Here is a 144,179-nt window from a genome sequence, read left to right on the forward strand (position 1 = left end):
AGAAAGATTGATGCATGTGGAGGACTACTCCGAATGATTCTGCTGGAATGGAACTGCAGTTTTTAAGCATACAAACCAGTTCTTGAGTCAATGTCTGGAGGGGGTCACCTCTTCCCAATATTTTCTACAGTCATTAAATAAGCATGCCTCACTTTATGGAGCCTATGAATTTCACTTCTCAATTAAGTCTAGGCAAATTATATTTGTAAAGTCTCAGTGTTTGGACTTATGTGCGCTTTTGCAGTATTGCGATTAGGTCTCTCATCAAACTACTGCTCTCTATTACGTGCGTATAGTAATATGCTGTTACATTACTTTTTTTTTTTTCGTTACTGTCGTCATGGTTCACCAGATATGGTCACTTTTTCTTTGTTTTTGTACTCAAGCTCCCTAGTTGAACCTTTTCTTTTCCGAGTGTGCTTAATGCAGGCACCTTCCCTGCCACTCGCCCTTTCAGTTTGCGGGCAATCGCACTGAGCAGCAGTGCGATCTATGCGATATCAAGATTCGCGACCGCAGCAGCACAATCAAGAGAGACTTGTGGCACCAACGCGAGTCAGAACAAACAACCAAGAAAGCAAAAGAAATGGCCAGCAGCACACGGATGCTTGCACGCATTTTCGCGGAAACAGCACCAGCACAATCATATAGGACTCCGCTCCACCAGCAGCGAGGCACGGATAAGTCCCAGACATCCTTGCTTGCCTTAGCTCGCCATCTCGGGTCACAAGATAAAAGAATGCTGCTACCTCTAATTTTACTGATGGAGCTTTATTAGGTACGGATGCCCGCGCCCGCTGGCGGCCATAATCTGACAGTTACTTTTACAAGCGCTTCGAGACCTTGTGGTGTTGCCGGTGAAAGCCTAAGCTGCCAAAGCTGTTCTGGTGCAGGTTTGCGCAATTTCAGTCATTTTTCTGCTTTCAGGCGCAATTTGGATGCAGCAATTTGCTTGGGTATCAAAATGGCACAATTTGCGCAGTATTCCCACCTCTGATGAGCCATTTGCTGCCAGACAGACTCCACGGAAACACAGAATCGGAAATATTCAATACTCAATTTGATATTCAAAGGTCATTTTTCTTGAATATTCGTACTGGTTTAAAACATTTTACTATTCGAACACTCTTAATAATTACGTTATAATAGCATTTATATTTGATGGGTGGTCTCATGCTAAATATAATTAGGTTAGTAGTTGCTATTAAGTGCACTGCTTTGCTGAAAGACAGCATTCTGCTGTTGCATGTCAGAGGCAGAATGACAAAGACAAGTAAAATTTTGCTACAAGATTAGGCATGTGTTGCCTCAACAAGGGATACTGCATGAATTATTTCAAGTTTTCTGTTGATTATTTTTTGATGGCAGTGGTCTTTAGTGGTTAGTGGCAAATGAGCATTTTTTGCCATTTAGTTAGGACCTGTAAACCATATTTGCTATGTATGTACCTCCTTTTTGTTGCCTCTGCAGAATATGATGTGATGCACCGTGATGAGAGAAGTGGAACTATCTAATGTTTAGAATGTGCTGTAATGCAACAGGATAGGTAGCAAGGGAAACACAGCTGAGAATAAAAGAGGATGAGATGGAGGTGACATTATAGTGGAAAATGTGCAGGTATAATATAGGGTTGATTCGGTTCAAACAAAGATGGGAATGATAGGCAATATCTGCCAGAGGCGTATTTAATTAGGTTGATGATGATGAAGCCATTTCTTTTTCACAAAAGCAAAGAGGGCTCAGAAAGAGTAAATGTAGCGCTTCAATTTGGAATGATGGTGGTGATGGTTTAGCGAACTTGCAAAACACACATGCAAAGAAGGGGAAAGTCATAATGCGAATGGTATTCTCCTATGTTTATTCATTCGCTGCTGACTTAGCAGCAAGTTGAAACAACAGTCCAAGTTATACTTATCACAAGAGGTGAAAGAGCACCACAACAGCTGTGTCACTGCCACTCAGGATTTGCGGTACAGGAAGAGCCGCTTGATGCACTTCTTGCCAACAAGATTTGCATACTCTTTCACTTCGGCTTTGTCGGCGTTTCCTTTAAGCCTGCAGTACTTCTTGTACGTGATGACCGTCCTGTTGTACAGAATCGACACCTCGTCTAGGTCTTGCACAGCATTTTCGTCACCTGCTCGCCAAAGAACAGAAAATGAGTTACGGCTTACTGAATTGGACAAGTAACACTCATCTGTCACATCCAACTTACAGATTACTGTCAGATTGCCCAACTGCCGAGCTGCTTGTGATAATTTTCTGTTACCTTCTGTGCCCACTTGGCAAAGTCTGTAGGGTGCGCTGACATGTGGCAAATGATGGAGGTTGGGAACACATGACATGGCTTCCGAGACAGTGGATGCAGTCCCACTGCTCTCTATCGTCTGCTGCGCACTGGCAACCGTGATGAAGTTTGAATGGCGCATGCCAATCTCGGAGGCCATGCCACATGTGCCGCCCCTCTGTCGTCTGCCATGTGGCGGAACACATTATGTACGTTGTGAGGCAAGTAAGGTGGGCAACTGAAAGGAGTCGTGCCTCAAAGATTGAGTTTTAAAGCTGAACAAGTAACGTCATAATATTGGACACACCCAGAATAAATATGGAAGGCTTTTTTTGTCGATTACTTTTAAGCCAAACAAATGTTGGCCTAAATGTGCAGAATAATAAAGTAGAAACTCTGAGACTGTACTCTCACCTTTGGTGCTGAAATACAAGCTCATCAAAACAATCAAAGTGCCACTACTAGTAATAGTACAACCATTTCTTTTGCAAATCGCACACTCAAGTTTATGAAGTTTCACAGATGCCCTTTTGATTTCCTCTACAGTGAGGCCAAGATGCTAGGAGAAGGGGAAATGAGCAGTTCAGGCCCCATTAGGAACATGGTGGTAATGACAGGCAAGGCTTTCCTAGCCAATTCTATGAGCAGCGGTAAAGGACAGTACCTTTATTCGGGTCCTGTTCAAAGCGACAGTACTTGTTGGCATCCAGAAGGGGCTTGCATTTCTCGATAGGATGCCATGTGTACGTCTCCGGACAGAGCAGTCTAGATGGTGAGAAGTTACCCTGGAAATAAAAAAAGTGTGTCTAGGCCATTTCCGGGCAATAAAATGAAGTGCTTATCTAGAGAAGACATGGGTAAACTGAGGTATGGCACTTTTCATTAAAATACTAGGGAGAGTTAAGTATTGCACAACCAAAGTTGGGGGATAGCAAACCACTGGGCATACAAAAGAATGCAAATAGGTATCCAAAACAATGTAAAAGGAGTACAAAAAAGTGTTATCGGGGCATGGGGATTAGGGTGCGCTATTTCTAATACCTCAGTCAGACGAGCAAATTTAGTGAAAACTTTGAGCCTGTGCACTTTGCCTCGCCGAGTGTCACTTTGGCGGCGTGGTGCTAGATGGCAAAACGAAGTGTCATTTGGGATTTATGACAATGACGATTTATGAAGCCATATATGGGCTGATACCATTCTTGGCATTTTGAGTTTTAGAAACGGTTACTGTATTTTTACGAAAAAAATGGTTATATACAAGAACTTTTGCCATCACTGTAATCCCATTAACACGGCTTTGTTTTGAGCCAATACAAGCAAGGAACATATCCAAAATTCAAGGTAAAAATGCAGAATCTGCCAAAGATTAACGTTTCGAGGTTGTTTTTTTTTTTTTTTTTTTCGATTCACTGATATCACAACGAAGCTCATAACATTTGAAATCACGAAAAAAGTGGTCTTAGAATTAGTGCCAACGCTGTTGTGAGCATTTATTTATGTATTCTTGAAGTGCTGATATCGAGGCTACACACTGCAACACAGCAAAGGGAGTTCGTTGAATACACTCGCTGGCAAGTGCACTCCACAGCAAGTGTCACTAAACCTTTCTGTATGGCAGCCTGCGAGTGACACTAACGGCAAAGTCCACTCGCTTGAAGCGTGTGTTACTAAATTTGCCAGTCTCACTGGGGTATAAAACTCATTCAGTAGTCAGTGTGCGTTTTCCCAAGAAGCTCCCTGCACACAAACAATTATTTGGATGGTTGTTTGCATTGAGTGCATGCATGTATGTGAGTGTTTTCTTTGTGCTCTTAAGCTGATGAATTACCAACTAGCCCCACTACAAGTTCTTCTAGGTGTATCTACATATAGTACAACTGAAAGGTTTATGATAATGAATTGAAAGAGTGCTTGGGCTCACTTACAGGGTGCATTTTTATTTATATTAGCCTTACCAAACTCCTTAAAAGTATGGTAACCATATGTTGCCATTTGGGCATCTGGCTTAGTGTCCTCTAAACAGTGATCAATAGGTGTTCCTTAACAAATTGTTCATAGATGACACGCTAAGTTTTTGCAATGCCACACTTCACCACAACAATCGGCAGCTGGGACTCGTATATAAGGGTGCTTGCATTTATGTTACATTACGTTTCTTTTTTCGGTCTCCTTTGTCCTGAGAAAAAGAAAGCTTACTTATGTTGATGCAAATGAGCTAAGATCATTTTGGAGATGAAGCAAGCAAAAGCAAAGCAGTACGCTGCAAACATGCTGTTTTGTGACAGTCGGCAATGGTTTTTAACCCACAGAAATGCAGTATTGCAAATTCTCTATGAAAGACCATAGCTATGTTTCAGATTGGCAGTTTTGCTCCATAATCAGCCTTAGCAAATTCTGATGAACTGATTTTCCTCATTAGTACGGCTTTAATTATACCATTTGCATTTGTTACAGTTTCTGGTATTAGATTAACCAGTGACAGTGTTCTGGTGAACTTCGAGAGCAAATCAGATGTCTGCTACCCGCCGAGGTGCCTGTTTTTATTTCGTTTCAAAGATGAAAACAAGCTATGCAGTATGATTCCATGTGCATGTAGTCTGTCCTTGCTCCTTTACAAATGACTGCAGCTGGGTGCCAGATGACAACCTTTCAGGGCATCGACAAGCTAGCCTCTGTTTACGCATACCTTGTATCTCATCTTGGGACAGGTGTGGATGTAAAAACCCATGCAGTAGTCCTTGATGCTCGGGCATATTTTCTGCAGCTCTCTTGCGTAAGCTATCTCTCTAGACAACGTGAGAGAAAGAGAAGTACCTTAGCGATGCAAATTCGAGTAGAATGGAATGTTGGGCGACTTGGTACGTATTCGCCTTCTAGTAGATTCAGCACAAACAGTCGACAAAGCCACAAAATAAAGAACAAAGAATGAGTTGCGATTCAGCACTTGTGTCCGTGTATACTTATTTTTTGTGGCTTTAGTCAACTGTGCATGCTAAAATGAATTTTGCACCAGAAAATGAATGTGAACTCAACCAAAATCTGCAGAAACTGTGCAGTCAGTTTTGAAACAACACCAGATATGACTGGGAATAACAAGTTAACAACACGAGCGAAAGATGAGGACATGGAACCGTACAGGCACAGCGCTGAAATATAAATTCATTCGTCTCGTTGCAGATATCCACCTTACCGTTAACTACAAATGGGTAACACTCATCACGATTCTGTTCCTTGAAAAAGAAAAAAAAGAACATATAGATGCAACATGCATGTTGCAATGTATGAGAAGTGAGGCTTCAGTGAAGCAGTAATTAAACACTGTGCAACTAAATGGGATGCTAAACATTTGCATTTGCTTATGCAAATTGCTCCTAGACATCTCTTCAAGGAAGTTCAAGGAAGAAAAAACATTATATACAGGTGATAATAATTAACAACATTGTGGAAACTTTAAACGACACTAAGCACATAATAATAATACTACCAGATTGTTCCTAAAATCTTTTCAAACGAAAAGTGTTATACATCAGAAACACATTATATAATAGGCAAGATTAATCACTAGAAAGAACCACAATGCACCATCTTCTTATTTCTTTCACCATTTGCTTCTTTATTATGTAAACCTTTACCAAGTTTATTTTTAAATTTCTGGACCGCATTATATTAACAGCGGAGCTGTTTAAGCCGGCCGCCAGTCTGTGTGTCGCGAACAAAACCTCGCTGAGCAATGACGTCACCTGCTTTGCCTAGCAACATCTGCGCCAGCTGTGCATGGCTTCGCAAGACTCGGCACCGCAAGACTAAGCTCCGCCCACCTTCCTAGACACTGCGCACAGCTGCGTCTGCCTCCGCAAGTCGTGACGTCAGTGCGCCGCACCTGCGTCTCGCTCCGCCAAGCTCCACCTATCTGCCTAGCCACTGTGCGCAGCCATGTCTGCTTCGAGAGTCGTGACGTCACCGCGCTGCACCTGCGTCTCATTTCGCCAAGCAAAATCGAGCAAAAGCGGTTGAGTGTCAAGAAGTGTCCAGATATTTTAATGACTGAGTGTTTGTTGCTCCTTGGGCTGTCGATGATTCCGGGGTGATCTTGCGCAAAACATGGCCGAGTCTCGAAGCATAACCTCGCAAAAACTTGGCCAAACCGAGATAAAGCTAGGTGAGGAGGTCGCCAGCTTCGCTGTTTGCCCAGTCTTCTCACTACTAATGTGAAGCTGCCCCTAATTTTTGTGTTCTTTTACCATTACTGGTGTATGCACAAGGTCTGATGTGCTGTTCTGTTTTCCTAAAGGTAATTGATTTCATAACTGTTGTCGTAAAGAAGTCACCTGACCACACAGTGTTTCTGCAATGTTGCCTACGAAAAACCTTACCAGCATGTTCGCAACATGGGAACATGATAGGAATATGGCAAACTTACCTGAGTGATGCATATGTCCCTAGAGACAGGAAGCTGTAGTCTGGATTGTAGTAGAGGTACACCGAAGAGAGACACGTTGGCAATATGTCAATGACCCCGACAGCAATCAGATTTCCATCGAGCCAGTACTGCTGGTGGAATGAACCCAAACTGTAAGGGCCCTTGGGATCATACTACAGAGGACAGAACAAGCGGGTTTGAAATCACTGGCCAGTCCAGCCAACATCAGATACAATGCACTTGGGATAAGTCGCATGAATGTGAACTGAAATGAAGTTTAGTCACACTGATGTGATTCAAGCAACAATTTCTCATGATGAAGTGCTTGGTAGTCAGCATGAACGAGCTCAAGTGTGGTCTGTATTTGAACAAAGACAAAATCTACTCATAATTTAAGATTAGCAAACTTATAACATCAAATCCCAAAAGTCCAATTATTAAAACAATATTTACAATACATCACTGTATCACTGCACTTGAGCTGGTTTTGAACACCATGAATCTAAAATTTAGTAGAGAGTCCTTCACTATAGCCATTTATCATTACAAGTTAACTGCATTGTAGCTATGGCTACAGCAGGAGTGCAAAAACACAAAGATAACAGTAAATTCAATAAATGTACAGTGCAGTTCACTATTAAAGGAAACATTCTAATGTGTGGCTCTCACTTTGCTGGCAGTCTAGCTGCAAGTGACGGCCGAAGCTGCGTCAATGTAGCAGCATCAAAGGTGCGTCAAAGGTGCCAGTGCCACCAACTGCAAGTCACCTGGTGCAAAGCCAGGCGATTATACACTTGTCAGAGGTAAAAACCTTGCACGTGCTCGACATTCGGGTGTTTCTTTTCACAGTGGAGTGCACTGTACACACGTAGTACATGTTACATGTCACCATCACTACTACCTCTCAGTCCTTAACATCTATGCTTTGTATGTTGGAGTTATCACTTTATATACCCTACAAAAAGACATGCAGCACACATAACCCAATGAGAGAGAGAGAGCAGTGCTGTACGGACGTTCACAGCTCCTTCAATCCTTTACCTGTAACGGCGAGTTCACCAGAAACTGGCAATAGGATTCTCTGTCACACTGGCTGGCTGGCTCCTTGTGCACTCGCGTCTGGTAGTGCTCGTAAAGCTTCCACGATGCTTCGAAGGTCGCCTCAAACTCTGGTGACCCGCGGTTCGACAGAACCGTCCGCACCTTGTCGTGTAACAACATGGAATTTGTTGAAATGCGAGCATAGACACACATCTACAACACCATCTCACTCGTCCTACGTGGCAAATCCAATGTTGTTATATCCACACACAAGCATGCTCCAACCTCATGCTAAAAGTATGTAACGGCAGTATATTCCTGCAAGTGTACAGTGATGGGAGAAATCCTCGCACATGTGTGAAGTTGGAAGCGTGAACGACTACCAGTGCTTCAAAATGAAAGCGAGAACGCAATGTTTTCAGTGCTGCAATCTATACAAGGCGCTTACCATCGTTAACCCATTCATGCATTTCTAATATAAAGCTGCAATACTCAAGGACAACCTATGAGCTGTGAAAGTCATCTCTTAGTACAGATAACAAAAAAACAAAAACAAAGGTACAAATAGAAAGGAATAGTATGTGGTAGTTGGCATATTTAGCCTTCCAACTTCACCAGTTAAGCAGTGCCTTGTCTCAATGGATGCAACCAATAAACTCAAGTAGACAGACATGTCCAAAGTTTGCATTAGGCTGCTCCACTGAGCAGTACGCCCAACCTGCAAACACACAAACAAGGTCCTCACAAGTGAAGTAGTCCCTGCTCTTGTACTATTTTTCCACTTTGTTGCAACAGACGTGCTTTACCCCTTAGCAAGTGCTACAAACGGCTGGCAAGCCCACTTAGTGATGTTACAAACGGTGCAAGCGCCTTGTACAAAGACCATCACTCATCGGTACATATTTCTGTCCAACTGCCCATGCAAACATCCTTGGATCCTGCCGAAGCCGTGTTTAATTTGTTTTATCCAGTAAGGAAGTGCTCGTGACAGCTACAGGAGACGCAAGTTGAAATACAAGAGCACGGGTCATTTCTTACAGAGCTTTTAGAAAATTATTGCCTATTATAATGGCTTTGTTGCATTCAGCTTCATGGGCAGTGCTACAACAAATTTTGTGTCTGCAATGAAGGTCAAATTTATATCTCCTATTGATGGAAAGCCTATTCGGTCCGTGAATCACTTATTTGCACCGCTACTTAGCATCGATTGAGGTAGGCACCAATTTGTGAGCATTTTTGAGATTGGGGTGGGCACCAATTTGTGAGCATGTTTTGAGATGCGAGAATGAAAAGCAATACGAAAAACACAGAAATAAAGACAGAGTTTTGAAGTGACCCATTTGCAAGTTTACAGGAAATATTACAAGGAATATTGCAAGGCTACGGCAAAAAAAAAAAAAAAAAAAAAAAAAGGCAGCATGAGGAGCAGCTGAATGGAGACACGCTACAATTCTACACTGGCGAGCTGTACCAGCAGTGCTCTCTCTCTCTCTTCACGTTGAGAATGGCAATGGCTGAATAAACAAATAAAGAATTGGCCACTACCTGGATTGGGCTATTGACTAGGAAGCGCCGATAGCGCCGCTCTGTTAGCTTTTCGGGAGAGTCCTTGTGAATTTTCTCCTGGTATCGGAAGTAGACAGCTAAGGCGGAATCGAAGGATTTTGCGAACTCGGGACAGTCAGGGCTATTCCACACCAGGCGAACCTACATGCACAGACAGGCGTAGAGGCTGTGTGCATTTCTGCAAATACTTGATGTGACAATGAAATTAGACTGCTCCTAAAAATATTATGACAGACATACAATTCAATAAATGGTCAAGACCACAATAGCAAGAATTTATACTTTCATTCTGAAGCCCCCACGTTAAAATGTGAAACAGAACAATGCAGAAAGCTCTAAAAGTCAATGCAACTTTTCTGATGCACATGATATGGCAATATGGCTGGCTAGATGCCCCAAAAGTTAGGCCAGTCACTGTACATCGTCAAGGAAAGGTCTGCATGAATAGATTTTGTTCTTCCTCATCACATTTACAATACTTGTCAAATTTTATTAATTAGCATATTTTATGTTCGTCTCTGGGCCAAGATCAATTTATTCAAATATTTGCTGAGTGTACTCATAGAAATTCAACTTCTGGAAACTATTACAGCGCCAGTTTATCCCAGGAATGATCCCATATGTTTTTAGAGTATCCTATTTCTGATTAGACACCATTTACTTTCCTGTACTGTAGAATGCAGTTAACATTACTGCACATGTAAGCTAAAAGTTCTGCCACAATCAAATTTACAGTGCGCCCTGTTTAGTCAAGAGACTGATCAAACATTACCCAGCAGTCAAGTGTAACCATCGCCAAGTGTAAAACTTATGCTCGCCAACAATAAATTTTTAAACGGGCCCTTTCTTCTTTAATACAAACTTACTAGAAGCACTTTTTCAAATGGGGGCTATAACGCTTATTTTTGGTGAGTATATGTCTCTATGTTAACACACCCAGCTGTTACACCGATCTCGTTAACGTATTGTATCTGTACACAGCTTCACGTTTGCCCATGAAATGCATTATGAGTGCCGTAAAGCCAGTAAGTTGAGGAAATAATGTATCAGCATTTTCAACCAATTCAACATGGTGTACCCAAATTCACAAAGGCCCATCTGGGAAACAGCACTCAAGTAGCTAAGCTTCGTTATCTGCGACAGGCAGAAACAGACGCAAAGAAACCCACAGCTTTATGCATGTTTCCACTATGTGTGCATTGGTCCGAAAGCACACATACTGTGATGTAAATATATGACTCATCCATGCACCAATTACGCTGCCATTCACGTCGCTCATGTGCCACTGTGACTCGGCACTCGTGAGCTTTCTGCAATGCGCCCACTGTTGCATAATGTTCATGTTCAGTGGTGGCGCAATGAGCTTATCATGTGCCATCATGGTGGCAGCTTGACATATCCGCTTGGCTGTGGGGTGAGGCAGCACTAGTAGATAGACATGGGGTGTATTCTCAGACAATCACTTTTGGCGATACTATCACCTTCGCGCCTATCGGCTTATACGGTTTTGATGAACCAGCCAATAAGCACACACTGAAAGTGATATCACCGAAAGCGATCGTCCCAGAATACGTCCCCATTTTAGCCTTACACCCATGCTCAGTAGCAACCTTTGGCTGCCTCCACATTAGTACAATCTTTTCAAAAGATGAAATTTCGTGGAGGGGAGCCATCCTACTCCAAATGAGAGCAAGTGTGCCCACCATGCTGAACCTCTGCTCTATACAGTCAAATCTCAGTATAACGAGCATGGATATAAAGAATTATCGGATATAACGAATTAAGTCTAAAGTGTTTCTTGCCGATATCAGCGTGTAACAAATATGTGCTTATAATGATTATTGGATATAATGAAGGTATGTTGTGTCAAACGTGACCTCATTATTAGCGAAGTAAGACTGTATATGATCCAGTCATCTTACTCATTGCATACAATGCTACTGCACAAGTCTGTGCCCCAGGAAAGACACGTTTTCGATGCTGGATGAGCCATATAATGCTGTCACAGTAAAGAAATGTTCTCAGACTGGAGAAACTGTCTGTCTACTTACTTCTAGCTTGTGTGCAGCATCTGGTGGGAGCGGTTCAAACAAGAAGTCTTCTAATGATTTTGGCTCGTTCTTAGGTTTCTTTGAGGACAGTGGAGCCTAGGAGAAAAAAAAAAGAAAAGTTGCACAGTTTCCACGATTTCAGTTACACGAAGTCTCTCTCGTGCCACAAGCCAGAAGACTAGAACACCATGTGGCTATTAGCGAGGCAATTCTGTAAAGAATATTATGGTGTTGAAGATTTATGGCATTGCATGTCAACAGTATGATACAACATGAAGTTATGATGCTGCGAAATGGAACATCTTAATGTAGGATACATCCACTACCTTGTCGCCACCAGGGCTGAGATCCTTGCCAGCACTGCTCAGTTTCAAAAGCTTCCTTTCTCGACGAATGTCACGAGCTTTACGGCACTTTGGCTTGTTTGGGTCAGCACCCAAACCTGCCAAGAACAAGAGAGAAGACAATGAAATTCAATCCGAAAATTATAAGAAGTTCTAACAGTAGAGACATTATATAATTGTGCTGTGTGTGTTAAAGTGACACATGAATGTCACGTTGTACACTTGCATATATACCCCTGGTACTCTTTGGCACAAAACATTATACTAAAAGTTTACCTATTCCAAGAAAACAGCAGGCCAGTTGGATTAAACTGAAGGAACAACACACTTTACTGCATGAGTAATGCTAAACTGGGCAGAATAATGCTTAATAAAGGGGCACTAAAGGTAACTAGTGTGCCACCTCATGCCATGTGCACTAGTGCGTGTTTCACTATAGCAGTGAAAGAGGGCGCCACTATTCTGTTGCAGCAAAATCGGGTTTTTTTAGAGGCATCACCCCAGACATTGTACACTTAAGGTCCCTAGATAAGTTTTGAAACTTTATTTCAGGAAGCAAATCTTCATTCATGCGCATGTTGGCATTACCTATGCTACAAGACGAAACTTTGGAACCTTTTGGGGTGACTGGTAACCAGTGCGGGCATGTGGAAACGCACTAAGCCAATCGCACACGGGCACGAGGATGAGGAGGATGGCGGCTACACGAAAGGATGGCGCTACCTTAAAACTTGTTTATCTAGGGACCTTAACGTGCACTTCAGATTTACCGTGAAAGAATTAGGCAAGTAATGCATGCAAACATGGTATTAAACTAAACACACTTGCACAATGCTACCTCTGAGCAAAATATGAGGACGAATGAGCCAGCTGCTAGCTAGAAAAGTCCTGTAAACCTGGTACTCCTACTTACTAAGCAGTTAATATATTTCAACAGAATTCAATTGCTTACTCAATGTTCTAGCACTCTGAAGGAAATTGTGGTAGTGTGTGTCTCAATATAAGCACACAATATCATGCTACAAAAGCACCTGAAGTATTCTTGACAAGCCAGGACTTTTATGCGAATGCATACCTTTCTTTGGCACATGAGCTGTCATCTCAGATTTGGACACTGTTTCTTCTTTGGAACACTCTTGTGGTTTCTCTGGATGTTGATCCATTGAATCAGAAATCATAATTTCTTCATTTGCAGCGCTTTCACTTGTAACCGTGTCTTCTAGAGTTAAAAGTAAATTTGCAGAGACGTTGAACAAAAGTATTTTGAGTGTTGCATGTCATGCAAAAGCAACAATGCAGCTTTGCAGGCTGCATTCAGTGTCTAATGCCAACCACGCTTGACAGCTGACCTCAAGTAACCGCTGGAGTGCTGTTCTTAGTGGCTGTTAGCACTGGCATTCTTAATGAACAATGTACAGTATTGTGTTCGTTTGCAAGCATCAAGACAGTTAAGCAAGCACTTTGAGTGGTTAGTAAACATGGTAACTTGGTGCAAATATGGGAAAATATTTATATTAAACCCCAAGAGCATGGCAGTCATGTACCTAAAACTAAAATACTCAGCAGTTAAGCAGTGCGGCGTCTTATAATGGAAATACTGCAGTGACTGACCCTATAATGTGACTGAAGTTCACACAGAATGACAATATACCCAAAAATTAATTTCTAAATCAAAATTGTGAAGGTCAGAAGCACGGTGCCTTCATGGTAAAAAGAAACGAGGTGCGACAATGCAACTATTTCTAATGCAGACACAAAGAGCATCTGTGGGTTCAGTAACGTTTCTATATTTACGCGCTTATTCGTGAGCATAACTGAAAAACTTTTATGTGCCTGTACAACAAATCTGCACGTGGACATTACAGATGTAATGGGAGGAATAGGCCCAGGGCCAATCTAACAGGACTTCTGCAACAAATATATATTATGCACTCTAATACATTTTGTGAAACTTATGCGTACAGAAGCGCTAGATGTTCTTTCACAAAACAATAGATTAGATTAGAATCATTTGATCTCGAACTAACAGGTTCATGCTTGAAGAAAAAAAAGCAGCTTGAACATGACAAGACAAAAGGAAGATGATGGGTTCAGGCACCATTCTTTTGTTTGTCTTGTTCTCGCTAGATTTAGTTGCTGCTATTAGATTAAAAAAGTATAATGTGAAAATTTCCTTGACTTGAGCAGTCGCGTTGCTGTCATTCATTTTTTAGTCAGTGCCAGTTCGATTCTTTCTTGAAGCTCCGACAGTGTAATGTTTGGATTGCATGTTCATGGCACAAAAGGTAAAGTTCCACTGAAACAACCACACTGCCAATGTGACTGAGCGAGAGTCATCGGGTTGTGTGGACTAACCTTAATGCCACGATTTCTTTATGAAATACAAGCACAAATGCCAACATTTCAAATCAAGAATGTGATAACATCAACATTTGTTGAATGAATGCAATCAGCCACGACTACCCTCTATATGTCTCAAAGTCAATGTATTGCCTGCTATGAATCAGGCCTGCTAGATTAACTTGACAAGTTACAGCTCCCAACACACTTGCCTAGAGCACAGCAACAATATGCTGCAGACCACACGTGCAACGTCCACTGTCAACACAAAACTAAACTGTCTCAAACGAGGTGCCCACAACAGCTTGACGGCACAAACACAATCTTAAGTGCATCGCTCCAACACTCCAGACAAACATTCTGGGGGCTCTACAAATGAGATAGAGAAATGAAGGAAAAACAGCAGCAGCAGCAGCAACCACCAAGGAGGAAGGAAAACTTCCTCCATGGCAACAACAACACCAAGAAACTAACCGCCAGAGGGCTTTAGGTTGCAGGTTTCTAAGTCAAGTTGCACGTTTGACTTCTTGTCTGAGAAGTCGGGCATTTCCATGACTCTGTCGCCCATTGTTTCGGAGCAGTGATCGCCTTTCTCGTCCGGCTGGGCGAAAGAAACATGGTTCAGTAAATCGGGTGGCATGGAGGCAATGTGCGCGTTGAACAGAAGTTACCTTTCCGCTCTCATTTCTTTTGCCGGTAGCCAAGAACTTGTGTATCCGTTTCAGGAGCTTCTTCTGTGACTTGGTTAGACTGAATTCAGCGACATCAAGCCTGCACACCAAGATAATGAGAGATTACAGCTTTTTTTTTTTTTCTTGCCTTGGTAACATCGAAAAATTCGGCGGACCGTTGCACCTTACTTTATGGGGTACTGGCGACAGCAGGTCTTCTTCATCACTGGTTTGTAGCAGTACTCGCCCGACCTTCGTGAAACAAACAGAAACAGCGGCGGACGCTCAGATGACTACTCCATTTGAGCGGAGTTGAAAAGATTTGAGAAAACGAAAAATGTTCACCAACCTCCTCCAACCTCGGTTAAGGAGGTCGTCATAAATTCCTGCGGTCAATCTGTGTGCCCACATGCCTAGAAGAGGAAGCGATTGCCCCCGAAAAGGGCTCATACCAACACTCATCTCGGCAAGGCACAGGTAACCACAATCACCGTCACCGATTAAGACCAACAGCGACATCAGCAGATGCACGTACCGCAACTAAGGCTTGACGATTCCGACTTGCAGTAGCCGCACCTATGACCATTGTGCTCGTAAAAATATTCCACGATCCCGTAGTCGTCATCCATCGGAACCGGGCCGATCGGGCGTTGGCTATCCTTCTCAAGGTGGATGAAAAGAAAACGCCTCCACGCTCTGGGTTATCCTGCAACGACCTGGCTAGCTAAGAGATCGAGGCTGCTGCGGTATATCTGCGATGCCAATGGCAACAGCTGATTGCGTGATAGCGGCGAAAGAAACCGCTTCTTTCCTTTTACGAAAGCGCAGCAAAACAACAGGACGCTGCCATATTGTGTTGTGTCACGTGACGCAGTTCACGTTTTGTGACGGCAGCAGGTACGCGTCTTTGAAAGTTATTTCTTCTTGAGGCGTTAGCAAAGTAAAGAAATAATATTAAATTTAAATTTATTCGAAAATTGTAACTACACATAAAATGTTTTACACACAATACACAAGATGACGCTGCCTACCATTTACTTCTGACGCTGTTTTGTTAAGGGCAAGTCATAGGTCCACGATCGCAAAAAAACGACAACAAAAACAACGATGATGTCATCGCGGACGTCATTTCTCGAGGCAGCCGGCGCCCAATCAGATCTGGCCTTCCGCTTCTGTCACGCACACCGTGCACGCCGACGCGCGCTCCCGGCGAGAAGCGGAACTCCAGCGGACAACACCGCCCGCTCGCCCCGCTTTCTTGTCCGCACATTTCGAAGGCGGCACATCTCTCGCCCGGCTGCACCCCCGCCGCACTCCGGAGCTCGGCGGCGAAGTTACACTCTAGCGTAACCTTTTACATTCCGCTCTCAAACGCGGCGGCACTCCCACCAAATGGTGCCGCGGCTGTTTTGACTCGGAAACAGGGTCTCGCGCGCGCGCGTGCGTGCCTTCATCGCCGCAGCATGGCTGTGTTCAGCAAGTACGCTCAGCTGCTGGACTACCACCTGCCGTACAACTGCTACGAGATCGGCCACACGTGGACTCCGTACTGCGCCGAGGCATCCGTCTACGTCGGTCTGCACGCGTTCAAGGAGTCGCTCAAGATCTACCTCCCACTGTATGCGGTGAGTCGTTGACCCGGGAAAAGACCGGCACGCCGCCCGTTCCGGGGCCGATATTGGTCGGTCGGTAGGTCGACCGGCGGAACTCGATTGACCCCATCGCCGCATTTGCGCGCGCGGTAGCGTTGTTTATACGGGGCGGTGAATGTGTTCGTGAATGGGAGGATGCCCCCCCTCATCCACATCTGTGGGCGTCGCGTTGAAATATGAAACGAACTGACGTTAAAGATGCACCGCAGCGGATGCGCTATGTATGCATGTATAGATCACGCCCTTCTTTCGATGGAGAAAGATTAAGGGAGAGAAAGCGAGCCTTCCGGCTGCAACACTGTATCTGGTCGCAGAGCTCACGCGCGCGGTCTTTTTGTAGGCGCGGTAGCGCGCACGCGCGCGCGTTATCTTCATTACAGTTTCCGCGGCTAATAGCCCTTGTTGGTTCGACACGCATCGCGATTGAGTGCTCAGTCTTCAGTTCGATAGCACGTGACCCGCGTTCATTTCATTGCCCCCTTTCAGCATTTCTCTTCATTTTCAACGAACGGTATTTCGGGCTCTTATTCAAAAAAGAGTGAGATTGCACGTGCTAAAACCGCGATATGATTATGGGGACTCCGGATCAGTTTTGACCACCTGGAGTCCTTTAACATGCACCCGATGCACCGTACACGGGCGGTTTTTTTTTTCATTTCGCCCGCATCAAATTGCCGCCGTCGCGCCCGGGATTTGATCCCGCCCCTTCAGGCTTAGAAGGCTGATACTACTATCGAGATATATTTTTGATACAAAAGGGCCGCTCGCAATAACCTCCCGTGCGGGAACGCGCGCCGTTTCTGCTTGTTTCAACTCTTCCTCCAATGGGGAGGAGACCAATGTTCACGTTTACCCGGTATGGATGCGCGCGCAGTACGGCTTTGCATTTCACTACGCAACAATGGTAGTAGAAGCCTGGACGTTCTGACACCTAATCATCTGTACAGTGAAAGGAAAAGCAAAAAAAAAAAAAAAAAGGAGGGGGGGGGGGGGGGGGCGTTGTAACTATTATTTAGCTGGTGATGCATGCGCACAGTACCTCAAGGTTATCCTTTCTCGTCACAAGCGTTCGCGCGCAAATAAAAGCAAGCATCCGTGCACGTGGCCCTTACGAAATAAAGAATCGTACGCACCACGCGCTTCCTTGAGTTCCCCCGTTGAAAAGGAAACAACCGGTAAACCCCCTTGTTTACCGGTTGCATTAAGGGGCGCGCGGCCGTGGCCAAACCCACAAGGTACCAGTTCAATTTGCATATATATATATATATATATATATATATATATATAAACACCGTCACGCACGTAATTGTTCAGCTTGTGTCACGTTTCTTGACAATGGAAGTCTGCCATTCTTGGCCAAGAATGGCTCACAAATAGAATTGAACCGCTCGGCCGAGCATCAACGTCATATCTCCGTCTTGACAAAACCGCTTATCAACCGTTTATATAACACTCCTTGTCACCCTCGCGGAAAACACGGGTGTTTCTTGAAATCTCCTTCGTATGCCCGATCTTTCGAAGAATATGCGAACGCTTTTGTCTGTAAGGTGAGGCAGTGAACTGGATGCTTCTTTTGCTGTTTTTCATTTAAGGTGTATGAAAACGGCCATGTAGGCTAGATTAGTTTACGTTCCTTTCAATAATCGCATTATAAAAAAAAATGAAAGAAAAAAATTGTGGCTCCCGCTCACTGTGGGAATCGGTAAGCGAAGCTAGCTTTTCTGTGCTGTTTGCTTTGACTGACCATAATTAGCGGTGATGTTGACGGCGAATGTTTAATTTCTTCAACGTTTAGTCGAACACCAGAGTGGTGAGTTGATGCTAAATGTCACCTTGCGTGCACCACTGCTGTTTGCGTAGTACTGAGAACTTGAGGCGTTGTTGTGTGCCATACTTCATTACCTATGAGACGGTTGAGCGTATATACTCGTTCCCTCACACGACACATCGCATCGTGGCAGAAGTGCTAAACTTTATTTTAATTACGGCGCTATGTACGTACCAAAACCACAATAGGATTATGAGGCACGCCGTAGTGGCGGACTCCGCATTCTTATTTCGCCCTCTTCGAAATGCGGCTGCCGCTGTCGGGATCGAACCGGCGACCTCGAGCCGGGCCACAGCCGCAAAGCTACCGCGGCGGACACAGAAGTGCTGATTGGACGTGTGACCGTTTCCTACGGTGCGTTTTAATGCGGCTTTGCATCAGCACGACCTGCGTAAGTTGTTCGCTTTGATAAATGTGCGTGGTGTTTATTTTGCAGAAATGGCAGAAAAGCACCGTACAGTACCTTGAACTTAAATTTATCCCGTTTGCCAGCAGCGTTTCTTTGCCTTCTCACGTCACATTTTCCCTAACACCCCACCCCCAACCCTTGTATTTTTAAATATTTAAATGCTCGCTTATTTAAATGCATTTCTGCAAACTGATCATTTAACTTGCAGCCCGGGAGTGTCGAGTCGAGGTCCAGAGTTTGACAGAACGTACCGTATATACCATCTGTTCGAGTATAAAACGATTGTTAGGATTTTGTTGTTGGAATTAATTGAATCATTGCCGGGAAATAATTGTCAGGATTGTGAGCAAGGTATCCGTATACCGATCTTAATTTAGTTTCGACCACGATCAGTGACCAGCTTCATTTGTAACGGCGTCGTGTAATATGCGTGGAATGGTTACTCCCTCGAAAGCGCAATTGTTGGCACCGCTACGACCTTAATATGCATTCATCGATTTACCGCCTATACCACGCGCACAACCACTCACCCAAATTTACGGTGCACGTGAGAAGCGGTAAAAAATTAAAAAAAAAAATACCTGGGTACGTTGTTCGGAATTCATGAGAGAGTTGAAAGCATGAAGCCGCAGGCGTCTATTCACTAAGAAACTAGTTGCGAAAACTTTTGTAACGCGTACTGTACTGGGGGCAGTGCCTGGCGGCCGAGCTGCTCAGCATATTCAAATGGGGGTGACATTTTTCTTAGTTACCCTTGTCTTATAATACGACTGCTTATACTCTACCGCATGACTATACAATTGCCACCTCGTTCCACTTGGACTGCAGTTATATATGTAGACTGCAGCTTTTATGCAGAAAGACTGCAGAGTGCTTTCACGATTCGCGTGTTATGCATGGCTACGGTTATTTCATTGTGCAACCACCTCCGCATGTGATGGGCCACGTGCTGCTTGTTCAACAACGCACTGCTTCCTTCTCATTTCTCCCCCATGCATGGTAGCTCTGTGCTAAGCCAGCGTCCAGGCTCACTTCTACCGAGAACTTAATAACGTAACTGATTGGGCTAGATTGTCTTGAGAAATAGTAGTAGTAGTAGTAGTTTATTACACCTTCTGAGAGGTAAGGAATCGGGTGAAGGAAAGTGGTCTTTCACTCGCCGGTGAGCATACTCAGTCCAGCAACAGCCGCCCGCTCCACCAGTCATGTTGGTGTTGCAAGTGGTTAGGGGTGCTTTGGCATGCCCACACTGAATGGTGTATACGGACGCGTATTCATTGCAGTATGGGCACTTTGTTTGTTTTGAATCATTTTGTGTGAAAAGCATGAAACGTTTGACCAGCGAAGACGGGGAACAAGTAATTTATCTGCTTCACACCTCGTGCGCAAGGATCAGCATGCGTCGAACGAGGAATGTCCTTGTTTCGACATGGTGATGTGGATTCGTCACTGGAGCAACTGTTTTGCGTAGGCGTTGCTCGCACTCTCCTCCACCTTCAAGGCGTTCTCCTCACGCGAGAGAGTGAGCTACGCGTGCATAAGCGCTGCTAAGAAAACGCACTTGCTGCCCTGACGAAATCCTATTATCGAAACGTGCGCTCTAATGACATTTCCTTATAGTGCCACTGCTCATTATGCTTCACGCCTTGATCTTCCTGTGAGCCTCGGCTGCTTTGCTGCACGTTCAAGAAGCGTGCGCAAAGTATTCAAAGTAGTCTTTCAAGTTAATTTAGTTAATTTCGCCGTACACAAACATCGTGTCTGGAAGATACATATGCGTGCGCATGTGATGTATAGGCCGATATTCATTCATACTTTTTCGCCGTTGCTACTGCTGTTGCCTTACTACTTCGCAGCGTCGCGCCATCAGAAACGTCATTCGCACGCGCGCTTGGAAACGATATGCGATGCCGTGAGTATGATGGTCCTGTTGACAAGAACTGCGTATACCTAAGTATTACACAAAGATGAATAGCAACTGAAAACGTGCATTCCCGGGATGCCATTGGCACGCACTATCTTTCCTGCTTACGCGCCTGTCGTTATTTGCTTTTTGATTCTTCGTTTTTAGCATTACGGTGCTTGATTTTTTTTTTTAAGCTTGGAAATATGGCCTGCCTATATTTGCGTGCGTCATGCGTGGTTGCTTCCAACTTGGGCATCGCACGCGTTACTTAAACAAGTATTCAGAAAAAAAAAAAGAAAAAAAAGCTGTTGCTACACCGCCCTCTTGTAACAAGTGAAACTGGTTACCCTGTCCAACGTCGGTCGGTCACGTATAAAGAGGTTGTTCTGACGTTCACTGCCGCGGCCCGCGTGACACGGGACAGTGTTCTTGTGCCCTCCTTACACGCATAGCGGAGCGCGTACTATGAGCCAGGATTGCGCAAGCGCTTTCGCAATGACCGCGTTATCGCGATCCAGTCGTATACGCACTCGCGAAGCACCAGCAGTGTCTAGGGCGCGCGTGAGCGTGCGAACTATACATCTGAAAGTATAATGCTTCGAAGACGTGTGAGGCCGAGGGTGTATCGCGGTATTGCCTAATGCATTCACGCACATATCTCTACTGAAAGTGTAATCGCATTTACAAGCTCCCGCGTTGGCTGCGTTGGCCACTTTTTTCCCGGTGCTTTCGATCATGCAAACGTTCCGCGCTTGGGGAGGGATTCTGTGAGGTTCTGTGTGTACGACAGGGGCCGTGTACACGCCGCCGTAGGATAGTACGCACATCAAAAACAAGAACGCTGATGAAAAATGTTGAAGTTCGCTTTAGCATACGCTAAAAGAATGAAGGCGAAAGAAAGCCCACGAGACATTCATTAAGTTACTTGACATTCTCATTCGAATGCGTTGTTACTTCCTATTATTTTCTCCCACCAATGGTCGTGGGTTCCAGTACCTGAACTATATAGTAATTACCGGTGTCCTAATTAACTTCGGGTTAATTAACACCAATGGTCGTCGGTTCGAATACCATAATTTACTCTATCTTAATTAACGTAAAGTTAATTAAGGCACTGGAACCCACGACCTTTGTTGGTGCGGATTTATCTTTTTTTTTTTTTTTACCATGAGCTTTCGCCGTAATAATAACATGTCGCATGACGTGTCGCATGATTGGAAATGTTCTTTAAGTCTTGATAATATACGTAGAATATTTTAGTAAGGTAAGTTTGCGCTTGTCAGCTAGTACGTTGTCGCCTAGCAATTGCAGTTATTTGTGTTTCTGGCAACGGGTATATTTTTTCAAGTGGCGGGAAAGGTGCTTCTCAAGTATATGCTAGACATGAATTAGTTGGTGTTCTCGTATGTGACGTTCCTGTAAAGTTCTCGCACTGACTGAGTCAGTCCACATTCTGTAAACTTGACAAAACTCGCCGAACAATTAAAAGTCATATTATATAAGTCCGTTCTGTAGCTTCACGCCTTTTCAAGGTTCGGAAAACGCAAGAAAAGCGGTGGCAGTAAATTTTCGATGGACATACTTAAATGGCGCCTGAAAGGGATAGCTGTATGTGATGTGAGCTGCCAGCAAATTTTTGTTTTATCAGCCAATACTATCTATCTATACTTTTCCCCTACGTGTAGTGTATTGCTCATGGTGAAAAATGTGCCTTCTCGCGTTTTATTTATCTCTGTGAGAACCCAGACTTTCCGTGGCTTTGTGTCGGTGGGTGCTGTCGTGAGGGGCTAGGGGAAGAAAATCGCCGCCCGCTTTTTCGGGAACAGGGGAGGGTGAGGGGGGGGGGGGTTCATAAGAGCGCGCGCGTCTCCCCTCTAATCCTGCCGTGGCTGAGTGCAGTCGTCCTGACTAAAGCCCCTCATACTACTGTCGCTGTCAAAAGAGCGTAAGCCGATGAAGGGGATTTGACTCTCCGCGCCCCATCTTCGCTGAACGCCTTTGCACCGCCTCTTCCCGGAGCACTGCGTTCTGGGGGGAGGTGCCCGTGCTGAGGCGGCGGCTTTGTTTACCACGGCGCTGGTGGACGGTCTGTGGCGATTATACGTATAGATTTAGCGGGTTCATCTGACTACAGCCGCGGCGTCGGGACGAGGTATAATGAGGTTCACACTTCGTCACAGTCGCGACATTTCTTTTTGTAGCCCCCCCCCCCCCCCCCCCCTACTCACACACACAAGTAGGTAGCCCTGCGCGCGCCTGGCTATTATCAATTTCAGAAAAGGGAGAGGGAGGAGAGTCGGTCAAACGAGCCGTGACTGTAGAGTTACTCTACGTGACTGTAGGGTGCCTCGATGCCAGCGCCGCTCGAGACACCCTGCGTGACTGCTACTCAAGGTGCCCTCTAATGGAAGGGAAAGGAAGGGGAAAAAAAAAAGGAAAGTTAGGCCTGCCGCGGCGCCGTTAGGAAGCTTGTCGGTTGAAATAGCTGAAGTTAGCGACCTACCGGGAATTTCGGTAAAGAACGTCCGAGGGGCTCCACGGACTGATGAGAATGAGCGGAGCTTAAGAGATTTAAGGGGAATAAGAACCCAAGGTCAATGAGCGGCCAAGTTTTCAGAAGAGAGAAAGGTACAACAAAAAAAGTAAAAGGTCAACGGAGCTTAATGAAAAGAAAGGGAAGTATACTGTATGAGACATAGGACTGAAAACTTAAAATTAAATTATTCGTTCAAGTAGGTGAACTCCTTCTGGGAAAGGAACACAGATGGCTTGCCGACACTCGCGTAGACCTCGAAGATGACACGCGATGTGTTGGTCTCGAGACCCGCCGGATTCGGGCCAGCATCCGTACAGCGGCAGCGCAGGGGCCAGATTGCTACTTGGCACAGACTTTTGGGAGACCGCGTGTTCCCTGCAGGCCGGCCATTTGAGCACCGCGCCGTTTGCCCGACATACGACCGGCCACAAGACCTAGCGGTATTTGGTGCACCACTCGATACACCTTCGGTGCGGAACCAAACACAGCGTCGTGTGTTTCGTGTCGCGCGGTGTGCGGACTCGGCGTTCACATTCTTAAAACAGGCGACTCAGCTTGTGCGGAGCTGAAAACACGGCGCACACTCGCCACTTCTCCCGCGAATTACGTTTCATCGAAGATCGAAGTGCGGCGTTTTGTGGACCGTACGGGGTATGGCGGCAACGCTGCGGTTGTCCTTGTTTTCCTCAGGACCGCGGTCTCCTCTGCTCCGGTACACGTACGGAGAGTACACGGAGTACCGGCTCCTTCCGTCCTTCGCACGACTTTAGCGTGTCAACGTGGTGCCCGAGGCCAGTTCACTTCGACGGGCTGTGTAATAGAGAGATGCGAGAAGAGGTCAGAGGCAGGCGCCAGACGGACCCGACCAACACAGGTCTTGCGGCGAGCGCAGTTGATTTGCGTATTCGCTAAAGTGCGGTAAACGCTAACGACGGACCACATTGAGGCCGCTCTGGGTGTTGCCAGTTCGTGCCTCGGTTCTCCGATGAAGAATAAACTTGTGCATCTGTAGCGCGAGCCACACGGAAGTTTACTGCGCAGCGCAGGAGGAGGTTGGGAAACCCCCAAGACTGCATGGATTCTCCCTTTCAATCGCAATCCGCTGCGTCACGTTGGGGTGGGGGATATGCTTTTGTGTCGAGACTGCCACCTCTTAATGTGAACCTAAAACGTATACTATCTCGCAACACAAGTGCCCTGGAAGTGCGATGTTGGTGGAGTGTTTTGGGGCGGAAAACTTCTTGTGGCTCGCGCTACAGACAACTGGACGGTGATCCGTCTGGCGCCTGCCTCTGACCTCTTCCTGCATCTTTCTATTACACAGCCCGTCGGAATAAACTGCCCTCGGGCACCACGTTGACACGCAAAAGTCGCGTGAAGGAGGGAGTGAGGGAGGAAAGAGCCGGTTTCTTTCGCGCGACGTCTTGGGGCATCCTCAAAGCGTGGACTGAAGTACAGTGAGCTGTAGCTGAAGGGCTGAAGACGACTGTGGGGAGTCGTGGATTGCGTCGGTGGGTCTTCAAACCATGTTGAATCTTCCGTGGCGGTGCCGTATTTCGGCGCCCTTGGGACGTCAAGCCCGCGAATCAATCAATCAATCAATCAACCAATCAATCAATCAATCAAATCTTCCTGCGTGATTCTTCTGACGTTTTGGGCTACTCACACAGACAGCCGAGTAGCCCCAAAGTACGCAACGCTGACATTTGTATCGGTGTATAGACGAACGGTCTTTTGGCGAATGTATCCGCCTCTCTGACATTCGCAATCATCCTTCTGTTACTTTTTTTTTAAGCGATGGAGAGAGAGAGAAGGGAACAGATATTTATTTATTTATTTATTTATTTATTTATTTATTTATTTATTTATTTATTTATTTATTTATTTATTTATTTATTTATTTTAACTTCGCAAAGTGGCACCAGGGTCCGCCCTTGACGCCGTTGCCGAGGGCTCCGGGTTCAGTTGGACCGGGTACTTTATCAGAAACCCACAATCGTGGTGTACACTAACGTTAATTTCTTTCTTTTCTTTTTTTTTTCACACCGCTTGCACCGGAACACCGCCGATGCGCCCAAATCGACCTCGCGCTGATCAGCATTTTGCTGTAGCCTTTGACCCACCAAGTCGTGTATGTAAGCATATGCAGATGACGCACAGAAAGACGTCAGCATGGTTACGTTCTGTATGTTTAATTGATCGTACTGGTCCGCGGGAAGCATTTAATTGCGTGCTAACGATAGCCATTTATATATTTAACAGGCGTACTTTTCTCGAACGTGCGTGTTGATCTGATTATGCGATGACGGGGAAAACTTGACATCAGAAAGGTGTCAATGGTGTATATATATATATATATATATCGTGTGCGTGTAAGTACAGTCATATGGTCTTGACTTTCTTTCCCCCTAGCTCCCCCTTTCCTTTCAAATAACCAGCCCGCATCCTCATTACAATAAGATTCAAGCAATCAAGTCACGACTTTATGAAACCGAATATAGCATGCCGCGGCAGACAGCTCATTCCTTACGTACGCCTTCGCCATCTCTTAATCTAATATTTATGCAGAGTAGGTATGTTCAGTGTATAATCATGCATGTAGGATTGAATAAAAAAAAGTTATGCGTTGCTGCAGGCACTGGTTTTACTTAACTATGCTTCTACGCACGGGACGGATTCTATCCTCTTTTCGAGGTTAAAAAAAAAAAAAAAAAAGCAATGAATCTTCGGTTGTCATTCTTTTTACGAAGATAAGAGATAATTGAAGTCTGGTGTTCCTCGTGATCGTATGCCATCACGCCACCTCGTGTGCGAATGAAATATGTACGAAAGTTGGCGTTAGCTAATAACGTAACTAGAATTTTGCGTCTGAGGTATTTTCTTGGGTACTTGCGCAAGATGGCCATTTTTTTTTCTTTACATCCGGCGCCGTCTAGCGGCGAGGTTCGTGCTATCACATAGTCAGACTTGCGGAGAATTTCATGCAGTTGATTTAAATGCGGGGAGCCCAGCCTATTTGCATCAATACTATACCAACGCCGTTGTCTCACCTCTACACCCGTGAGCCAACAGGCTGGCCGAAAAAGCTGAACTTAATCGTAGAGGAAAGCCCGCAGTGCCACGTTAGGAATACAGTCCTCGATTTTAAGTAATTGAATTTCTAAATGAACGAGATGGGCGGGGGGGGGGGGGGGGGGATTCACAACCACGTGACGTCAACAGACACTGGGTACAAGGAAAGCATAGGGGAAATTCGACAGGGGAACAGCGCAAGAATACACCAGCGCTGACTGACGACTGCATTCTTTATTCAGAAAGGAACAAAAATATATACCTAAAGAAAAAACCAAGGTACATCACTGCGCATGGCCACTGCGCCATGGCATAGGGGACATTCATTGTTTAATGGAAATGCATCAATTATAAATAAAGGGCTATGAAAGTGGACGAGAGAATACAGCTGGTATCAGGTGGGTTACGAACCCAGGTCATCGCATTTACGCGTGCGATGCTCTTACCAAGTAAGCTAACGCGCGGCGCCGTTTTCCCGTACACTTTCTTCGGTATTTTTATGTAGGTGTACTATAGAGTTCACAGTCGAGGACGGCAGAAAACTAGGCGGGGTGATGAAGTTAGGAAATTTGCAGGCGCAAGTTGGAATCAGCTAGCGCAAGGCAGGGGTAGTTGGAGATCGCAGGGAGAGGCCTTAGTCCTGCAGTGGACATAAAATATAGGCTGATGATGATGACAACTATGACTATAGAGTTAAGCCTGGGAATGTTACTACTTCTACTAATTGGTTCGTTATGAGAAAAGGAAAGGTTGGCGCTGTCTTCTGCATCACTTGAGGGAGCACGGCTCAGCGCCATGGGAGTGTTAGCCAGCGCCACCAGTCACAGCCATGGGCGGCAGACGTAGCACATCCTTTCTGCCTGAAAAAGCGTCACGTGATGCGTGAACTTCGCAGAACTAGAGTGTACTAGACAATGGTATTCTAGTACTCTCTAGCAGAACGGAGGAAGAGCGAACCGGAATACCTTCTTTGTTGCTCCATGCTAATACGTGCTAGCATGGAGAATTATGGAGCGATGACCGCTTGCCCAGTCATCGCTTCTGACAAACTTGACTGACTCTCCCTGCTTAAAAATAAGGGGGGGGGGGGGAGAATAAAATGGGGGAGGGGGGCGCTGTTCGGCGAGCCCTTCAAGGATGCCTCGATGCGCGCGGGCGCACCCTAAGCCCTTCTCGGTATATGCCACCTGGGATCGTCTTCCATGAGGCCCCAATGGACAAAGTCCGTCTCCTTGCTAGAAGGACCCCTGAAAGCGACAGCTTTCAGGGTTCCTTGGGTCCCCAGACAGTACCGTGCCGAGGGGCATCGCCCCCAACCAGTCGGTACCACGAAGACTGGGAGCTTCTCGAAAGGCGAGGTCAATGTGCCACCAACCGAACCATGTTTATCCTCTGCCGCAGGAGCCTAGTATTTCAAGCTCGTCAAATGCAAAGTAAGACTTCCGTAAAAGCGAGGCCTAATACAGCATCTGTATTTCCGATACATAAAAGAATGTATAGTGTGTCTTAAGATACAAGATACGGCTATTGCAACATGTCACCGTACGAAACTATAAATGTTGGCTAACTCTGATTCTCAAGCTGCCACTACTGCCACTAAGCCTCCTGAATAAAACTAACGGCAGCGCATTCTTTCATCTTTCCGCCAGAGCCCTCCAGCGAGGGCAGGCGATGAGGTGTGCTCATCACTATTGGTGGAGCAGAGTCACGTGGTGGCGCTCGCTCATTATCGAACAAAAACAAGCGTGCGAGCGTCGGCGCGCAGCCGTATAAAGAGCTTTCATGTTACGCACCTAAAGCAACCCCAATAAATTGTTTCGGAATGAAAATATATTTTGAGCAAGAAAGACAAACATTTTGAGATACTAACAGACATTTAATTCAAATGAAATAAGGATGGTTGGAGTTAAATTTCCAAGGAAACATTTATTGTGCATACGCGTTTGCTGCGACATTATACAGATCTATAAGAAATTTGCGAATGTATCTAAATATCTTAATGTACAAATGGAAAGTATCGTATCGGATACAGCAATTGCGGTAGTTTCCTGTATGTGTATCTCAAATACTTGTTGCCTGAGTATTTTGTATCGTATCATGATACAATTGCAAAGTATCATTACCCATCCTGTAAAGAGAAAGATTAATTGAGCTGTGTTAGTAAATTACCCTTCAACAGTAATAAAAAAAAAAAAACACTCGCACTTTGAGAAGGGGTCTGATAGACCAGAAAAAGGCGCTGGAGCGAAACGTTGGCGGCGACTACTTTTTCAAGTTTGTGCAACAGCTAGCTGGGACATCACAGATTTTTGACGACGTCTGTTCGGACGTAGTTCATGCCTTTCCGGCATAAATAAGGGTCACATTGCATTCTAAAGGAGGTCGACACTTCTCATAGAAAGTATCGAGAAATCCCTCTACTTCACTCCCTCTGATTGTTTTGTCTACCACATTTGTATTTTCGTGCATTGTGTCTCGCGTATTGATTTGTTAAGTGCACCAGTACAGAGGCTCCGTAGCGGTTCCTGTGCACTATAATAAACATTCTTATTTATTTATTTATTTATTTATTTATTTATTTATTTATTTATTTATTATTTATTATTTATTTATTTATTTATTTATTTATTTATTTATTTATTTATTTATTTATTTATTTATTTATTTCGCGGCCCCAGAAACACCCTCTCCCCTAGCGGTTGCTCAGTAGCCTTCTGGTGCAGAGCTTGAAGTGACGTCACAATTTAACATGTGGCTGAGCTAGTTAGTTCATGACTTACGTACAAAAGCAGAGTCCTTCCATGTCTTTTTTTTTTTTTTTTTTTTTTTTTTTTTTACAATAAGGTACGGCGCTAAGCAGACGAGGACGAAGGGAGACACAAACGGCATATACGGGCGTCATTCTCGTCTGCTTAGCGCCGTACCATTTGTCTTTATGACGTCACAGAATTGCAGTTCGTCCAAATAAATCCGCACCCTTCTACTATAATCCGGCGTCTATCGTAGCTACCGCGCACGCTGCTTTGAGACGCTAAACCCCACGAACAAACCAGGAAACGTCCCTCGTATTACGTGCACTCGGGTTCGTATACATCACACGCAGGGTTTCGCGGTAATCAAGGGAGACAAGAGAACGACGAAGGGAATCTTTCGAGGACAAACTTGGAAGCGTCTTTCAAGCCACGCGACAGCAACGAGAAATGCAAGCACGGACGGCGCCGGGAGTCATGCACAGACGTTGTCACGCGTCCCATAGTATGTATAACACACAAAAAAAGGATCTCGTACTGAGAAAAAAAAGAAGGCTGTATATACGCTGACGCTTTCGTCATTCAACTTTTCTTCCCACCGTTAGGGGGCACGAAACCTGTTCCGCGCAGGGTACCTGTACACGATTCCCTGACGCACGCGCGAGCGGCCTGTCCATCATCTAGCGGAACACGGGTCTTCGTGTAGACGGGGTGTGCGTAACGCCTAGGCTGGCCCGACGGCGTCTGCAGGCCTATAGCGGTGTTTTCGTAAAAGGCCCTCCCCCCCCCCCCCCCCCCCCCCCCTTCTTCGGCCAAATCAGGCGGGGTCGTCCCGTGCACGTCTGTTCAGAACGCGGAAACGAATCGCCCCGCTTCTAACGTCTCACAGTTGAGCTGCTGTCAACGAGATGCTGCACACATGATAGGTAGGTATCTTCGAATCGGGGCCTTGAAGTCCGGTAATATACTGAGTCACCAGGTCACCGACAGGCTCGCGAAGGGTGTTCGGGAAGTTCTGTTCACGACTAGTTCTATGCTTACGTCATCATAACGCTTATGTAGGGCTGTATATATGGGGTGAATAAACTATTAAAAGGACACCAAAGAGAAACACTAAATCAGTTTATACTGATGTATTCTGTCAAGACTGTGTCCTCGTTAATTTCGCGATTGGTTATTAGAACAGAAAAGGGGTAGGTCAAAATTTCGTAATTCGAATTTCGCGGCAAAACGCCTGCGCCGGTACAAGTCAGTGTCACGCCACGTCACGTATTCCATTTTTTATCTCGTATTTGGGCCGTTGTAGCTAAAAGCTAGAAGTGGCTGTTTCGCTGTTGAGGAAGCGTAATTTACTGATACAGCGTAATTTCATTTTCATATTTAGTGTCGCTTTAGTAAAAATGTACGGTTTTTGTCAGTGGGAGTGTAGGTATAGGCCGACCGCCACGCCATATGTGCCGTTCTGATTTTGTTTACAACAGCAGCGCGAGCGAATGACGACCTCAAGAACTCCAAAACCTCTCCCTGCTTTTATCCCATTGCCATCGATGCATGCACAAGCGAACGTCTGCGAAACTCGCGTGCAAAACACTGCTTGTCTTTGAGCTCTTCCACTGTATTCACTGTTGTTCGGTACTGCCACTTTCATTTTCTGTTCTTCAAGCGACGAGAAGTTGGTGTGGCGTATAGTCGCCAACCTCTCCTTTAAAATCATCATAAGTCATCATCACATAAAACAGCGCTATTTTTGGCCTTGTTAACGACCACAAAGGACATGCAGACGATTTAGTGCAAATAAACTACCAGTCACGTCTGTTCCTGCATTCACTATTGCCAACAAGTACTTCTGCTACTTCCGGAACGGCAAGAGATGTCTCCAGAATCTTCACGGCACACAGCCCTTCGCGATGCCAACCAGTCCTACACACGTGTCCCCTTCCGCGTGAAGCAAAAATAAAATGGCGAAGTAAACGAAGTAAACGCGTGAATCATGCGTATACGGTAAGTGTGCGTCTGCAGTGTGCTCTGCGCAAACAGACGGTCTCGAGCGTGTTCGTCTGCTTGGCTTCCCTAGCAGACGACGACTTCTATATACATCCTACTCCTCGAGTTCGCGCCGAGGACAAAAGGTATGTAGAAGAGGCTTGAGCGGCGGCGCGACCTCGTCTTGAACGGACGGTTGACACACTCGTTCTCTTGTTAGGCTTGCCTCGAGCTGCCTTGGTCGTGAGTTGATGCGAGGAGCTCTCTGCTGAACGTTCCGAGTGGCCGCAGCCCGAACTAAGCAGCAGCAGCCGCCGCCAACGTGCTGGAACCGGCCGCCTCCGTGGATGCGTCTAGAACGCTGTGCCGCGCGTTTGTCGGGGTTGACCTGGGACACCGCGCCGCACGGCCATCGTCTTCTCGCCCCCTTCTTGGTTGTCTTGTTTTCTTCTTCTTGCAACTGCATGATGACGAGGGCACCAGGCCGAGAGAAGACCGGTCGAGGGAGTCCCCTCCCCGCCCGCCTGCGTTGTATGTGCGAAGCGTTTTATATATACACCGTGTGGCTCGTGAAGCGTTTACATTCGCGACCGTTCGCGATATGCTCCTTTTTAAACGTCGCGGTCAGCTGACTTGCTTGTACGAGTGGAGCTTCGCCGGGTCGTGTACGCATGGTACCTTACTTGCACTGTGGTCCCTAGAATAGTTGAAGCATGTTTTACTTGGGGTTTGGGGAGAAGGGATCGAGGTAAGTTGCTTCGCTGCAACTACGCTTATAAGACGGTAAAATTCTGCACAGTCGATAATCAACTGAGACGTGACACTTGCTCGTAACGATAACTGCTGTCACCCGCCAACTTTACCGAGCGGCAGATTACTGTCACTGGCGTGAATTTTATTAAAAGGGGACATTAAAGACCAAGATTAAACCATTTTCTTCGTTTCAATAAATGTAACTAAAATAATAAATGCAGCCCCACGAACGCTTCGCTTCACACAGATGTGCGGTCATTCTGCGTAATTATTCTTTCTCCCATGCATGACGCATTGGCTGCGAGATCGGGCTATAGGTGGCAGCACCGTCGCCGCGCCATTATCGTGGTTCAGTCAGCGTCCGCCCGATCTCGCGGCCAATAGCCTTCGTAGCGTTGTCTGCACTGTGTTCGAAACGGATTATATTTTGTGTACATTTAAAGCTACGCGGATATCTTGCCATGCACCGAGTGGTACGATTTAAAACCGTATATGCTTTGAGCCATCAGGGACTTATTCATCCGCTGAAAATATTGTACTCACGCGCCCGGCAAGCTACGCTTTCTCCCCTTTTTTTTCTTTTTTTTTCCTTCAATACAATGTTACTGCGCACAGAAAACAAAACGTCTCGATTGAACGGAGCGAATAACGCCAACGTCAAGGGTACAGCGGTGAGCACTGTTAGGGTGAACACGCGAGCGCGTGGCCGACGGCACTATCAGCGCCGCGTAACAGCCATCGTTGGAAACATTGCACATGCGCAGCATGTGCTTTGCGAAACACTCTTTCCACCGCGCGCATCACGTCATCGATACGCTTGTTCGTCGTCTGCTAGCCGCATTTTTTGTTCGCTGAGCTGATACCTTCTGCATTTCAAGGTCCATCTGGATTGAAGATTGGCGCGTGAAGGAAAGAAGTCAGTGTAAGAGGGATAATTATTAAACTTTTTATTCAAGAAAATTGCACTTTTGCAATTCAAGTTAAACAAGACCATGAGAACAAATATAAAAACATGAGCAAATCTAATAGCGAGTCATGTGACCACTTACAGCAACGACTGCAGCTATTCTGGACGGTAACGAGTCGTAAAGTGATCGAACATATTCCCGATCGGCTTTCAGCCTTTCCCACTCGTTGCTGACTTGCGCCCACAACTGGTCCGAAGTCGCGGAATAAAGGGGCTTCCTTGCCAAAGAAGCTTTCAGACGGCCCCACACGTTTTCTATCACATTCAGGTCCGCTCCTTTCGGAGGCCATTCCAGTAGCTGCATGTGCTGCTCCGCCTGGAACTCCTTGACAGCCCGCGCCGTGTGTATCGGTGACCGGTCCTGTTGGAACAGGTAATCACCGTCTGGGAATAAACTGCTCGCATATGGCAACAGCACATTGTTCAAAATGTTGCAGTATTGTTCCGACGATAAGTGTCCACGTATACGTTGCAGGGGCCCTAAACCATATCTTGAAACAGCACCCCACACGTTCACACTCGATCTCCCACTGGCAGAAACACCTTGCACGTTGTCCGGGTCGTTCCTGCGTGGCATTGTGACGTTAACTAAAACAATTGCTTTTCAAAGCAGGAAGTTTGCCTCACCGTGTGCCTGGTAGTCTCCAAACACGCAATCTTTGGTCTTGTCGCGTCGAAAACGTCGACTCATCCGAAAAGATGACGTGACCCCACTCTTCTGATGTCCATGCTTCGTGCAGCTCAGCGAACTGCCGTCGTGCGTCCTTGTTTGCCGCCGTTAGTAGTGGCTTCTGCGCTGCGACGCGACTGCGAAGGCCCGCAGTACGCAGGCGACGTCGAACAGTGGTGTCCGAAACGTCCAAATCCAAGTCCTCGCGTATTGCTGGGGCTGGCAAGAAAGGGTTACGAACAGCAGCTGCAACTATGAGGGCGTCTTCATCGTCTGTGGTAGCTTTAGGGCGGGGCGCGCGGGGTGCATCCTGAATGCGACCTTCATACTTGTAGGCTTGAATTATCCTGTTCACAGACTTCAGGGGCCTATTAACTAAAGCGCCAATATACCGCTGGGAATAACCTTTCAGGGAAAGATCGACAATTGAGCGCCGTTCATCATCGGGAACCCTAGCCATAATACGATCTGGCGACAGAATGAACGGCTGCGAAAGATGTTTGGTTGTTTTATATACGGCGTTGCATGCACAACAACTTTGAAGGGAACGAATAGACACGCCCCCATAGATATACAAGTTTTTTTGTCTTGTTCTGTTCAAGCACAGATGTTTAAAGAAATCTTAAAATGCAGGATGCATGGGCTTAGAAAACAAAAATGCGGCTAGCAGCTAGACGACGAACAAGTGCATTCATGACGTCATGCGCGCGGTGGAACAATTATTTCGCGGAAGGCGTGATGCGCATGCGCAATGTTTCCAGTGATGACCGTAACGGGGCGCTGACAGTACCGTCGGCCACGCGCTCGCGTGTTCACCCTAACAGTGCTCACCGCTGTACATGCGCAGGAACGGGCGCGATATGTTTGAGGAAAGCTTGTCTTCGTTTTTCTCGGCTAATATAATCTTCAGTTTCCCGCAAAAAAGAAAACAGGATAGTTATGAAAGAGTGTACTATACCGATCCGAACTGATTTCGAGTTTTTTTTTTTTTTTTTTTTTTTAAGTGTCCCCCTTTTTAGTCTAGCAGATCAAATCAATCCGCGGTGTAGAGAAGCTTTTCCTTGCGAGCGTGATTTGCTTCGAATGTTTCTTTTCCCGTTTTTTTTTTTTCATTCTTTCTTTCTTTTCTTTCATTTTTTTTTTGGGGGGGGGGGGGGGGGCGAGGGTCGTTACTGTGCTGCTTCTTATAAAACACAACAAGGAAATAGATGTACATCTACACCACGAGGAACCCTTTTGGGAGTTCGTTTTCATTTTATTCTGTTCTTTCTTCCGGACGAAAGCAACCGTCACGCCGCACAGGCTTCTAAAAGAACAGACGCCCTTATACGAGGATAAAGCCGACGAAACGCCGTCAGACGCTGCGCTTAGCAAACATACTTCTTTTTTTTTTCCCCTCTCTCTCTCTTCGTGCACACGTTTTTGGGCATGGACGAAGTACCTCTCGCGGAGAGAAACCTATAACGCCGCGGCCAAAGTGAATAAGAGATAACGAAAACCACGGTCGTGTTCATTTAATTTTAGTAATTTCATTCACTGATGTGCATTAATTGGGGGCACGTCAAACAACTCCTGGTGGTCAAATTTAATTCGCAGTCCCCCACTATACGTCGTGCCTCATAATTATATCATGGTTTTCGCACGTAAAACCCCCAATTAAAAAAAATTCGTTTATTGATACTGGTAGCCCTATGTTGGGCTATATTACAGGGGTGAACGCACGCATTTATTACAATGGACTCAATATTCAACTTAAGTCTGTTGTTTCACCAAGGAATAACAATTTTGCAATAGCACTGTTGTGATTATATAATGTATTTATATTTGCTTTTGTGTTCGCAAATACTACCATTTGTACTTGCCCTTCCTGTTATAATCCTATGAGGGATTGAAAGTATATGAAATACATAAAATAAAAATTAGATTGCAGGTTTAAATGTATAGAAACTGCACAGGTAGTTCGTTATGAAACGCGCCCTAGTAGGGGACTCCGGATTATTTTTGACCACCTGGGATCACCTGGGATTCTTTAATCGTCTTTCTTTTTTTTTAATCCCGCTTTCATCGGAATACGGCCTCCGCGACCGGGAATCGTCCCCGCGACCTCGTGCTCGGTAGCGAAACGCAATAGCTACTGAGTCACCGCGGCTGTTAAAGTTATGTGCAGTACCCCTGGCAGCCTAGCCCCGGGCACCAACAGCCATATCCGTTGGACATATAAAGTTTATTCCTATCCTATCCTATACGAGTATGCCGTTGCACTGCATAGTTCTGTATGAACGTGCTGGTGCCTCCAACTGCAAGCCATCTACTGCGAAGGCGGCAGATTGTGTACAATTCCCAGAGGGGGACAAATCGGCACGTGATTTGGACACTTGTTTTCTTTAACAGTGGACCGCACTGTAGATACAAAGTGTGCCCAAGAAGCGCGCGGTGCTTAGTTTACGTGGCCTTGAACGTTGCTCTGCACCTTTTGTTCGCGTTTCTCTGCGCGGATATTGTAGACCCGTTCATATCTATGAATGCATCGTTATTTGGTGTCAGTGACGTGGAGCAAGAATTATCCGTCCTTAGCCCTGTCATCCAAGAGCAAGTTGAGTCTGCAAGAATGTTGGAAATAAGTACGGCGCGAGATGGCTTCACAGTCGACATCTATGCGCCTACGCATCCATTGTGTGCCACACGGACACGCTTCAGAAAGAACTCGCCCAATACGAGGATAAACCCGAGAAAACGCCGTCAGATGCCGCGCCCTTGGCAAATATACTTTTTTTTTTAAGGCTATTTTATGGCACGGGTGAAGTACCGGCTCAAATGCGATGTTAAGAGGAGGAGGAAGGCAGCTTCAAACTTGAGTGCAGCACTTCCTCATCGCCGGCCTGCACGTTGTTTGTCCTGCAACCTTACACTGGCTGGCTATTCTGCAAGCTACCCACCCGTGTACCCCGACTCTTCTTTAGTTCCGTTCAAGTGAACTTGCCTACTACCCAAACAAGACTCCATGGCCTGACCGGAGACTGACCTAGTCGGTGCAGTGATTACAGTACGCTGTCCAACTTTGACCTGACTTAATCGCTCGTACAGAAAGGAGGTCGTTGTAGTTATGAGCTAGTTATAAACTGCTCGTCACGTATGTTACGAGTATTTTCAACAGAGCGTTTTCGAAATAGCGTACCCAAGAGGCTTCACGTATACCCAGTATATTCTAGTGCACTCTAAGTGTTACAGGACCATCTAGATGGCACCAGTTTCCGTACTCAGTTAAAACGGCTTAAAAGAGTTGTACTCCTGAATGCACACACAAAAGCTGCATACACGAGCGTGACGCACGATGCGCGTTTCCTAAATTTGAAAACATCAAGAATAATATGCACCATCGGCAAAAAATTCAAACGCGAACAATTCCGAAACGACTCCAATGCGTCGTTCCGTTTACAGGTTAAGCTGCATTTGTAGTAGTGCTTAAATTCAGACCCCAAAATGTACGCATGAGACTGCTCCATTCTTAGAGAACGGCTGCAGAGAGAACACACTTCGCGCTTCCATGTAATTGCGCGTGACAGGTATTCTTATCAGTTACTTCCTGTTCGCATTTCAATGTATACTGATGGTGCCTGTATTCAAACATGCCGTGGGGCTGACCAGTGGCTGTGACGTTGAGCTGTCGAGCTCGAGGTCCCGGGTTCGATCCCTTCGCATTTCGATTGGGGACGAAATTAACGCAAAAACGCTCGTGCTTACTTGGATTTAGGAGCGCGTTAAAGAACTCCAGTCAAAACTAATCCGGAGTGCCCCCACTATACGGCGTGCGTCATAATCATATCGTGGCTTGGCACGCAAGACCGCAGAATTTAATTTTTACCGCTATATATTCAACTACGGGACAAAATACATCCTTTTTTTTTTTTTTTTTTCGTGGCATACACGGGTCTCGCGACCGCAAGTTTTCTAGGGTCACAAGCGCGCCAGTAACGTGGCAATGCACTACACGTATTTCCGTCTTCCATCTCTATCTCTGCGTTTAAGCAATGAAATGCACTTTTTGACCATAGCAAACATGAGGAGATGAAGAGATGTTCACGTACATGGAGACGCAGTATTTGGCATCTAACCGTGATATCCAAATTTTTAAAAATTGTTTTTCGCGCTCATAACATAACAGTAGACAATAAATACGGAACCTCACGGCGACGGCAGAAATTCGCCTAGAGTGTCCATATAATTGCCATCGCAATAAAACCACCATAAAGAGCGATCGTATCATATAGTCGTGTTCAGGTCTCGGGAGGATATTCGTAAACGACGAATATTCGCGTAGCTTTTTTCGCGACCCGATTGTCGCCGCTGCCGCGGGCCCGCCGGAATCAACGGCGGGCACCGCTGTGTTGCAGGATAGCCGCCCCGAGTCCGTTTCGGCCGGCGTCACCTCGCCAAGCGGGTCACTATACGCATACTCCGATTGTTGGGGGTGCGCGCCTCGCCCGGCGTGGCCCCTCGGAAGAAAGGCGGTCGCGGCCCCTCGCACCGGCGTGGTCCACATCCGAACAGCTGCTCTGGAACCGGAAAGAAATAAAGGGGAGGGGTTGCGTTGAGAGCGAGAGAGAGCTACGCTTTGCCAGCGTAAACTGGGCTAAGCGGCGGCGGTGCTGTGGCTGCAAGCCAGCGTGAGCTGCTGACGGAGCTCGCTGACGAGATCGCGTGTATGCACGCTCGAGCGCTGATGACCGAGAGGCAACTTTCTCGGGCTGTGCAATGCCCGCGGTGTTTGTTGCCCAAGACATGCGGAAGGATGGCGAAATCGTTTGGAGGAGTATCGACGAACGAGGTTTTTGGTCGTCTGCCTCTCCATTGGGCTCAGACTTACACGTATACCTGTAGTGCGTTCGAGTGCAGACATGCATTCATCGTTGATTGTTCCGTTGATGCGAAATTGTACATTATTCGATGTTCGGATTATTATTAGTAAATAGTATAGTTATCGCAAATGGGAAATAAAGAAAAGTGGGGGAAAAAAAGGCCGCGGTCATGGTGTAGTCTCACTTTTGAATGGACACCTGTCTGAGCTCTTCCGCGACCACAGAAAATGATTCGACGTACCAGGAAGAAGCCTAGCGGGGCTCTTCAAAGCGGTCGAATTGAAGAGCGGGCTGAATTAACTTAATATTTTTAGTTAGAACGTCGCGTCAAGTTGCAAAAGTCGCGCGTCGGAGTTACACTTGGATTACACTTACATTCGAATTGCGGCTGACTCGTAACCATGTTGCACAATCAAACGGCTCTCCACCGTGTTACGCTGACATTCGAAATATATGTAGGTGTTTTCCACGTTTGTGTTTATTAATTTGACAGTCAAGTTCTCGGATGGGCAGTTCAGGTGTCGAACTCACGCAACGACGTAATCTCTAAAGGCTCATTCACACTAGGCCGACACGACACCGATTTTGGTCTGCCGACTGTTGGCGGCAGCAGTTTACAGGACGGAAAGCGCTGTGGCCAACGGTTTAAAGGTAGGAAAGCGCTGTCGCCAACAGTCGACAGACCAAAATCGGTGTCGTGACGGCCTAGTGTGAATGAGCCTTAAGGAGCAGGGTCAATTTATCGGATCAGTCAGGTCGGGCTTTCTTTCATACTTTACTTGTCCTTGTAGTTCAAAGGTTTAAGTAAACGACAAGGTCGAGTGAACAGAGCGAGGAGCAGCTAGGTCGGGGTCGGGTCGAGTGACTCGAGTCAATGCATCTGGATACGCAAGGTCAGTCGTGATAGCGCCTTGGCTCGTTCGATCCTGTCGAGTGTGCAAAAGCGTCGTGGTCATGTGGTGACAACTACACAAGAAATGCGTTCTAAAACTATTGTTGCAACGTACAATATTTACTGTATTCGAATCTTAGCAGGTACTTTTGTTCTTTCATTATGTCGTAGACAAAACTTGGGGGTCGTCGAGCTGGATTAAAGGGTGCGGTTCGTGTATTCTACGACGCGATATTAAAGCTGCAAGCATTCATATTGCGTACGTATCACGTGTCCATTTAAGGACCGTGGCCTTGTTCGACCTAATGACTGAGAAATTCGCCAGTTGAAGGCCAACTGCGACAAAATTTCGGGCCGCGTAAGGAGCCCATAGTTTAAATGTACGTATGGAGCAGCCTCCATACAAAATTTTACGCTTGAAATATGAGTGATGGATGCGTCAAGGCTTGCAGAAGTCGATGCTTTCTGACACCGAATTAAACAAAAGCGCCACCGTTACCTTCCTCCGGAAATGACGCAGATCCCAGAACGTCGAGACACCGCACTATAAGACTTCGGAAGCGAAATTTAATATATCATTTTGCTTTATCCGCCCAATCCTTGACCAATCGCCCACAGTGAGTATGAGCCATGGGACCTAAATAGGTCGACCCCCCCCCCCCCCCCCTCTTTTTTTTTTTCACCTAGAAAATTAGAGTGGTATGAGAGGACGACGATATCATACAGGAGGCGGATTCCTGTCACACAAATGCTAACGGCACCTGTAATCGTCGTTTTAATTCTAGAAGGATGTTCGACTCCTTTTCTTCGTAAACACATCCCAGCGACCAGGGGATGGTGGCTGGCACGGTCGCTACAATGTAGGTCAGCGCTTGCTCGCCTCAGCGACGTCGTAAATTAAAGGTTTGAACACTCTAGTTTCTCAGAGCTAGGTGCGCTCGCACCGCCCTTGTATGTCACGGTGGTGGTGATGAATCGGGCGGGGTGCGGTACACCTTACAGCACATCTTAAGCATGTGCTTGTTAGGTTTTTTTTTTTTTTTTTTTTTTCATGTTATACGTTCAAAGACGCACACCGCTGTTACTAACGCCTTCTCGAGCTTTCTCGCTCTCGTTCTTACACAAAAGAACGCTTGCTTCGAGTGTTTGTTCCATAGCACCTGAAGTTCTAAGTCCTATACATTTCCTGCAATCTTCCTCGCCTATATAAACTGTACACGTCAGCCCTTGAGTAAACACTGAAAGAATGATCGGCAATGAAGGTGCAGTTTTTGTTTGTGCAACAACTGGTATTAACCGTTCTCGGCGCGTATGGACTGCTCAAAATGTTTTTGTATATATCAATCGTTGCTGTCGTTGTGGCCTCAACACATGGTGTAGTAATCGTATTCCCTTCGTATTCCTGTGTGTGACGTCCTATACACCTCTACATCGTGTTCGCTATTCGCGTATGCGGGCTTTAAACTGCTTTTATATGTGCGTCTGTTCTCCATTCCTGACCAACCTGTTTATTCAAGCGAAGCTTGTATTGCCTCACTCGTGTCGGCGTCCGTGTTGGCGTACGAAAAAATCCAAGCCGCGCGAAAAAAAAAAAAATTACACCATCTTCCCGTAGGGGAACCCTGAGTAGTATGCGAAGCAGCCATGGGGTCGACCACGGCGCTGACGCTGGCGTTGACGCTGGCGCTATAGTGCCTAGAATATACTTACTAGGCACTATACTGGCGCTGTCCGTGGCGCTCATCGCGGCGTTGCGTAGGTAAGATTTCCGACGCTGCTCGACGAGTAATGGCTGATCATGTCGAAAACCTCCGAGCGTCGTGCAGCGGCAGCGGGCCCGTGAACGTCTCAAACGTTGAAAAAAACTAGCCAACCCCTCCCCTAGGGTTGGGCAAGTTTCGCGTGCCCATGTTCCAGGTAAGGGAGGGGTTGTAATTTTGCGTTATTTTCCGTTCACGAGAAAGTAGCTAAATTTAAAGACTATATATAATGTGATTGACAGAATGACGCACGCGCGCGCTTTTAAACCCGGGCACACACAAATGCACGCTACACACGCACGCGCACTCGGCCGCGGCGGCCGCATTTCGATGGAGGCGAAATGCAAAAACGCCCGTGTGCTTGCGTTGTAGTGCACGTTAAAGAACCCCAGGTGGTCGAAATTAATCCGGAGCCCTCCACTACGGCGTGCCTCATAATCAGAACTGGTTTTGGCACGTAAAACCCCACAAAGAAAAACGCACGCGCACTGACGCACAGAAGCGAACACACGACAGTGCGCAATCGGGACGCCGATACTCATTTTTCCTACTTCTGTCTTTCTTTCATTGCCTTATTCAAGGCAAATTCGGCACAAAATTGCCTTGAGAGACATGACTAAAGGCTAAGGAAATGCCTGACTTGGCCTTGCCACCCTGGCAGCAAAGCAGCTACAGGATATAGTAGGAGAAAGGGAAACAAATTCGGGCCAGCTTGCACTAGTGGCGTAAGGCTAAAGACACAGCGGAGCTTATCGGTTCCTAACTGCTCCTGGCTATACGAATTAATGCCAAGTGATGCTAAGTTATACGAAGTGTGTAAGAATTTCCTCGTGGTCCGTGGCATCGGGGAACGCCTCGCGAAGCACTTGCAGTCCGAGCACACGTAGGGGAAGTGGGGCGAAAGCTATGCAGTGTACGGGCGGCGCGCGGCAGACGACACGCCAGGATGACGTCACGGCGCATGCGCAGTAGCGCGCATGCGCTAATGTGCTAATGCGGGGAAATGGGGAAGCGCGGATGGCGTCGGCAGCACCTCTGCGCGTTGCCTCGTTGGTGCTGCTAAAGTTCGTTTCTCTCTCTCGCTCTTAATTTCTCTTTCTCTCTCCCGAGCATAGCGCGCAAACGCTCTGCTACAGGTGTTTGCTAGGCAACGCAGTGGCAGGCGGCACACATTACGGCCGGCTTAAACAGCTCCGCTGTTAAAAAAAAAAAAAGTACCTTAACAAGCACATACTTGTGCTGTGCAGATGCATGCTTAAGATGTACTGCAATATGTACTGCAAGATGTACTTGCGAACCGCTCGCAGAGTTAGCGAGTGCGATGTACGCCTGAGGTGATGGAATGGACGGGGCGTGACAGCTGTCCTTTACTGAACGTCACCACCATCCCCGCACTTATCACTGTGCGCGGGAAGCTGTACTTGACTGCAACCTTGACTGGTTGTGACGTCACCGAGAAGTGAGCGCGGCCACCCGTTTACACCGACCGAGTTTCAGTCTGGGTGGCTTCCTTCTGTTGTGTCACCATCGGCGATACGAGCTCAACCATTAAGTCGCGCCTCTCAAAAGCTTCCCCTTCCACTCTATAGCCTAAGGAAAAATAAACATCCAAGACCACCCATTCAACTATGAAATGTGAACTTGTGCGCCTTTATATTAGTGCAGTTGACCACCTTTGCGCGGTAGATAAGGACGGGGAATTGAAAAAGAAAAAAAAATACGAGAAAGGATATTATAGTCCACGCTCGTGATAATAGGCAGTCTGTCTATAAACCCGCCGTGGTGGCGTAGTGGATCTATGGTGTTGCGCTACTAAGCCTGAGGACGCAGGTTCGAATCCCAGTCGTGGCGGTCGCATTTGGATGGGGGTGAAATGCGAAAACACCCGTGCACTTAGATTTAGGTGCATGTTAAAGAACCCCAGGTGGTCAAAAGTAATTCGTGGTCCCTCACTGCGGCGTGCCTCATAATGAAATCGTTGCTTTGGCACGTAAAACCTCCGAATTCAAAAAGTCTGTCTATAAACCTATTGTCACGTGGGTTGGTTTTAAGGCACGCATTAGTGTGCTTCCTGGGCTATATAATCACGGGCGAGGCCATGCGGTCAAGATTTTTGCATGTGGGGAAAAACGATAAAATTATACTAAGGACGAGTATTCGCATCTGCGCGAGAAATATCTTTATAGATATAAAGAAACACGTTATCTATAAATAAAGCTTCAAGATCAAGGAATAAAAGCTAACAACCAGGGAGGATGGCGGAAGCAAGCCGTAAGCAAGCCGGAAGAGGAAATAATGCGCAGAAAACGCACGGCGTAGATGCCAAACTGGTTTAAGAATCGCCACCTCAATTACGCGGCGTAGTTGAACAAGAAAGAAGCTGAGAAAAAAAGATTACAAGACACGTCCACCAGAATTACGCCAACTCGCAGAAGCGCGTCGTATATGCGTGCGAAACCAGGCGAAACACGTCTGAGACTCGTGCTGGCTTGCGCATTACTTCGTGTGCGGGTAGTTCCAGTCTTTCGCGCCTTCTCTATCTTCCTTTTTTTTTTTTTTTTTTTTTTTTGCCCCTTTCCTTCCCACAAATGTTGGGTTGCTGAGAGACGAAGAGAGAAGAACGTACAAACATGTAGAAGACGAGTGCGTTGAGTGAGGGAAAGTGCGCGATCCAGGCTATGTGGAGAGAGTGAGAGAGATGGGGAGGGAGAGAAGGAAACAGTTGCGGGTGGCGCCTGTCGACTCGAGAAAGAGTGCAGTGCTGTGCGAGGTCAATCAATCGGACCGAATTCACATAGCTGAAAGTGGAGTACGTTTACACCTTTATTAAGGGTGCAGCGGTGTAGTTGCGGAGCTATATACCACCTCTTGAAAGTGCTTGTGAGCACCTTGTGCCCTTCAGACCGAAGGGGTGTTGACGCAGATATGTCCCCTTGTTTACACGTTGACTGCAGCTTGAGAAGTGGCCTCCGAGATTGAATCAGCGCCGCCATCTCGGAGGTCACTGGTCGGGACGTCTCCTGTCCGACCACTGTTAATTGATCACTTCAAGTCTCCATCTTCCTGTGAACTTTTGTCTTGTGTGGACTGCTCATTGTATATGGGCGCACATAGGACTAGAGCCAATTTTTACACGTCGGGAAATCTGAGCAAAGAAGGAACATTTCGCATGGCATTTGACGGTGGCATTTGCTTCCGACGCATGCATGCAGTCCATGTTTTGTTGCTGACGTTTTGTCAGTGAAACGTTTCCAGTATCTCTGTGAGCATAAAAGCGTAAACAGCTCATTGGGAGACGGGGTCTAAAACTCGGTATACGCTATTTCTTGAATTCATGAGAATGTAGAAATGGCGTACACCAATCTTACATATATGTGTGTTCTTAAAGCGTATGCTCCTGACTGGCAACGATTTGTGATTAGCCAGCGGCCTCGCTGTATACCGTCCACTATCGCGAGTGGCCAATGCATGCGCGCCAGCCAATCACGTTTCGTTCTTACGCACGCTGAGAGCTTTCAGGCTCTGCTCAGGATTGGCTCTCTAGCTAGCTCTACCCATAGCTTTCACCAACGTTACTGCTAGTGACTTTGCAAGGGTTGATTTATGGCCTTGTTGCTAGGACATCTTTCCTGTAGTGCTTAGCGCAGAAAGTTTAAACCGACACTCTTGTCCGTCTAGTCTAAAGTTCCTACTCCATGCACTACAATATGTTACTGTATATAGGCTACCTCACAAGTCGTTTGCAGCACTGTGGAAGCTGCGGGGCTCCTTAGCCAATAGGAAGGTCGAATGCGCCGCTCCAGACGTGTTCATCTGTGCCGTGTCGTCTGGTCACCGCCGTATCAATTCGCGGTATACCACGTGCATGCACAAAAACACGGAACATGTCAAGTATCGCTGTAACGTATCATGTACGTACCAAGCAAAACATATCTTTAATCCCGCCAATAATCAGAGTTACGCCCGGAACTATATACCGCTGCGCAAGGATATTACTTGTCGACGTCTTGTGTATACCTTTGGCAGTGCTGCAAATGACTTCTGAGACTGTTTTTTGCTTTCGCAACGCTATACACTGTAACACTGCGCACGCGCTGGGCCATGGTGGAGCGCGCAAGTAGGCAGGAGACGTATGCAAAAGTCGTTTCTTTCTCTCTCTCTCTCTCGGCCGCGATTTCCGCGCACCGGTGCGCACGGAATATATCGCGCACGACGAAGCCTTTCCCCGCTGCCGGTGCTCGCGGCGTTCGCAATGCGTTGATCGCGAATGCGCGCGCGCGTGAGCGTGTGCAAGGTTTCGCTTTCTATACGGCGGCGGCGCCGCCGCCGCCGCGGCGTAACTCTTGTGGAAAGGCTTCCGCATCAAAAATGGGTTCCGCGCGTGCACGCCTGCTTGCACAAGCCATGCTCGCAAGCGGCGCGGGGCTATCCGCACGCGGTGCGGTTTTGGCACGACATGCGGGGTTCCTCTTAACCTCTTCACGTGTGTGCCTGTTTTTTTTTTTTTTTTTTTTTCTCTCGTTTTGTTAACCAGGTACACTTCAGGGTCGACGCAGAATGTAAATCACGTGCTTTCGAAACGACAAGGGACCTGCGCGCGAGTGCGGATTGACTTTCCGATTGAATGTCTACGCGTGTGAACAGAATTAATGATTTACCGTTTTGGTGAGGATATACGCGTGATGAGTGGCCTACCTAGGAGCAATTTGACACAATCTGCATGGGTGCTATAGGTAGGCGAGAAAGGTACGGGAATGGTCATGTGCATGACGACACGCATCTTTCTGGTGGCTTGAACATGACTTCGTTTCAACTACGACGACGACAAAGACAACAACGAATGTCTCTCTGGGTTTGGTCTTCCGAACTACTTGAAAGTTTTTGTATTCAGTAAGGGATAGGGCGTGTTGATTATTTTTTCCCCCACTTTTTTTTTTGTGAGGTTTGTACATAGATTGCGGCGCCTTTTAGAGGTGCAGGCCGATCCTTTTGCTTCGACGTGCGACGATGACAACAAAGCATTTGTACAGAAAGGGTGGCTCTTTGGCCTGCTTTTTGGAGGGTAATAACGGAAAGGGAGCATATTGTTCACGAGAGCGCTTGCTTCCAGGAGAGGTGTGCACATCCGGTGAAGTAACCGCGACTCAATGGCGAAAGCCTATAGGCACCGGGCGCGGGATGAATTTGGACCGGTGGCGCCTTCGTGCGACGGCGCCGTGAATTAATGGCATGTGGCGGCCGGGCCGCGCGCAGCAGGCGCTGCCGTGAAACCAAGTCTGATCAAACATGTTGCGTTTTTAGGTGCACCAACAGTTACTGAAACATGACTGAAGCTGGTTAGGCCATTCAATTCAACGTTGTGCATCGCGACATCGCGTTTTTCAGGCGGAAAGTCTGTATATGTGCGGTGTGTAGGCAACAGCGCGTACAGGCTAGTGCTCAGCAATTGAAACGCGATACTCGAATCGCATGGTCGCCAGCGCTTTTTGCACTGATTGTAAGCGCTGGGGACGCCAAACTGATGCATTGTGGTGTATAGTGAAAGCGAGAACCTTCGTAACGCATTATGACTACATTTGGTCCCACGGCGCTCACCTGTGGCGCAAAAAGGAAAAAAAAAAAAAAAAAAAAAAAACGGCGGCAGCCGCGCGCTCCCAGTGCTTCAATCGCTGGGCACTGTACATTTCCGATGCTGATTTGCTATGGTCTAGTTCTAACGTTAATAAAAGAGCCGTTCATACGCAAGAGCTTCGTGTCCCACTTGCGTGTCTTCGCCTCCGCATGCAGTGTAACGGCTCCGGAGTGTTGGCACCGAAGGTGAACACTCAGATTTGAAGTCATTTTGCCGTCTTATCAGTGTATCAGTCTTCTTCTTAATGTACATTTTCCTTTCTAGCAATTCCCAACTCTGGTTGCGTCCGGCACATGACTGTGCTGTGCATCAACAGCGAACGCCAACGCAGTGGCGTGTTCACACTCACCGCCACCGACGGCTCCCGTCGCGCTAAGCTATATAAAATGAGCCGTGACTGAAGACTGGGCTAGTTTATAAGCAATTAAGAATGGGGAATCATTGCAAAGATAAAAGAACTACAACGGACAGAGAACTGGAACTTACTGACACATGTGCGATCGGCGAAGCAGCTCAAGAAACAAAATAAGGAAGACATATGTCTCCTTTTTTTTTCTGTCCAAAGCCTATAGAGAGTCATCTAAGCCACGTGACGGTTTCTAGACCTCCAACCGGTTGAGTCCACTCGTCGTAGCCAGCGATCTGCTTCTGCCGAAAGGGTCTTTTGCGTGTCATATATCGTTGTCCTTGCAGTCCCAAATGAGATGCTTCGCGGTAGGCCTGACGGGATATCCGCCCTCAAAGACAGGTGTCAGAGTACCGCGCCGCTCGATGTTGTCTGGTCACCGTTTCCTGGTATTGTGCTGGGGCTCTCTGGATGGATCTTCATTTCCTTTTCTAAAATAATGGAAAAGTCGTACGAAAAGCAGTTGATTAAGAGTTCACGCAGATTTCTTCCACATCCTGTGGCAATGCCCCACCAAATTAGCAGCGAGGAGCTGTGGGAGACTGCCCTGCGCAGCTCCGATCCCTACCTACAGGACCGAGTCCTTAGGTAGCTAGGCTGAGGTGGTACACGGACGTCTAGCAGACGTCCGTCGTCTGACGTACGACTGGTACACGGACGTCTAGCCACATACGGTGGTGACGGATGCCTGCTGGGACTAGAGCATAGACCTCCCTTTCATAAAAAGGGAAATAAAAGTTAATTAATTAATCAATTAATCCACAAAGTTTCATACTTACGTTTAGAGCGCTAGCTCGACCGCTGCGCCGAAGAGCAAGAACTCTAATGCCACGGCATATCGTCGAGGATCAGGACACCGGACTGAATACTGTGTGATGGCTTCGCGTTCTTTATTGTGATACGCTGCTACTCGCACAATCTGTCTCTAAAAGGGATCAAACCGCGCACGCACACATGCACAGGCATGCACATGTACACACACGTGCACAAGCGTGCGCGCACACACGAGGAAAAAAGAGCGTAACTCTACTTGCTCCGCTGCGTTCAAGCGCTCTAACAGGAGTGTCGCCGTCTCTACGCAGAAGCGAGGTCGAGCTAATGATCATGCTTTCGCCAGTTATCATGATGAATAAGTGCACGATATCATTAGCTTGATCTCGGTTTTTCTCCCCTTTCATCCGCCGAGAACAACTCTTTCTCCAAGCCACTCTCGTGCTCTCCAGAGCGAGTAAGGCTCGAAGAAACAAGTATTACGGGAAGAATCCTTGGCAGCCGGAAACATAAGGCTATGTTATGTAGCGATGGAGGCATTCTAAAATCGTTGTAAGGCACAATGGGAAGGCCTAATCACGTATATAACGACCGCCGGGGTTATAGGCTCCGCCACCGAAGGACGTCTGTCAACCGTCGGCTGCGCGCTGCGTCATTTCGATGCCGTGGGCTTGATTATTTCCTGCAGCGCGACAACAGGGAAAGAAAAGAAGAGTTCACGTGCTTGCTTGCTAATCACACTGCACGCTTGTCAGGCAAACAAAACACTCCGCGTGAGAAGGAGGCAAGGAGGAAAGGGAACTGCGCTTGACAGCTTCTATATGCGGTGAAATACATTAAATACATTACCATGGCGGGACATCTGACGGATACGGCCGTAGAAAATGTGATTACGCAAGCCCTGAACTCTGTCGGTTAGCATTCTGAAAAACAACGCCGTCTACAGGACAAGAGGGGAAGACAGACAACGCACGCGCTGACTATCCACTGGTGGGCAATTCACAGGACAAAAAAAAAAAAAAAAAAAAAAAGAGCCGGCAGATCCCACGCCCTGTGGGAATCGATGTTATGCGAAGCAGTGGGCGGGGAGCCTACCATGTTAACAAAACGACCATGAGAGCACCAAGACGTAGGCCGCTCTTTCATGACCTACCTGACACGCATGTCATGACATGAGTCCTCAGGAGCCCCTTTAGCTACACCTAAGAGACCTTAGGGCGAAAGCCTTAGTTATGCTGATGACTGACTTCTACCAGCATCCTTTAGTGTTTCCTTCACTTAGTACTGTCGTACGAACTCATTCCAGTGGTTTTTGAGTGTAAATCTTATTTTTTTCTGAGTCATTGTCATTTTTGCTGAGTCATGCTCATGGCTATGAATTCGACCAGTATACTCTAGTGTGTCCTTCACTTAGTACCCACGTCAGAACCCGTTTCAGTGGCCTTTGAGTGTTAATCTTTTTTCGCTGAGTCATTGCCATTTTTGCTGAGTAATGATCATGACTATGATTTCTCCATCATCATTGAGTGTTTCCTTCACTTAGTGCCCACGTCCGAACCCATTCCAGTGGTATTTGAGTGGTAATCTTTTTTTTTCGCTGAGTCATTGTCATTTTGCGGAGTCATGGCTCATGACTATGACTTCTACCAGCATCCTTTAGTGTTTCCTTCCCTCAGTACTCACGTCCGTGGGTACTAAGCTAGCGTCACTCTGCTAAGAGCAGCGCGAGAGGCCGTAAGGATGACAACCTTCAATCTACTTAACTCATCTTGCACGTAGTTCAGAGCAACATCAATCGCTGCCAGCTCTGCAGTTGTTGATGAGGCTGGATGCGGTATGCGAAACACCCGTCGGATGTCAGTTCAATCAAAATACCGCTTTAACATTCATTAGAATTTCAGTTCCTCAAATGCAGCAAGTCTCATTCAAATCGATCCAGGGGTTCCCAGAAAAGCATTTCTTCGTTTTGACATCTGGAGTTGGGCCTGAGCTAATGCTTCCTCTTTACAATTGCAGAAGAGCGATTCCTCTTTTAAAGCACGGATGATTAGTGAGGCTTCTGCTATTCACACGAAATGTCCTTTGCGCGTGAGGTGGCCTTCGCGTGCGCTGTATGACGAGGAAAGTGTCGCATCTTCGGGATTGACAGTTGCAGTTCTCCGAGTACGTTTGATCCTTGCATTTTTTTTTACAGCATCAGTGACTTTTGATTAAGACTCCCAGACAACCGAGGGCGTATCCTAATACTGGTCTGACGAATGTTTTGTTTGCAATAAGCCCGATATCCGTAGTTGCTTGCTCCACCTTTAATGCGAAAGCGTCAAAAACGGCTCATTGAGGGAAAAATCTGTCATCCGTCATCTGTATAGCAGCGAAACGGCAGGTGAATTCCCATTGGCTGCGACGCCACGTCACGAGCGCGCCTCGACGGAGCAGAGCGGGCGAAAGGGAACACCTGCTGCCGCGGTATTTTCCTAAGGAACCAATATTTTCGATGAGTAGTCTTACTCATTTGCGCGGAATACTAGATATACAGAATTGCGATGACTATGTGCATTGATGAACATTCCACAGTGCGAGTAGCTTGCTATATTTGTGCGCAATCAAAGTAATCTTTTGTGCGACTCACATCTTCGTTCGCGCTATAGGACTCTGTTTAGGGCACGCGGTAAGAGCCGTAAGGCCAGAAAGATTGCATTTACTTCTGAAGCTGTCTGTTTGTATTCCCAGGGCTATTCCACGTTATAACCTGTGCCAAATGTGCCGATGAACATCCGTCTGAATCATGTGAGAACGCGCCACACTGTGTGAACTGTGATGGGGAGCACGCCGCGTGTTCGCGGTCCTGTTCACCTTGAAAGACGGCACTCGGCGAGTGCTATTGGAGCCAAATGTACGGTGTTGTCGCTGACATAGCTATCTTGAAAAGCCTCCATCGGTGCTCTGGTTAATGTGCGGATTTCGTCTGCATATCTCATTAGCATTGCGGGCAACCTAAAAAAAATATCTAAAGATAAAAATTGTTAATATTCATTCATGTCCTTTAAGCTAGCATCTACGAACGCAGGGCAGAAATATACTTGCAACTGTGCTGTTGAGATGTTATTTGCTACTATAATGGATGCCGAAAGATGGTAGTGTGTTGAGATTTTACGGCAATTCACGCACACTCGAGGCGCGTTCGCGTTGTCCGCGTCCTCGTCGCGTTGCCGCCGTATCGACGCGCATGCGCTGACCGGCGCGTGTCAATGTAGGCGCACAGTGCGTTTGGCTGCAAAAGCGACGAAGCCAAAGTGGACGCACCGTCGCATACCGACACGCCAGGCTCAGTGAGCTTTGAATTTGACGGTGTTTTGGAATGTGGATATCGCGAAGTCACATTAGAGTAGGCAAGGCTGCGAAACAGATTCCAAGGGGGTTAACTGTTTACTAACATGGAATAGGAAAGCGATCGAATGAAACTATTTACACCGACATCGAAAGACTACGAGTCAAGAGTTACAGTGATCTTACAATTTTGGTCTTCTTAGCCGAATCAACACCGAATCCCCGTCCAGCGGCCCTGCACGTACCTCCCCAACATCCCCATCGCCCCATCGTTCGTCCAATCACACTGCGGCGCGCGCATTGTGCACACTACGGGACTCCACGGTGACACTATCCGGAGTTCCAATATGTCAAGGCCGTTGCCTCAAATCCTTTGCAGTGCAATGAGTCTCTTGTCTCGCAAACTCGCAAGACGCAGTGCCCCGAAGAAAACACTTCCACGCACGCTGGGGCATCTGGTCCGTTCGCGGAATGTCTCGCGTCCCTTTTGACCACCCAGCATGGCCCTTACGTGTAGCCGCTGAACTCCAGTATACGTGGAACAGGCTAAATTGCATTTGCATGTTGAGTGAAAGCTCGACGACGTTTCGCGGGGCGAGGTGTCGCTGTTTTGTGGAAATTCATTCCGAGTGGATACGCCTTGCAAACTCGCCGGTTACAATTCGTAAATTGCATTATGTGCCGTACAGTAATTAATTAAAAATTAAATTACTGGATTCTTGTTAATTAATTGAATGTGTCTTTAGATTTCTCGTGCACGTAATGTCCGCCTCTCTGAATAATCCAGCTCAAGGACTAGGATTACGTTATCTGCAACAGGCTATATTGAAAAATTCCATAAAACTTAAGAATGATTACCGTGTATATCAATGTTAACTTAAGCAGCGACTTTTATTTCTGATACTAATGGAAATGGAAGTGCATGAAGGTTGGAAAAATAAAAACCTACTGGGTGCGCAAGGATTTGAGAATGTAATTGTACATACTTGTACAGAATGTAATTGTAACGCTCTGTACCGCAATCCGATTATTGAATCCAAAGTTTTGAATGTATATAGAATTAAGACAGCGACTTGCATCATTATGTAAGGCGCCATTGAAGATTGAGAAATAATATTAAAGTATGCTCTTGCCTTAAAAATGGCCATAACACGCTGAAGCAATCTCAGAACACGAGTTCGGATACGTGTTCTCAAGTTCAAATCGTTGTCTAAATGTGACGCCCAAATATCTAATTGTTTATTCTTATTCTAAAGTGATATCGTCAATGCAAATTCAGAGCAGCGTCGGGTCACCGCTACTTTTTTTTTCTCGGCCGAAAATGCATATATTTTGTTTTCACATAATTTAGTTTACTCACCCTGAACCAACTTGAGATGCTCGATAGTGCAGGGCAAATTTCGTACGCTTAATTCTTCGCGAAATAACTTGGGAGTCGAAAGGGCTTTAATCCGCGCGCCCAGTTGGCTTATTCCGAGCGGTATACTATACGGTTGGAAATCTCGGTATTGCGTGTCCGTTTTCTTTCCGTCACCGCTTACTTTCCAACGTTTCAATCAGCTCGCCTCAAAGAAGTGACTCCCGGAAGCACAACGTGGCACGAATCGCGACGAAGATGCTCTCGGTGCGCCGCGCCCCAACGCCTTTACGCTGCCTGCTCGTGAACATTTTGCACGGCCCGCTGGCGACGACAACGACGATGCAGGCGCGGACCCCCTTTGCCTACGTTCATCTTATCTTTTACTTTTTTTGCCCCCTTCCGCCTGGAAGCGTCCGAGGAGGAAGTGGCGTACACGAAGACGTCTCCGCCGCGCGCGTCTTCCGCGCGCATGCGCGGATGCGTGCGCACGCACTCGAGCGAGAGAGCTGGGCTTCGCACGTGCCAAACTGCATTGCATGTTGAGTGAAAAGTCGACTACGCTTCGCAGGGGCGCGGTGTCAACTGTTTCCGCACCAGAGGGTAGTCGTTCGAACACATTTTCCCCGGATCTCACCTTTGATCTCATATTTCTACTTCTTCCGCTTTCCCCTATGCGTTTTCTTCCGTTCCGGTTTTTCTTTTTTTTTTCTTTTTTTTTTTTTTTTGAAGGACAGTGCTATTCGATATTACTAAAGCGTCCCTGTGAAGGAGTTTATCAGTAGTAGGGGGGACTTGAACGTCGTATCCTTATTAGGGAGCAACGAAATTCCATATTGGTGACTGGACAACCTCCTTTTCTTTCCGTCTATTCATCTTTCCTTCCATGCTGGGGACTTACTTTCTCAAGGGCAACACGATCCGATACTACTAAAGCTTTGCTGTTAAGGTAGTTATATGAGCAGTAGTCGCAACGAGGAATGTCACTGAAGCCAATGTTTCGACAATGGGACTTGCCTTCGTTAGGGCGGCAACCGCTTTCCTGAGCAGCGTTTATATGTACGCGTAGCTCATTCTGTGGTTACTCTATAGGCTCCCTTTAGGGAGCCTCCCTAAAGGGAGCCTATACAGCAACTCTATCTCATTCCCCTTCCGTGCGCCCTCAGTGGGAGAGAAGACTAAGCCGGTGCGTAGTGTGGGGTAACTGAAGCGAAAGTGCAAAAAAAAAAAAAAAACTACCAATTGAAGGTGGGGGAGAGAGTTAGCTATAGGCGTACATAAAACCACTACAAAGGAAACCATTTGCTGCCCTGGAGAAGACAAGACCCCTCGTCGAAACGGTGGTTCTGCGACAATCCTTGTTCGACTACTGGTCATCATTTCAAGCCTCCATCTCTCTGTGAACTCCTGTCTCGTTTGTATTGTTAAGGAGTTGTAACGGTGTGGACTGAAACTTAGTCTCCTTATTAGGGAGTAAGGAAGCTTCCCTATTGGCTGCTAAAACGGCAGATCCGGTGGTTGAGCTTCGGAAACGCAATAGACACGTGGATATTGCACAGAACTCCCTGTTAGGAAGTCTTTGTATAAATACGGGGTCGGGTGTTTTCAAAACGCGTAACTTTGGATCTGCTGTTACTTGCAGTCTTAATTAATTAATTAATTAATTAGTTACAGAATAAGGGGCTGGAACTCCCTTTTCGGGAGTCCGTAACTCTAAATTTAGCTTTCTACTGTTGCTGAAATTCAAAATTAATTGGCACTAGTAATAGTTTTAGCAAGCTCCTTATTAGGAAGCGTTAAGTTGGCTATACACCCTCTCAACTATTATGTACCAAGATTTAAAAATATGCAAAAGGCCACATATCTGTACAGAACCAAGGTAATGTTGTTTGCCGTCGCTTGTCGATACTGAGATATTTTTTTGCATTCCGCTTAATTACATAATTAGTCTTCATTAATTAATCAACTTCACAAATATTATGATTAGATGAAACGTGTCATCGAGAAAATTGTAGAGCAACATGAAAAACTCTTGATACAGCTTTCTGTTGCTCAACACGTGCTACATAAGTGTTTTTCCGAGCGTGGAAGAAGCCCGCGAATCCACTCAGTGCCTCGAGCGGCCAGTCGCGCGGCAATTTTGCGTGTATTCACGAGTTACAAAGTCTAATTTGATTTTTTTTCTTTTAACCCCCATATGCGCCTCGTGGCAAATCCTCCCGAAAAAAATTATAAGACTGCCTAGATGCATCGACAGTCAACCACAAAATTTCACGGAACACGATATCTGAGGAAAAAGTTGAATATCTGCGCAGCCTCGCATTGCAGCCTAGTATTCGCATTTACAGCCTCTACCAATATATGTGAACAACATTGTGATGTTTGGTTTTACTGACTACTGTTACAAGCTGCTCGGAAATTGAACGTTTTCTGAGATTCCGTAGTCCGTAAACCTTTGTGATTGACTATACGTCTTTCGAGTGTCTCGTTATTTCCTCCCTTATTTGTTTACATTTTTCGTGTACTCTCTCTGTCCTTGCAGGCGTCCCTCGTGTACAGCAAGCGCTACGATGGCAACACCATCAAACGCACGCTCCGGTCCGTCCTCATCTCATCTTTCTTCCTGAGCTTCAACGCGTTCGCCTTCATCGCTGTCTTCTGCTCACTCAGGTGTGTGTGATCGGCGCTACAAAGCTCGTAAAAAAAAAAAAAAACACGCTCGCTCGCTTTCAACGAATCCTCGGGCCAGGAGGGACTGCCCGCTCCTTTTACGGCTTTGGGACCCGTGTTTACAGAAAAGAAACAGAGATAGAGAAGGAAAGGAAAATGACTTCTTCCCGATAGAGATGGGTAGGGAGGTAGCGATGGGTAGGGAGGTAGCGATGGGTAGGGAGGTAGAGATGGGTAGGGAGGTAGCGATGGGTAGGGAGGTAGCGATGGGTAGGGAGGTAGCGATGGGTAGGGAGGTAGCGATGGGTAGGGAGGTAGAGAGGGGTAGGGAGGGAATTAGAGAGGATATATATATATATATATATATATATATCCCTCTCTATCTCCATATATATGGATGTGGATGGATATATGTAGATAGATGGACGGATAGATGTAGATAGATAGATGCAGCAGACCTAGAGAGAGAGAGAGAGAGAGAGAGATGTAGATGGATGGATAGATGTGGATGGATAGATGCAGCAGACCGTCAGCAATTTGTTCAGTTCTGAACGCATTTACTGTGGCAGCGCAGCATTGTCCTGCACAGTGAAGACCGCCACTTTGTTCTTGGCGTAACAGTTCAGCGGAAACTCGCTAGGCGAAGAGAAGTAATTAAAATACTTTGTTCTTCACTTTGTTCTTGCTTGCTTGTTCCTTATAGATTTGCAATCACTAACTAAGGCAAACTGGCCAAGAAGTCAGCGGTTAGGTGTCGAAGAACAAGGTAACAATTAAAGCAAGTTGTTAAAAAAATTTCGAAATAATATTGGTTTCTTTATGCGTTGAGAGAATATTAAGCGGGCAGTGGTAAATTTTGCTATACTGATATTATAGAAAAAAATGTTAAGTTTTCTTTCCGTACAGAAAACAAACTGTCAGCCAGCCCTGGCGTTTTATACATATTATTCCAGGTTAGGGCGATCAATGACAAACAGACGGAACAAAAAGCTTTGTCAATTTGCCCCCCCCCCCCCCCCCAGGTTACTATAAACTACACACTTTTAAGGGATGTCTTAAAGAACGACTACCGCGATCTTCTTAAGCCATGTCAAGCAAGTCTGTTTTACGCTTCCGAATAGTGCTGAAACGAAAACACCGACACAGGCGCGCCATCGCAACTGAGTTTACAAAACACATGCTCACCTGTATGTAAGCTCGGTAAACATTTGCGCCCATAACTCATATTATTTATACCCCCCTCCCCTACTTCGAGACGCAGCCCCTATCATTACTTCACAAATCAATTGATTTCTGAAATCATGATGACCCGCCGTTGTTGCTTAGTGGCTATGGGGTTGGGCTGCTATGCACGAGGTCGCACTATCAAATCCCGGCCACGGCGGCCTCATTTCGATGTGGGCGAAATGCGAAAAACCGTGTACTTAGATTTAGGTGCAGGTTAAAGAATCCCAGGTGGTGCAAATCATTCCGGAGTTCCCCACTACGGCGTGCCGCATAATCAGATCGTAGTTTTGGCACGCAAAAACCCCATATTGTTTTTTTTTTTTTAATCATGATGGGACATCTCGGTAAGCGAGTCAAGTGAGTCAAGGAATCAACCGGCTTGTGCAGCTTCGGGTGCACGTCAGGTAGCTTTAGATAGAGATAAAATGATTCTGCAGCCCTCCACGATGACTTCTTCCATTGCCCCATTGTTGGTTTGGGAGGCTTGAATGAATGAATGAATGAATGAATGAATGAATGAATGAATGAATGAATGAATGAACGATTCATTCATTCATTCATTCATTCATTCATTCATTCATTTCATTCTGCGTTGATTTTGCCTAAATACGATCAGTGTCAAAGCTGTACTTGCTGTAGTAAGTGCAGCAGCGCGTTTACCTGTGGGACATCTAATCTATATTGTGGCCTGTCTTGTTCGTGCACACGTCCAACGCAGGAAGCTGGTGGGCCGGTTCAATTTCCTGAATGCGTCGTACCTGCCGGGTTTCCTGGCAAGCCTCATGGCCATCCTACTTGAGCGCAAGAGCAGGTGAGGCTTCAGTACACGCACACTTCTCGAGAGTTGATATTCTCGCTGTGTGAAAAAGGAATTACTTGCATATTTCGATACGACGCTGGAACACTTCTGGGCTTGCGCGATGACGTTTCCCTTAGGCGTACAGAGTCTCGAGTACAGCGGTCGGCTTCAAAGACTGTCACTGTCCACAACTTTAATGCTGATTTCTGTATGCACATTGTCGGTCATTTTGTCCGCCTGTCGACTATGTTTAGTAGGTGCGTATCGGCGAGTTTTACTCTTAACCTGCTCGTGCTTCTCTTCACCGATATCTGTGGCGTCAAGCTCAGGCGCGTGCGATCAGTGTGAGAACAGTGCGAAACACAGTAAGAACATGTATAATGCGATACGTGACTTTTGTTTCTTTTCTTTTATGTGATGTTGTGCATGGAAGTGTTTATCACTGTATGGCTTGGTTCTTTATTTGTATAAATGTTTTATGTTCGACTGACACGAGGCCAACAGGGCTAGCGAGTGTACGAGCTAGTCGCACTGCTCTAAGCAACATAGACCTCGGGGCATAATATATTTTCCTCTCCTGGACTTAGGACAGTTTTCTATAACCAACGTCGGCACCCAGCCATCGTTGAATCGAGGGTGCTGTTCTCGGCCTGATACAAGAACAACGAATACTTGGGAGTTCCTGCATGCCGCCGGAATGGACGAGCGGCTTTAGTAGGCAAACTGATGATTTGGGCGAGTTGGTTAGGCATTGCGAAATATATTTTGCGCTAGACGACGCGGACAAAAAAAAAAAGGCGGTACAAGACACACGAAGCAGTGGCACACGGGCATGTGCCCCCCCCCCCACCCTTTGAAATTTGTTAGTATGCGACCTTCCCTGCCTTCCTTCCCGCTTTCTCCACCTCCCAGACCACGGTCAAGTGGAAGTCCCCCCCCCCCCCCCTTCTGAAAAAAAAAATTTCGCTACGCTACTGACACGAAACGCTTCGTGTGTTCTGTATACCCCCTTTCTTTGTCCGCGTCTTCGATCGCAAAAACAAAAATCGCAGGCAGTAGTGGGGCCGTTGTGTAATGTTTAATGTTGACACTCATCCACTTTGTCCGTTCTCATCATTATTCATCACTATTTTCTCTTCATTTCCCTCTTCACCGGTGCATAGTAGTAAACTAGTGCTTACCAGCTCAGGACGACCAAAAAATAAATGTAACTAAAATATCTTCCCCTTTCCTCTTTTCCATTTCAGGAGGCAAGCGCTGGCAATATACGTCTGCAACATTGTGAGTGCATCAGCTTCTTGGAAACAAGCTTGTTTTTATCAACTAAATTTATTTTGCGACAGAAAGATGCTTATAACTATGGCATGTTTCTTTGACAGTCTCTTAAACAAAAATATCCTGATGCAAAATGTTAAGTGAACCCGTATTTGCACCCTAGTTCCATATTCTACTATATTCTACCATACTTTAACGGAGTGCCATACTTTAACGGAGTGCCATACTTTAACGGAGTGCCATACTTTAACGGAGTGCCATACTTTAACGGAGTGCCATACTTTAACGGAGTGCCATACTTTAACGGAGTGCCATACTTTAACGGAGTGCCATACTTTAACGGAGTGCCATACTTTAACGAGTGCCATAGGAGTGCCCATACTTTACGGAGTGCCATACTTTAACGGAGTGCCATACTTTAACGGAGTGCCATACTTTAACGGAGTGCCATACTTTAACGGAGTGCCATACTTTAACGGAGTGCCATACTTTAACGGAGTGCCATACTTTAACGGAGTGCCATACTTTAACGGAGTGCCATACTTTAAACGGAGTGCCATACTTTAACGGAGTGCCATACTTTAACGGAGTGCCATACTTTAACGGAGTGCCATACTTTAACGGAGTGCCATACTTTAACGGAGTGCCATACTTTAACGGAGTATGCCCCAGAGGCACGCAACTTGAAGTATTCTGCTTCGAGCACACACTTCCACATGGTTATTATTCAGTTAACCTATAATATTCATTTTCTAAAGCCTCAACGGCTACAAGGTCTCTTGCTGCGGTGAGCTAACTTAGAGGGCGACCCGTTCTCACGCCTCTGCCGGTATAACGCAGGCCTCGGAGACCATTTTCCGCATGAGGGTCTCCCGAAACGAGATCCGGCCGATCAAGCATGGCGAGGTGAGTGGATCGTCGCCGGCGTCGGGCTCTCGTTTCCGCAGCATGCTGGCGCTTGTGTGTGTGCGTGTGCGTATGTGTCTGTGTCGCCATAGTTTTCGAGAGGTCGGATTAGGCAATACAAACGTTTGAGCAACACAAGGAAGAGGAAATGAGGTCGGGAGGCTAGTATTTCAGCGCCTTGCAACAACGTGCGATTGCGAGGAACGTGGTTTTGGCGTGACACGGGTCAACGGCAGATATATCCGCCGGGGTCGTTCGGAGAATGCGGCGTTCCTCTGCTGAGCACGGGGAGGTCCCGGGTTCGATTGCCATGCCGCGGTGGCCGCATCTCAGTGGAATCATAATGCAAAAGCTATCACGTACTGATTCTGGAGCACTTCTTAATAGTGAGTGAGTTCGCAAGTGACGTTAGCCTCGCAGAGTGATGTCATCGCTGAGCGCCCCTAAGCCTTGTGCGATGTGTATAAAAGAGGATGACAGTGAAACCATACGCATATGGAGATGAATAATGAAAGCATTAAAGGCTACATCGTCGAGGAAGTTTAGCAGAATACTCGGCGCCCGTCTTTGCTTGTATATCGGACCGCGAGGGGGGAAAGCTATCGCTGTTGCAACCCTCCCCCCTTTTCCCTACCTCCTATATAGCGTTTCTCATAGCCCTACAAGCGGGGCTTTGAGATGTTAAACCCTGCGTATCAATCAATGAAAACCATCGCTTTCGTGCGTTACGGTCAAGCACAGCCCTCTCTTACGCGTATAGCTGGAACACGTCCACGACGACTGAGACAGAGTAGATGAAAATTTATTGACAAACTCTTCGGCCAGGGTTATAGGGTCCATTTGATTCAAACTCAAATGCCTTGATCTCGCGTCATGTCCGACCTAGCATAGGGAAAGATAACTAGCCCGCTCGCATGCCTCGCAAACGTTTATTGTACATGTGAACCCATTAGCTAAGACCATTATGTAATCACTCGACGTCGACGTCACTGCGTGCGTAAAAGCGACGCAATTCCGAAGTTTTCACTGAGCGAGCGCATCATGCATATCTCTGTGAAACACGCAAACACCGATCATCACCATTCATTACCTTCCAGAAAGGAGACGACTAAATGGTCGTCAGTGATGCAACCTGATGATCGGATGAACTCGTAAGCAAGACCAAAACAAACGAACTGTATCACTTACCTACCGAAGTGTATGGGGAATTGCTTTGAACGCGTGACTTTTTCTCTCGCTTCGTGTCGTCGTTTGTCCGCGGGCCCCTCCCCTCTTTCGAACTGATAGCGTTGGCGAACAGTTTTGTTGCGTCACATGCGCATTCCCAATCACTTAGTACCCGACGTGCGATCCACATCGAGTTTAAAGAGACAGGGATAGCCTGCGTATAACGATCTGCCACTGTGGGTGGTCATTCGTGATCAGTTTTTTGCTGCCTTCCGCCATGTCTTGCTATAGGAAAGAGAGTACGGAGGGTATCGAGGAAACGATCACGTGATGCCGGCATCATTTCGTAACTTAACGTCTGGCGACACCCCGGAGGCGGCGGAGCAGCAGCTTTACGGCGCGTCATCTTCAGTTCTGGGCTGAAGAGCCCGGAAGCGCGGCTGTAGAGACTTTGTACAAGGTCACAGTGTTTTGAGTCATGGCGCGGCGCGCTATCGTCCCTTAGACACGGTGTATATCGCTCATCGGAAGAGCTTTTTTCTTTTTTCTTGCTCCCGACGTTCCGAAGCGTGTTTGTTGCGTCAGAAGCGCATTTGATGTGCATGGAAGATGTTTGTTTTGTTGCGTATACAGCTTTAATCTACACATCAAAAGTGTTGCATGTCGAATACTTCTCTGGCAGGTGTACCCGATGAATTTGAATACATGGATTGAGGTCTTTCTTGTTTATTTTTTTTTCTTGAGCGTAGCTATACATGAACACTGCCTTATGGGGTGTTATCAGACCTTTCGAAAGGTTATGTGCAGCAGGAAACGGAGAACACAAGAAAATAGGCAGATGTCACGCACTGTTGGAATCGATGTAAGCGAAGCTTTCTGTGCTGTTTGCGTTCGTTGACGCTATTTGGCGGTGATGTTCACGGCATAAGACATGTGGTGTGAAATGTTACCTGGCCTGCACCACTTGTTTGTCCAAGTAGTACACAGAACAGAGATACGTGTCATTTATTCGCTTAATACTTTACTGAAGAGAGCCCAAATGAGCAATACGCCAGGCTACTTTACTCCTGCCAGGCGTAAAGACGCACTCTTGCAGCGCTTGCGTAAGTGCAGATATATTACAGCTCGCTGTCCCCCCGTGACCTTGTGGCACTCGCAGGTCATCCTGTTCAGCGTCGCGTCCGCGCTGTTCCTGTACGTGATCCGGCGCAGCGGCTTCTCCAACGACCCCGTGAGCCGGGCCTTCCAGTTCATCGTGGGTCGCGAGGAAGTGCTGTCGTCCGGCGGCAGTTCGTGCTCCTCCCACACGCCCAGCTCGACGGGCAGCTCGCCCACGCCGCCCATCCTGCGGGCGGGGGTGGACAGTCCTCCCGAGGACCTCGCCGGCCGCGGCGAGGCCCACGAGAAGGCCTGGCAGCTCGTCGACTACGCGTCTCGACTGCTCGACGACCAAGGGTCGTGGACGCAGAAGAGGCTCGCCGCGCTCGGACTGAACGCCAGGCACTGGTCCTGCGGTCACAAGCGGGGATGCGCGGCGCACGTCTTTCAGGTAGGGCCATACGCATTCAAAGGTAAAACGGACGCCGACCAAAAACATAAAAAAAGAAGAAAAACACGACGTTTCGGCTCCCACGGGGGGGCCTTGTTCACAATGTGCTATAAGTGAGAGACGCACTGTGACTGCGCGCAGAAGTCACGATAGGCTGACAAGAACGATAATAGGGGCAATAGAGATTGCTGGCCTTGGGTGACACGCGCGACAGTGTGACTTGCGTTTCTACGAACAAAACGAAACCGCAAATCTAACGTAACGTTAGATTACATTACTTCCCTTCGCGTCTTGTTTTCCTTTCTTTTTATGTTTTTGGTCGGCGCCCGTTTTACCTTTGACTATGAGCAATCCCGACCAAACGAGTTTTCGTCGAACTCTTGATTTCAGACCATATGTAGGTTTTAGTTGCTCGCGGGAAGGGGAGGGATTGTTAAAGGCGTGCTCTTGGGGGTACGTGCTATGAACGCTGCAGAGCTATGCACCGCGGTGGCATTTGGATATATGTAGATTGACACGTGTGCATGTTTCTTTCACCGGTGACCGCTTTTCACAGGCTAACAAATGTTAACCGTTGTCGCTAGGCACAGGACGCGCCAGCATGTATCGGAAGTTTCTCGAACGTTATCGATGCTTCTATCCGTTGTCTGTCGTCACCGACGCTTATGTAATCTGATTGTATGAGCTACGCGAATTGTCTAGTATACTTTCTGGAAGACACGCCGGCACCAGGGGTTACTCTGGTACCTTCGATGACTCTTGTATAAAAGCCGACACGTTTCGCCGCTGATCATATTTTCGACGATAGCCGACTGTGTTCAGTGTTATCGTTGTGCTTCGAGTGTAGCTTGCTTTTGTGGGCACAGGTTCGCCCAATCAAAAATCAGTTTCGTCATACGCAATTTTACGACTGTTTTCATCATCGTCACTACTACGTGACAATGATACGCCATAGGTTAGTGATTAATCCGGCTCGGACTAACATGCATACCGGCGCCGCTGTTCCACTCATTTGCTAGTCGGTCGCAGGGTTTATGTGCTCATCGGAAGGCTTCAGGCCTTACACCCTCATTACCTCGTCCTTCTTCTCCACTATAAACTTCGGGCCATCCTGACCAGTCTATAGACTGGTGCAGTCATCTAATAGTTCTGCTTTAGTCGTGTACGGCGACTGCAAAACTTCGGATATCCAGCTTATTCCTCAGCTGTTACTACATACAAGAACTCGTTCAGATGGTGCCTTGTAAACTTGACCTAACATGTTTACAGCTATAGCGTCCGCGGACACGTCAAAAAGAGCACGCAGCCAACTGGTGCTGCTCTAGTCACCGGCCGTAAAAATCAGTTCTCGTGCCTGCGTGGTTATATATGCGAAGCGCTGATCACCGACTTTCTCGGTGCTATATATTTTCGGGTTGTGGTATAGACGTGCTTACAACTGCGTCTATTCGCAGGGTTTCATGCGCCCCTTCATGCTGGGCTGTGGCCTGCGGCTGCTGTTTCGGCTGGTGGCCGCGAGGCGTCGCTTGGCGCAGGACGTGAGCTGCATCTACCCTGTGCTCTTCCGGCGGAGCAACCTCTGGTTGGGCGCATTCCTCGGCTCCTTCGCCGGCATCTACAGGGTAATTGAAGGGCTTGTTTGGAGCTGGTGGAAGCGGATCTGCGGAGTAGCATGCACCCATCCTTTAATATATACAGTGGAATCTCGTTCATACGATCTTCAGGGGAATTCAAATAAAACTTATCATCCGAAAATCGTATTATCCGAACGTAATCGTATATAAGAAAAAATGTATTATCTCGAAAAACGTACTATGCAGAATCATATCAACGAGGTTCCACTGTATGTATAATATATATATATATATATATATATATATATATATATATATATATATATATATATATATATTGATAGCTATAGATAGCTATATAGCGTTTTTCTATCAAATCTGTCGGTTGTTTATAGACATTACTGTATATGGTAGCGCACAATGCCAGACAAAGGACGGGAAAGGTACAAACGCCAGAGCAGTGTTTGCGCTGGTACGTGCTTGTCCTTCCATGCAATTTCACTAGCTTTGCGAGCGATATGCCACGTGAATGGACTACTACAACCAACTCATCCAAGCATGTATATACATAAAAAGTGTAACGCCATTGGGCAAGAGGCTGTCTCTGTATGTAGACAGCCTGTTCCTGTTAACATATGGCCTTACACTTTTTAAACTAATGTCTGCAGCTTTTACAAACTAATTCATTCGGAAGTTTATGAATCTCTATAGACCAAAGGAAATACATATTAAGGACTTTAATCTGCGGTCAGCATATATAAACAAAAGGACTAGTTTGTGACAGGTGAAATATTCTACTATAAGTCTATATACAGCCGACACAATGTCTAAATTCCTTTTTTTAAGGTTTTGTCAACACAAAATTTGGTAAAACTGGAGATGGGCGGGGAGGGAGGGGGCGGTGCGGTTGTGGATGAATGTTAATTCGTGGCACGAGGATCCCTCTTAATGTTGACAGCGGGCAGGTTCACATCAAAATATGCACGATATGCTTGTCCATTGATCTCGAACACGTACGTCATTATCGTGGCCCCAAAATGCACTGTTTCATTATTGCTGTGGGGCGCGCGCTGCTGTTGATGCTCCCATCTGTCCGCAGACAAAAAGCGCTCGATCACGTTTAGTTCGCGAAAACGCGGCCACTGATCACATGAACTGCCCACAAAGGATCTGTTTCTGCTTTCTGTATACTCCGTCACTTCGCGTGACGTTCGCGCCGAACGTTGGATCTTTGCTCGGAGCGAGCGTGTTTATATATACACACGTCTTGACAGCAGCACGCGCTATTGCACGCGGCGCCAAGGACTTGCGCCAGTGCTTTTCAGTGACCTCATTTGTCGACTCTGCAGCCGACTCTTTGCACATGTGTACACTGCGTCGTGTTTAATTTCCTCGTTTATGAACGCTGCGCGCGCCTGCTTGTAGTGATGTACGTACGTGCAGGACAGTTCGGTGCTTTGGCAGTTCGAGAGACAGACCAGGGCTGTTTTTTTTTTCCTCGGCACCGAAGCGCGTTAAGCTTCGTTCGCTTACTGCTAGTTAGCGCAAAGGTGGGACAAACGAATTGACTAAGTAGACCATAGGTGAGAAACGCACTGAGATTTGATAACGCGATGTGGCTGCGCGCAGAAGTCGCGATAGGCTGACAAGAGCGATAATAGAGATTGCTGGCCTCGGGTGACACGCGCGACAGTGTGGCTTCCTTTTCTACAAACGAAACAAACAAACGCCAATCTAACGTAATGCTGGAATCTAAATGACCCGAAGCTTGTATAGTTAGCAAGGCAGCATCAGTAGCGTATGACACGAAACAGCCTCTGTCGGTGTTACGAGGACAAAGGACAATTTCGTTGACACGATCTCCACGGGAACCGGAAAATCGTGTCATCCGGCAATCGTAGTATCCGAAAATAATCGTATATAAGAAAAACAAAACGTATTATCCCGAAAAACGCATTATGCAGAATCGTATCAACGATATTCCACTGTATTATGCTTGTTGGGGAAATAATGTTGATGAGAAGCAGTATGCACAGGGAAGTACGACACATATCTAAATGCATTTAGGTATTCTATGCTTTTGTGCCCTAGAGACACACACACAAAACCATTCTGAGAAATTGACCAAGGGTGGGCACATGCCCACTGGGCACTGGCATATAGCTAGTTGCTCGTACCCAGCGCCCCAAGGTGTTGTCTAACTCAGCAAGACAGCATCCGTAATGTGGGAGTAGGAGGCAATAAAAGCTTCGCTTTAAAAGAAACTTGAACTGCTTTCTTAGGCGCGTGGGGTGCACGCTTAAGTGTCCATGCGCGAAAGGTGTCCTTCCTGAAGTCATTGTTTCGCTTTTCTGATTATGGCATGTATTTTCTGCTGAATCGAACAATAAAGGTTAGTTGATATAGGGCTCTGTACTGTCTAGTCTTTTCGCCAATTGTTTGCGCTAATTTCGCTCTGCGGCTTTGGAGAGGCACCCGCATGGGCGACCACAATCGCTCGGACGAGCCTTCCGTTCACGAGAACGCAGTCGCGAATAGACGTCGCTGTCGGGCATGGGTGAACCACTCACTTGGTAACCTTCCGTGGTGAGTCGAACTTCACTGATTCGTCAACGTGTTCCATCGTGGAGGAACTATTCCTTGCATATACTGCGGTATATCGCGTATTCTTGTGTAGATAAGCAATAAGTGCCATTTTTTTATGTTCGCACTATTCTGTTGTCATTTCCTTCGTTACCGAGATCACTGGAGACACCGTACGATGAATATATGAACATCCCCGTACGTTGTTTCCAGCTGGTAAGCTGCCTGCTGCGATGGAGCGGCGACGGTCGCAGCGACTGGCACGCCCTGCCGGCTGGTCTTCTGGCAGGACTCTCCATGTTCTGGTACCCCAGTCCCAGTATTGCACTCTACCTAGTCTGGAAGCTCGTCGAGGTAAGAAACGGCTCCAACGTATGCCAGACTGCTCCGTGTTTTGTGACACCCCGCATATAGCAGCTGCCCACTTAATGACTTTCGTTAAACTATATTTAGACTGATTACATGTTTTTTTTTTCAAAACTGTATTTGCATAATTTTTTTTTTTTGCTGCGAAAGGTTGATCACTAGCTGAGGAAACGAAGGGCAAGCATTCTTGCAATTTTGCGCCTGAACCGCAGCGTCAACACGTCAGTGTCACGTCACAGATTTCGAACTATTCTTGCGTCTTCCTGGGCCATTTTGGCGCAGAAAAGACTACCAAAACTTCCTGGAGTTAGCGTTCGGCTCCTTTAAAATGCAATGTAATAATCGTTTGTCAGTAAACGGTTAAATTTACAACCACACGCAAAGGCTGTCGAAATTCATGACGCCAGGTTCGTGTCGGCCGGGCCTTCATTTCCTCGAGTAATGAATACGTGTGGCAACGCAGCGACAAATCCAGGCCTTACGTTTAGCACAGAGAAATCAGGAATTATGACCTTTGATGAAGAGACCAGTTATTACGGGGTGTCAATTCAACAGCAAGTCATACCCATAGTGAAGCAATATAAATACCGCGGCGTACACATAAACGAAGGAAAGACTTACACGAGCACCCACCAAGATAATCAGAAAATAAAGGGGAAGCGGAATGCAGCAATAATGAAGCATAGTGCATTTCGGGGGCCACAATAAATATGTGGTGGTGCGTGGAATCTGGAAATGAGTAATGGTGCCAGTGCTAACGTTCAGAAATGCCATTCTAGGCTTAAAATCGGCTATCTTGTCGGGTTGCGAAGTTAACCAAAGATCGCTATACTGTTGGCTTTGGGAGTCCACGGTAAAACCACAAATGAGGCAGTGCAGGGTGACATGGGTCGGGCCTCTTTTTAAGTCAGAGAAGCGCAGAGCAAAATTAGTTTTGAAGAAAGACTCGGGAACCTGGATCAAAATAAATGGGCGGCTAAAGTGCACAAGTATCTGGTGTTCTCGAGCTCACCGTGACAGCATAAATTTTGACGGAGTCTACTGTGGTCCAGTTTAATGTTTATCGGCAAAGAACTACATAGCATGCTAAGAAAGCAAAGACTCAACTTAGGAAGTTTCTAAAGCTTTTCAAGCCAAAACGGCTTAAGTACCGCAATGGCGCTGAGCTTTCGGCGTGAAATTCGAGAGATGTCTGCTTGGGCCTTCATTTCCTCGAAGTAAGGAATTATTTCTTTTTCAGCCAAATATACGAAGCTATTGTTTTGCGAGTATACTTTACCGACCTAACCTGATTAAAAATTGAACCCAGTTACAGCGAACATGATTATGAGCTAAAAATAGTTCTATATCACAGTAGTTCGACACGCGCAAACTATAGCTTAAACTAAGCTTAAAACGAACTTTTGTGATGCAAAATACATGGATTTGTTATCCCCAGTGGGAGAACACAAGCAAGGGAGGAATCCATTTATTCAAAACTATACGCGTAGTATGGCAATAATATTTGCCTGTGCCTTGAACTGTTTCTCAGCGTCACTAATAATGGCATTCTCGGTGCGCGAGATTGTGTTTTCCGCTGGCATCGTACGGCCATAGTTCGGTGTATTCAATGTTCAGTTTGTTAGGAGGGAGCACTTTTACAGAAGTTATCGACCTGTGAGCTTCGCGTGTTTGATATAGAGAATAATTCGCTATTCTGGTTCGACAGTATCTGTTGCTTTTTTAGTGCCCCTTAAACTTGCCACTTGTACCTTTTTTTTTTTTCTTATTTCGTGTTTTTGCGCTCGCAGAACGTCTACATGGCAGGGATGGACAAAGGCGTTCTTCCGTGCGTCCCCAACTCACCCGTTCTTCTCTACTCTGTCTCTTGCGCGGTGCTGTTTTACGCGGTAAGTACACGAGTGCCTATTGTGAAGATAACTGCACGTGATGACATTTCAGAATTCACTGAGTTACCCGGCCGAAGAATGTTTTGCAGCTCGTGTATGTCATGGCGCGATAGGAATCATGCACGAAAGCTTGGATGTGTTCAAACCATCTTTGCAGAGTTTTGAAAATAGCTCTTTTTTTTTGCATTGAGCTTTTGTGCGCGGTAATATATCATTGTGCCATTTTTCATATCAGCAAGCACATAGTGTAAAATGTTCCTTTGCGGAGTTGCTTTGTAGCTACATAAGGTTCTGTATCGTAGCTTAGTAGTTTCTGCCATCGTCATGGTCGTTCAAATAAAGCAATGCGGATAGAAATACCTTTAGTGTTAGCTTCTTCGCGACGATTGGACTTGCGGGGCCAGCTCAGTACCTCTTGCGTTAGCCACTGCCCATAATGTCACTCCCTGACCGAATTCCAGGTGTCGGCAGGTGTAGCTAGACATTTGCGGTGCGGTCAGCAATAACTTCCTTACTTGTCTATCCTTCTATAAACAACTGATTATCCTACACTTCTACGCGCGCGCTCTGCGGGGATGTGCGGCGCCAGCCGAATACCTCTTGCGCCAGCGCGGCCCATTCTTTGCCATAAACACGCAATGGAATTCCTGCGTATTTCAGAAAAAGCTAGCGCTGTCGACAGTCATTACGGACGGTCTATGCCGGAATCGTATCCATCGCCACAAAGCATGACGCACAAGTACGAGTTGTTTATATCAGACGCGAGTGAGTTATTATTTGAACAGATCTATAAATAGTCACTGGGTACATATACCGTATTTATTAGAATATAAGGCGAGGTTATTCCACATAATCATTAGCCTCGAAATCATTCACGGCCTTGTGCGTGAAGCTGGTAGATGCAGTTTCAATTTCAATGTGGCAGCAGCGCCACATTTTCGGTGATCCAGAGTTTAGATGACAGCGCAAGTTGTAGCAACTAGTAATCCTTGGCAGGTGGGGCGGTATTGTATTTTTGTGCATATACCTGCAGTGAAAATTCAAAACATTTTCACAGTAAAAGCGGAGTGCGGCTTAAATACAAATTTCGCCTCGAGGTGTGGCTTCACGGTAGTGCAAATTGTGCCTTATGGTGCGGCTTCACAGCAGCGCAGCGCGCGTTGCTGTAACGCCACACTATAAGGCGAAATTTGCGATACTGTGAAGTCGCACCTCAAGGCAAAATTTGCATAGCTCGCACGGATTATTCCGATTATTCTAGGTGCTCCCGATTATTCGGTATTTCGGGCTTGCTCTCTGAGTCTGAATAATTCGTCGGTTACTCTATATCGCCTTATATTAGTGTGCATACTTCTTTTTTTGTTTTTCGAGGGTCCCCCGACTTACACCCCCGCCGTATAATCGTGACAGCCTTATAATCGAACAAATACAGTAATTCACGTGTGCCTGATGAAGTGGGACTGTGTTCTGTGCACTTTCGTATGTGCACCTACGCGGTTTGTGTACATTGTATTCATGCATGAGCAGTGCCCCTTCACATGCTGCGTGACTTATCCAACCCTTCGTGAAAATAGCGCGCGTAGTTGAGTATACAAACTTTAAATGTGCTGTTTCACGTTTTCGTTCGAGAGAAACGGCATAGGCGGTGGCGTTTCTAGCCGCCAACATATATTTTAACCGTGCCACTATATTCTTGAGGCTATGCGTGTTCTTAAGCGATAGCTTTAAGTGCCCCGTTAAGCAGAAAATTCGGCTTTGTCCGTGAGCGAGACTTTTCTACAAACCACAGCACGACTCGCGCCGCTCGTTTCCTTGCAGCAACAGATGGCGCTCGCCTCCGCGCGGCAGTGGCGGCGCCGGCCGTGACAGGCAAAGAAAAAAAAAGAACCAGAAAGCTCGCCTTCGTTCGCCGCAAGCATTTCCCGGTAAAGTTTACGGTTGCATAGGCTTCAGTTGCCGGGAAGCGTGAGAAGCAGTCGGGGACCCTTAAATGCTATCGCGTTACGCTCTTAATGGCGAAGCTTAAGCGTCTCCCAAGTTTTTGCTTCCCAATCATGTAGACTGGTCGGTGTTCCGTTTCGTTGACGATGATGGCCTCAAATAATGTGGGCACATAGTTAATGAGGGGATTGGCCAAGAATGGCACGTTTCACTTGCAACTCATGGACGTTCCCATTTTTTTTCTTCTTCTCCAGGCGGTCTTCGAGCCACACAATCTCAGGCCGACATATTGGACTTTCCTCAACAGGCTGTCATCAGGCAGGTACGTCTGCGTATAAAGCAAGAAGTTTTGCGTTTCAGCTTGCTCGTGTGACGTCGCATGACGCTTCTAGTGAGTCTATCGGTCTATACACGCGTGTGTTAAGTTGCACGCCACGTTGTCGCGAATTCCCGCTTTTATATCGGCGGACACATTGTACGTAGTAGTCGACGACGTTCATGGGGAGATCGCGATGTAAGTCGGCGTGTAACATGATCTGCACGGACTCCGGGACTGGCCTCACGTACCTTTAAAAAGAGTCAAACTAGACAAAAGTCCACAGGAAAATAGACGAATGGGATTTGTCTTCGCCCTATAGTGGAGACAAGTCGATCCTTGTGGAAACATTGGCTCCGGCAACATTTCTTGTTCGACCAGTGTCGAACATTACAAAAGAGGCACTCTCAGCATCAAACACACACAGAGAAAGAAACGAACAATCATAACTCATTTTAAAGCATCGCGAAGCGGTTACACCAACGGCACAATAAAACATTCTTAAGCAATCAGAGCCACCGCGCAATCAGATTGACATTGCACGGACTCCGGGATTGACCTATGCTCGTCCCCTTTACATATTTCTTTGCACCAGCTCTGTTGGCGTTATACGTTAATGTATAATATATATGTATACAGCGTGTCCCAGCTATCATGCAGCACTATTAAAAAAAAAGAGGAACTGCGTTACGCGAAACAAACCTAGTGCGTATTGTTTCCAGTACAGTGGAGTAGCCTCAGTATTTTTTTCGTTACTGCGATTTAATTGTAATTATTTATATAACTCGAGAATTACTGTCTTAATTATCAAAGTGTCAATGAGAAGATTCTAGAGCAACATTAAAAACTCCCGATACAGCTTTCTGTTGCTCAATACATGCTACAAAAGTGTTTTTCCGAGTGTGAAAGAAGCCCGTGAATACACGCAGAATTGCCGCACGACTGGCCGCTCGAGGCATTTTGCGTGTATTCGCGGGCTTCTTTCACGCTCGGAAAAACACATTTATGTAGCACGTATTGAGCAACAGAAAGCTGTATCGGGAGTTTTTCATGTTGCTCTACAACTTTCTCATTGACACTTTGATAATTAGGACAGTACTTCTCGAGTTAGATAGTTAATTATAATTAATTAAATCTCAGTAACAAAAAAATACTGATGGCTATGCCACTGTACTGGAAACAATACGCACTAGGTTTGCTACGCGTAACGCCGTTGCTCGTTTTTTAAATCGTGCTGCGTGATAGCTTTAATAAAGGATCCTGCAGTTGCGTTATATGCGAAATTCCGACTCCTCAGCACCGAAGAACTTCGACAAGCGGTGGTTGATTGATCGCCGACTTCTTGAGACCTTTCCGATTGACATTTTTGTGAGAAGCTCGCGCGTGTATGAATTCTCTCAGCTTTTCGCGAATTGTTGATGTAAGCGTGTTGCTCGTTAATTAAGCCAGAGTGTTTATTTGCAAAGTTTCGCTGCTGCAGCTTCGGCAGAGCTCAACTCCGTGTGATTGCGGATTGTGAACTTTTGAAATAGATGGCTTTCACATAGCTATATAAATAAATAAACGGAGGGATGGACCGATAAATAGACAAACTGGCGGACGGATAAATATACGGATGGATATATGCAGAGGCCTTTGTACTGCAGTGGACATAAATATTAGCTGATGATATTCATAGGTACGTAGATATAGATTGTTTGGACGATCTGCAAATGATCTGGCTACAGCAATTGTCTAGCCTGTTGCTCGGTATATCCAATGCACTTTCTGCTAATACAACGTGTCAATTGGCAGAAGGTCGCACTGTTACCCCTTTAACTGTTAGTCCCATATTTTAACTCCGTTTTGAGTATCCGCTCGGTCTCATCACCGCCCCCCACCCGAATCCCCAGCGGAGTACATTGACTAGCACAGGCCACTCCGTCGGGAACGGCGAGAATTCTTGAAAAATGGAGTCAAACACTGGACAAGAACAGTTACTCCCGCATGAAGGAGTAACCAGCACTCCGTTGTTTTTTGAGAGTTCTACGCAAGTTTAATCAAGGGGGGTGTTTTCGTACTGGATCACCCTCCAAAATTTCAATAACTCGTATAAGCAAAAACACCCCTAGAAAAGGTAAACAGATAAGAAATCATAAGATACCCGCGAACAGGCACTCCGGAAGCGGAGGGTAAGAGGGGCAGGGAAAGCTGGGGCATGCGCCTTTACAGGTTTTGTTACTGGAGGCCAGTGTCCTTCCCAGCCGTTAGAGCCGACCCCTCTCAGATACAGTAAGTTAAGCCGGGGCATCACTACTAATTCCCTCAAAATTTTCCAATCAAAATATTCTTCCGGAGTCCCTGCCCAGAGGTATATACACCCGCTGGGGTGGCTCAGTCAGCTATGGCGTTGCGCTGCTGAGCATGAGGTCGCGGGAACGAATCCCATTCGCGGCGGCCGCATTTCGATGGAGGCGAAATGCGAAAACGCCGGTGTGCTTGCGTTGTAGTGCACGTTAAAGAACCCCAGGTGGTCAAAATTTATCCGGAGCCCTCCACTACGGCATGCCTCAAAACCATCTGTGTGTGTGTGTGTGTGTGTGTGTGTGTGTGTGTGTATGTGTGTATGTATGTATGTATGTATGTATGTATGTGTATGTATGTATGTATGTATGTGTATGTATGTAGTATGTATGTATATGTATGTATGTATGTATATGTATGTATGTATATGTATGTATGTATATGTATATGTATGTATATGTATGTATGTATGTATGTATATGTATGTATGTATATGTATGTATATGTATGTGTGTATATATATGCTGAAGGCCGGACCTCGGTCGAATCGTCGAAATGAACTGTTTTTCCTTGTCTACGTGCACCTGCACTTCTTTAAAATTTATATTACAGTGGTTTCTTCCCAGAACTTCAGACACAGCTTTGCCGTAATAAAAAAAAGCTTCCCTTCCTCGCATTTCAGATTTTCGCTGCTGAACCGTCACGTATACGACATGTTCGGGGTGCACTCGTCCAAGCTCTTCGAGGACTTTTGGCCCAAGCTGGACCTGAAGTTCACCACGCGCAAGTTCCAAGAGTCGGTCCTCGTCTGGGTGCCCTTCTGACGTGTCCAGTATAGTGCGGCGCCGGAGACAGGAGAGGAAAAAAGAAGTGTGATACGGCGGGAACTGTGTTTTTAGCCGATTTTTTTGTATAGCAAAGCGCGAAGCCTCCAACGCAAGTTGCAGCTCTTCGGGAGTTTGGAAGTGCCAAACGCGTTTCCCGTATGTGAAACGTTTTACGGACGCTTTCCCTCCTGGACCATTTTGAGGACTGTTCTGTTGGCTCCTCCGCGACGTATCCTTGCCCCCGCCAATCCCCCACTCTCTCCACAATAACGGCAGCCAGAACATCAGTGAACTGCAGCTTGCAATGTTCCTGTGTGTTGCAGATGACAAACGGGTAATGAACAGAAGAAAGAACTATCTATTGACAAGCTGTATACAATTAAAAAAAATTTTTTATTGTCGATGCTAACAAGTTTTGAATCTGGGCTATTTGCCGCACATTAATTGGATTGCTTAACACTGAATAGCTTTAAACGAGGACACCATAGAGCCTTCTTCTGTTTCAAGTCATGCTTGCCAAATTTGTTCCGCACCCTGGGCTCCTGTGATGCTCCGAATCAAAATGTCCGTTGCAACACGAGAGCTACAGGCGTCGCGCAGTCTTTGAATACCTTCTGATATAAACATGTCGACTCACCATGGCACCTAACATTCTCGAGAAAAAAAAAATCGAGTCGGCCACGTTAATATAAGGATACTGGGCTGTAGTGCCAATTTAGGAACGTTTTGTAGAAGCCTTGTATAATTTTGTAGAAGCCTTAATTTGAAGTCAGTATTGCGTAAAGACCCACCACTGGAAGCTGCGATACAATCTGAAGGAATTATTTAATTTCAAAAGTATAGGCCCACTCACTGACAGGACCCGTCAAACCCAGCTCTCTCTCTCTCTCTCTCTCTGTGTGTGTGTGTACATATATATAGTGGTTGCCTGGCGCCGTTTTTTCTGTTTTGGATAGAACCAGCGTTGGATTATTTTTATGTATATTTTTCAAACTGTAAAACGTACCTGTGCGTATGTATCTGCATTGCTCCGTTCCACGTACGCAAATGTATATCTGTGCCCCGTCCACTTTGTTCCGTTTGGTTAGCTTCACACGCACGCAGAGCTTTGAGTGCGTGCGTGTGAAGTCCCCCCCAAGTTCGGTCATGACCTCTGAGACCCCCCACGCACGCTGCGCCCGAGATCTCTGAGGCCATGGTTTGGGGGCAGTGCAAGTGCCGCGGGCGACTGTAAACGGTCAAAAAAATAATAATAAAGTAATCGTGCCAACCTTCGAAACATTTAGGACTAGACCTTGGAGTGGACCAAAAAAGCTGCGAAGTGCGGGTAGTGCAGTCATAAACAAGACGTTAGCAGCAGTACGGCTAGCCTTGTGAAGCTGAGTTCATACCAGAACTACTAGACTGCCGCCATCGCTATATGTTCATTTAACGCTCGCATCAAATCATCGGCAGCTGCATAACGTATAGGGGTTGCAGCGTTCACAAGGCTTCGATCGCTACCGTCAGCAGTCAGTGCTGCTTTTGTATCATGTGTTCCGGTATCCCGTAAACGGTACCACTCCCCTATAGTACTAGTACGTGTACACACGGGTTATCGATTGATCCATTGTGGCGTTTGTTACCACAAGGCTTATACTAAACGTGACAGGGTATGTACCAGGCGCTTCGTTTGCGCGTTCCTCTGCATCGTGCGTTGCTTGTCTTGTGGTGATAAACGCGGCAATGGAGATACATGTATCCACAGACTACGCAAATGGTACTACACAGCTTTGTCCGCTATCCACGAGCAAATGACGGTACGGGGTAATAAGCCGCGCTTGAAACTGCGTGTAGTTTTACAGGGTTCCAATTTAACGACGCGCTCTGTAGAAACGTGAGCACACAATTTTTTTCTGTTTGTAAATTTTACCAAGTTCTGCATCACGATAAACGCAGCTTTCAGATTATTTTATACGCACTGAGCAAAAAACGTCGTTTTGTATATATATACGAGGGAAAATAAAATTGTACATAACCGATTTCTGCAAGTTTCAGTGACTTAATTGCTGAATGTTACTGTGGCTCTTACGTGTTTATTTTAGAAGTCGAAGGGCAAAATGTGGCGATATTTGGTCATATCTGCCGCTGATATCAATATCATTACCTTCACGTTTCCCTGGCGAAAGACGTACGTCACCAGAAAAGCGAATTCTTCGTTCCCATTCGGGAATCGATCCTGGTTCCGCAACGTATATGTATACAGCCGCTGTCAGACTTAAACCGAACGATGGATTCTCGGCTTAACCCTGGTCAGGCCCCATCCAACATTTTGGATGTAAAGTGCCATTTATGGAGCGTCTTACCGCAATAAATTTTCGGATTTATTTATTATTAGAGCAGATATGATTGAGAATTTGAAACGTCACGTCGCCATGCTGCCAGGAGGCGAGTTTCACTGCCATCGTAGACACTCCCATTGCTTAGGCTAGTGTCCGCGAGTGCGATCCCTTCACTGCCCTCACTTACATTAAAACATAGCCTCCGAGATCCGAATTAAACCATAGCCTCCGAGGCTATGCTTTAATATAGGAGAGGGCAGAGGGTGCTTTAACTTCTTGATCATGCATGCAGAGAGCCGACACGTGCGTCAGCACCACGTCAGTCTCACTGCGTGCTAGTTAATTCAGATGATTAAACAAAGCGATATTATGTGCAGTCTGTTCACCTTAATCAACTGTTCGTTTTTGTTTATAGGTTTTTCCTGCAGTCATGAATGCACATGCCCTCAGTGCCATAAATGTAACGTGTCTCTTTCAATAGACATAGTTGGAGTCAGCGCCCGTCCTGTCATGTCTTTCTGTGTCCTCGCCTTAAAAAATTTGCTGTGGCTTAACTCAGTTATGCCTGGGTGTGCGTAGCGACAGGTACGGATAATCTTATTGTTTAGCTTGGTTCTCTCTGCGGTTACATCTTTATCGTTTAGCTTCGTACGTCTGAGTGTTTAGGTTTGGTTGTTGCCTCTCGTTAAGTTATGGTTACATTAAAGACTAGACATTTTTAAAGTGTAACGCATTTGTTTTGATCTTGTTGTTTCTCAATTGCCACAAAGACCATAGTCTCCGAGGTGGTCGGTGAGGCGGGAGGACAAGTGGTTGTCGTCCAGTGACTTGAACACGTTTCGGGTGCTATCGTCATCTGAATGCACTCGCCTGGCCGCTTCGTACTTACGACTCTTCTCGACGCGTGCGGCTCGTTATTCTTCCGTCTCCTCGACTCACTGCCTCCTCTTGGTTTCGTTCCGACGACGAAGCCTGGCTTCTTTCAGTCTCTCCGACTCGCTTTTCATATCTGCCGACGAATCCCACCGAGCTGCCCATTCCATATATACGATGCAACGCCGGCTCCTCCTCTGTTGTTACAACGCGGTTTCACTGGCGCCTCCTCTGACGTCATGCCAGATGGCGCGGCGAGCGGAGCTGCGGTGGTTGCTAGGCAACGGCTCAGCTCGCGGTGTGGCCACCGGTCACAGTGAAACGGCGAGAATACGGCCAATGTAGCTCTCGTTTCGTAAGAAAAAAAATGCCTCACCAACTAGCCTCGCAACGTATTTTGTTAAGCTATATAGTAATATGTTAGAACATTACACGAAGCGTAAGACTCGTAGCTGCAGTGGCAGTATGAATTGAAGTAAACGTAAGCTAAGTAAAAACGAGCTGTTGTGCTAGGGGTCCTCTGTTCGAATCCTGCCGTCGGACAATTTCATTTGTTTCATTAATTAAAGCCGACGTCTTTCTTAGCGACTTTACCGCCACTTTTTCTTATCGGGTATGTGTGAAACGTCTTTCCTGGGCCGATCCCGGAGGTAGTGCACAGCCGCGCCAATAAAATGAGATTATTTTTAGGTTTGAGCTCTGTTATTGTTCGTCTCTGTATTAGGTTTGTCAAGCATTTTGTCAAGAATGTAAGACCTGGTTTGAGCAACTTTAGTGTTAGAATGGTGTGGCAATATAACCCGCATGTCATAGCATGACGTGACATATGGCATACATATAACTAAATATACAAGAAACCTCACGGCGACGCTGACGTCAAAAAGTCGCAGTTTTTTTGCCCGAAAGGCGAAGCCGACGGCAAAAATTTGCTTGGAGTGTCCATATAATTGCTATTGCAATAAAAAGCCTTCACACATTTCCGGTGACCAGCAGGCCGTGGCACGTGGGTGGAGCTCCAGGTACTATATAATACGGCTGGTGGAGGGGCTTTATCCCATATCGCAGCCGAAGGATCGTGTCACGTTTACATCGCGAGCCCCGCCTCCCTCTCCTAATTTTTTGTTTAGTTTTTGCTGCGCGGCGACCTCGCAGTGTCGGTTATACGCGTTCTGCAATATTGAGCGACTTGTCGAAGTAAAGTGCCATAATCGGTGACATATTGCTGGCAGTGAGTCTTGCGTAGAGGCGTGTGACGTTGATTCTCCGCCAGGAAGCGGGCTCCGTCGAAAAGGGCGCACGGGCTTTCGTTTGAAGTTTCAGCTGCTCTCGCGCCGTGGGGTGGCTTGATGCTTCGTCAGCGCGATCGTCAGCGCGTCATCTGTACGCAGTGCTCTCTTTGCATTACTTAGATGTGGTGAGGGGGCACATCATATTTAAATGAAAAAAAAATGAATGTTGGATGGCTGTTCAACGTTTAGTCGAAGTCGATGAAAGACAGTGTCATCCTGGGGTGTATGAACGGTACGATTTAATTTCCAAAGCCGCGCTGGAGGGAAAACATTTGATCGACGTCCACGAGATGGTGAACCGACTTCCAATTTTTTTTCTTCAGTTATAATAATCATTATCACAATCATCATTATCATTAGAATCATTGTCCTCGCATACCAAGTGGCCCGAATTGCACATACTCAGCCGCACATACTCAGTGACACCAGGGGCAAAATACCCTGTGCCACATATACCCATTGGCCTCAGGGGCATGTATATCTAGATTGCATCGTCTTCGGGACCGGCCCACGAAAGAGGCTAGAAAGAGGTTAGAAACATACATATATATATATATATATATATATATATATATATATATATATATATATATATATACCCGATACGGAAAAGGGGTGGCAACTCGCCAAGGAAGACAGTCTTCAAAAAAGAACGTGGGGCGCTGTAAGGAGCAATTGCATGCAATGCTTTGGACAGAAGACGAATTAAACTAACGCATTCAAGTCACCCAAACTAGAAATCTCCAGCACCGTCTGCAGGAGAAGCAAGAATCCGCTTGAGGTGTGTTCAAGTATGACGGAGGCCGTAATGTGAGCACCGTCAGGATTATCGTTGCCGGGACATCTATCTCTGTTTTCTCTGGTACGTAAAGGATCACTAGAGCGTGGAATTAAATCAGTGTAGGTTGGTGAAGTATTATTTCGGGACTGCGTCTTCGTTTATTTGCCAGAAAAAAAAGGTACGCCACTATAGCGGAGCAAAAAAAAAAAAAAAAAAAAAAAAAAACTGTACAGTGTGTTATGAGGAACACCGGAGAGTAGGAGGCAAATTTGCACTTATTTTTCAAAAATCAGTCTAAATGTGGCTAAGTGTTACACTGAACGACGTGAACTCCAAAATACGATCTTTATGCAAAATTTCAGCAAGAACAGTGCAGCGGAAGCGCAATACCTTTTTTCGAACACGCTAAGCGAAATATGCAGGACCCTGTAGAAAGCAATGGCGTCACTCGCAGTTAGTTCGGCAACTTCAAAATGGCGTCGCCACTCGACTTTTCGTTTTTGCCTCATTTACGACTTACCATGTGTCCGCGCAAGGAAAGAGTGTAAATTGCCAATCTAGCTTAGCATCCCTCTTTAATCTTCCCTAAAAGCATTTCCTTTGAGTTGCCCCCAACATTTTTTTTTTTATTTGCACCGATAAGATTTTGGAATGTTGAAATCTCCATAACTGTAGCGAAGCAGGGCCAGTGTGAGAGACACAAACCACACCATCCCAAAGGCACATGACCGGTGGTCATCGATGGATAACGTGTTGGGAGTTCGTCGATTATAGTCGGTCAGACCGGCGAACTTAATATGCAAGTCTTGTTTTAGGGTGGTGACAGCCTTTGTATCTGCAGCCACAATCTAAATTGCGGGGTGAATCTCAACTTCCCGATAAATATGGTGATGCGGGATAGAAACAAAATGGCGAGAGACCACTCGGGTCTTGGGACCACGCTGCTCGGACCACTCGGGACCACACTGCCCGCGATCGTCGCTGACGTGCAAGTATTCGCATTTCTTCGATGAACTTTGCCCACGACCACCAAAAAATATAGAGCACATATAAGCTGTTTCCAAGACACGTTTCAGCAGGCTAGTAGGTACATTTTTTTTTATATATAACGAACGAATAACAACTAAAAAGAAAAAAAAAATCACCGCCCGAGCACTCCGTACAGATGGTAATTAAACCAGCGAAGCTGAAACGTGCGGCCCGGTTGTTTATCACTGGGTTAATCCCGGCGGTTCATTAAAGTATTTCTCAATTATTTGTTACGTCTTCGTGTTTCTTAGTGAGGCTACACACACCTAGCGGCTGCGACGGAGAGAACGACGTCACTGACGGAAGCCCGCAGGCCGCCGTTGTCGCTTGCGTTCGATGTCTCGTGATTGCTCGGCGGCGTGGTTAGCAGCATTCGCCCACCATTGAGACTTGCGATTCTTCGAAAATAAATTGCTTTAAAATTAAATCTGTCCGTTACGGTAAGACAATGAATGGCTCATACTCCCTTAAGCAATGGTTCATACCACCGTAAACGCGGCCTCCCCATTACCACGACGGAGGAGAAGGAGGAGGAATATACATTTATTAGAGGACCAGCACTTTATGATGGCCGGGCCTAAGCCTCCCATGAGGAGACGTCGAGGGCTTGCCTCGCCGCCGCCTCACGGGCATGCTGGGTCGCCCAAGTTTGGTCGTCGAGGGCGGAGTTCCGTAGAGCCTCACGCAACCTCGACGGGAGGGTCGTGGTGTTAATGTGTGTGTGCTGTGCTGGGCACTCCCACAGCATATGCGGAAGCGTAGCCGGGCGAGTGCCACAGCACCGACAGTTGGCGGTAGTGTAAACGTCTGGGAATATAAGGTGGAGGCGGGCGGCTGAAGGGTAGGTGTTTGTTTGTAGCAGACGCAGGGTGGGAGGGCTTTTCTCACAGATCGCACGGCCACAATAGGGCTGGGAAATGTGAGGTCACAGCGAGTAGACACACCTAACAGAGGAATGCCACAAGTAGCAGTGCTGTCACCGACACTTTTCAACGTGGCCGTGATGAAACTCCCAGCCCAACTCTAGAAAATACCGGGGATCAGGCATGCCTTGTACGCAGACGACATCACGATATGGACGGTCGGAGGGTCCATAGGAGAACAACAAGAGGCATTACAGGAGGCAGTAGACGTCGTAGCAAGGTACGCCGAGACATGCAGACTGCAATGCGCGCCGGAGAAGTCGGAGCTCCTCATAATCTAGAAGCGCTCACGAAGACGGTTGTCGCAAATGAGCGCGTAATCCAAGCGCGCGCCGCGTGTCACGCAAGCCAGCGAAAGAACACGAGATGGAGATTGTTGTGGAAAGGGGTGAAAAGTTGGGTTAAGTGCAACGCGATAACTGTCTCTCAATAGAGGACACCTCAACCGCGTTGCACAGAGGGGAAGTGGGATTGACAGTTAGATACTGCCATGACAGTAAGAAAACGTAGACACGCTTTCCAGTGCCCTTAATGTAAGTCACACCGTGTTTTTTTATAGGTTTGCACACGCAAAGAGTCAAAATACAGAAATTATGTGTGATTTTCTCAACCTTTTTTTTTTGTCGTTGCCAGGTGGGGTCTCGTTGCAGAAGCGTCTAGGAAGCCTACATGCAACGCCGTTTCTCAAGCCACCTCTTGAATTGTAATGATAATGTGATCATAGTGGTGAAGGTACACGTTGGACTGGTGGGGCTGGATGCGTGGGGGGTGGGGGGGGTTTAACTCGGCCACAGGGGGGGGGGGGGGGGGGGGGGGTTACAACACCCGACTCCCGCCCCGTCGGTGCGCCACTGCTGCGTAGACTGTCTCCAATGCTGGTCAGAATTAGAACACACCGTATACAAGCTCAAACTTAGCCCTCACTCTATAAGAACGGCACCTTCTTTGCTGCACGTCAAAAAACGACAGCAGCGCCGACACCGCATTTTGTGCAATCACGGGACCATGACGTCACTAGTCGCTTTCCGCCATGGCATCATCTACGGGCCTTTAAATGGGCCGTACTTTCGGCGCCCGCCGTACGGAAAATTAATGCAGGGTCTTCGATATCCGTGCCTATTAATCAAGGAATCCTTGCAAGGTTGGCGCGATGTGGACAGCTGCGTAGTTTCGATTCAGAGGGATCAGAATCGTCGGGCTGTCGCGTTTTGGCGTTAATCGATCCGTTACTTTAACAATTTTCGTTACTCTTGGTTTCGAACTTCCTTCATGATTTCGAAAATGACATCCGTTCACGGGCCAAAAAAAAAAAAAAAAAAAACATTCAGTTGAAGGTCCAAGGCCGCCAACACTTGCCACTCAAAAAGCGCATTTTATTGACAATTTCACGTGAAGAAATCGAAATTAGTGCTGTTTAGATGGTATTGGCAAACTGTCAACCCCCCCCTGGCAGAGATCCTGGGTGCGCTACTGACATACAGAGTTCGCCATGTGACAAGGCAGAGCATGCAGTGAAGATTGAAATTACAGTGATTCTGTGCTGAAATGGCAGCCTATGGGCTGTATACACCGTGTGGCTTATTTTAACGAAAACAGATTTTTCTAAAATAGGATTTAACTGTAATTTAGAACTGGCCTTAACGCCAACGTTGCAATGGGGAAAGACGCCGCAGGAGGCGGTTTTATAAACGTCATCCGTTGTTGAGATATTCGTTGACAAAAATATTTGTGTCGCTTAATTTTGCCTCGATCTTGCGGCGTCTTCCAGTATACTGCCATTCTGACCCGTAACCGGGGGGGGGGGAATCGTGGCACCCCCGAAATTATTGCTGTACGTAGCGAATACTGCTCAGCACAGCTGCACCTGCATGTCATTATAATTATATGTACAGTCGTCATCAATGTGCAAGGGGACAGCGAATTCTTTATAACGATGATAACTCGTGGTACATGATTTTAAATATAGGACCTTGATAAGTTTTCCGTCGAACTTTATCTCACTGAACACTTCATGAAGGGCTCAAAGTGTGTATCCTCTGCGAGCGTTAAAAAAAAAAAAAGGCGTTCACCTTCATATTGATGACGACAGTACGTCATAATAGGTATTACATGTTTATACTATCATATGTCAATGACGAGCTTGATTCACACGCGCAAATATTTCAAAATATTTCAGAAATATTTCAAAACCGCCGCCGTTGTCGGGGCGAAGCTCCTCGCGAAAATAATTGCTGGGAACGGCGAGCTGCTACTATTTCAACGTTGGTCTTAAAACTAGTAAATAAAAAGTTAATTAAGAAACTTTAGTTAATTAGCGAACGGGCTGCGACAGCTACTCGACTATTTAGATGCCGCCATGCTGAAAGAACGAATAGTGAAGAAAGCATCGTCGTATCGGTTAAATCTTTTTATGCGAAAGCATCAAATGGTCCATTAATAGAGCGAAAAAGCCGGCGTCTGTCGAGCAGCGAAAGGGCACCTATAAAGTCCCTAGATTTTCTGCTCTAAAATATCTAGGGACTTTAGGCACCTAAATTTCCATTGGCTGCGACGCCACGTCACTAGCGCGCCTCGACGGAGCAGCTAGAGCGAACGAAAGGGGACCCCTGCTGCCGCGCTGGCGCGCCAGGTGTAGCGTGATGGGAGAGGGCATCGCCGTGACGCCACGTCACCCTTGCTCTCGGAAGCCGGCGTGCGGTCCGTATGCGGACCTTGAACAGGTTATAGAAGGCGCTGGCTGACGCGCGCCTGCCGGCCTTGCTGGCCGCTGCTGCTACCGGTTGGAATCGCAGGTCCGCACTAAACCCACGAGGGGGCGACTGGAACGGTATACAGGTAGGGAGCCTTCATGCAACGCCGTTTTACGGCGCTTGCATGCAGGCTCCCTATATACAGTGAGGAACACGTTCTATTCAATCCAGTCGAATTGCGCTGGCATTGTTAGTACGGCAATAACGCCGTATACAGGCGCGTGGATGTGGCAGACCATCGTACATCGATTAGCGTCGGTGCACGTCGTAAATTTCTTCACGTCAACATTTATATATATATATATATATATATATATATATATATATATATATATATATATATCATAAGAAGTCAACAAACTCACCAAGGACAACATACGGGAAATTACTTGTGCTGACTAACTGAATTAAAGAAATGATAAATTAATGGAAAATGAAAATGGATGGAACCTAACCCTTACTATCACAGTCAGTGCTTCGCCCTTTTTCTTACGCTTCGAATTAATGCATGTTCTCATATAGTGTCGCCGTGTGCAGAAAACATAAAAAGCGTGAGTGTATAGAAGCTGCGCGGTGCAGGAGCAGCAGCTGCATATCAGGCGCTGGGTTTAGACAAAGCAGGCAATTGTGTTGCGACGAGTTTCCTTGCGAGTGCCAACTCTTAGCCTTAATGAATGTGGCGGAAATACAAGGAAGCCCGATCGAAAAAGTACAGGACCTCAGAATTCTTGGACTCACTATATCGGCACTCACTAATTAGCCACGGCATGGCTTAATTTAACAGACACTGAGCCGCTGCCGAGCAACACAAGGGCTCCTCTGAAGACTCACCAGTCATAAGTGGGGCCTCAGAGAAGTCACCCTCGTTATGATGACAAAAAATCTCATCACATCGAGAATTCTGTACGGCTTCCCTTACACACGAACCACGGTAACGATGCGTCGTCGGCTCGACGCCGCTCATCGTCAAAGTATACGTATACGGTTTACCGAAGCATACTCCAACCCATGCGCTTTACTCAGAGGCACACATTAACACGCTTGAAGAACTAGGGGAGGACGCAGGACGTGCCCAGGTGCTGAGGCTAGCCGCTACGTCTTCAAGGCGAAGAATACTCGCCCAGGGCCGGTATTTTGTAGCAATGCCTTTCCTGTAATAATGCCTTTTCGCTCTTATCGCGCTTGATCAGTTGTCAGAGCGACGGTCCGCTCGCGTTATCAACGGGATCAGCCGGCCGTGAGCGGTGGATGATAAGACCCCAGAAAGAAGAAGAAGAAGAAGACTACAATAGAATAAGTCATAATTAAGGCATCGCTACAAAATCGCGGCCCAGGTCGGTCGGAAGCCACAAGCTCCTATTCTCCCAACACCTTCGGCGCCGTGGCTGCCCGTGAAGTCGGCAATTGTTCAACCCCTTCCAACCAACGTGGGAGGAAATGAACGATTTCGGAGGCGTTACCATCACCGCAGAGCCACCCTTAACGATAATCCAGCTCAATGCATAATTTGCACGGATGCTGCTGTTTCACAGAATCACACCAGTACTGCCTGGACGAACAGCGACGGCAGCAACTCAGCACCTACTACTCATTGGACACCATTAAGTACGACCGGTGCAGAACTACAAGCGATTCTATAGAGATTGCTCAAGCAGCCAGAAATGGCCGCCTCGAGCATCGCAACCCTCTACACATATACAATCGCAAGACGCCGTACGCGAACTAAGCAAGATTGACGCACACCCGCTGGAAACCGCCATCCACGAAGAATCAACACTTCTGCGGCACGAGGGAACTGAGACACCGAGTCATATGGACGCAGGAGGGAATGAGCGAGCGGACGCGCTCGCGCGGGGAGCTAAATTACCCACCCCCTTGTTTTCCTTACCCCGCTTCCGTTGCAGCCCGATCGGCAGAAGACCAAAGGTGGTCATAGCGCTAGAAGACATGAACAAGAACGAGAGAACGGGACGAGCGCTAAGATGTCGCTAAGATGGCAGAAGATGTCGACGCTATCGATGCTCACCTGCAGCTCCGACAGCATAGAAAGCTTGCTCTACAAGCGCTTCTGCCCGAAGGCCATGACCCTCTCCCTCCTGGGCTTCCACGCCGAGAACGCGTGGCACTCCACCATCTACGCACCGGCACGGCAGTCACACTTGCGTTCAAAGTCCAATACACTGACAAGTCTCTTGACCCCACCTGTGGAACTTGCACCACGGGTGCGCCAGCCACAGCACACCACCTGCTGTGGACATGTCCTCCAGGCCTATCCTCACTGCGAAGAATCTGCCTTGCTGAGCTACATAGCTCAGTCATCGCACTAATTAAACGACTGGATCTTTCCAAGAAGGATCCCTGAACACCGCAGAGCTATATATGACAGATTGCTGATCTACCTTATAAGGAGCGAAACAATTAACCTAATCTAGGCACCTCACCGGAAAAACCACCGGAGTTGCCTTTTAATACATGTACTTTTTTATTTATTAAACTTTTTTTTCTCTCTCTCATATACCGCCATGGCACAAACACAATCTCTCCCTCTCTCTCCCTCTCGGTATGGGACGGCCGCTCGCAGTCGCGCGCACCACCTGGTCTCGAGACAGCGCGTTCGCCGTCGTGATGCGTACTGCGTGAAACGCGGAGATCACGTTGCGTCTCGTAGCATATCTTGAGCAGCAAGTCCGTCCTCCAAGAACACTTGGACATCCTTTGTGCATGCATATGTCCCGAGTGACATGACCTCATCTGTGTGGGACTTCTAAAGAAGACGTGGACGCGGCTTCACTGGTGGCCGAAATCAAGGCTTTGGAGTTATCGTAGCAGTTGATGTAGGCCGGTATGGGTTGCTTTTCTTTTTCTTTTACGCTCCTCGTAGGGACACTGCGGAGATGTAAGAGTGAAACGAACTGCATGGGCTAGTTGGTTGAGAGTAAACTTTATATCTAGTGGAAAGAGACTGATTTCAGTGAATAGAGACGACATGAAACTGTGTCCTGTCTTTTCGACACTCTTTATCTAGCTTAACTGTAGAGTCAAAAACGTAGTGTGGCTCATTAGGGTGCCAAACCAATGGCCATACATGTGCACTTGTCTAACTGCTGTTGTGAACGCGTGACGCATGTAGTTAGTGCGCGGTTCTTGAGGGCGTGATGCAACGTGTGCACTCATAAAAAAAGTTTGCGCCCTTTGGAGCTTATCTTGTCCCACAACGATAATCGTCATCTGCCATAACTGCTTGCGTTTCCTTTCTGGAAAACTGCGCTTGCTACTTTTCTGCGAAGAATGCTATGTCACGCTGATAGCCCGCATTCCATTTGTGACCTGGAGATACCGGGCGCACAGTGTTAAAGGAAATGCGGGAAAGATAGATGACGATTATCGTTGTGGGACAAGATAAGCCACAAGGAGTGCAAACTTTGTTAAGAGTGTGGGTTGAAGTTCGCGCGCCTAGCTGAGCTGGTACAGCGGGCTGAAGTTTCATTTCCTTTCGCTTGCAATTGTACAGCCAACCTTACTGTCGTATTTGACGCTAGTTTACCTAAGGACCCTTCATCTTTTCACCCACAGCGTTCTTTCCGGTGTTACTTTTTCTCCCTTGGTGTTCACTGTATGCGTCCGGCAACAATGTAGCTCTCGGACCAGCCGGAAACGCGATCGCCATCGCGCGAGCGTACCGCCGCCGCTACGGAAAAGTATGGAGGACATTTCGTTGCCCCACGACACCAGAGTCGAAGATATTTTAGCCGACTATTTCACGAAGAAGATCGAAGGCAAGGATCCGGAGGTCAAGGAGAAGCGCTCCGACTCGCAGCACAGTTCTAAATCCAAGAAGTCCAAGAAGCGGAAGCACAAAAAGAAGAAAAAACACAAATCCCGAAAAGCTCATTCAGAGAACGTGAGTGTTTCGCTCCCTACTGTGAATGGCGTCGTTAATTGACCGCGCCGCGAATGCCGCGTTGCAGGAGATTTATTACCTAACGTTGAAGTCTGCCAGTGCGTTATTGTACGTCAGCATTCGGTCGCCGTGTTGGAATGGCGGCTGCTCTGCCGCGAGGCTTGGTGCTTGTTTTCCCGCATCGTTTCAGTGTAGCGGCGGTGTAGTGCGCCGTGGCTGTGTTAAACCGTGCGCGTTGCCATGCTACGCAATGCGCGGATGCTAAAGCAACTTTTTTAAAGTCTAGTCTCGCGTTTATCTCCCTCTTGTTCGATCGCGGGTCTTGCCTGGGGATCCGAAGGGTGATTAGTCGCTATCCTCGAACTGCCGCGAGTATCGAGATGATGGTCGTCAGTGCGTGCTGCTGTTTTCCCGGTTATTTTAATGCGCCCTAAGCGAATGGTAAGTGCACTCATCACCGCATTTGTAAATCTAGCCTCGTGTTCGTAATCCCTCATGTAATAATGAACTAGGTCTATTCTGCGCAACTATATTTCTTTTGCAGTGTTGATGCTCATATGCATTGCTTGAAAAAGCGCATTGTTTACCTTGCTGGGGTGCAGTGTCGAACTGATTTTATGGCAAGATTCAGCCGCCGAGGCTAGGTGACTGCAGGTTGGGTGTTTGATGTTAAGCGCAGTAGTGCTCTATGCAAAGAATAATCATGACGCAGTATTGGCTTGCATACGTGTCCATTTAAACTTGCTGTTTGAGTTGCGAGGAACACTAGATTGGTTGAAGGTATAAGGGAGTGGTGCATTGGAAATTTAAACTAGAGTTACAGAAGGCTTGTTCGGGAACAGTGATTGTAATGAGGCATATATGACCTTTTCAGTAATGGAGAGAAAGACATTCATAGAACACTGCTCAACTATTACTGTAGCCTTCTGGACATGCTAAGAAACATCCAGACTGTGTGTAGAGGTGCACCCACAAAGACAACTGGATTGCACAGTTGGCGAGCACTTTATCAGTTGACAGAAGTATGCAAAAATACTTCATCCTGGCAGCGGTAGCTAAGTGGTGACAACGTCGTCCTGCTGTTAACATAACTGAACCAAACAGACGAGCATATGCAATTGATATATAAAAAGGAACGTTTACCGCTGGGATACTGCCTTTTTGTAGTTGCAGCTGATGCTTTGGAAGCGTAACTTAAGAAGCCGCTAATATGCGCAGCTGAAATTTTACTTAAGCAAGGTACAGAAAGTGCCCAAATCTGGCCCTCTTTGTCTCTTTTATTGTTGTCACTTTTTCTTTCTCTTCTTTCTTTTATAAGGTGCTGTTAGTGCAAAATAGATTCCACTGGATAAGTGCAGCATGCAACATCACTGCTTCTCTACCATTTCATAGTGCAGTGCTTACATGCATTTTTTTTTTTTTTTGGTAGGTAGATAGTTGCAGCAGTATGCTGCAAGAATGGGCATTCCTACAAACAGCAGCATGTCTTGGCGCTCTTTGGCCATATCTGGCCCTTGCGCCAATAAAAACCACATATTATTATTATTATTATTATCCTACAAACAAGCAACAAATTGACAGAACATGGACGCCTTGATGTGGAGACAGCATAACTGTGGAACTCGGTTGCCACAACCACGGTAGCCCAGCTGGCAATGGCATTGCACTGCCCAGTTCAGAATCTCAGATTTGATCCAGGCTGTGGGCCGGTATTTTGTAGCGATGCCTTTCCGGTGCTAATGCCTTTTCGCGCTTTGTCAGTGGTCAGAGCGACGGTCTGCTCGCATTATCAACGGGATCAGCCGGCCGTGAGCGGTGGATGAAAAGACTAGTATAGAATAAGTCATAAGGCATCACTACAAAAAACTGGCCCTGGCAACCGCATTTTGATGGGGGCGAAATGCAAGAACACTCATGTACTTAGATTTAGCTGCATGCTAAGGAATCTCAAGTGTTCAAAATCTGCAGTTTCCCGCAACGGCTCGCCTCGCAGTTAGGTCGGGGTTTTGGTATGTAAAACCCCAGAATTTAGTTTGTAGCTCTGTTGCCATTCCAGCTGTGTCTAATACCCATGCCACACAGGCAAAGTTAATGCCATTAAAAGTGTAAGGCCTCAAGTTGCTTAATGCCATTATATGTCGGTCGCTGCTATATGCGCATACTTAAAGACATTAAATGTCGCGATGGCGATAGCTACAGTAAAACGGTTAAGTTTGCTTGCCAATCGTAATACAATAAAACAAATTATTTAGGGAGCAACCATTTAAGAAATGGCATTAAAACATCAATAGGCGTATTTTATGTAGTTTACTTCAAGAATGTCATTCTTGCACCCAGCCATAAACTGTTAGAAGCCGAAGCTTTCCAAGCATTCGATGGCCAAGTGAGTTGCGATAGTTGTGAGAGCACACTACACTGCGAAAAAAGAGCTCTTTTTAAAAGAAAGTGAAGAATATATTAATTGTTTTTTGCTACAAATTCTTTTAGTATCGTCAGAATGGGGAGACATTGGGAACGAGAGTACGCCTTTGATGGCCAAGTGAGGTTTGAGCATGCACTACACTTTAATGCCACAAAGCTTTAATGCCACAAAGCATGTCCGTGTGGCCTGCGAATGGCATTAAAATTTAAAGCATTAGCAGGGTAATTTCATTTTCTGTACCCGTGTGGCACGGGTATGAACTTTTGCTTCTGGTAGTACACAAAAGAGAATTCCTGCTGTTGTGTGGCTGAAATAAAGAAATGAAATCAGTGGCATCTGGTGCATTTAGGCGCTTCCTGTATGGTGCAAATGCACAATCCATAAATGGATTTTTGAGAATCGTAAGTGGTTATTGGTTATTGCTAAGGCAGGATTAACCAGTAGATCAATTTTGCTATGGTCACGGAGCTTGCGTTCAGGGCTGGTTTCACGATATCAGTAGTTCTTGCCACTTTACTGCGATACCTGGATTCCAGGCAAATTTAAAGGGACAGTCAAGAGAAATGCTGAACCAGTTAAGCGAAAACTTCCAATGTCATTCATTTCGCAGAAAAAAAAAATTGAATACTACTGGAGAAAACTAACACTGAACTTTCCTTTTTTAAATTTTGCACCGAAATCTTAGCGCCAATACATCTGTGTGACATGACAGATTTCAAAGTATTTTCTCATATTTGGGCCATTTTTGTGCAGGAAAACTTGTACACACTTGGTAGGTTGAGTCTTCTGTTCTGTTTGAATGCAATGTAGTCCTTTTCTTACCAATAAACAATTAACTAGACCTGCCTAGGCACCGTCAAAATTCATATCATGGTGAGCTAGTGCAGAAACTTCAGCGTGGTGTTGCTACCTGTCTTTTGTTCTTGCGTCCTTTAAGAATTACTGAGTGTCCTTGCAGGTAACAGTTGTTGGTTTGCTGAAGCAGAAATTTCGTTTACAAATACAGTTTACTTTATCATTCCTCCTAGTCTTTGAAATCAGTTGTCAAAGTTAACTCTATTGCTAATCTTGCTGGCCATCTCTTTTTTTCTTGTAACACACACACTGTGAAATTATTTGATAGATCAATTTCTTTGTTAGCATACGTGTTTGTGCAAAAATGAAAGCAAAAGAATACATCGTACGATCAGTTCTTTAGCCGTAGATGGTGTTCAGTCTGCTTAGGGCTACGACTCATTGCGGCAGTGGAGTCTTGAAAGTCCAAGTGGAATCGATCAATAAATAGATCTCGTCACACTTTCAGTGTGTGCGCACAATTTCTGGCAGCACTGCGATGCCTGGTAGTCACTGCTGCCTCACCGTTTTGTTTAGATATGAGGGAACTAGAGGAAGATAGAGGAATTGACGAATTCAGCAGCAGTGAAAGTTTCATTGGGTGTTGCCTTTGATGTTACATCAGCACGCTCGATGTACAGTATTTGCGGTGGTCAGTTTCTTCTCATTGTCTTGTATAGATGTGCAAACAACAAAAAAAGCAGTGGTTTGTTGACGAACAAAGCAATGTTAGCTGTAGTTACCATGCAGCTACTAAGGACTGTCAGTAATAAAAGCCTTTGTTGCAGTTATGTTGTGGAAATGACGGTGAAGTTGGTCAGTTCCAATGTTCGCAGAAGTTCTTGTTTCCTTATAAAAGGGGTCTGCAGACTAGGCAAATATTGTAGCGTGCGTGCTATCGGCTTGGTGCATACAGGGCTCGCATGTAAACAGGAGGAGTGGGGAGTTGATCAAGTTCTTGGTTCGACGTGTATATATATAATTCCATTATGTGCATTTCGGCTTCATGAAGCCTCTGAACGTGTAGAACTCTTGTGTAGAATTTAATCAGATTAGGTGGTGGAGCCTCATAAGCCCCCTCCTCCCCTGGATATGCCCCTGCTGCGATGGCAATTTGGATTGTCAGTAATTCATTACGAGCGGTGGAAATCGCATGTTGCAAAAGAGGACAAAAGAAAGTGGCAGGACACACATGCCACTAATGCACATATTGTTCTGAAACTCGTGTCCAATTAATTGGCACATGCAGCGATCGCTTTGTCTGGTGTAAAAATGGTCACGAGCTTCGAAATAAACTATTGTGAATTAGTGCCAATTGTGTCCTGTCAGTTCTTTTGCCCTCGTACACAATGCTCGTAAAGGTATCTGTGTAGTTTGGGTACTTTGCTGCTTGTTGGAGCCTGGGACTTACAAATGCAGTCCTGCAGTTTTTACAGCGAAGCTGTTAATCTAGCTAAAAGCGCTCAAGAACATTATATGCTAGTTCTCACACTTTCTTTTAAAAGCTAAATCACTCACGAGGTTCATATTTTGAAGAAATATAGGGAATGTTGGGAATAATGTGCAGGCAAACTTTGAAATGTGTGTGTTGGTTGGGCTTTAAATGAAGTGTGCTAAACCCACGTTTTTCGGTCTGTTTAGATGCGTTATATATGTAGGGCTCCGTGTTCTTGTAGTTTATTTTTCTTGAAAATTCGGAGGGTGTTTTTTGGAGTTTATTTTCTGGCAGAAATTCGGAGTTTAACGGACTTTATTTCTCGTAAATCCCCAATTCTCCAAAATTCGCAGTTAAATTTATCTGAAATGATATCTGAACACACAAAGTGTATTTTTGTTGTCTGGAAGGTTTAAACACACAAACACATATAGACACAAGCACAAATACTTGAATACAAAACACCTACGTTTGTGCGTATTACAACTTTAAAGCTTGTTGTAATTGACGCAATCATACTTTGCGAGGTTGTTGTCACTGATGGAGGAGGAGGAAGAAACTTTATTTAAGTCCAGCACTAAGGCCCAGTAAAGAAGAGCGCTTGCTCCGCTAAGGCCTGCTGATGATCGGCCGAGTCCCAGTGAAGCCAAGCACTCCAGGAAGGAGGGTGAGGGTAAGAAAAATAAGGAGAGGTACTGGTAGTGTTACATGAATACAGCACCCTCCTTTCGATTGAAGATTCTCAGCTTTGAAAATGCCCTTTCAACGTTTGTGCTAGAAGACTCGGCGCGCAGCGAGAAAGCACTGGCCACTGGACAGTGTGAAGTCTCCAAAGCGACAGAGGTTCAACAATGTTACTGATTAATTAGCTATGATAGTTCGCGAAATCACTTATGAGTTTGTTCATGTCATCAGTTTCAAGAAACACTAACTTAAAAATCGGCGCATAGGTTTTGAACGCGCAGGGTAACTCAGGCTTCACATTTAGATCACAAGTTGAACACTATACCAAACCATTCACTGGTGTACTGTAGTGCATCGAAAAGGTTCCTCTCAACTGTCTGTGTCCACTTTTCAGCGACAGCAGCGTAGTATCCATGAAGGTCTGTGACAGTCGTTGAGCAGTCATACGTCTCTCGCTCCGTGCGTGATAAGCCGATTGTTAAATGTGATAAGTCGATTGTTAAATGTGCGATGGGTGTGGTCTACGAGATACTGTTGACGTGAGGTAAAGTTTATATCTATCAATGACTGCTTAGAACATGCCCTTTCGATATAGAATGGAACAGGGTCATATTGGCGGTGAAAATCGGATTTTTTTGGATTTATCCCAAAACATGGAGCCCTAGTTATATTTAACACTTACAAAGTTTTCTCGCTTCCGTGGTAGCAGGAAAAACGGCAGAGATGTCCTATTTGGAGGAAATGGGGGCCACTCTGTGAGTGACAGGTACCGAAAGCTTGAAGTGTGTAGGTTGTGTGCTTTGAAAACAATTACTGAGTACTCGTCTTCTCCCAATTTTTTGGCTTTTACGAGGCATGTAGTTAGTTTTTCCGGTCTCCTCGGTGAACTATGCGAGACGTTGTTTATATTTCGTTCAAGTAGGCAGTATGTTGTGAGGGACAAACGATAAATGTTTAATGCGTGGAGGTTAATTGGAGACTTCATAGAAAGTTAATTATCCAAGCATTCCGGAGTGTCATACTGCCGTTATCGGCAATGTTTCCAGAGTCTTAAAACAACTATACAAGACAGGAAATTCCAATTGGATGAAAAGAGTGTAAATGTTAAGTGTAACCTGCAGTGAGACTTTCACATTCTGTCTTAATTAGAAGCCTTACAAATAATTACTCAACCCTTGTTTTATCCCTACTTCCGTGCATTATACAAGGTCCGTAGTTGGTTACTCCAGTGTCAATCCTTGGTTAATTAAAGTGCCTTGTCTAGATTTGAATCGAATAAGGGGTACATTATGGGTAATGTGTACAAAACGCTCAAAGTGTGGGTCGATTGCAGCCTTTGCAGTAAATTACGTGTGCAAGTACTCCGGAATGTCGTGTGTGTTTTACAAGCGGTGAAATATTTAGCCCGCTGTCCTGGCATCAGATCAAATTGAACATGCGGGCGACTCAGTGGCAAATTTGTGCGTGAACTTAAATGCATGTCGATCAGACACAGCCTTTGTAAAACATTCCCTTTTAAAGATATCCAAAGTGTTATATGGCCACTTTACACTATGTTTCCGAGTGTCCTGAGGCAACTGTTCATTACACAAAGCTTTTATTTTGTGAAAATAAGGGGCTCGTTATGGGTAATGTGTAGGCGAAGTTCAAAGTGTTTGGCTTAATTGTGGGCTTCACAATAAATTAAAAATGTGAGTGCTTTGGAGCATTATAAGACAATTTTTCAAGTGGCACAATATTTAGCCTGCTGCCCTGACCTCACTACAAAAGCCACCAAGTCAAATTTAGTGAGCTTGTTGCGAAAGCTACAATAAATTTTTGGGCATATTTAAAGGCATGTGTATCAAATACAGCTTTTGTAAAACATTCCTTTCTAATGATCTCCAAAGCGTTATATGATCATTAATACTGTTTCCCATTGTCCTGGGGGAACCGTATGTTACATGAGTTTGTATTTGGTGAAAACAAGCACTTCATGGGTTATATGTCGGCAAAGTTGAGCGTTTTGGTTAAATAAAGCAGGCGCAATAAATTACATATTCAAGCGCACTACAGCGGATATGACTAAATTTTGCGAGCTTGTAATATTTAGCACGCATCCTTGGAATAAATAGAGGTGCCACCAATGTCAAACTTGGCACAAAGGGTGGGCAACTATAGTAGATCTATGTGTAAAGTTATATGCATGTGAATAAAATAGCTTTTTAAAAGCTATTCCAAATCGGTTGTTTGAAAGTGTCACGCTGCCGTTATCAGCTACGTTTCCTAATGTCTCGAGAAAACTCTGCGTTACACAAAGTTTATATTTTGTAGAAATGGGAGGCATCTTAAGTTAAATGAGTTTTGCAATTTTGACTTTTCTTCCTTAGTTAAGGAGCATAACCTAAATTATTGAACTTCGACTTTTTCGGTATTACCATGTGTTTTACGAGGTTTGCCTAGTGACCTAAACGAGGTACCTTGCTTATGTTCGGCGAAAGTGTAGGGAGTGTTCTATGTGAATGGGCCTTCTTAGCTATAAATAGCGTATGTCAGTGCTTTGGAGCGCAATGAGTGTGTTTTACATGCGCGCGAAATTTACATACCTACACATGCCACCAAGGTCAAACTTAGCTAGAATACGAGGAAGGCTTTGGCAAATCAAACACAGCCCTTGCAAAAGAATTGCTTAGCAAGTGCTCGAAAGCGTTATATTGCAAATTTTTGCAATGTTTCTCAGTGTCCCGAGGGAGCACTATCTTATAGTAAATTTGTATTTAGAGAAAATGAGTTGCACGGTATGGGTTATGTATAGGCAAATTTCAAGTCGTTTGGGTTAATTATGGTCTGTGCAATAAATTACTTATTGAGGTGCTCCAGAATGTATATGATTGTGTTTCCTGAGGGATGCCAAATTTTGCACAGTTTCAAACAAACCCTTCATACATAGGAAACATTCTGAAGCATTTGATATACTTACACAACTGAAGTGCTCCTTACAACTGCTCGAACGAACCATTTCCCCTGGAAATTGGTTGTAGTTCTTCAAGGTTGTACACGGCTGCTGCAATTTTTTTTTATATGTTATGTCTTTTTGTTATAACCATCTCGCATTTCTAAAGAGCAGCTGTTGTAGTCTTTTATGATTGTAACTTTTGAAGCACATGATATATCAAAGCAAGAAAGGCCTGTTTCACAGCTCATTGCGTTAGGGACTCGCCATCTGTTGCTCTACAGTGCTGTGCTGTTTAAATAGTGCGAGTTGTACATCCAACCAGGGTAATGTAAGGTACAGGATGATCCGTTGTTACCTGCTACCTTTTTGACAATCGCATGGGCTGTCCTTGTCTATGTTTTCGGTAGTGTGATTGTGATCTGTGAGTAGAGTGAAAACCACACTTTGACCCCCCCCCCCCTCCCCTTTTTTTTGTTTTGTTTAATGAGCACGCTGTGAGGACAGTACAGGGTGTTTCACTTAACTTGGGCGAAAGTTTAAAAATATTCTGATGCTTTGTAGCTGGACAGAAACAAGGTAATGTTGGTTGCCGTCGCTTGTAGGTACTCATATTTTTGTATTCTGCCTAATTAGATTAGTCTTAATTAATCAACTGAATTATAATTAGACAAAAAGTGTTAATGAGAAAGTTGTAGAGCAACATGAAAAACTCACGATACAGATTTCTGTTGCTCAATACGTGCTACATAAGTGTTTTTCCAAGCGTGGAAGAAGCCTGCGAATACGCGCAATATTGCCGCGCGACTGGTCGCTCGAGGCACTTTGCGTGTATTCGCGGGCATGTTTCACGCTTGGAAAAACACTTCTATGTAGCGCGTATTGAGCAACAGAAAGCTTTATCGGCAGTTTCTCATGTTGCTCTACAATTTTGTCATTGACACTTTTCGTGTAATTATAATATTTGAGAAGTTGATTAATTAAGACTAATCTAATTAGGCAGAATACAAAAAATGCAAAAAAATAATTTATCTATCTCTAGGCGATGGCAAACATGACCTTAGTTCTGTCCAGCTACGTAGCATTTGCATATTTTAAATATGAAAAGTTTGGCCCCAGTTAAGTGCAAAGAGAAATTTAAGTGAAGCTAGTTTAGTAGATTATACTACTAGAACTTCGAATGGGCCAATGTCACCATCAGCAACACTTAATGAGCCAATAAAGAAGTCAGAATGAATGATGGGTTGGAATGTAATGTTGAAACCCCTGCACCATCGATCCACAATGTTGCAGATTTTGGCAGCATTTACTCAGCACTAGGCAACCATCTGCTAACAAAATAAGTGGCTGCAGTTCAGTCCTGAGTAAGCAATGACTCAAACTGGAAACATTGGTAGACTTTTTCCGTGCGAAAGACTTCATGGTATGTGAAAATGCGGTGAAATGTGAGCAGCAAAACACATCTTGTGGTACAGTTTGCAACAGAAACTTTATCACATTTCAATCTGAGGCACATTATGTCATTGCATTTTGTAAAATTTTGTCCTTGCAAATTGTTCCAGATTTTGAAATGGGGTTGAAGCATTGAAATACTTTATTTACGGTATTTCAGGTTATGTGCTGAATAGCTTACAGAAGATAGTGACACTGCTTCTTAATGGCACGTGTACGGATCTTCCTTCCCTCCCCCTTGCCCGATTTAGAGCTAGTACTACATTTTGCACACTATAAGCATTGTGGGATAAAGCACGCTTGCTGCTTGTACACTTGTTTATAAGTGAACTAGTGAGATAGTTGCTCTGAAAAGCAGTGTTAGTTCTTAGAACTATGGCACTGTCTCATTAGTATGGCACTATTTTCTCTTGTACACTAAAAGTATGCATTCAGTGCTAATGCCTGTACTGCAAAGAGTGTTGAGACGTTGACTACCTTTTAGAACAAACAACCTTTTATGTTGCATACAGGAGGAGGATGAACCTGCTCGCTCCAGCGCAGATGAGTGCTGGGTGGAGGTAACAGCAGGTAATGCCAAGGGAGACTCGGCCAAGGATAAGTCGGATAGTACTGACAAAGAACCAAAGAAAAAACTCAAGAGCAAAAGCAAGCGTAGAGACACTAGCGCTTCTTCAAATACGGATGCTGCAGCCAGTCAAGATATGCTGAAGGGTGACAGAGATAGTGCATGCAAAGATGACAGCCACAGCAGCAAAGGTGGCAGTGATCAGAAGGAGCCAGCAAGTAAGGATGATGCTAAGCAGCAGTCTGAACACTCTGGGCATTCATCCAGAAAGTCAAGCTCATCTACATCTCCTGCTAGGAGCAACCACGCTTCGAGCAGCTCCGACTCGGACGATGACCACAAAAGTGCGTCCGCAGCGGAGCCTGCTAGCCATACTTCGGAAGTAGAGCCATCTAAAAAACCAACGAAAAAGAAAGGGCGAAGCTACAGGACAAAGCGCTGTCGATCGTCCGGCTCATCTGAATCATCGGAGGATGACCAAGATAAGCAGAGCAGAAGTCGGAGCCGAAGTCTATCGCAAGGGGAGAGCCCTCGCCATTCCAAGCAAAACAGGGCACGTAGTTCCAGCAGAAGCCGGCATGACACTCAAAGCAAGGATTTAAAACGAGAAAGGAGCAAGAGCAGAGATGACAGAAAGTACGACCGATCACGAGATCATTCTCGTAGTCCCAAAAGGTCGAGTCCCAGTAGAAGCCAGCGCCGGGGCCGTAGTCGCAGCCGGCAGAGCCGTAGCCCCGGAAGAGCGAGGACTGGCCGCAGTCGCAGCCAAAGGCGTTCTGGAGGCCGTCACAGCCGTAGCCCAAGACGTACTGAAAGTCTTCGTTGCCGTAGCCCGAGACGGTCCGAAGGTCTTCGTAACCGCAGCCCGAGGCGTAACGAAGGTCATCGCAGCCGTAGCCCTAGGCGTACCGAAGGTCATCGTAGCCGCAGCCCAAGACGTTCTGAAAATCGTCGCAGCCCTAGCCCAAGCCGTAGTCAAAGGTGGTCGGGAAGCAAGCACAGCCGAGGTAGAACACCACCAAGGCGGAGTCGAAGCCGAAAAAGGTCAGAAAGTAGGCAGCGAGGTCGCCGTAGTCAAAGCCCTAGCTCTAAGCAGTCTCGACGAAGTACAAGTCGAGACAAAAAGCATGTCAGAAAAAGTGAAAGCCCTAAAAGAGAGAGGAAAAGTCGTAGTCGCAGCCGTAAGCGTTCAGCGAGCAAACAAAGGCGCTCTTCACGGCATTCGAGAAGCGGTGACAGGAATTGTTCAGATGATGGCAAGTCTGATGAAAGAGATAAAAGAAGCGAGGAGAAGGCCTCCAGTGTAAAAGCTCCAGCATCTGATAAGAGCTGTGCAAGTTCTGCAGATGCTGACAGTAAACAAAAACAGACAAAGTCTGCAGAAGAGAAAGCTAAAAAGGACAAAGCAAGTGACAAAGCAAGTGACAAAGAAAGTTCCAGTGATGGTGGCAAGAACCAGGTGGTTCTGTATGGACCATTTGAGGAAGAAGCTAGTTTTGATGAAGAACCAAGTCCCGAGAGAGCTGAATCAACTTCAAAACTTGTGCAGCCTGAGGCATGCTCAGGTGTTTCTGGCAAGACTTCGAAACACCAACCAGCTACCAGTAGCCTTGATGCAGTGCCACTTCCAGCAGAGCCTGTCTCCCAGTCTGAAGACACCCTTCTAGAGGACATGGACATTTCAGACTCTCCATCCTCCGGTGGGGTGCTAGAAGTAGAGGACAGCCTCAACCAGAACCTGGGTTCTGGAGAGAATCAGTGCTTGCCCTCCATCACTTCTCGACATCAAGCTGAAACCAGGGCCTCGCAGCAGTGTGTGCAACCACAGAAGGACGCCATGCCTGAAGACACGTCGAAGAAGGCAACTCCTGCTAGAGCCGCAATTCCTTGGAATTATAATGAAGCACAACCGCCACCACTGCCTTGGGTGAAGCCTGAAGTAACTAAGCCTGTGGGGCAAGTCAAGCCTTTTGTTAGGGAGGTCAATCTGAATGAGTCAACAGCACAAAAGGGCCTCTTGCAGGTGAAGAAGGACGGAGTTGGTGCTGTTGGCACCATGGCCACAGTGCAGCCATCTGCCGATCCTCCATTGACTGCTCCCAGCAAGGACACATACAAAGCTGAAGAACTGTCTGCTTTGGCAAGCCCTGCTGAAAAGGCTGCCGAGCAACCTGCTTTTACTGATCTTTCAGTAAAGCTACTGCCACAAATATCTCTCACGACTGCGCCACCACCTGTAAGTGTGCATGGTGGGGCATTGTATTCTGCTACTGTGATGCCAGTGCATGTCCCTTTACAATGTATGGGTGTGCCAGAGCATGGTCAAGTTGGGCCTGGTGCCATGCCACCAGTCGCACGAGAAAAGCCCCCGCATGTAATGGAGCAGCAGCAGCAGCAATGTCCACCCCATGTACAACAAAGCCGTGATAATCAGGTGTTGGACTCGATGGACTCAAGTAGCACTGCTTCCCAGGTTGCTGGAAGCGAGGCAATCCCTCAGTCTCCCAGCATAGAGTCCAAAAATGAAGATACAGCTCCAGATGTAGGTTCTGCAGAGAACATCAAGGACACTGAGTCTGGGAGCTCGTCCAGAAGCTCTTCACCAGCAGAGGGGCGAAGTCGAAGCAGCAGCAAGGAGAGATTGAACTCTCGCACGTCTAGAAGCCGCAGTGGGGACCGAGAAACCACAAAGCGGTCGCGGAGTAGTGAATCTCGAAGTCCAAGCAATGATAGCAAGCGGCTGCGCAAAGATGATCGTACAGACTTGGAAAAAAAGAAGACAAAGAGTGAAAGTCATGACAGACGTGGTAGTGCAAGCCCAGACCGCAGTGCACGGGACAGTCGTGCTAGGAAAAAGAGCGTGAGCCCAGACAGAAAGCAGAGCAAGAGTCATGAACGTAAGAGGAGCAAGAGCCGTGATAAGAGGCGGAGTAAAAGCCGTGACAGAAGAAGCAAGAGTCGGGACAGACGAAGAAGCCAGAGTCGCGATAGGAAGAGAAGCCCAAGCCGCGAGCGGAGGAGAAGCAAAAGTCGCGAAAGAAGACCAAGCAAAAGTCGAGAGCGTAAGAGAAGCAAGAGTCGGGACAGGAAAAGGAGCAAAAGTCGAGATAGGAAGAGGAGCAGGAGCCGGGAACGAAAAAGGAGCAAAAGTCGTGAACGAAAAAGAAGCAAGAGTCGGGACCGGAGAAGAAGCAAGAGCCGTGATAGGAAGAGGAGCCGAAGCCGAGACCGAAAGAGAAGCAAGAGCCGTGAACGGCGTAGTAGTGCAGTGCACGGCGGAGTGCGGTCGTCTCGAAGGAGAAGCGGCAGCAGGTCTCGCAGGAGCCGCAGCCGCGACCAATCCAAGAGACATAGCCGAAGCAGAGAGAGGACACGCCCTCAGCGAAGCCAGAGCAGGGGCAGGGACTCAAGCAGGAGGAGATCAAAGGACAAAGAAACGCCTAGGGGGGGCCTGATCCTGAAGCGATACAAGAATGAGCTTAGCAGCGAGTCCGAGAGCAGCCCTGAAAGAAAAAGCACAGTGAAGCCATCTTCGCCAGTCAAAAAAAGACAGCGCAGGGAAAGTGATGCTGAAAGCGTTGACTCTCTGGAGGATAAGCCTGAAGATAACAGGGTGGCATCACCAATGATGTCTGAGACCAGTAAGCCCGACACAGATGGCAGGGATGATGATTGCGTAGATAGTGACAATGAGAAAGAAGTTGAGAAGCATGCATCCTCTGAAAAATTAGCAAACAAGGATGAACTCAAGGATGCTCCGTATGGGCCGCTTCCCCCAAATGAAGCCAGTACTTCTCCAGTAGTCATGGAAGTACAGCAGTCCGATGATGAAATAGATGATGAGCAGGATGTGCAGGCAGGCTCTGATGGTAGCTCACCAATGAAAGTGAAACCAGATAGTAAGGCACTTGGCCCTCCTGTTGTGAGTAGCAGTAGCTCTAAAGAGAACATTTGCTCGGTTAAGGACACAGTGGCAGTGTGTAGCAAAGGTCAGTCTGCCATTCGCAGAGCTTCTCAGGACAGCACTGCGCATAGAAGTCCAGAACCGAAGCAAGACCGACAAGAAAAAAGTACAAATAAAGAAGACAAGACACACACTGAGAAGTTCGCCATCCCATGTGGTGAAAGTGCAGTGTCGAGCTCAACTGGCAGCCCTGGAGATCCAGAAGGGCAACCCGAAATCAGGCCACTCTCTGGAACCTTGCAAACAGAAAAGTTAAGTGAAGAGAATTCATCCCCTGAGCAATGTCCAGTGGCCTGTACAAATACCAGTGACAGTGGTGAAAAGAAGCCAAGCACGACGACAGGTGACAAAGCTAGAGAAGCCAGCTGCAATGATGACACAAGGAGTACTTCAGACAACGGACGCAAGAGCCGGAGCAGGAGTCCATCAAGTACATCCTCCATTGAAAAAGCTAGGACAAGGAAACAATCTTCATCGTCAAGCAGGAGTCCAAGTCAAGAGAGAGACGCTTCTAAAGAGCCGAGCAAAAGCAGAAGCACATCTCCAGACAGCCCCGGTGTGGAGACACGAGATGCAAGTCCAGAGAAAAAAAGTCAAAGCCGAGTCAAGAGAAGAAGCCATAGCAGGGAGAAGAAAAGAAGCAAAAGTCGAGAGAAGAAACAAAGTCCCAGCCGTAGCAGGGGTAAAAAGAGGAGTCTTAGCCGCGAGAAAAAGAGAAGCGCGAGTCGAGAGAAGAAAAGGAGCAAAAGTCGTGAGAGGAGACCGAGCCGTAGTCGAGATAGAAGTCGCCGCAGCAAGGAGAAGAAAAGAAGCAGAAGCCGAGAGAAGAAACGAAGTCCCAGTCGAGAAAAGAAGAGGAGCCGCAGTCGTGAGAAACGAAGGAGTCACAGCAGAGATAAAAGGAGAAGCCGCAGCCGAGACAGGAAGAGGAGCCATAGTCGGGACAAAAAGAGAAGCCGCAGTAGAGAGAAGAGGCGAAGCATAAGCAGAGACAGGCGCAGGAAGTCGTAGCCGAGACAAGAGGAGAAGCCGCAGTAGAGACAAGAAGACGAGCCCTATCCGGGACAGGAAGCGCAGCCGAGAGAGGAGGAGGAGTCGCGACAAGAAGAGCCCGAGTCGGAGCCGAGACAGGCGCAGGAGCCGGAGCCGAGAGAGGAGGCGTAGCAGGAGCCGTCCACGACGAAGCTGGAGTCGGGCCATGGAACTGCAACGCAGACGGAGTGCGGAACGGTTGAGGAAGAAAAGCCGGAGCCCTCGGAAAAGAAGCCTGAGCAAGAGGAGGTCACCACCGCCACGTAAGAAGAGTCGCAGCCGCAGCCGAAGCCGGCGGCGTTCTAGAACACATAGTCCAGAGAGGAAGAGGAAGAGCCGCAGCCGTGAAAGGTATGTCGTTATGATTTGCTGCTTCCTTTTCTGGCACTGGTGCAAGGCTTGTTCTTTGTTATGCAATTTTTTTTTTTTTTTTTTCATTTGAACTTGCACTCGTAACTAGGAAGTGTTCTGGTGTACTAATGAAGTGCGTCCCTGTGTTAAGAAATTAACTTCGCAAGGTTTGTCATATGGGATAGAAAAATTAGCAGTTATTTCGTGCTGTGATGCATTATGGGTTTTCTGTACCCAGTAGCTTTTTCTTTAAATTGCACTGTGCACTTGGGAGTGGTTGCAGGGTGGTGGTGGCTGGGTCAACTTGACTGGGTGGGCTGCTTGCTCATTGTAGTATAAGTCTCGAATACCGCAGCACACTATGGTTAATCGCTGTGCTGCTGTTAAATGTATCTGTGATTATTTCTTTAAGCCTTTGCCAGACTGTTTATTGCCACTTTAGTTGCAGGGATGGAAGAGCCTTTTTTAAAGCATCATACAGGGTGTAACTTGAAGCTAAGATGCGAGGAGTGGCGGGAAGGAAAATGGTAGGCATGGCATTAAGAGCTATGCTGGAGTGTGGAATCAAGATTAAATGTGAGTAGATATGTTCTGGTTTTGGTTGAGAGGAAGAAGGTGAGTTCGTTAGATCACGCAATTCCTGGAACCGATAAATGGTGGTCAGCAAAACAATTGAATGTTGCAGATCAGTGCAATGCACACACCCAGCATGTAGAGAAATAAAAACAGGGCTGTGTGCAATCGCAGTTCTAGCAATTTTAAGTCATACCTTTGCATTTGTAGTGAAAAACAGAGCAACAAAGTTGCAAGCAGCGTGATGAAAAACCTTTATTTTGGGGAAGTGTAGCCAGTACGCTTATTGACTGCACACATGCAAGAGGTTGTATTTACTCAGTAACTTTCACTTCTGTTTTTTAGCATTGCCAGGTTCCAAGATGTGAAACGAAATGAAATTTATGGTTAGAATTTGCAGAGAACAGAAAAGCATGGAAGGGGTTAAAAACATCACATGTGGATGTGTGCGAGTCACTGAAAGTTACCGAAAGCTCTTTAGAGACTCCATAGCGTTTGCTGTTGTGACTGTTGTAGTCCTGTCGTGTCCAAGGCTGAGTCTAGGTTTGTTTACCTCTGCAGTTTTGATTATTAATGGCATTCTTTAGCAAGGTTAGCGTTAGCTGATTCTTGTCAAGTTATTTACCTTTTAAGGCCGATGCCGCATTAAAAGGCTCGCAGCTTTAGTCCCGATGGTTAATCCGGACGAATGGCAGCAATTGCTATGGCTTTCTTCAGCAAGGTGCATGTATGTGGGGAGCCTTGTGGGTTATGATTCCTCCATGTGTCCAGTATACATACCTTTTTATGCCAAATGATCTTTGTAATAAATCATTTGATAATTTAACCATCTAACTGCCAAGCTAGGCGTTGCCTGAGATTTAGACAAAAACAGAATTTTCCAAGTTCTCCCTTTGTGTCAAATTCGTATGCACAATGTCATATTGTTTACTGTTTATATTGTTTCGGGGAGATTATATTTACGTAAATTCATGGAAACTTGTTCAGAAAAGGAGGCACTTCAATATACATGTGAGCGTTTAACTCACTGGCTACCAAATATCACATGTTCCACGTGGTCCTCCATTCCGATTATTTTTCTGTGTATGCACGCTATTTGAGCTTGTGGGGTCTCACGCGCGCTCTTGGGACAATGGAACGACAACACAGTAGTGCAAACAGTCAAAAGGGCATTTTTGCACCTTTCATACACTAATGCATGCTAGCCGATTTACTACGCATAGAACATTCACATGGGCGCGCGAAAAGTCATGGAAGTTTGACTCACCGCGACCGGATAGCGAGCGAATATGTTTGCCCCATGCTATGACACCATCGCCTAGTCGTTAACGTGTTCGTCCATACCGGTGCCCTGCTCCTAGCTACGTGAAACGGTCTCACGAAGCGTGGATCGACGCACGCGCGGGACATCCGTATCGCTCACCGACCCCAACTTGAAGAGGAGCAGCCGTCTCCCTTTCGGGCCCACGTAAACCCCCGCCGTCAGGTGGCGTTAGCAGCGCAACACTAGCGCCATCTGTCATAATACGCTGCAACTCCGCCGCTGTAAAGCTACGCGGCAAAGCCGGAAGACAGGAGACGGGAGCCATACGGGGAAAACAACATCAGGGGACGCGTGTTAGTCGCGCATCCCCACAAGCTGTTGCACTAGTTCTGTAATACTCTATAGTAACAAACTGAAAAATGCGAACAAATAGGTTTATTTACTATATGAAGCCGCACTTCTCAGGTTAGAAAACTGCCAGTCACAGATTCACTTTTTTGTGTGAAAAAGTTTGACACATTCGAGAATTTAAAGGCGAACTGAAACGTAATCTTGGATTGCTTACAAAGCCTAGTGATAATGTAGATGTAGGGATGCTTCATGAAAAACTTGACCTTCGAAATACAAGCAGAAGCGTCACGAAAAGCTTGCAAAAATATTTATTTTTGATACCGAAGCTGGAGGGGGGGGGGGGAAGCGCCTCCATTACTGCTTGCCAGAACTGACGCATGACCTCCGAAATAAGGCGGCACCCGCCTCTGTCTGCGGCATGCTGAAAAATCTCGGGAGGCGGCTTGCTGGGAATTGTGTTATAGCAACAACCGCTAGGTGCACAGGTCGTCTGCTAACAAGAAAGTTATGCAGTTGTGGCTTTGCCAAGGAAGGAAAGAGTGGAGAAGGAAAGGCAGGGAGGTTAACCAGTTTAGCATAACCGGTTTGCTACCCTACACATGGGAGCGGGATGGGGGAGAATGAAAGTGGGGAGGAGAGAGAGAGAGAGAGAGCATATAGCTTTGCCAACACTGTTTCAGTGGTATATACTACTCACTTATAAAAAATTTTGCCTATGTTAAATTTCGTTGCACTCACCTGTTATCGCATTTTTTTTTCTCTTGCTCTGCACACTTCGCACTGCCATGAAGGCAGTGCAAGGGTTTGCTTGGGTTCAGCGGAATCTGACGTAGGAAATCCACCCACTGCACTCTTTAAGGAGAATAGGCGTTGGAATGTGTGTTATGCTCATGTCAGCGTTCTAAATATAATACAAATCAAACCACGCTTAAGTGGAAACCTAGTGCATCTATTGACAGCATTTCTAAACTTGTCCAGTGTGTACTGGCTGTCGCACCATCTACGAATAGTTTTTTAAATGAACAATACTTCCCACTCGGCAAATCGCTGGCTTTGGCAATATTGCCCTAGTCCTTATGCTTGACGATTTGCCTGCTTTGGTAGCCAATGGGTTAAATACTATTGCATGGACTCGTGACAATGAAAGGAATGTGATCCACAAAATAATTTGTGAAATGTTAGAAACTTTTTCAACTTATTTAATAAACGTTCATGCGAGTTAGTGCAAGCTGGAACAGGTGATGAACAGACGTGTCCCATCTCCTGCCCTACATTTTTCTTTTTTATCTGTTTCAAGTCTGCACTGTCTGTCATGTATGAATATGCAGATCATCTGAATGTAACTGTGCACTGAGATGACCCGACAATTGTGGTTAGTTTTAAATGACGAAAGTTGACATTGGAATGAAAAATCGGGGCTAACATTTTGCAAAACGATATTAGTGCAAGCAGGTAAGATGAATCCGTAATTTTTTTGTGTCTGTTACTCTGCGTGCTTATTGGAACAATTGTGGCTAGTGATTATGCCTCACTGAGAGTGTTTTCAGTGCCAATTACTCCCCCACATCTTCGGCCTCTTCTCAGCCATGTCGGTAGTGAATTCCACTCGTCACTTTGGAGGAACTGCGTGACGCTTGAAGTAATGTTTGCGCTGTGTTCAGATTTCGCAGATCTAGATGTGCAAGAGGAAAGAAAATGTGTGGTTGTGCGCTTGGTCACAGTGGAAATTTTCACTCATAACCGGTGGAAATAACACATTGTGGCAATTCCGATTCAATCCATGCACTGATGGCGGAGCAAAAGGGAGTGTTCTGCCACTGGAGCAAGTTTACCAGAAACAACCAGAACTACCAGTGAAACCATACACTCCAAGTTGACCAGTGGAATGCAAGAAATCGTCCACTGCGAATAAAAAAAAAATCAGGATAAAAAAAAGCGCACTATAAAATTGCCTTGTATTAACGAGGGGAATTCACCACCATCAGACATTAGACTGTTTTCACTGAGTGTCGCTTACAGTTTGTACCGCTCACATTTTGCACGCTGAAGCCTCGCAGAACACTACGTTTGTGATGCTTTTGATAAACGTACCTCCCAAAGAAGCGAGGGACGTGCAGTCAGCTTGGCAGCAAAATGGCAAAGAAACTGAGCAAAAGTATTATCATGCTCTGCTCAATCGGCTCTGCAGCAAAGCAAGTGCAGCATTCAGCCTTCCGCTGCTTAAGGAGTGTTTCGTGCATGGTCTCTAGTGTTTTCAGTGAAGGGCTCTGTGGAAATAGCTGGGATACACATCTGAGCAGAGCTGGCCGTAAACACTCAGCTAAAACTCTCTATTGGCAGGTGATTTCTGTATGGTTCACTGTACATAGTTAATTCTAAATGAAAACTCGGCTTTTGTCAAAACATTTATATCAAGGCGGCTCATTCCTCCAGCGACAGTCTCATTGCCAATGCCACTTGGGTAATTGAGCATTTCTAGCATAAATGGGATATAAGCTGTTTCTCCTTTTCTTGTGCACAGAGTGTACGCTGTACTGATCTCTGTTAATTTTCAGTAATTTCTCATGACCTCTGGTTGGGGGCAGTTCACTAATGTAACATAATATGAGAAAAAAAAAAATAGACAAGCTTGGATTTACATGTTGTGTTTTTATACTGAATGACTTGCCAACAGAATGCTACCGCAAGGCCACAGCAGCCAGCAGGGAGTACTGGTCAGCCACAGGAACAGAGAGAGCAGGTTGGCGAGTTTTTTCACACATAGCGTATTGGGTATTTGTTGATTTTTGGGTGGCAAGGCAACCGCTGTCATTTGAGGTTCAGTTAAATGCCATTTATTTGGGACATGTTTTTTTCTTTTAAAATGAGTGTAACATGCTATGTGCTCCTGAGGTGCAGTCAAGGAATGCAGGCAGAACATGTTCGGTGAGGCCTTCACGTCAGGGTATTGTGGGGAGTGGTTGTTGTCCGCTTACTGTTGCCATGCCAAGCATAGTTGTCGTCTGCTAGTTGCCACCATCAGAGGTAACAGCGGGCAGGTGGAAATGTTGTGCATCAAACGCAAGATTTGTGGTTCTAAGAATGCACAAGAATGAAGTGTAATGTTAATGGTGTAGAGAGGGCACTATGCTATTTTCAGTAGGTTATTGCTCACACAAACGCGCAACAGAACCGACACAGTACACCGTGAATAAAAGCTGTTTAAAAGTGGCAGATAGCACAGTAAGTTTCCAGCATAAATGCACAATCTGGCTAATGGAGGGAGGGTTAATTGACTTTAAATTGAGGAATGTTAGACGTACAGGGGAAAGGCCACTTTGGACGCCTGATGCATATGTCTATTAATAAAAGCTTATTTTGCAAATCGTCTGAAATTAAAGCTCTTGGAGTGATTCAATACAGAATCGGGGTTCCCACTATATAGAGTGGTGAACGCTATCCCTAGTATCTTGAGAGTTTAGTCCCGAGTCCAGAGGTGGCACATTTGTTTGTTTTGTTAGCTGCAATGGATTGATAGCTTGACAGGATAGTTGGAACTTGAAGGAAACAGATAAGCATTCTGTTAATATTTTTTTTTACTCTACTCGTAATGCTACTCCCTCAGTGTAACCAAATTCTACTATTGTAAGGCACAGTTGCCCATATCCTGGAATTGCCTCGGGTGCAAGCAGTTTTGATTTCTTCTCCTCATTGCATCTAACCTTGAACACTTCACAGCTATTGACTCTCAGAACTAGTTCCTTAAATGTCTGCAGCTTTAGGGAATTTTGACCTGTTTTGACCTGTTTTACCTTTTCTTTTTTAGTGTGCGTTGCAATGTTGACACATGTGCATTCTGTACTTTTTCTCATTGAAGGGGCCATGCAACACTTTTGAATGTGATGACCAGTTGCTAGACAGTATTGTCATTAAATGTCCGAAGGTGGTTGGGGGGGGGGGGGGTGTATCAGTACTCTGGTTACTGCAGGAAACCTATTTTTCACTCTGGAGACACTCCCTTGTGGTATTTTGAAATCTCTGAAAGCTGCTTGCTGGGCCAGCAGCTTTCATGCCGGTTGGTACGTGCTGAATCGCCATACTAAGCAGCAGCATGCTTGGTCGATCCTTAGACTACCTGGGAATGGCTGAGTGCTGATTGCTCCTCTTCAACAGCAGAGTGGATCAGTTGGCTGCACTGAATGACTCAGTGACACTGTTTCGCGGAACTGGATTGCCTCCCTCCCTTTCAGGTTCCTGCTGCATGCAGAGGTGTGGTATTTTGACTTGGGTGTTCATTACTGCCATGATCTGCCATTTGGGCAGGCTTAGTAATCATGCTCAAAAACTGTTTCACTGCCTCTTTAATGACCGTTGCACATGTTCCTAATCTTCAGCACGCCAGTCCTGGTTAGCGGTTGCACTAGACCTTGAAGGCCTGCATTAATGATTGTCTTCCTTCTAGGGAGCCCTCGGTGGTCAAGGTGGACAAGGCCCAGCTGCTGGAGGCTGCTCGCAAGAACATGCAGGCCATGTTGCAGCGTGGTGTGGTCGCCAAGGGTCTCCCCGTGGCTGCAGCGGCAGCCGTGAACGCGACTGTCAAAGTGAGCTGGCCCACTTGTGCTTTTGCTTGACTCGATTGGTTTGCGCTCATTCGCGAGCAATAAAAACGGTCTAAGGACAACTTGGGGGAGCGTTGATGCAGCACAGCTAGGTAATGGATGCAGTGACATTCAGATCGTGTTGTAGGTCAAGAAAGGCAAAATGAAAGAACAAAGCTGTGTTGATGGAGAGAACTTTGCATCTTCCAATTCGTAGTTTGTGCTTAAACATTCCTGCTCTTGTGTTTTGGTTGCTAATTTGACCCAATTGTTTCAGGCTGGTTTCATTTACTGATACAGTGTGCCTGTCATTGTCGCAATGTAACATGTGTCAATTAAGACGTGGTGGTGGATTAAAGAAAATGCTGCGTGTAAAGTTAGCAGTGTTTGTATTGAAGTTGTGCTGGTAGGATGAAGCCACTTACAAGAATTTCGAAACATTTTTCAGGAGCTGATTGGTAGTCTGACTGTGCCGAACCTTGTTGCCAGTTGAATGGCTGGTTACATATTGAATTGACATAGGTTGGGTGAAGTTTTTAACACAAACCGACAGGTTTCCACGTTGCGACGGCTTCTTGTCACTACAGCTAACATTGCTCTACAAGCATGCATAGAACTCTCCTGCCGATTGAAATCCTCTGTCACGTGCAGCTCATTTGAATCCACCAATCTGGTACGAAGTACGTCATGGCCAGGCTAACCATTGCAATCCTGTGGAGTGGCAAATCAGTGGCTGCTCTCATGTGCGGCCTGCACGATAACCATTTGTGGCATTCTTGAGTAGAAAACAATTAGTGCTCTTACCGCTACGGTGCTTTGTTTTCGTCAGAATGGCTTTATTTGAGAGGCAGCCGTAGTGGCATCTGACGTCACAGCTGTTCTCTTTAGATTCACACATTGACAAAGAGGGAGAGAGAAACGAGCGCTGTCTTGACGCAGGACTTCACAGGAGACTTCCATTTCGCCGGAGGTGCACACAACATCCAGGTCCTTTGATGGGTGCAGGGAAAAGGATCGAGCAGGATCCTATTGTTTCAGACACCTTCGAGTTGGCGGCTACTGTATGCTTTTAAAGAATCCTTTCTGGAAGGTGATGCATTGACAGCACTTTAGACCCACCTGCGGAGAATGAAGCTTCGCAGTAAACGTGGTTTGTGGACCCTCCAGTGCTGTATTTTGTGGGGTTGGGGGAGGGGTATACACTATGTGTTGTCTGCGCGCCTTTTTCTGCACTATGCTTGCAGGGGCTGGATGCGGAGTGAAAGAAACTTAGCATTTGTCTGCTACTGGTGGCCTCTGGGGTAACAGTAGAAAAGGTATCTACAATGTGCTCAAATGCTTTTCACTGCTGCCTGGTGGTCGGAAATGTAGCCGTTGAAACTTTGGAATTTGTCAGTGGTACTTGATGACTCTCTGACTCCAACCAGTGTCCTATTGCAACATGACAATATTTTTCTATTAGCCCTTGCTTATTTGCTGAGGTATGTATTCAACTTGAAGCTCTATCAAGGCACGATTTCATGTGACTGCTTTGTTCCAGGAAATAGAAAATATTGGAATAAGATGTACAGTGGAGATGAGTATGGCCGAATAAGATGTACTGTGGAGATGAGTATAAAACGGAATACTTGATTTGCATTGGAGACATTGAATTGTCCTTATGTTTGTGTCGAGATCAAGAAAGCACAAACGGAAAACAAAAAGGCACACATGAGCTCTCTACTTTTAAAGTACTGACCAGCAATCGCTGAAGTCACATATTGAAAGTTGTCATCAGTGCAAGTGGCTTGCACACCAATTAAGTGTTCCCTTTTATACTGCCATGCCCCGCACAAGTGAATGAGTGTTTACCTATTGCACACCCCATTAATAAGTTGTGAGGTGCCATTATTTGTGAGAACTATGCTTTAAATTATATTGTGTACTTGATGCCCATGCTTGTAGATTAGGGTATTGGCAATAAGGGTACACTCACAGTGTACCTCTTTGTTACGCAATGTTGCGAGTGTGAGCTAAAAATAGGTGCAGGGGAAGAGTCAACCATTGAGCTTAGTTGTACAGTTACAGTATGATGTTGAGATCGGTTACCAAAAAGTGATACAGCATTTCAGCTGTGGCTCTACTGTGATGCTTTAAATTAACTGAAAGTTCTCTGTTACAGTCTTTGTAATGAGTCTGTTCCATAACTTTAATAGTACTGTCATAATTTTGCTAGCTGCCAATGTATAGTCTTTTTCAATTATCAGAACCTAATGAGTTCTTAAAAGCTGCTCTTGTTAGCTTGAACATGATTGCAAATCTACAGCCATTTCTGCACAGCTTACATGTCATAAGTAAGAAACTATTAAATTTTCAAAGAATTAAAAGAAAATTAGCATTTGGGACAGCGTTTTAATAGAATTTCTAGCACCTGTTTTTCTTGTATCTTTTTTCCTTTCCGAAGGTTTCTTAGTTAACTGGCGCACAATGCTGTGACTGTAGACAGTGTTACGTGGGATATATGAAAAAGAAGCTCATTGCATGCAACTGATCTTATGTGGCCAGTGATGCCAACCAAGAATAGTAGTGTGTATGCAAGCATTCAGTTGCATGTTCTCAATGTCTTGCCGACACACCAGCAGAGCATTGGATGCAGCTTTCTAAGTAATTGACAGAGATCTGCTGGCCATATTTGGTAGCCTAATGCAGCATATAAAACACACTATTTCACCTTTTTCAAAAGAGAGCCTAGCCCAGGAGAAATGTGCATGGAAATTTTGCTGTGAACGCAAAACTATGGTCAAAAACATGGCACTCAAGTGTTTGAGTCAGATATGTTGAAGCCAGCATGCTCACGCTTCCTTTTCAATTTTAGCTGCATTCCCCTAAGGGTCTTCTGTGGAATGCAAATTTCTGTGATGGCTGTCTAACAATTCTGTTTTCTAGCAGAATCCCAATAGGATTGCATGTATGATTACTTGAAGTGCAACAGTAAGTCTCTTGAGCCTGTGGTAGGGTGTGCAATGGAATGGATATTTAATGGTTATGAAATGCTCCTTACACATTTTCCAGAAGTCTGTTTAATCTCAGTAAGACCTTATTGTGATGGTTGGTGGAAAGTCAATAGAATCTTGGTTAGATTGTATTGATGATCGGTAGTAACTTGACGGAATATCGTAAAGGAGCATTTATGTTGCACGCAGGTGGTGGCAGCGGCAGTGGCAGCTGCTGCAGCTGATCCGAAGTCATCGCTGGCTGCCAGGTTGGATGTGGGTACATCTGCGACTTCAACACCCCCGAGTGAGGCTCCAGTCCTGCCCTTGGCATTGTCAGGAGATGGGACGGGTCCCTCTGTGACACTTGGCATAACTGAGGAGCCGCCAAAGGTCAAAAGGTCCCTGGCTGCACTCACTGGTGAGTGACTACACAACCGCTCTTCGCAGCGCTTGTGGAGCGCACATACATGGAGCAGAGATAATGGACAAAGCGCCAACTATGAGAATGGTAGCCACATCAAGGTAGACTATAGACTAATGTTTCGTCAAGTCTATGTAAGTGCTCTTGAGAATGTTTTTCATTAGTCTCTGGCATGTTCTTTGGTTATCTTTGGAATTGCTCACTTTCTTGAGAAGGGGCTTGCATAAGTTATACAGTGGGCTTCACAACTCTCAAACGACTGCCAAAAGGTGGTGTGTTTTCTGCTTGAAATGCTGTTTCGGTGTCATTGAATTCCTCTAGTGTAGAAGTGCATGCTACCCTGTTATGTAGGCTTCCGAGACAACTGCTTGTTCTTTAAATACAGTAAACCCTCGTTAACTCGAACTCTGATATCTCGAAATATCGGTAAAGTCGCGAAATTTGTCCCTTGCTTGGTGTCGTATTTTTCAGCTCTGATCTCGAAATGCTTTTGTGCCGGACTCTGAATACCTCAAATTGTCGACTCTGAAAATGTTGGGAAAAGGTTGCTACCGAAAAATTTTCATACCTTGCGATATCGCCAACAAGAGTTTTGCCAACAAGACTGAGTTTTTAGCGAATTCCGCTTGATTCTATGCCACTCCTATCATCTGCTATTGAAGGCTGGCTGCGCTCTCATTGGCAATACAGTCGCCAACCGATTTTCCGGACCTCACAGGGACCAAAAAATAGTCCGAAAAATCGAAGAGTCCGAAAAACTCGTTCACCCAAAAAAATAAAATTTATTATGCTAGAGTGGTGTAAAAAAAATCTCTAATAGTGCCCTGCCTCATACTATGCTTGGAGGCGATCAGATTTGCTTGGTTTTGCGCAAGACTGACGTCATCTCCATATGCAGTCGATAAGAGCGTCACCACGTTGGCGGTCTCCGTTGGCAGAGATCGCCATGGAGATGGAAGAAACAAGCCCCGTTACTTAGCACCACTTGGCTCTCGCGAAGGCACAGGAGGTGGCGCCGATCACACAAATGCGAAGCTGCGTAAACACACAGAAAGATGCGACGTCTCCGAGACACACCTGCTCTGTGCGAAATAGCAAGCGAAACTTGAGAAAAAACAAATAAAAAAAAAAAAACCCTGATACCACAGTAAGTGGTTATGAGGATAGTGCTGACCGAAAAAAGAAAGGCAAAAAAAATTTGTTTGCCCTTCCACTCCGTGAAGATGGTTAACCAGCAAAGCTGAAACATGCGGTCCCAGTATTTATCCCTGGGTTAATCTCTAGGGTTGATTAAAGTATATTTCTCAATTATGAGGTTACACACACCTTCGGCTGTGATGGAGATAACGATGTCGCTGATGGTATGCCCACAGGCCGCCATTGTTGCTTGCGTTTGATGTCTCGAGTTTGCTCGGCGGCGTGGTTAGCAGCATTCGCCCGCCATTGCCGTTAGCAATTCTTTGAAATTAAATTGCTTCAAAATTAAATATGTCTGTTACGTTAAGACAACGAATGGCTCATACTCCCGTAAACACGGCCTCCCCATTACAACGACAGAAGAGTAAGTGAAATTCTACGCTGGAATGATGAGCGGCAGCGCAGCCAGCTGTGGAAGAAGACAACGAACGCGAGAGCAGTGGCACGAGCATGTGCCGAGCATGAGGGCAACCCGAGGCTACAGTGTACTAGAAGGGGGCAGTGGGCTTACTCCCCGGCGGAGGCTATGCGATGTGGCGGCTCCACGAATGTCGCAAATATGAGCTTCTCCGATAGCCCGAGCGGCGGCGCTGGCGTCAGTTTCAATGGAGCGTGGGTGCGACGGCGCAGCTGCCCAGTGCCCGCCCAGTGCCCGATCATATTTGTTGGAGTTGCAGAACTGCGTTGTTTCTTTTTCTTCTGTGGACGTCGTCGCGTGGTTTTTTTTTTTTTTTTTATTCAGTGTTTTTTTTTTTCGCACATAGCCTGCAAGAGATTAGTATGCCTTGCAGTAACTGAGCCATGCCGCGCCATCGACAAAATCACTGTTACGCGCCTGGGTGCCAAACAGGCTATGTTTATGTGAAGGATGGGCCGAAGTTGTCCTTGTTTGGCGTCGCGAAGGATAAAAATAGGCGGAAAGAGTGGGAAAAAAACCTCCACAGAGCTGACAAGCCCCTGGACGACACGAGCGCAGTATGCGAGCTCCATTTCCAGCCACGTTTTGTGCTCATGTCCACCGCAGCTCCTGATCACTGTGAATTGTCTTTCTTTTTATGGTCTAGTTAGGTCAGTTAGCGAAGGAAACTGCGAGGAAGGTACACTGGCCTCCTTACTGGAAGTTGACTATCTCGAAGCATCATGTTACCGAAATGAGTGCAGTCAAACTGCTTCTAGCGCTACTGCCACAGAGGCCACACAAAACGTGGTACCCCAGCATTGCACGGGCCTGCGGGTTTCAAACGACCATAACCAGCACGTGGCCAGAAGCGACTCGAGGCTCACTTACCACATTGCGGGCTATGTTACGCGGGAGTGTATTGTCAATTCCAGCACAAAATGCCAAGAATGCATAAAGCTGCTTACTATGACGTCACCAGGCGAAAGTTTTCAACTTGCCCGGCTAACAAACTTCTATGACTGAGGAGGCCTCCTTTATCCCTCCAGTCAGCTTTACGGCTTCGTGAAAAAGCTAGAGGATCTTTTCACAGAATGCTTCTGTCAGAGTGAGCCACACTCTGACAGCGTTATGGACATGCTGGCAGTTAAGAGTAAGCTTCCCCTCGAAGTTGGCTGCAATGTGCACGCTCTTAGCCTCACAGCTAAAATAATTCGTTTTTACATTGTCACACGTCTGCATTTTTATGTGAAAGGAATTAACTGTGACAAGGCAGGAAAGCGGCAGAGGGCCAAGCAGCTGAAGTTGAACCGTTGCTTATGAGTTGAAGTGCATGAAACAATGGCTTGCTGTACTTGCAAATAAAAGCTTTGTGTCAGCAACAGCCCTGTTATCTTCATTTTGCTTACCCTTATATAGCTGCACATAAGCATAGGCCTGAGCCTAATTGTCAAGTGAACTAGTTTTCACTTTTTGTTCAGGCCTCCCTTCATTTTTTTATGGATAAAATCAACCTGATTTGATTTAATAAATGTGTGCCAGCGTAATGATGGTTAATATAATAAACGCAGAAGGCTACTGTGAAGCATGGAACAACTAAAGTGGAACGATGAAATATTTAAGCCATATGTACAAATTCATTTTGGCGAAGCAAAGGCACAAACCTGGTTGGCATGCCTGATGTTTTTTTTTTTTTTTTTTTCTTTCTTTTTAGCCCAGCTGGGTAGTATGTGCGCACTGTTTTCTGTCTGGTAAAATTTTACATTAGATCGACACGGCTTGAAACCGTATATTTGGTTACCGTCCCTTTCATTCAAAATTTTCTTTCAATTTTTTTACGATTGCCCGATAATTCGGAAAATTCGAAGGCCCCTTCCACATAAGCAAAATCCGTCAGCGATGACCTCTTTGCAAAAAAGGCTTAAGAGTTAGGATAGGCAGCAAATTGCCCAAGAGTTGCCGTCTTCCTTTTCCACAAGGTACTATTATGGCAAATATCATGTGGCCTAAACAAATGTAGTGCTTGCTAAAGATATGTAAAGACTCTCAAGTATGTCAAAATTAAAAACAAATAAGAGTGTGAACTGCTTCGAACTGAAACCGCCAGAAACGCAAGGAAAATCAAAGCTTCTGCAAGCAAAGCTTCCATTGAAGTTGCCAGTGGCGCCACCTCTTGGATGCGACGCTGACTGCGTCAGAGGAGCGGCTGAGTAAGCCCACTGCCCCCTTCTAGTACACTGTACCGAGGCCCGAGCGCCAACGAGCCAGCTGCAGAAGATGACGGTGACGCTTGAGCCATTGCTGATTATGATAGTTTTCTGTACACAGGTGATTTTGCCTAGCCATATACGATTTTGCTTAGACTTATAAAGCTTTGCTTTAAAAGAAAAAGTGCCATCCCCCGGAGCGTTTTGTTAGCTAAGGAAGAGCGGGCATGGCCTCTGAGACAGGAGGATGGCGCACCATAGAGTTTCATACATTGTTCGCGCGCGCTTTCTTTTGATAGCATGCGCCTCCCAATCTTGGAGGCTATAGAGTGGGCCACTGGAAACGAAGCCTGGCCAAGCCAGCGGGAAATCCAACATGGCGGCCTCCAAGATCAGGTAGCGTGACTCTGAACGAGCGATTTAGTCTGGAAATTGAAATTTGGGGCCTAAATTTGTCCGAAAAATTAGTCATGAAGATGCATTAAATCTATGGGAACCCTGACTGTGCATTTATGAAGTCTGGAATATGCAACAAGTCCGAATTTTTGGAGTCCAAAAAATCCGTTAGCGACTGTAGATGATTTTAGTTGAGTGTCCCTTATGTTTCACTCCGCTCACAATTCCTGTGCTGAGACTTCACAAGGGATGCTCTGTCAGCTCGGCTGCAAAACGACGGAGAAGCCAAGCAGACGCGCTCTCACGCTCTGCTCAGTCGGCTTTGTAAGCGGAATGAGGGAAGTGATTGTGCCGCTGCAGGCATGAGGTATTGTGTACTGGCGCACTAGCATTCCCGCTAAGCGGTTGTGTTAGATTGCTAGCATATGCCTGTCTGAGTGAAGCGGACTGGTTTGTGCACGGTGCAAGGGCTCATATTTTTGTGAATTTGCTTATCTCGAAAATGTTCGCCTGCTTTTACAACTTCGAGTTAACAAGGTTTTACTGTAAGTCATTATAAAGACTAGCAAGCAGTTGGATTTCGTTGTGAAAGTCTGTGGGCAGGTGGTGCTAGTTTCTGGTCATAGCTACCAGCATGCTGAGTGTGTTGTCTTGCTGAGAAATGTAATTTGAAACTGGTGGACTTGTGCTAAGAATCCTTTGTCTCCAACCTATTGGCGGACTATTGTGAATTGAAGCTTGTGGAAGTTGTACAACTAGGTGGTCATCACTGACATTCTTTTCTTCCTCCACCTTTTTTTCTGGTCTCTTCTCGCAGAAATCTGCAAGGCCATCTCCGACGAAGAGAAGCGCGAGTACGCTGGTGAAGTGGAACCCAAGACAGCTGAGGAAGTGGCTGAAGAGTTCCAACAAACACACCACCACCCTTTCAAATTGAAGGAACCTCCACCCCCGATTAGGTTTAACATTCCTGTAAGTACCTACTACGCCGACGAAAACAATTCCGTTCGGGCTATCACCTATCACTGACAGGACAAAAAAAGCAACAAAAAAAACAAAAACACCGATCCGCGCTAGATGGGACGATGAACAAGGGACTTTTTGTTGTAATGGCATTGCTTTGTCAGTCAGTCTGGAAACCCTCCTTACATTGTTTTTTCCTTTGTTACACCTTCACATTTCTCACTGTTGTTGCTCCTGTGTGACTGTGAAGCCCCTGTGCCCTGGACATGTAAAAAAAAAAAAAAAACTAAAAAAAAAAAAAAAAAAACTCGAGGCAGTTTGTCTTTCGGAACCGATTAAAAATTTTGTGTGATTGACTCGACAGCTCACCTCACTGTGTCCTGTTCTTGAATGTGTGATCCCGATAGAACCCATTTTTATCAGTCGGTGACAACATAGGAGTGCAGTGGCAAATACCTCATTCTCTAATAGAGAATTTGTTCACTCTTTTCTGCGGCGTCATAGCAGAGGCGAACTTTATTCAGTGCTGGACAATGTTGGTAACAGTTATTGGAGTGCAGAGATGCTGAGAGAGGTGCAGTTCTGTGAGCAGAGCTTGCACTGAATTCTTAGATTGTCACTAGGTATAGTGTGTGATCGACTTATACGGGCGTCATACAGCACACTTTCGAGCCCTATCAGGATCAAATTCCTTGGTCGCGATTGTTTTTTGTGAAGGCTGTGGGAGGGAGCCAATCTCCGTAGAGAATTTTGATTCGGATTGGGCTCTATCACGATCGAAAGTGGCCATGCGCCAGCGGTACAGTCGACGTCCGATTTTTCGGACTTCCTAGGAACCGTGCGTGAAAAAAAAAATCGGCCAGTCCGAATAAACGAATGCGTGCCTTTTACTGCCCCCAAGGGCACAAATCACCACAGGCATATTCGAAATAGCTCTGAAGGCCTGCCAGTACACTTATTAGGCGTGTCGGTGCTCGTACTGTGATTTGAGGTGGCGGGTGCACGCATGTAAAATTAAGAAATGCATAGCGTGTCCCGTGACAATATCCCCTTTCAATTTATGGTATGCTTCGCTGCGTAACACAGCTGCATTGAGGCGAAGCTGACTTTGGGAACTGGCATTGTGCAACGCGCTGTGCTTTCCAAACGTCGAAGCCATTGGCGAGGATTACAAAGGCGAAGTCGACGCCATTGCTAACAGTGGCTAATTGTTTCAATGAGAAACACAGCACCGAACAGCGAAAAGCTTGGTAGCGATTGTCGCAGTAATGAAGCCTAGCATTGCCGCGGTGGTGGCTATGGCTGCCAGCAGATCTGCGTACAAAAGCACTGGTTCAAGGCGGCGAGGTAATCAAAATGGCGGCGGCGGTGGCTGATTAATGCTGTTTCGGATCTGCGGTCATGTCAAAAAGTCCGGAAAATCAGACGACGAAAGTTTTTTGCATCTGAAATTTCAGACGTTCTTATACATGGACTCTATGGGGTGTACGTGGTGGTGCCGCGAAGGTTTGCAAATTATCGGGCATGTCCGAAAAATCGGGCGTTGACTGTGTTATACATTGTTGAATTTATTTTCAATATTGTGAGACTGCAAGGAAACCGTCACTGCATTGTGATTTTATGGTGCAGTTACTTTTGCAACATATAGTTTGGTGCATTGCAATGTGCAGCGCACATAGTTACAACAAAGGAAAATGAAACACCTAAAGGCTGCTGAGCTTGTGTGTGACTGTGCACGACGTCATACCTCGTAATTCTGGAACTGACATTGGTTAAGTGTGGTTGTCGTATCTGTTCCTTAATTTGAAAAGTACTGGCATGAAATGCACACAAGTCCTGTCATCACTTTACTATTGCAAAAAATTCAAGCCAGAGCCACATCCAAAATCTGTCCGTGCATCAAGTGCCTCGTCAGCATGTGCTCTTGTCACTCGCATTAATATAGCCTTGCCCTCATTAAGAATACGTTCATTTCACATAAGTTGCAAAGTCTTGGTAGCTCACTGACAGATGTCATGAATCACAGAAAAGTAAACACTGCTTTACTAAAGTTACCTTAGTCAAAGTTTTTTTTTAAAGAGAAGATTTGAAGAATAGCAGGTTGAAACGTTCATTTGTGTGAGGCAAATTAATCTTCACAATTCGAATATGTGCATACTTTGCTGCAGCAAAGGCCACATTTCTGCATGCATAACCCGCACCAAAAATTTTATAGAAATTTGAAGACATAATGGGGGAGCGGGTGGTGTGTACATTCTGCCTGCACATGCAGCTTCATAGCAGTGTGCTCTGCATTGCCGTGAAGGAAAAACTTGCGCTTGCTGGCACGAAACCACGTATGAAAGCTGACTTTACGTATAAATACGCCCCACGTTGCTGTGACGCCATAACACGCATTACCAGTGAGCAACAGCAAAAATACAAAATGGGATTGTTTCTGGCTCATGGCTTTGTGCTGACGGTTGTACCAGGTTGCTTTCACAACGTAATTGTAATTGATTGCATAGCTTATACCCATGTATTTTATCCCCCAATTTTTTTTTTAGTGTTGCAATTGAGAGTGCGGGTCATGTGCGTAAACGTGGAAATATGGCAGGTATCCTTGCCACAAAGTTGGATTGATTTAAATTGAAAACTTGACTGAAAGAGCTATGTTTGAAGGTGCTTGCAACTTGGACATTTTGCAAGTCCATGTGATACATTCAGTTGTGATCACAGTATGACTAGAAATGAAGCTGGTGTACTCTTGCTTATGTGCCCAGTGAAGCTATAGTTTGTCTATGCATCACGCCCAGTTCTTGCTTAAAACAGAAGACACATGGCACAATTACGCGTGTGACCTGATGTACGACCTGATGTTCCACCAACTGCAGCAAAAACAGATTCTGACAATTGAAGCAGCCTTCGTTCAGGTACATGACATGTCGTCGCATCGTGCCATGTGTTGTCTGCTTGTGGCAATTGTGGAAAACACTTCATCAAAAGTATCCACTTTACCAATAGTACCTTATGTCGACGCATGTCATTGTTGTGCTTATGTAGTATGCGGACAGTGGAAAAGTTAAAAGGCAGAAGTTGTCGATGCTGTAGTATTGAGAGGTATAAAATGCTTGTGTGTAGCATACAGGCAGGGAAGCAGTTACAGCAGCAGAAGGCAAAAGTTTTCGATGCTCTAGCATTAACAGGTGCAAAATGCCCTGGAACGTGGCGCTGCTATAGCAAACTGCTAACTTAGCAATGTGATGAGTGGGCATTGGAAAGGTGCACAGTGCTGTGTCTTGACTAAAGGTACTCATTGTATCAAAAACATGCCAAGCTGCCCCTTCACTGCATTTTATCGTACTTACAACTACAGTGAAATCTCGTTGATACGATTCTGCATAATACATTTTTCCTCTTATATACCATTTCTTTTTCTTATATACAATTATTTTCGAATGATACATTTTATTTTCCGGTTCCTGTGAGGATCGTATCAACGAGATTCCACTGTACTCATGCAGGTGACATCTTTGATCGATTTACCTCCACACTTTGTATATGGAACCAGACCATAGCATCAGTGAAGACAGAGTTTGCAAATGTTTTTGTGCTACTGCATTGGCAAGTGGAAAGCACTGCCTGTGATCCACGTGTGTGAGAAATGGGCAGGGTCACTGTGTAGCTAGTCTCACAAGCTGTGTTATTGCAGTGCGTCTGCTTCTAAGGCTTCTGGTTTGCATCCGAGTTTCAGTGTCTGGTGAGGCAATAGCCTTGTGAGGGTGTTCTCGGAAAGCAAATTCTTGATTTGCACATGTATCCACTGTATGTGTACATCGGTATATGTAGTCGTAGTCCATGGTTCGCACTTTGTTTGGAAAGAAAATACATTTACTCTAGTACAGCACCTGCCACGCACATTTCATGGTGGCTTTCTTTGGTGTAGAGGAGAAAGCAATGATACGATGCAGTCTACACTCGAAAATCCATCGCCAGCATTTGGTTTTTATCTCTTTCATACAGTTTGTACAATTGATTACGGAATACCAGGGCCTACATGCTAGCATGTAATTGGGCTGGTACTTTCTGCACATTGTCGCAGTGTCTAGTACTTTGGTAGCGGTAGATGGAGTGCTTCCGATTGAGCGTCTGCCTTGAATGCCTTGACTTGGCGTCATAATTTCTTTGCACTTGTAGGTGAGCCTGTCGTTCGTGGTACAGTTGTTCTCTTGTCACTACATTATTTTTGTGAATACGTACAGTTTAATCGTCAGCGAAATTAGTATTTCACCTGTTTTGGCATAATGGAGAGAGCTTGTGTTCAAATTATTGTCTCATGTCTCGGTGATCTGACATTTGTTGTTTCGAACTTTTTATGTGGCACCAACTTGCTGTCTGAACTATATTTGTTGTACTCTCTGGTAATGGATTGTTGTGAACTGTGGCTGAGAGAATATCTATTCTTTCTTTTTTTTTTTAATTCTTTCAAAGTGTACATGTCATGTGTGTTGTTTTCATCACCGATCAACAATGAACACCACGTATTTGTTACTTTAATTTTCATTCATGTGTAGCCTAATAGCGTGCAGTGTTTTAGACAGCCTTTTGCTTTCAAACAGAACATGAAAGGTCCTGTAACAACAACACTGTGTAAGGCAGCTCTCAGTGTTTATGTTGAGAAATGCTGTTCACACTGTTTTTTGTTCTTTCAGTTTTGTCTGCTTTGCTGTGTTCTGGACCAATAGTTAATGTGCTTATACTGCTTTCAAGAAACTTTGGCTTGTACATATGGCTTGATCTTCTTTTTTTGGAAAGGTGTTATGTTTCGATTGGATGTTTGCTTCTGGTGTTTCACACATGCGCAACCTTTTTCAGCGGGTCTTGATAACGCTGCTTGAATGCTTTGCTACACTTTTTGCTCTATATATCTAACGTTCAATTTGTTCATCAGGTGGGCTCCATTAAGTAAAAATGGAAGTACAAGGGTCACTTCACCTGATTTCATGTAAAAATTGGGCATATATCGGAATAGAAAGTGCAGATGTAGATGTGATGCACTGATCACTTCTGGTATTTACATCAGCATAAGTTCTCAGTTACATTAAGGGTCCTTCGTTATGGTCTCAGTTGTCAGCTGAAATGATGGCAACATACTTCATGTGTCAACACCGTGCTTGGGTTACGAAAGGTCTAAGACCTGAGAAATGGGCGAGAAGAGGGATTGCTTCTCAAGAGTCTACTGGACAAATGACTTGTATTCAACGATTGCTCTGTTGTTGTACAGCGTCATTGACTTGCCACCACATACCTCCAAACGACCCACCACGTCAATGCACTTCGGGAGTCATTGATTGAGCCCGTGTTTTAAGGGTGATTGCACCTAATTTCTGATTCTCGACTCTCTTGTTTGGTGTATTGGCTGCAGAACGATGTTTTATGCTTTGCCTCCTCTGCATGTGTTTAATAAACTTGTGCTATGACAATTTGTTGCCTTTCTTTACTGCTCCTGCGGACTCACAAACACTTGCGAAAGACACGCAGTGTTCCCATCATGTTTCTTTCCTTGCCATACTACTCTTTCTGCGCCCCTTGCAGCCTCGTCCCCCCCCTCCTTCGCTCCGCCTCCGAGACCCCTCCCCCCGGCGCTTGGGGCTAAGCACGCGCTTTCCTCCACAGAATGCCACCAACCTCCCCGTGAAGACGCTCGCCGAGAAGGTGGCCGATGCTGCACACCTGCACAAACAGTTTCCCGTCTCGAGTGGCAACCAGCACCGCGTGAAAGAGCTCGAGTGGGTGCCCGTGGAGAAGACGGAGCCGGCACCGGCCCCCAAGGTCGCTCGGGCTGCCGCTACCAAGAGTCGTGCTGCCCCTCCAAAGGAGGGAGGCACCACCTCCCCGCTTGCCCTCATGCCCCCTCCTCCTCCCTTACCCTCCACTGATACCTTTTCCCCGCTGCCCACTGTTGCCACTCCGCCTGTGTTTCAGATGGAGGAGGTTCCGCTGCCCGTCTCGTCAGCAGTGATTTCCTCGACGGTGATGGAGCCGCCAGACACAGCGCTGGTAGGGTCCCCTCAGCTGCTCAGTTGTCCTGTGTGACGTTGTGTTGGGCAAGTGGTTGTCTGTCGTTCATACAGCTTGACTGATGAGGAGGCTGGTGGCACTCCCAACAGGCACTTGTCTGGTGGTAGGGCATGAAAGGGAAGAAGGGGCATTGCTTGTGGGGGCTGGTTGGGCTTGGTTGTTTGCCAAACATGGCCTGGCGTTGAGAGAGCAGCAGCTGGTGTGTTGCCGTAATTGTCGCCATGCCATTCTGGCAGCTGGGACGTCGTGTGATGTAGACGTCTGTGTACTGTCTTGCTTGTTTTTACTAGTTTTCGCATGCCAATAGCTGGGTGATATTTAAGAAGTCTGACTTCGGAACAGCTGCAGTTTGCTACTGCTTCCGAAGATTAATGCTTATTCGTAAATCCCTTGTGCTGAATGCAAGTGAACCGACAAAAGTTTGCACTAGTGGGGATGAGGGCAAAAAATTTTGTCATAAACGTGTGTGGTCTTTTTGTCGTTTTAGATACATAAATAACTACAATTAGTTGTCTAGCTCTAACTAGGCAGCAAATGTCGAAGTGGCATATATCAGTTGCAGATGCCTGCCGACAGGCCTACAGACTCACAAATAGGATTAGTTTTTTTTTTTTTTTGTGGTATGAAAAAGTCCCAAGTGTTGCTTCATGCTTGTGGCACCATCCATAACAAAAATAGTTTCTGTTAACTCTCGTGTATTTAATGACGTGTTCAACAGAGCGACACTAGTAGGTACTAATGCTTCAAAGGGCGACGGCAGTAAACTATGACGCCACTACTACAGCATGCGATGCCAGCTGTCTTCAGTTGGAAAGAGGCTGAAGGGCTCTTGCAAAGCTGCAGGGGAAAAAAAAAAAGTGAATAACTTCTGAAAGTTCTAAAAATTTCTTAAGATTTTTCAACCAGAAATTTCAAAGAACTTTTCCAGCAGCTGCTGCAAACCTCACTTTTTCTTGTCCGTCACTCCAGGAGTTGTGCTATTCTTTTTTCAAAGTAGCGTGGCTCATGTTTGCTGCCAAGGATCCCTCTTCAGACAACAGTCAATAATAGCAAAGCCTGCTGGTAGGTGCAGCTCTTTAGATGCTGGCATAGCAGCAGTTTTGCTTTTGATTGGTGTGCATTTTAAGGTGAACCATCTAGTGTTTGGCAATGTGCGTGTGTGTCTGGATACAGTGGCGTCAGAACTGCATCATTATCATCATCATTTATGGCAGTGCTTTTTTTTTTTTTTAGTAGCATATGTGGGGGAAAAAAAGACACCTGCAACACCGTGGTGTAGTAAGTGATATCCAGAATAAAACATATATGTGTCCCGAGTCCAATGATCAAACTGAAAGCATTGTCTGATTTTTATTCATTTGTGCATGGCGACCTTTTGTTGCCGCATGTTGTGTAATAATACAGCTATAGTTCACAATGTAGCTTTAGCTCAATGTAGGCCAGTGTTTCTCAAAGTTCCCATGGGGTTCCTGGGAGGTATCTTCAATGGCTTTGAGGGGACTACTGTAGAGATGTGCCATTGAGGAGTATTGTCTGTTGAAAGAGTGAACAAAGGATCTGACATGGCACTTTTGGCCAGTGTTGTAAACAATAGTTTTTAGACCGATAGTTCTACTACTGCATGTACAAACCCAGAAAATGCCTGGTTCCGTAAGTCTGCCCTTCAAGCTCGGCCAGGGTCAAACTGGGACTGCAATGTGGACAAAGTGCACGGTCGTGCGGGCCTCATCTTCAAAGCAATCTGCGATATGTACAAAGTGCGCTGAGTGCTGGTAGCTTCGTATGCGCTGCGCTTTCAATGCTTAGTTCTCGTTGAAGCGAGACGCAGCCTGAAGGTTAATTCACTCGCCGCTGCTGCTGCGCCGAGCAGCGTCTGTGTGTGTTGTCTTGTGGTGCAGTTGTAGATGCGGTAGTTGCTGATGGCGCCGAGCAGCGTCTGTCCTTTCCCAAAGCAAGCAAAACCGTGCTATCGCTTGACAAACTTGGTTTAACCACGTTCAACCACGGCAAATTTTTAGCATAGTGTTACTGTCCTAACATTACTGATACTGATTGTCATGACATGCATATGCCGAGCAACGTTTACCATCCTCGCGATTGCTGCTACCATCCAGCATGTTTACCGGGGTGGCATCGCAGTGTGAAGGGAAATTTAAATACTGTTCACTAATATCCCTACATTTCCATGCACGAATCCCTGCACCCCTGTGTTAGGGAAATCTTGCACTTGTTTATGTCAAAATAGAGTAAACAAAAAATACACAATAATAGTTCAGTGCATAGTAGGGCTGGTAATTTCCTGCCTAATCTTGGCAATTTTTCATAAGTTGTAAGTTGCGCCTGCAAAAGCATAGAGATTTCAGCCTTATTGGTCAGACACGTTCAAGAGTGGCCATGCATAATAGAGGACTGGACGAACCAAAGAGTTGCACACACATACTTGTGAGGTGCTGTGTGCACTTCAGTGCTTGTGGGCTTGTGTGTGTCCACACACTTTGTGACTTCTGTTGCACCTGGATATTCATGAATATGTTGTGCTTGCTGTGTTTGGCAACACCTCAGGTGCATTTTGGTGTTTAAATTTAACCATTGCAAAGCCTGGGACATAAAGCTTAATGTTTCACCAAGACAAGAAAACAAGTGCTGTAGTCTTGTGCAGGCAAGATTATCTGGAATTTAAATGCTTACGATAAGCTTATTCAATATATTCTGTACATTTAGGTTTTAATGACACCAATTGCAAACGTGCCTACATTTATGGCAGAAATTACATCCTCTACAAAATGTAAAAAAGTTCTGGAAGTGTAGGAAGTTGTTCTGACAGTTGCTACCACCACTTGTGATAACCGCTGTGTCCTGTGCTCTCCCCACTGATTCAGATATGACCGATCTCACTGTAAGTTCTGCTCAGCCATGCTGCTGCAAAGACTGTTATTCCTAATGCACTGATTTGCAACTGCGATGGGAAGTGTTTGGCCCATTAGTCAATGGACTCGATGGTCTAATTGGCTATTCCAAATTAGCTCATCACAAAGGAAAAGTATTGACGCTCAGAAGTGTGCATAACAGCACAAACACCAAAATTCCATTGAGAGAATCCATTGTCCCTAATACTGAATGCGACTAGACTCAATATTCTACACACAGGGTTGCCTTGAAGCTAAGCATACTCATCGGGGTAGCTCGGTAGCTACGGAAATCTGCTGTTGAGTGACAGGTTGCGGGTTTGATTCTTGACTGGAGTGGCCACATTTCGACGGGTATGGAATGCAAAGACGCCTGTGTATGGCGAGGAATTACAAAGTGACGAATCCCAACAAGGAATACAATGAGCTGGTTTATTCTTTCACTGAATTAATAGCAAGCATAACATGCATATTTTGCAGGGAGAGGCCTTCGTCCTGCAGTGGATATAAAAAGAGGCTGGTGATGATCATGATAATATGCAGCAGAGCAGCGCTGATGGAAAGCAGTAGCCGCAGGTACAGCTTGACGGGTTGTGAAGCGCACAGCAGGTCTGGTTAGTTTCTTGCAGGGGCAGGCTTATGTCTTTTTCGCTGCCAAGAAGGACACTGCAAGCCAATCTGACAACACTCTTTATTGGCTGCTCATGTCGAGGCCAAAAAAGGTGCAGCGCGCAACCGTGGAAGCAGCGCCTCACTGGGTGAAGCGGTGACACAGCAGAATCTCTGGCATAGCCACATAGTGGTGGTGACGACAAGAATTTGAAGCTCAGCATAACGGGAAAAGTAACAACCAGGCATCATGGTGTCCTAGGACCCATATGCTGCAAGTTGAGATTTTGTCTTATATAGAGCCTGACATTGCGTTACAGTAAGGACATCCTCCCTACCCCCATAAATGATTATTTGTCTGCGTCGGCTAGAAGTCTGAGAACCACTCGCATAACCAATGTACATGCAATTCACAGCATGTTACTATTTGCTACACCAGGTGCTTGCACTGTCATGTCGGAAAGTTACACTGTCTGCTTGGGGATGATAATGGTGTGATGTTCTTGGTGCAATGGCCAGATGCAGCCAAACATTCCCCATGCCTGGCCCTTGCGTTCAGTAAGTTCAAATATGCCTGGGGGAACTGGAATAACACTTATGAGGGTGAGCCGTGGCTTCCCTCAGTCTGTCTGTTCTGGCGCCACTAGATGAATAGCAGTGGAGAGAGTGAGGTTGAATGAGAGAGAGAAAGCAAAGTGTGCAGTATGCGCGTGCCCCCCTCCATCTCCGCCTCAGGAGAGCCTCGACATTGCAACCATAATGAGTCGTCGTGTTGAAGCGATGAAGGCCCTCAAGGAGAACCCGATGGATCTGGAAGCTATGAAAGTTTACCACGACTGCCACAAGGAGGTAGGTGTCACAGGCCTGGAGTGTGCCTCATTTCGTTTGCAGAGCATTTTCCAACGGCGTGTATGCAGACACCTGTTTGGGTTGGTTATTTTTTGTAGAGGTAACAGCGTTTGCCCCCTCATGGGGCCACATTGAGATAAAGGGTGCACAACTGTCGTGGAACTTGGCTAAGCAACAGAGGTTGGAGGGCTTATTGCTATTACTTGCCTGAAGCATTAGAAACAAATAGCCTAGCCATAGCTGCTTGGTTTGGGTCAATATATGAATACATAATATCTGAACAACATGGGAGAACCTTGTGAACTGAAGCTGAAAATAGCTTCAGGCAGCCTACTTATTTTGAGAGGATGGAGTAGCAACTGTTTGTGGCAGAGATGCACATGTGTTTCTGCTCTGATCTTTATTATCTTTTTTTTAATGAGGTTAATAACCTTCTCCCCATTCCCTAGAGTAGAAAAGATATTGAGACATGAAAACACATAGTGCATTCTTGCAAATCTTGTGGGTTCATGGCATCGATTCGAACTCTTGAATAAGCAAATAAAAAAAAAAATGTGGACATTGTGGCCCAACAGATTCAACTAGTTGGGGGAGAGGTTTAAAAGATATAATGTGCACTGTGTTAGGAAGCATGGCGTCTGCATAGCTCGAGCTTGGGAAATGCTTCTGCAAAGCTTGTGCTCCTTAGCTACTTGCATGCATCAGGGCTAAGTTTGCTACACTTCTGTGAACAGTTCCAGGCCTGGGTAGCATCAAAGCAAGAGCCGGGCCAATACACAGGCTCGATAGACTTCAAGCCACTCACTCCTGATGAGCTCTCTGGGCCCACTCCCGCTTGGGTTAAGAAGGTACGTACTAATGTGTAAATAGCCTGTAGCAGCCCATGAACACTATAGATTGATAATTTCTGGAGATTTGACCATAAATTCTTGCGAACTGCTGTAGTACTATTCTTAACTGCTGCACAGTCCATGTCTTGCTACCACAGGTTCGGCCAGCATAACTTTCCATGAAGACAGAAAAGACAAACGAGAAAACTGCTGACTAACTGAATTTTGTTGAAGGGGAGCAGGGCTTATGTAGTAATGTAAAGAAAGGTAAATAAAACAGAAAAATGAACTTGCGGATCTAAATGACACTGCTATATATACAGGAGAAAGATGATTTCTTTTTTGGACAGGCCACCTGGCAGCACATTGCCTTAGCTGTGGTTGCAGTGCCATGTTTGAACGGATACGTGTCCTCAGGAGAAAGACTGAGACAGATGCCTGTGGCCATACTAGAGGCTACGGCTTTATGCAAGAAAAGCAGCTCCTACGTCGGCATGGTGTCAATCGCCCTATCCAAGAAAGAAATTGGTTATCTTTCTCCAGCCTATGTAGCAGTGTCATTTATACCTTCAAGTTAATTTTTCTGTCTTATTTGCTTTTCTTTGCATTGCTATAGACTAATTGCACAATGCCGACAGCCCTGTGTTCACATTGGGTTTCTGCCACCATCATGAAGGGTAGGTGCGTGGGCGAGTGCAGGACGCACGTAGGGAGTTCGCAGACTGCCCGGCTCTGCTACAGGCCATGCCGACCGTTCCTCATATTTCGCACTAATTTTAGGACTTAAGCGCAGCTGAAAGGAATATGTACAGCCCACACATGGCTAGTTATCTGTTTGTCACACTCATATGAGCTACAGCGCTGTTGTGAGCCATGTGTCACTCGCCTAAAGCAATGTAGGCAACAGCAGTCGCATTTCTTGAGCCAAGATATCATTGAGAAAGGTATAGGCTCTCCATGATATGATGGGCAGCGGTAGCTGCAACAAGCCGACTAGATCGTGTGGCCGAATACTCCAGTGCTTGCGAGGCCACTTCGACTGTGTTAGATGACAGTGCTGTGTTGCAACGCCAGTACATATCGAATCAGTCCACGCTTTGTTTTTCGTGCGATTCGCTCTGACAGAATCGGGAACGTAAGACTGGACAAAAGTTGCAGCTTCTGCAGTCAATGCCTCTTCCCGTCGGCACTTTTGCAGTGATGAATCAACAAAGCATTCATGGCGAAAGCGTGGGAACATGCCAAAATATATTCTACCTATTTTGTTGTACACAATGAAACTTGTATTCACAGGGACACGTTAGGTAGTGAACACGCTATGTGTTGGAACATTGCAGCAAACTCGGTGAGATCTGTAGCAGAGCCTGCATGGGCTCTGCTACACGATGCCCTTCATGATGGTGGTGGGAAGCCAATGTGCGCACAAGGTTGTTGGCATTATGCAGGAGGTCTATATAAGTCCTGCTTCTGTTCAATAAAATTCAAATGTCAGTCAGCGGTGTTCTCTTTCCTTTCTTGTCTGTCGTCCTCATGCAAAGTTATGTGGACATGCACCAACTAGCCCAACAGAATACTGTTTCATGCTTTGCTATTTCTGTGAATGATGTGCTGGAAGCAACCACTGTGGCAGCAAAAGCTAGTGTGGTACCGATAGATGCATATATGATTATACACAGCTCTTCCAAATGAACTGCAGGCTAATTTCAACTCTTCACACAGCGGTAGCATTTTGTAGTGGGTTCAGTTTCATGCCACATTTGTGAGCGTTACTTGCCCATTTAATAACGCTGAAATGTGGATCGCCTGCGATGCCACCACTAAGCAAAAGCTTGAATTTGGTACAACGGGAATGGTGGCACTATCTGTCACCACTATGGTGAAAGGTGCGTTTCACCATGGTGGTGACAAATGGTGCCGCTGTAATAAGGTTAGTGCGCATCTCCTCTTCTACTCCAGCTGCAATGGCTGAGCGTGTCTGTGTGTGTCTTGGAGGCAGTCTGTCCTGTGTTCGAAGGGTAGCAGACCTGAGATAGCTGATGGCTTCGTGTGTGCGGTGTTCTCGCATGCCTAGTTCGTGTTGAAGCGAGAAAATGGCATGAAGGGGAATTTGCTCGCCGCTGCTACCGCACCCCTATCTTGGCATATTTTTGAACGGATCCGGTAAAAACTACAGCAACCTGTTAGGCCCTTGAAAATGCTGCATCTAGTCATGATTTTGTTTTCTCTGGTTCTGTCTTTCACACTGCTTGGAACACTGGGCTTCTTTAGTTTTTTCTTATAAAGCGATATAGTCTTAATAGCATCACCGTCGCTGTCCGTGCCCAGGACCAGTTCATGAAAGCTGCGCCTGTGACTGAGGGCATAGGTATGCACTTGTTGCGCAAGATGGGGTGGATACCTGGTGAAGGCTTGGGCAAGAACAAGGAGGGCGCTTTAGAGCCTCTGCTTCCCAGCATCAAGACTGACAAGAGAGGTACGAAAGCCTTATTCGTGTATAGCTTGGGTTTCTCTCCTTCAAATATTGTTGCCATCATCACAGGCCACACTACAGGGAAAAAACTGCTCCAAAGCTTTCTGATAGACCGTGAGTGCACTTCCCTACATTGTGTTTCTGGACAACCAATATTGATAGGGGCTATTCTTCTTATGAAGGCAAAGTGCTAACTCTTTGCTGTTGCACATGATTTCATTGCGAAAGTGTCTCCTGCCACTCCCCCAACTGCTATAGCTTGAATGCATGCCACCATGCAAGCTGAATTACAGCCATTCTATTGACCAATCAATTAATCATTATTATGGTTAAGAATAAGTCTGAACTAAACTGCTCAGAAAGCTAGCACTGCATCATCTTAGATGGCAAACTTTGGACAGTAGCCCCTCAAAACACTCACCACCATGTTATTCATACCATGTAGCCTAACCCTTGTCTACAAAACTTGCATGGTGCAAGAATTAATCGTGAGGTAACATGCACATCAACCAGTATCTCATAAAACATGTGTGCAAAGGAGAGAAAATGTAATGGTAACTTCCCAAAGTTATCACATTCAGGAAATCGAATTGCTACAAAACCGTGCAGTCTGCTTCATTTATTCGGATTATTCACCATATGCTAGCATTTCTGCACTAAATGATTGCGCTCAGCTTAACGACTTATCACATTCCTGCAGAATCGCTCGCCTTTCGCTGGTCCATACACTTTATTGTTACCCGTACCTTTGAACCACCCACAGCATTCTTTCCCTGCACAGATAATTTATTTAAAGATAAAACATATAACTTGTCGTTCATCACTTTATGCCAATTCCATCACCCCCCGAACAGTAATTGAATAGAATAACCTGCCACCACACATTGCTACTGAAAAAGATTTCCCATCTTTCCAAGAACTTCTACACGCAGAATTAATTTAACCACTCATCATGTACACCTTCACCGCTTGTTCACATATTTATCGGTGTATAAATTACTTGTTTACTGTTATATTCAAACATTTGCCTAAATTGCGAGTAAGACTGTATTTTCTACCTCTTTTCCTGTACTTTTGTGTTTTTTTTTGTGCCATTATTATATATATATATTGTCTCTGATGAGCACATATTTCTATTTGTATTTTCAATTTTTTACTTTGTTTTTAATATGTTGCAATTCTGCCCATTTGTACCTTTTTTACCCTCACTTGTCAATCTGTTTTATGTGTGAATTTGGTTTTACCACCTAATTTTGTATATTCTTGTAGCTCTTTTATAAAATAGTCCCCCCCTTCCCCCCCCCCCCCCCCCTCCCCCTTACTATGTACTTATACTCTTTTGAGGGCCTTTAGGGGTATTGTGAGATAAATAAACTGGTGTCTAGGTGTATGCACATGTAGTTATGTTTTTCAAAAGACAATGCATTGTGTCAGCACACTATCCAGAGACCTGAAGAAAGGCCGCAGGTCTTTGTCATGTTTGTCATATGCTCAGCCTTTAGTAAGACTTGCCTACAAGCAATGTTTTCTCATTTTGCATTTATGCTACTGCAGCAAAACATTATTGCTGCTAGGTGATGCTTTTGTTATTTTTGGTTTTCCCTGCAGTATTTCTTTTTTTTTTCTTTAAGTTAACTATTAGCCTTACTAGTATTATGCCATTGTAGTTTTCATATTGTTGCTCACAGACGAGTCACTCAGGTGCATTTTGCACTTAGGGAGGTTCCGCCTTGCTCTTCCATTTCCTACAGGTCTGGTGTCGGAGCTAGAGACGAAACGCCCTCCTGTGCCTGTGCACCAAGATTTGGGAGGTAGGGAAAACCTGATGAGCAGCGCCTTGACAGAGTCGCGCGCGAGCCAGCTGCCATCGCGTCGCAGCTGTATAGAGTTTCACACCAAACTCACCAGAGGGAAAACTGGCGCTGCGATAATTGAACTACCACAGAAAGGATGGGATGTATGCAAGCTTTGGATTGGCGTTTGCTACCTTCCGTGTGCTGTGCTACATGCATTAATTTCTCTAGCTTTGCCACCTTTAGCATGTTCCCACTCATTTTACTTCCTTTTTTTCTCTAGACTTGGTGATTTCACGCAATGGTCACAAAGTTGCGCAGATTTTTTTCTGTCTTGCGGTATCGTACGTGCTTTCTTGCAGTGATCCCCTCACCGCATAAGCAGACGTGGAGTGGACAAGCAGCATTTTGAACCAACAAACTCTCGATATTACAACTTGGCAGTGCTTTAGAACATGTGCAATTTTTTTTCTATAGATAAATTTTGTTGCCTAATAATAAAACATTTTGGTAATGCATCCAGACAGCTTTGCAGCAAACAAAAATATTTACGCAGTTGTCACAAATCACTCTAAGCTATCAGCCAAACTGAGTGAGTGCTTGCACTTCCTGTCACGTCCATGCTGGTTGCAGTGTCATTACGGAAACCCTCATAAACACGTAATGTCAGATGATTCCTCTGGTATGTTTGAATGAAACTCTAAGCATTTAAAGGGACACTAAATAGAGAAAATGTTTTCAGTGTTATTAGTAAATTGCCCTTCTACAATGCCAAAAAAGCCATCCTTACTGTAAGAAGTGGCATGCTAAGCCAAAAAAAAGACAAAGAAACTAAAGACTGGTGTTGCCACTTTCATTCATGTTCTTGCACCAGCTCGTTGTGACGTCATGAATTTCGATGGTGTCTACTCAGGCCTAGTAAAGCTTTTATCAGTAACGATGGGCTACATTGTATTATAAAGGAGACAATGACGAACTCAGTAAGTTTCAGTAACATTTACTGAGCAAAAACGGCCCAAATACAAGAAAATACTTTGAAACTTGTGACATCACAGTCGTACCGGCGCTTGGGTTTTGGTGCGAAATTCAGGAATTCAACTTCAACCTTCATTTCTTTCTTTAATAATCAACCTATGGCTGCAAATTTAACAAAATAGTCTCGAAAGAATACTTCGCCAGCTCAAACTGATTTGGTCTTTCCCTTAAGTGTCCCTTTAAAAAAAAAAAAAAAAAAAGGCAAGTAACGGCACTTGTGGTCTGTTCCATGTCTGTTGGAATTGACCTGCAGGCAAGCACCCTGTGTCAGCCCTGACTGAGCTCTGCATCAAGTCGCGATGGGGCCCGCCCGAGTTCTCTCTGGTTGGTGAAAGTGGACCCGACCACAAGAAAACCTTCTTATTCAAGGCAAGCTCAGTGCGAGAGTGCGACTCGTTGGGTTACCGCTTGCTACATCGGCTTGACCGCCAGCTGCCGTTGAATATGACACTGCAGATTCGATTCCTGGCTACCGAAGTCGCGCTTCATCGAGAGGCAAAACGTAAAAATGGTCTTACTTACTTCAAAGGGGCCCTGAAACACTTTTCTAACTTATCGTAGAATATTAAGGAATGTCACTTTATGAATCTCCTGCCGCAAAAATGTTTCAATTCCTTCAAGTATAAGCAGAGTTAGATGTAGTTGTCTCACCGTTAAGTGGCTTTCTCCATTCTTTCGTGTCCGCTAGTGTGCTGGAAGTTACACAGGAGAGGTGGCAAAGGGGCAAGGCTCTGCCCAAAAATCGAGCATCTCACCGGCCACAGGGCTCGTCACGGCACCCCTTGGTGGCCGCGACATCTACACTATGCAGCACGCCGCTGCTGTCTCGGAGGCGATGTAGCTAAGCTCGACCGGCAGTACAAAGATGAAATACTTTCTTTTTGAGAGCGCAGACATGCTATATATTTTTCATTTATTTACCTCAAAATTATCAATAATAGTTGTATTACTGAGAATGTTCTCGTGATCACGAAACCAGCCAATAGCTCTTCGTGGGATTCGCTGCTTGCGATGACACTGCGAAAGCGAGAGCAAGCGGTTTTTCACAATGTTTTTCACACGAGATTGTAAATTTCCTGCTGCACGCAGTGCAATAATATTTGGCTGACGTTCACAGGAGCCTCATCTACAGATCGGCAACGCTTTCTAGTGTTTCGGATCCCTTTAAATTTAGGTTCACGATAGAAAGACATGAGTGGTTAAGATTAATTTGGAGCCCTCTATAGTATGGTCTGTCTTCTAACCAGGGTGTTACTCTCTGAGAAGCTCACTGGCACTGTAGTGCACAATAGTGCACACTGGCAGTGCAACAGTTGTCTGCACTTAATGGCCCAACCAGTAGTACTATTACTTCGCTGTTCTGGTGGCACTGCATTTAACCACATTTAACCAGCCGATGGCAGCTCGCATTTGCAATAGCAGTTGGAACAATGCAGCCTGCTGTGAAATCGATTTATTAGTGATCACTAATTCAAAAATGTCTTGTCCTGTGTCAACGTCAAGTGCTTTCTGCCAGGAAGGAAAGTTCTTCTGGAAAAGTGCAAAATGCCTGTCATCTCTTCTGTGAATTTTTGCCTCTCTTACAATGAAAAAGCCGACAGCCTATCTCCTATTTCCAGGTGAAAGTGAACGGTGTCGAGTATCAGCCGCAAGAGTACAGTGCCAACAAGAAACATGCCAAAGCACAAGCGGCCATGCTCTGTCTCCAGGAGAAGGGCGTCATTGGTCGAAATTACTTCCAGGGTCCCGCTGGTCAGCTGTCCATGATGATGCCACAGCAAGACATAGATCTCATGTATTAGACTCTTTATCATGGAGTCATGATTTTGGGACACACAGGGCTGGTGTGGCCATTCTAGTTTGATGCATGAGGTGATGCAACCATCGAAAGCTCGAGTTGTTGACACCTCGATGCCCGCTGTGTGAAGCTTGTGATCTGCGCAGACAGATCAGTCTGCGGTTGTGCATCATGTTGTGAATCATGGTGGTGTACGAGCTAAGCTGGGGGTGCTGTTCTGGACATTGTGAAGTTCTGTCGAATTGCTGAATATGCCATCTTGTCCGCTCTGATTGGCCCACAGAGCTTCTGTGGCTTCTCTGATTGGCTGAAAATGCCAACATGGCAGAATTTGACATCTAGAATAGCACCCCTGGACCTTGAGATTGCACCGGGCAAACTAAGTTATCACATAGTGAACAAGACAGCAGAACACGGTTTTCATACGTCACTATGACATTCTGATATTCTTTTTTTTCCCATGTGCCACTTTTACTGGCCAACCACCTTCCTATTGGCAGTATCATGGCACTTTAAACATGCTTTGTTTGTTTTAGCCTCAATGAACTTGGTGTCTCCTGACAGTGTTGAATGCTGAAAGCGTCTAGTCAACTTGCGTTTTCTGTTATAATCGTAAAAGCCCTCTTTGGCTGGCCAAAGAGAGTGCATCTTGACTTCAGAGCACTTGAAGTTAATTCTACTCATTTACCATCCTTGTTTTCATTGTTGTGTGGGAATAAGTGAACATTGTAGAAACAGCCACATTCTACTCATTTAGTACCATTCTTGTTTTCATTGTTGTGTGGGAGTAAGTGAACATTGTAGAAACAGCCAATGTGGAGTACAACTTGGAAATAACTGTGATAATTCACTTATTCATTGTTGTTCTTTGTGTGTCAAGCTGCCTTCACTGTTGTAAGTCATGATTTGATTGATGTGATCACATCATCATCACTGCAGTGCATTTCACCTGACAAAGTTTGCTGTGATTTCTAATGGGAATAGGGTGCTGTCTTGATTGTGAAACAATGATGTACAGTTGGCAACAAAAGCAATGTGGACCTATGTGTGCAGCCTTAGGTACACAGGTGAGCAAAAGTATACGGACCACGAGAGTGCGTGCCAAACTGCATCGACGCTCCATCTTTTGGTGCGGTGCCTGCTGCCGAGACTAGCGCAAGCGCGTCCTATCATGTCTCCCGGCATGTTATGTTGCTTCTCTCTCACATCTGTGCCGCTGTTTCACTGAGTGACTGCGGTAAAGCTGGCTCGTGCGTCCATTGCGCATTGCATTTCTTCGGTTATTGCGCAGCTTGCTGCCTTCTCTTGCGCCTGTTGATGACTCACGCAGAATGCTTTGCTTCTTACTGTAACACTGCAGCCTTATATTATCAGAAGTGCTCCCAATATTTGGTGCCACTTATTCAGGCAATTCAGGCAATTGGAGATCGCAGGGAGAGGCCTTCGTCCTGCAGTGGACATAAAATATAGGCTGATTATGATGATGATGATTCAGGCACTTATTCAGGATGTAGAAGTGTTAGGTAGGGTAAAGTGCAGTGACCATAGGTTAGTGAGGTCTAGGATTTCTCTAAACTTGAAGAGAGAATAAAAGTAGTCAAGAGGAAACAGGCCAATCTAGACTCAGTAAAGGTAAAAGCAGACCAATTCAGGCTGGTGCTCGCAAACAAATATGCAGCTCTAGAAAAGGAAGATAACGACAACATAGAGGTAATGAATGAAACCGTAACTAGGTTGATCACAGAAGCAGCAATTGAAGTGGGAGGTAAGGCACCAAGGCAACCAGTAGGGAAGCTCTCCCAAGAAACAAAGGACCTAATAAAGAAATGACAAAACATGAAAATGTCCAACTCAAGACATCAGATAGAATTCGCTGAACTGTCAAAACTGATCAACAAGAAGAATGTAAGGGATATTCAAAATTTTAACGTGAGAAAGATTGAGGAAGCCGTAAAATATGGATGCAGCATTAAATCAGTAAGAAGAAAGCTTGGCATAGGACAAGGCAAGATGTATGCACTGAAAGATAAGCATGGAAATATCATCAGCAATTTCATGACATAGTAAAAGCAGCGGAAGAATTCTATACTGACCTGTACAGTGCCCAAAACAGCCAAACTACTTTGATTTGAAATAGTGATGAACCGGATACAGAGGCTCCTTCTATAACTAGCGATGAAGTTGGAAGGGCCGTGAAAGACATGTCCAGGGGGAAAGCTGCTGGAGAAGATGGAGTAACAGTAGATTTAATCAAAGACGGAGGAGATATCATGCTTCAAAAGCTTGCGGCCCTTTATACGCAATGCCTCACAACTTCAAGTGTACCATAGAGCTGAAAGAACGCCAACATAATACTAATCCATAAGAAAGGAGACCTTAAGGAATTGAAGAATTATAGACCAATTAGCTTGCTTTCAGTATTTTATAAAATATTCACCAAGATAATTTCCAATAGAATCAGGGCAACATTTCAGCCAACCAAGAGAACAGGCTGGCTTCAGGAATGGCTATTCTACGATGGATCATATCCATGTCATCAATCATGTAATCGAGAAATCTGTGGAATACAATCAACCTCATTATATGGCTTTCAAAAGATTATGAAAAGGCATTTGATTCAGTAGAGATACCAGCAGTCATACAGGCATTGCATAATCAAGGAGTACTGGAGGCATATGTGAATATCTTGGGAAATATCTACAAGGATTCTACAGCTACCTTGGTTCTCCACAAGAAAAGTAGAAAGTTGCCTATCAAGAAAGGGGTCAGGCAAGGAGACACAATCTCTCCAATGCTATTCACTTCAAGCTTAGAAGTAGTAGTCAAGCTCTTAGACTGGGAAGGGTTAGGAGTGAGGATCAACAGCGAATACCTCAGCAACCTTCGGTTTGCAGATGACATTGTCCTATTCAGCAACAATGGGGACAAATTACAGCAAATGATTGAGGACTTTAACCGAGAAAGTGTAAGAGTGGGGTTGAAGGTGAATATGCAGAAGACAAAGATAATGTTCAATAGCTTGGCAAGGGAACAAGAATTCAGGATCGCCAGTCAGCATCTACGGTCTGTAAGGAGTACATTTATCTAGGTCAATTACTCACAGGGGACCCTGATCATGAGAAGGAAATTTACAGAATAAAATTGGGCTGGAGTACATGCGGCAGGCATTACCAAATCCCGACTGGGAGCTTGCCACTGTCGTTGAAAAGAAAAGTGCACAATCATTGCATTCTACCGGTGCTAACATATGGGGCAGAAACTTGGAGGTTAACAAAGAAGCTCGAGAACAAGTTAAGTACACACAAAGAGCAATGGAATGAAAAATGTAAGGCCTAACGTTAAGAGACAGGAAGAGAGTGGTGTGGATCAGTGAGCAAACGGGGATAGCCAATATTCTAGTTGACACTAAGAGGAAAAAATGGAGCTGGGCAGGCCATGTAATGCGTAGGATAGATAACCGGTGGACCATTAGAGTTACAGAATGGATACCAAGAGAAGGGAAGTGCAGTTGAGGACAGCAGAAAACTAGGTGGGGTGATGAAGTTAAGAAATTTGCAGGCACAAGTTGGGATCGGCTAGCGCAAGACAGGGGTAATTGGAGATCGCAGGGAGAGGCCTTCGTCCTGCAGTGGACATAAATATAGGCTGATGATTATGATTCAGGCACTGTTTTCCAATCCGTCTCATTTGTCGCACAAAATTGCAACAGTGTATCAATACCTTAATATATGAAAGTAGCAGCAGCACATCGGCAGCAAATATTGGCAGTGCTTCCGATAACATGTCGCTGCAGGAAGAAGCAAGCATTCTGCCAAAGTTAACAAAAGACGCGAGAAGTCGGTAGGCCACGTGTTAACCGAAGAAATGCAATGCAAGGACGCGCAAGCCAGCTCTGCTGCACCCACTCACTGAAACAGCAGCGCAGATATGACGGAGCAGAGGAAGCATAGAATGTTTAGTTGACAGGGAAAGAAACATGACAGGCCGTCAGATATGATGGGATGTGCATCAGCTTGCAGAAAGGTGGCATGTCGATGCTGTTTGGCAGGCGCTCCTGTGGCCCATATACTTTTGCTCACAGGTATACATACTTTGTTACGTAGTGCCATGCCAGGAAACATTCCACTGAGATAGCATGGTAGCTTATGCTTATAAGTGTGAGCACAGCTATGCTCCTTACAGGATTCTGCTGTTTCCAAATGCTGGTAGGGCATTTCATTCATAGCTTAAATTTAGTTTGTGAGGTCTTGTGGCCATTGTGTTAAAAAACTGAATGTCTGGGGCAGGCAGCACTGTAAAGGTCATTTCTGTGCAGTCATCCGACAAGGAACATGGCATATCGTTGTGTACTTTAATATCACCAAGCCCTGTGCACTGATCAGAACACTGCACTTGCCACTGCTATAGCTTGGTATTTTGCAAATTTTATCGCAACCTAACACCTACAATTTAAGCTTTCATCAGTGCAGTTGCATTTTTTGCACATTAGGTTGCTTGCACAATGCGAAGCTTGAAACAGCTGTCTCAACAACCTAGAATTCCGTATAGGGCAGCCATATTACACGAAATATTTCTAAAAAGCAGAGGCCTATTTCTGTCATCTCGGTAGTTGTGTAGCTTTGCCTCACTGCCATATGCAATGTTGGTGCCATCAATGCAACACTTCCAGGGGTGGGACTGCCCAAAGTCATTTTGGAGCAAGTAAAATTGTGTTTTGGAGCAATTGGGAGCGGATAAAATTTCATTTTGAAGCAGTTTGGAACATGCCTGTCTGAATTTTGGTGGAATAATGAAGTATGGCAGCGCACTTTGAAACCACGACGAAGCACAGAATAAACCAACACGAAGCGCGTAGTAGAACTGCGCTTTGTAGTTATAGCGTACTAGAATATGAAAAAGCGGTTCGAGCGGTGGCATGGTGCATGCTTTCCTGTAAAGCTGAAAACATCGGTGGCACTATGATCGAACTATATAATTCCCATGCCGATGCTCATGATAGCAGAAAATGTTCTTAAATTACGCGGTCCAATTGACGCTGTAACAATTTCTGGGTCACCATACGTCACCGCAGACCCAGAGAGCCGCCATCAACCCTGGGCTAGTATAATGTAAAACTATTTCAATCTGTTTTTATTGCGATCGCAATATTATATGGACATTCCAGGCGCATTTCTGCTGTTGGCGTCACCATGATGTTCCCTATAAGGTCTAGGCACGATAACATTGTCGCTGTATGCTGTATGTGCGAGTGAAAGCGTGCGAGTGTGAGTGGACGATGGTGGCTCAATCTCGCGCTCGCAAGGGAGGAAAGTTGGGAGGAAGCTCGCCATCTTCCGTTGCGTGCAAGGCACGAGGGGAAGGAGAGGGGGGCGCTCTAATCCGGCGGCCGCGCGGGCTCTATCTTGAAAGCGATTTGCGATGGGGACAAAGTGCTAGTGCTGATAGCTTCGTGTGCCCTGCGTTTTCACCGCTTCGTTCGCGTTGAAGCGAGAGGCAGCACGAAGGTCAATTCACTCGGTGCTGCTGCCGCTCTTTCTCATGCCAGCGTTTTGACAGCGAATATCCGCGGTCATCGAGTGAGATGTGTTCATGCTTGTAGCGCGATACCATGCTTGTTAATTTTGTAATTAAGCAAACGTTTACAAGTTTATACAGCTGATAAAGCTACTATCCTTACTTCGTACAGCTGTCTACTGATTTGCTATTGCAATTGATCCTTCGCAACTGCGACTTTTCATTCCAAATCCGCCATTATCCCTTCGTGATAGGTCAAAATGGCTCAGGCCTCTCCGTATTGGCATAAAAACAGATTTGAATAGTTTACGTTATACTGGCCCTGGTGACAGAGACGCCCGCACGCTGAACTCGGTGCAGCGTGCGCCTCCCCAACACCTAATTCGCTAGCAGTGCCCTCAGTCTACTTCTTGTTGTTTTGCGCTTCAGCTAGGGAGCGCCGCACCGCTCGGCCTACTCAACCGTATTCTGGAACACACTAAATACAGCAACCCTGGCCATTCCAACAGCAGCGACAACAGCCGGGAGTGGCCGTGCGTGCCCCGGCCACTTGCCGGAAGCGCCAGAAAGTTCAGTGTTATAAGCACGAGAATTATGAGAAACTGTGCGGGAGGCGCGGCGTGCGGAACGTGAACAGCTGCACTCTTTTTCGGAGAACGAATCGGCTCGCTGTATGCGACCACTGCTGGAGCACACATTTCGAAGCCGTTCCGGCGCAGCATGGCACAATTTCGGTCAATTTTCTATGTTTGGCGAAGTTTGGCACAGGAATTTGCGTTTGTATCAAAATGGCACAATTGGCGCAGGAGTCCCACCCCTGCACTTCTGTTATGCTGAAGTTGGCAACCTGGCATTGCAAGCTTGCATTTGTCAGGCAGACACTGTGCTTCCCTCATCAAAGAGAGGCAAGAAGCCGCCTGCCTCTGTGGGCCATAGTGTGAAACCTGGCGCAAACTTTACATTAAACGAACTCTTTTTAACTGCTGTCTTTACATCTGTGTGACTGAGGTTGACGTATTCAGAAATCTTGTAATCCTTAGACATTGATACACTTGGGAATGAAAATGAAGGAAGTGGACAGTGTGAAGACCGTACCTGCATGAAAACGACACACCTTTATGATAAGCTGGCGGCAGCCTGGAAAAGCCTGATAATAATTCATGTAATCTTCAATGTGAAAAGAGGAATCCATGAACACACACACACATAACCTACAGCTGGCGGGTAAAATATGTCTGCATGTGTTAGGTATGGCACACACAGTGCGTGCTTGCTTTAATAAATTTTTTTGACAGCACAGCCCAATATTGCACTAGATGTGTGTACAGCTACGCTATAAGGCATACTCGGCAAGCTAGGGGGGCATATGCCTACTAGCTGTAGATGCAAAGCTAACAAATGGCAGAGTCAGCTTAGCAAATCATCAGTAGAAAATGACACATTGACTCAGAACACCTAACATATGAACTTTTTATTCTCTCAAAAAGGCATTGGAGGTTGCATGCAAATGCTTTCAGAGGAGACAGCATTGTACACCTGGGTATTCCCATGCAAAAAATGGCAGTACCACATTCTAACATGCCTGTTCGGTGGGAAATGGGTAGGAAAACATTAACCACATACCTGTATCACCCATATATCTAATTAAAATAGCTATGCCAAAACAGTAAAAAGGAACTAGCACTACATACTTAACATACCCCACATTACATAACCATAAGAATATCGATGGAATAGTAGAAAAGAACAAAACATCACAATAAGTAATAAAGCTATAAACCAAGCTTCCTGTCTATTAAAGAAAGTACAGTTGATCCCAGATATATTCAAACTT

General features: G+C 45.9%; 4 protein-coding genes across 7 annotated transcripts in view; 2 read left to right on the forward strand and 2 right to left on the reverse strand.

Annotated features, from left to right (window-relative positions):
- Positions 1 to 1,835: 1,835 nt before the first annotated feature.
- Positions 1,836 to 15,587, reverse strand: LOC119461203 (arginyl-tRNA--protein transferase 1). 4 transcript variants are annotated; one of them, XM_037722422.2, is made up of 13 exons: positions 15,256 to 15,585; positions 15,070 to 15,133; positions 14,910 to 14,972; positions 14,721 to 14,820; positions 14,524 to 14,650; positions 12,785 to 12,928; positions 11,692 to 11,807; positions 11,366 to 11,461; positions 7,749 to 7,910; positions 6,708 to 6,880; positions 4,974 to 5,073; positions 2,952 to 3,072; positions 1,836 to 2,137 (listed from the first exon to the last, which is right to left on the reverse strand). In XM_037722422.2, the coding sequence occupies exons 1-13, from the start codon at positions 15,347 to 15,349 to the stop codon at positions 1,959 to 1,961; spliced, it is 1,539 nt and encodes a 512-aa protein (XP_037578350.1). In that variant the 5' UTR covers positions 15,350 to 15,585; the 3' UTR covers positions 1,836 to 1,958. The 4 variants fall into 4 exon arrangements, with proteins under 4 accessions (XP_037578350.1, XP_037578351.1, XP_037578352.1 ...); XM_037722423.2 differs by lacking the exon at positions 7,749 to 7,910 and adding an exon at positions 9,294 to 9,455; XM_037722424.2 differs by lacking the exon at positions 7,749 to 7,910.
- Positions 15,588 to 15,934: 347 nt separating this feature from the next.
- Positions 15,935 to 75,793, forward strand: LOC119461204 (transmembrane protein 135). Its single transcript, XM_037722426.2, has 11 exons — positions 15,935 to 16,345; positions 54,790 to 54,917; positions 56,863 to 56,955; positions 58,191 to 58,224; positions 59,059 to 59,124; positions 61,451 to 61,840; positions 63,295 to 63,462; positions 66,211 to 66,351; positions 68,154 to 68,252; positions 70,448 to 70,515; positions 73,475 to 75,793. The coding sequence occupies exons 1-11, from the start codon at positions 16,184 to 16,186 to the stop codon at positions 73,614 to 73,616; spliced, it is 1,491 nt and encodes a 496-aa protein (XP_037578354.1). The 5' UTR covers positions 15,935 to 16,183; the 3' UTR covers positions 73,617 to 75,793.
- Positions 75,794 to 87,238: 11,445 nt separating this feature from the next.
- LOC119461205 (uncharacterized) overlaps positions 87,239 to 144,179 on the forward strand; it is a 74,952-nt gene continuing 18,011 nt past the window's right edge. Inside the window, 9 exon segments of the mRNA XM_049671961.1 lie at positions 87,239 to 87,486; positions 97,758 to 102,779; positions 102,781 to 103,160; positions 109,790 to 109,928; positions 113,108 to 113,318; positions 118,336 to 118,490; positions 124,137 to 124,520; positions 128,792 to 128,905; positions 129,640 to 129,753. Coding sequence (XP_049527918.1) covers positions 87,286 to 87,486; positions 97,758 to 102,779; positions 102,781 to 103,160; positions 109,790 to 109,928; positions 113,108 to 113,318; positions 118,336 to 118,490; positions 124,137 to 124,520; positions 128,792 to 128,905; positions 129,640 to 129,753 — 6,720 coding nt within the window. The 5' untranslated portion in view covers positions 87,239 to 87,285.
- Positions 143,802 to 144,179, reverse strand: part of LOC119461210 (androgen-dependent TFPI-regulating protein) — a 30,860-nt gene continuing 30,482 nt past the window's right edge. Inside the window, exon 8 of the mRNA XM_037722434.2 lies at positions 143,802 to 144,179. This exon is cut by the window's right edge and continues 1,444 nt beyond it. The gene's annotated coding sequence lies outside the window, so the exon portion shown is untranslated.

The sequence above is a fragment of the Dermacentor silvarum genome, chromosome 8, assembly GCF_013339745.2.
Source record: "Dermacentor silvarum isolate Dsil-2018 chromosome 8, BIME_Dsil_1.4, whole genome shotgun sequence".
NCBI classification, from domain to species: Eukaryota; Metazoa; Arthropoda; class Arachnida; order Ixodida; family Ixodidae; genus Dermacentor; species Dermacentor silvarum.

Bases quoted from the DNA above. Each gene is read 5' to 3' on its own strand.
- LOC119461204 (XM_037722426.2), top strand. From the start codon at position 16,184: ATGGCTGTGTTCAGCAAGTACGCTCAGCTGCTGGACTACCACCTGCCG. The intron at 61,841-63,294 runs GTAGGGCCATAC...GTCTATTCGCAG, and splicing joins GCGCGGCGCACGTCTTTCAG to GGTTTCATGCGCCCCTTCAT. The intron at 63,463-66,210 runs GTAATTGAAGGG...CGTTGTTTCCAG, and splicing joins CCTTCGCCGGCATCTACAGG to CTGGTAAGCTGCCTGCTGCG.
- LOC119461203 (XM_037722422.2), bottom strand. From the start codon at position 15,349: ATGGATGACGACTACGGGATCGTGGAATATTTTTACGAGCACAATGGT. The intron at 14,821-14,909 runs GTAAGGTGCAAC...CTTGGTGTGCAG, and splicing joins TGTCGCCAGTACCCCATAAA to GCTTGATGTCGCTGAATTCA. The intron at 12,929-14,523 runs GTTAGTTTCTTG...TTTTAACTCTAG, and splicing joins CAACCTAAAGCCCTCTGGCG to AAGACACGGTTACAAGTGAA.